Genomic DNA, 144,179 nt, shown 5'->3' on the forward strand with positions numbered 1-144,179 from the left:
ATGTACTCATTTGGGGCCAACAAGTAATCTGTCCCTCTGTTATTGCCTCTTACATTAGCTAACGGAGTGTCTGGATTTTTTTTTTTTCTTTGTATATTTTCCTTCTCACTTTACAGTATTAGTAGTAAACCAGAAAATTACAACTGAGAAAATGCAATTAAAGTGTTCATTAGGAGTGTTGCTGATCGTCATCACCTTTACTCTTAGCAGATTGTGCATGTGTGTGTGTGTCTGTCAAGCCATCTGCCACATTAAGGCATCACTAAAAAGAGCCAATCTTTTATTTAGATAAACAAAAGACAAAGTTTGATGGTTGTTTTGGACATATTTTTATTTATTTATTTTTTTGGGGGGGAATTTGGCTTGTGAAGATAAATTGGAATAAAAAATATGAAATTTAAGACACTATTACTGCTTTTTGTATAATGGTATACAGTGGAGAAGGTGTGTGAGATGACACACCTCAACAGTAAAGAAAGTATGAAGTATTTAAAAGTTCAGGACTCAATCTTGATTTGCTTCTTGACGCTCGTCTGTCAGAGGAACAGGAACGTCTCAAGTTTTATCCACATTTTGCAATGTTACAACCTGAACAACAATATACCCTCAGGGGGGTTTTATGAGACATTATAGACCTTAGATATTATTTTTGGTTGCACATTTGCAACGTGGAAGGAAAGTGATAAATGGTCATCGAGATTTTTCAAACATAAAAATCTGAAAAATGTGATGCGCACTTGTAGTCAGCTCCTTCGGTCTAATATTCCTGGAGAGAAAAAAACATCCAGCGTAATTACCTGCAGAAGTCACATAATTAGTAAATAGTGTCCTTACGGTTAGAGTTGTTCTGTGGAGGCCTTGGAGGTTTGTCGGAGAATATTTGTGAACAACTGGCATTATGAAGACGAAGAAACACAGCAGAAAAGTCAGGCTGAAGAATTACGAATACCTTTTCAAGGTGCGACCCCTTTAGACAGACCTATAATGTTAACTCTTCAGTGATTCATGCATGGGTCTGTCTCAAGGCCTCTTCCCAGTCAGAAATCTCCAAAAGACCTTCTGATAAGTCTTGGGAAGGCATCCTAAGCAGGTGCTTAAACCTCTTTGACTGTCTACTTCCACTGAGGAGGAAGAGCAACTGCTCTAAGTACCTCATGAATAGATTAGCTCCTTATGCTGAACCGAAGAATTAGCTCAGATTAACGGTCTGGGGTTGCAGAAAGGACTTAGTAACGTTTCTTGTTTCTATTGTGTGAGCTACAAAGTAACTTTTCTTTATTTAGAAACACCAGAATTGCTCTCATGTATTTATGAGGAAGTATTTTTTTTTCCTCCCAGACTTGAAGCTAAGTTTTTGACAAAGTGCCAGAGAATACAGTTTTGTCATTAAGAATTAGTGGTGAGGTGGGAAACATCAGCATTGGAACAATTTCTAATGCTTTTCCAAACTCTTCTGGCTGATTATGTTAAATATTAGCGTTGCATTTTTAACAAAAAAAAAAAATTAAAAAAATGAGTCGGCTCTTTGATTTGTCACTTTGTGTCTCAGCGCATCTGAAAAACTGGTAGTCGACTCTTGGTTAACACTTCCATTAGTTTTAATTCTGATTTGTGACCAGATAGTATAAAAACGTGATAAGTAGCTTTTTGAACTCATGCAATCTTGCAATATTTGACGTCTTTGTTTCTCCAACAGACTGTGCCTGTGTCTCTTGAAGTCAATTTGTTGCTATAATAGCTTCGGAAGAGTCCAACATTGACGCTGTATATTTAATACGGCAGAATTTATTGTCTAGCTTCGGCTGTTGGCAGATGGACTCACCTTAGGATACATTGGTTTACGGAGGAGTTCATGGTTGTAGCACTGAGCTATTGCCACATGTGACGTTCTTAGCATCTCTTTTTCTCCTCAGGTAAATCAGACTAATACATTTTAACTCGAGCTTGCAGAGAATGTTTTGTTATAGTGAGGCACACGGCCTTGAGGCCTTAGTTACAGCTGCAGGCTGGTAGAATTTCACTTTCATACAAACAGGGGCTGTGTACTTTTTTCTTTTTTGGAAAGCTAGGGTTTAAAATTATTTTCTCTCTGGATTTTTTTCCCCTGCTACTGATAATCGTGTCACACTTTCAAATAAATTCATCGCCCTTGAATTATTCTAAATTTTATCCTTAGATTTTATTACAAGGATAATTTTTTATGAGTAAAGTATTGAAATTTGGATTAGTTTAACAACCATGGAGGATTTTCCTGGAATGTTCTGTGGAAATATATTTGTTCTGGATAAGAATGAAGCTAAGGATTTGTCATGCCGGGGTTAGTCATCTATGCCAACTCACCATGCGGAACGTCTCCTGGTATACACATCATTTTACCGGCTTGCATCTCCTTCTTATTGAAGCAAAGAGCTGCGACATGGCAGGAAGACTTTCTGAAAGTCTTTGACAACTCAGCGACATGTCAGGAGGAGAATAAGAACCACAAGAAGAACCGAGAGACAAGAAAGAGAAAAGTTGCCCAGGTCGCCGGTCCCATCCGGCTCTAAATTGACTGCTGAAATGCTTATGTTTGCTGTTGTCATCACTGCCTGTTTGTCTTCCTGATGCATTCCTGAGACTTTTTCGCTCCGAGTCTTCCTGAAACGAACTTTGGCTTTCTCATCTATGGTGGAACATCCCTTGATTCGACGTGGAAATTAATCTTTACTGACTGGTTGTTTCATTTAGAATCGGTTTCCTCTTAGATTTGAAACACTCTTTCCTGTCCGCAAAACTAAGTCTGTCTTACAGAAGCCTAATGCCCTCTCTCATTCCTAATAGCAGCTGAAATCTGTTAGTGGTTATAAAGACTTTGACATGGAGAGAGAAAGCTAAAGAGATGGAGTCCTGTCCTTCCTGCTGGTGAAGAGTCTGAAATCCAGGAAGTAATAAATTACGTTCCACTGGCATGAGGTTTGGGAATTCTGTGTTAAATCCTTTCCTCTCCCTTTCCTATTATAAGTAGGTAGAAATAATAATAATAATAATAATAATAAACTAATTTTTGTTTTCATACAATATTTTACAAAAATCTGGTACATCTGGTATTTACACCATTTGTAAATAGTTTGACTGTCATTCATTAATAAGTAAGATTATTACAAACCTCTTCCTTTGTAGACTGCTTTCCGATATGTTTCATTTTACTTCAGTTTTCAAAACGATCTATGTTGGTTTGATTAAAAATACATTTGATTGTAATATTTGCTCACTGTAAGTTTTGTCAGTCTCCACTAGTTTCTTAGCTCTTGTTGAAAATAAAACATAGCAGTGATAAAAAAGATTAAATCGTGAACTTTCTGGATGTCTAAAAATGTATCGCTCAATTCAAAGGTCAAAGTTTCACGTTAGATAGCTAAAACATTTTTTTTGATTTATTTGTAAGCTAAATAGTCAACTCAGTGAGAGCAAGGTGTGCCGGTCCTGCGACTCCAGAGCAAATCCAAATCAGCGGTCATTGGTGCGTGGCATTTGGTTTTGGTGCCTGTGATGAAACGCTGTGTTTAGTTTTTGTCGTAACCTGGTGCTGTGAAAAATGGCCAAACATCTCTACTTTGGTCTCACCAGTCTAAGGATATGATGATGCATGAAGGTCACAGGAAGAAAATAAATAAATAAGCACAGAGTATTTATTAAAGTTGAAATGATGAGGAAAAAAAGATGAAGCAAAAGGAGAGGACAGATAAAATGCATATCGATAATTTAGTTGAAAGTCTGAGTAAAAAAAAAGTCTATATGAAAAGAAAACATGATGAGGCAAAAATACATCAAAAATAAGCTTGAAAAAGAGACTGGTACTAGGACCTGTGAGCATAATGCATGAAGTCAGATAGTACATTAGAATAATATTTAATAACAGCAAATCTTCCTGTTTCAGTGTGAAACATTGTTTGGATGAGCAGAGGCTGCAGGCCTTTACTTGGAACAACAAAACAGCTTCAGTGCTTCGCTTTATCTTAGACTTTATCCTCAACATTTTGACTTGGAAAATTAGCAAAGGTCTTAGAAACTTTCTACTTTTAAAAATACTGCATTCGTTACTACATAATGATTGACTTGTAGTTGTTTGAACATATCTATGCAACCCTTTTCAGATTGATGCTCTGCAGCAGTAACTTCTCTAAGGTCATTCCTGATGTCTTTCCTTCTTGTAATTACTCTAACTCACACCTGTAAGCGCCAGACCAGGGAACTGTTATATGATCTGCTTTTATAGAGGTGGTCACACTTGCTGATGACAGTAATTTAATTAGTGGCAGATGGCTGGCTAATGTGTTTTTTTGTTTTTTGTTTTTTTTTGCACACTAGAGGTGAAATTTAAATAATTTTAGACCCTGATGAGGACAAAAAACCTCTTCTATGTCCGAGGATCTACAAATACAATAAATGGAATTGTAATTGGTTAACTTTAGCATTGTGCTCATGGTGTTGATATTTCACTGAGTTTTTTTTTCACCGCAACATATGAGTCATCTAAAATTTCAGCCAACGTTTTAAGTAAACAATTTGCACACATTGACTATTTTTTTTTATGCTTTGAATTCTTTAAAACAGTCTTAATGTGAATCCTTTCCCAACGGATTTTCTTTCCTGCAGGGAGTCTAAAAGCAACCAAAAGTCTGGTGAGACTAGATATTTCACAAAGTTTTATCCTTAAGTTTCGAGCCGTCCACCCCCCCACTGTGCAAAATGAATTATCAATGCTACACTTTCAAAGTCTGCCAGTATTTTTGGGCCCCAGCATTGCAGGCTACGGTTGTTTGTGGATGCTGCATTACGGCAGACAGCTCAGCATTCACTAAATATTCATATGGTCCTACAGGTGGCAATCTAGGCAGAGAAATGTCTGTGACCACCGCATCTGTCAGTTCACTTTGCATTGCATCTGGCCTGCTGTACTAAAGCCAGATTCTGTCAATAAAGACAGACTTCGCATTTCCATCTCCCACCCCCTGTTCTACACACAACACTTCACCAGTGCCAAGCGGCCCAAATTAAATCAGGCTTAAACAAGATCCATCTCCATCTCTGTATGTAAGGATAGACTGATCCTCACCGCGGAGCTTTGACATTTCTTTCAGGCAACGGGATGCCTCTGAAGGATTACCTCTGTGGGAGTGGGCTGCATTAGCTAGCCAAGACGACGCACTCTATTGATACCCATGGCAGGTACATCTCAGCAAGGAGCCTCTGAGTGGCCTGGGGAGAGATGTGAAATGAGTATAAATTGTGGGTGTCAAATCTAAAGGGGAAAGCTGGTCATCTGTAAAAGGAAAGATATATGAGCACATAAGGATGGGTGATTCCACTCCTCTGCCAAGGGAGCACACAGAGAAGATGACATTCCCTCCCCCAAGCTTGTGACGGTGGCTTGAGTGTAGCTCTTGACTAGATATACCTGGTATGAAATACTTACAGCACGATTACCTATCCTACTATTTCACCTAGTAATGAACGGAAACAAAACATTTCAACTTATTCAACTGTTTTTCCACAGGTCCCATCAATGTTCCATCCATTCATCTATATCATGCACGCTTATCCCTAGTGGGAACGCCACCAGGGGAGCTGGTTCCTATCTCCAGGAATAGGATGCCAGTCCATCGCAGGTGGACAGGTTGCCAGTCCATCGCAGCATCAATATTCCCTTGGTGACATTTTTGCACTGTCTATCTATTCTTTGTGGTTTCAATAACCTAATAAGGGTAAGGAAAGCAATTTTTTTTTTCTTGACTGTATCATTCAATATATTCCAAGTTTGCCACTGATTAGCTGATCAGCCCATGGTGTCTCCTGTCCAGGAAGCAGGTGCTGAATTCAAACTGAAGCAGAAAAGGAAATCAGACCTGACTGATGAGTCATTTTGTGTAAGAGTTAAAGTTTTGTTCTTCCTCCAGGTCTTGGAAATGTGCTCCGAACCATTTACTAGGTTTCTTTTTGCCCGGTTCTACATCCAACGTGAGGAACTACCAAGACATCCACGAAGGCCTTAGCCAGAACCAAAAGTTGCCAAATGACCTCCAGTCAAACAAAACTGTTCTTGGAGCAGCAAAGGCAATAATCTCTTAGGCCAAGAGAGAGGAAAGGTTGGAACCGCATGAGGAGAAAGCCTAGTTGTCTGTGAGAATACATAACCCATCAATGAATCAAAGGGTTGTCAGGGCTTTAACTTCCTCTCTCCTTTTATTTCTCTTCCTTTTCATATTAATATTGTTATAATTAGAATGCACAATCAGGCCACAAAGCTCTAGCTAACCATTTGCCAAACCTGCTCATCCTTAGAGGGTTTCAGCAGGCCTGGTCTCCACCGCACTCTGAGTGAGTGGCAGCATACACCTTGGACAGGTTACCAGTCTATCACAAGGCAACACAGAGACTCGCAGGGCAAACAACCATGCACACACACACACACACACACACACACACACACACACACACACACACACACACACACACACACACGCACACACACACACACACACACACACACACACGCACACACGCACACGCACTCATACCTAAGGGGAATTTTAGAGAGACTAATTAACCAGTTTTTTTAATGGGTTGAGGCCAGAGTACTCAGAGGGAACTCATGCATGCCAGAACCTTCTTCCTGTAGGACAACATTGCCACCACGCAGCCCCAAGTCCCTTTTTTTTTTTTTTAAATCCTCAAAAGGCGACTAACTTCCAACAAATTTCTGATATTTAATTACTTCAGCTATCTATATTCTACACTTTTAAATCCCAAGTCATAAATGCTCCCTCTCCCTTTCTGTAGCTGCTGTAGCTTGTTGTAGAGCAGCAGCATTATCGTTAGCATCTTTGTTCATTAGATGTGTTTGTTTGTCTCCACTTTAATTAAATCATTAGTAAGGAGGTCTTAGTGAGACGAACAAAAATTAAAGTTAACTCTTAATGATGCTGATTACCAGTTCTGCTTTACTTTTCTCATAACCTGGTCCCTTTAATTAACACATAATTATTTTAGTACTAATTCAAAAATGTAATAGGGATCATTTAACGTGAAGGAATTTATCCCACAGAATGATTTCTGACAGGTTGTGAGACTGACCGAACCTTTACTGAACGTATCATTCTCGTGCTCCAGTGCAGACTGTTATAGTTGCAATGTTTTCATCTGAACAATTTATTTATTGTTATTCTCATGCACAGACACAGGCAAACACTTACAACTAACTTTAGAATGAATACACTCTTAGACCGCAAGGTATGAATAAATACCCCAAGGAAGAAGGAACTGAGTGGAAAAAGCAAAGCTACTGAAAAGCTGCGACATGCAGATAAAGGAGAAGAACGGAGAATTTGCAGAGGAGGTGAGGGAAGAAAGAGAGTTTTTAGTAACTACTGGGAGGGTTGATGAGTAGCATAAAAACTTACTGTGGCTATTTAGAAGACTACATGGTAACTGGAGAAGAACCTGAGCAGCAAAACTGAGGGGAGACGACTAATAAACACTGAATGAACTAAATGGGATGACAAAGAATCCTAAATCAAAAGATAAAGACTAACTTAGCTATCCCATCAAATACACAAATAGCAGAACGACAGAACAAAAAAACTCAGCACAAATGTGATAAACTATCTTTAGAACATCCTTGTGTCAAAAATAATCAAATTACAAAACCAAGTTAAAATCAAAAACATAAAAACCCACGAGAACATTGGACTGCGTAGTAGTAGCAAAATATCATATCTCTTGGGTATACTGCTATTTAGTAACACAAGTGTGTTAAGTACAACTGATGTTTTTTTCCTTTTCGAACCACTAAAATGGTAAAAAAAAAAAATGCAGCTTGCTGATCAGCAGTGTGCAGCAACAGGTGGGGTAAGAGTAGGCCCGTGGTACAGCTGGAGAAAACCCTCTGGCATGTTCTCTGGCCTCTCATTAAAACGACAGGAAACCACAGATAATTAATGATGGACATTTTTAGATGTTTTACACCAGAACTTTGTTGAACCCCGTCACACTCTGACACCTCTAATCGGCCCATGTCTGCTCCTGCTGTTTATTTTGCCTACAGCTTACTTTGTGATCTTTGCATTTCAGTCACAATTGCACATTTCTGATTCAAGCCGCTGACAACGGTGCACTCCCTCCCATTGATCGGCTTCTGATTTGTACGTCACAGGGCCGCAGTTTTCTCCACGTGAGAAACTGAAGGGAGCAATGACCCAGCCATCAGTCAAGAAAGAGAGCAAAACAACGCCTCCCTCGTCGTCAGTCGTGCACGCTATTTGTCAGGCAACACGTCGTGTTCCCAAGGTCGCCTCAAACTGACAGCTGTGCCAAAGCAAATGTTGAACACCTTCTGATGCAGCCTTTACAAATTAGTTTAATGAGAAATTGATTTTCACCCGAGTCTTTCTGTTTTTCTTCTTTTTCTTTTTTCTTTTTTTTTCCCCGCACATGAGACAGGCTGTCCCCCAGGCCTGGTAACAGCAGGCGGTTCGGCTCCACGGGAGCAACAATAAGATGGAGAAGGAGAGCTGCACACTGTGAGAGCAGCAGTGAGGAGAGGCTCTCTGGGCTGAATGATTCGGAGACGGGGCTGCACGGATGCTCACGGTGATGGCCTCAAACCCCCTCTTTTGCAACCACTCCAGGCCGCTGGGCCCGAACGAATAGACCCCTTTAATGCTAATGTGCGGTGGGCCAATGTTGTGGAAACAGATGGAGCTCAGTCATCAGGGCAAAATGAAACAGTAGACGGAGAGGTGGAAAACATGCTTCGGAGTGTGAGTGATCTCATCAAAACATCAGAGGGATCAAATACATCAGGTCGGCCGCTTTTAAGTTTGGCTCCCCGGACGGTGGAGTGATGAATAAAACATGGGGTCGAGGGTTGCAGTCTGAAGTAATATGTCCGCCAACCAAATGGTAGGTTTGTAATTTCTAAGTTAAACATTTATTCATGACCAGCAATGCACACACACACACACACACACACACACACACACACACACACACACACACACACACACACACACACACACACGCACACACACACACATATATATATATATAATGTGTAAGGGAAAGGAGTGGCTCAGACAGCAATCGTGAAATACAATTGATGGATCACAGCCATATTGATTGCTTAAACACAGGGATTTATCTGCCATCGATCGGGATGCATATAAATCTACGCCATCATTTCTATTCTGTAGGCTGAGAGAATAATAAGAAAAAATGCCAAACAGAGAGGACATCATCGCAGGCTAAAGAATGTGTTTGGCCTGCTTACCCTTTCATAATAACTCACAAAAGATGGCCGAGTCTTTCTAAATGGGTTAATGAAATCTTAGACTCCAGCAAGCTGAAGAAGAAGCTATTGATCCCGCTGTGGGGAGGAAATCCTATATCACCAAGCCAGTTCAGATTAATCATTGCACACTCTGTATGACATTACTTTGCAGTGATCACACCCTTTTCTTGGAGAAGTTTGGAATAACTATCAGTGAGTGATTACTCCATGTAAAAAAAAAAAAAAAGAACAAGAGCAACAAATATAAATCAAAAGAGAGAATAACTGGGCACAAAGAGAAATTTAATCAAAAGTTTCTTGCCTCTGTCTAATCGCACTACTTGTGCGGTGAATAATGGTGGCGGCAATAATGTGTCATATGTTCCATCAAATGGAGTGAAGGGCTTGATTATTTCCTTTCTCAGAAAATCACACTTTTCTCTCTCTGACAAACATCACTGATTGACCCGCCAGCTTTGGTGGTCATCTAGCAAATCAATAGCAACATTAACGCTGGAAAATCGGCAGGATGTTGCCTCCTCTTCCTCCGAAGGAGGGAAGGAAGGAGAAAATAAGGTTATTTTTGTCTCATAAAGACGCGTCCCCGAGCAGCTGTGACTGACACGTCCTCAGACATGAACAACTCGAGGTGCGGGTCTGTCAGCGGTGATCCGCGCTAAGCCCCGCAAGAATGAGGCAGGGACTGGAGCCGGTGGAAGTCCAGCTGAGGTGGATGCCTGTGACATTGTAGACTATGACAGGCTGCTGTTCTCACACAGACAGGGAGAATTTATGGAAATGGAAGCAGACTGTTAAGACGGATGGTGGCTGATCATTGTCTGTCCCATGCAGCAATCAGGTGAAACCCTGCAGGGGTGAATTTAAAGCAAATGTTCCCTATAAATCTCCAGGTTTCCCTGGGCCGCCTAATGAAAACTAATAGAAACACCGTGAAAGGAGCAATCCATTCTCCTAGTTTCCCTCCGCCCAGTAATGGGTTACTCTCCTGTTGGTGGCGAGCTATAAAGTGCTTACACACAGGCTTCTCCTGGGTGAAATCATGTTAAAAGTAAACAAGCTTGACCGACAAGACTTGTTTAACTATTAATGGTATCTTAGAGACGGTCCGTAGACACTTTTCAATACTGAATTGATTTCTTACTTCATCTAATCTATTGACACTCTTGCTTACTGTTAATCATAGATAAACATACAAGAGAATTCATAATTTATTGGGACTTCATCAAGACCAAAGACTGTGTTTCTGAGAAGAAGGAAAATTATCCTTGTCTATATATATACATATAAATAACATTCTTAAGGTAGTGGCATGCATTTTTATTCAGCTTTGCTGACTCAATATCTTGTTGGAAATTTTCTCATCTTATTTACTGAATTGCTCAAGCATGGTGCGATTAGGAAGTCTCACTGCTGATTGTTTGATGGATTTAGGCCTGCCATTCCAACACATTAATACAAATAAATCGAAGCTTTGTTCAGGCTAAATGTTTAGGGTCGTTGTTCTGCTGGAAGGTGAACCTACACCCCAGTTTCAAGTCTTGCTGCCTTGGAAGACATGTCTTCCAGATCCTGGTTGTCTTCCAGGGTCGGCCTGTATTAGCTAAATCCATCACCCTCCAACAGTGGTGACGGTGGTAGGAGTCCGTCTTGTAACCAGTGGGTTTCCGGTTCAAATCCTCAGTTGTTGTGTCCTTGGACAAGACACTTCACCTGGTTGTGGTCAGAGGGTCAGTGGTGCCAATGCATGGCAGCGTCGTTTCTGTCAGATCACTATGGCTACAATGTAGCTTAATACCATCAGTGCATGAATAGGGAACTGACTGAGTTCAATCCTAGGACCACTTCTTTTCAATATTTATATGCTCCCACTGGCTCAGGTTATAACAGGGAATAAGATTAGGTACCATAACTACGCGGATGATACACAGCTCTACATCATGATGTCACAAGGAGACTCTGAACCTATCCAATCACTGAATAGATGCTTAGAACAGATAAATGTGTGGATGTGCCAAAACTTTCTCCAGCTGAACAGAAACAAAACTGAAGTTATTATCTATGGACCAAAAGAGGGGCGAACTAGAACCATTGCACAGCTTCAGTTATTACAAGTAAAAACCAGCGATCAGGCCTGAAACCTGGGAGTAGTGATGGACTCTGACCTGAACCTTCAGAGCCACATTAAGACAGTCACAAAGTCGGCCTTCTATCACCTGAAGAACATCTCCAGGATTAGAGGACTAATGTCTCAGAAGGATCTAGAGAAACTCATCCATGCATTTATCTTTAGCCGCATTCATTACTGCAACAGCGTCTTCACAGGTCTGACTAACAAATCAATCAAACAGCTGCAGCTGATCCAGAATGCTGCTGCTCGTGTTCTCACTAAAACCAGGAAGATAGAGCACATAACACCAGTTTTAAAGTCCCTACACTGGCTCCCTGTAGCTCAAAGAATAGACTTTAAAATACGGTTGTTAGTTTATAAATCACTGAATGGTTTAGCACCACAATACATTAAAGATCTGTTATTGCTGTACCAACCGTCTAGACCCCTCAGATCTTCTGGTTCTGGTCTGCTCTGCATCCCCAGAACCAGAACCAAACGAGGAGAAGCAGCATTCAGTTTCTATGCACCACAAATTTGGAATAAACTTCCAGAAAACTGTAAAACAGCTGAAACACTGAGAGCCTTTAAATCTCAACTTAAAACCCACTTGTTTAGAGTTGCTTATGGCTAAATTAAGATTAGAGTGTGGGTTTTGATGTCTTTGATGTTTTTATTGTTTTTATCTTTACTTTTCATCTATTTATTAATGTCACATACTGTTTTTATTTTTTCTTTAATTATGTAAAGCACCTTGAAATGTCTTGCTGCTGAAATGTGCTATACAAATAAAATTTGATTGATTGATTGATTGATTGATTGATTGATTGATTGATTGATTGATTGATTGATTGACTGCTTGATTGATAAAGTGCTTTGGGGTCCCCTGGACTAAAAACATTATATAAGACCAGGCCGTATCAACTATGACCAGCTTCCATTTCCCTGCTGAAGAAAAGCTTTCCAAAATCACGACGGTGCTACTGCAATATTTTGTCAGGGAGATCTGCAATTAAAAGTTTATCCAAACAGAGAAATCTGTTCCACATTTTCTGCGCTCCTTAAACAATGGCTTTCATCTTGCCTTAATTGTTACTGTTTCAACAGATTCTCCCACCAGAGCTGTGGATCACTGCAGCTCCACCAAAGTCACCATGTGCCTCAGACTGCTTCTCTGATGAATACTTTCTTTTCTGGTTTGTCAATAGAGGCAGATGGTCATGATTCAGTAGGTTGTGATATAACCTCCTCATTGACATGAGGTGAGGTTCATAGCTGGTGAGGCACCGACTTAATTATAATCGGATTCACAAATCTAGACCCCCATGTTATTGTTTACATGCGTACAATGCTGGAGGGCAAAAAGACTATTCTTTAACATGTGATGCTTAGCCGCGCCACCGCCGCAGAATAATTCTGTTATCTCAATCAAACTTAGACATGTAGATATTATTAATTTCGTGCTGTGCTTAACAGCAAAGGGAGAAGCCGGTAAAGTACAACTCGAAATCACGTATTTCTCGCTCTCTGTATCAGCGCAGTTACTGTATGGCTAGCTCGCTGTTACTGTCTGCGGTTGTGGAGTCACAATATCTGGGTTCATGAGCGCCCCCAGCGATGAGGCACGAGAACTGCCTGCCTCACCTTGAATCTGTTCTCTGCCGTTTCTGATCGCTCCTCAGCACACGAAACACGTTACACACACAGTTAGTGACAATAAAAACACAGTACATTAAGTACTTAAGCTAAATTATGGAAAATCAGTTCATACATTAAATGTTTTTAACCATTTTATTGGCGACGTACAGGCAGGATGAACATGCTCTCATAGAATGGGCAACCGGTGCAGTTAGCGAGAGGTTGAGCAATCCCAGGTGAGGCTCAGCTCACTGCTGCCTCACCGGCTTCGCTTCCAAACATTTGAATGAGAAAATGCGAAAATTCAGCGATTTTGGAGAAAAAAAATCATCAGATTTGGTTAAATTAAATGAAAAATAGGTACTGTTAAGAAAATAAATTTGAAATAAGCTAGTTTTAAAACTTAACATGTCTTGATTCAAATGGCCTAATTATAGTTTTAAAATCAGTAACTTATTCTGGCCTATTGACCTTTATGTTACCTGTAGTTACAGCAGATGGTTTGCTAGGACCGTTTGAACTGCCTTTTGTCTGTGTGGGAAACAATACAGGAGAAGTTCTAGATTTTCACACTCATCTGTGAAAAGCCGTAAAACAGCAGGAGTTCCTGGCTTTAGAGAGAGGGTCAGAGACAGCTCCTGGTTGGATGAGCAAAGATACGCCTTATTTGAATAAATTAAAGATAAGAATACGCCTTAACTATAAAACTTTCTACACAGAAGTAACAAATTTGATTTGCTCTTGCAATTCTCCAAAGACGTCTTTGCTTTTCTTTCTTTCCTTCGTTTTTCCATGTCTGTCAGGTAAATGAATGTATGTCTCTGTTATTCTGCAGTTCTGTTGTAATTTTATGCATTGTCTTCTATTGGATTAAACTGCAATTCTGTGACGTCTGCACTCATTGTTGTTTTTCTCTGTGGCTACACCCGGCCCGCCGGGAGGACCCGGGATCATAAAGGAAGAGAGAGAGCCAAACTTTTTCCAAACTTAACTAATTCAGAGAAATCTTCTTTAACAGTACTTTATAGTACAAACCAGAGGGTGAAAATATCTTTATAAATGATTTTATTATTTATAATAAAATCATTTATAAAGATAGGGTTAGGGTAGGGTGCTGATATTATTTTGCCTCACCTGCTTCCCCTGACCGCATGTCACTGACCCTCCTAAACAGAAAAGATGTTTGGTGAAAACTATTAATCACTAAGTAGTTAATGTCAGAAGAAAATAACTATTTATTATACAATTAGAGCAAAACCAACCAACTAAGGGACGCACACAAACAAAGAAAACACCCAGGACGTTAAGCTTTAAACTTCAGAGTCTACAAGGTCAAAACAACAAACAAAATGCTCCCTTTCGAACTATGAAATAAATACAGCTCTGTGTGCAAGAAAGCAAAAAAGGGACAATGGTTGAGTTTTCTCTCTAACCTAAGAGCAGGATGAAAAGCCTGGAACAAAAACCGACTGAAAACCCTCACACCAGCTTCCACAATGAACAAATAGACACACTTACTCTAGCAGAAAACTTGCATCAAGCTCCACAAGTACGTAACTAGATCACTGCAGATCAGGGCCCAAGGAAACGGGGCCAACGAGCTGCAACACATCTCAGCAGTGGCAGAAGAGTAGACCTTAAAAAGAGAAAGAGCCCCTAGGGTTCAGTGACTGCATCAGGTTGTGCCATAGTTGTGCTATGATAGGACTGCCATAGCAATGCATAGGAGAGCATTCTACCGTCAATAGACTATCTCTTTATTTATTTTCCTTCCGTTACCATAACGAAGTGCCACGAAGTGAACATCTGATTTTTACTTTTGAAAATTTACATTTGCACTTTTCTGTCAAATTCACTAACTGCACTATTCTTGCTAAGTACTAAGTAGTATAAGATAAGCAGTAGTTCAGAAGAGCTGAAGACATCATGTTTTTTGAATAATATTTGTTGTTAATTTGTTGCCAAGAGATGAGTATGGGCGTTCACACTGCAGCCTGAACTGACCCAATTCCGATTTTTTTTTGACGTAATACGACCTGTATCCGATCTTTTCATGGCAGTGTGAACAGCACAGGTCAGATTCTTTTTCAAATGCGACCTAACGTCCAGGTCGCCTTCATCCGAACTGAACGTCACTGTCTCTCAACAAATCTCACTATTCTGCATCCTGATACGCGCAAGCGGGAAGAAAAACAACAACCATGACGGACTATATGAGGATTAAGTTGTGAATATGCTGCTCCAGCCGGACAACAACTTCAAATATGTAAGCTAAGCTCCACCATTAGCCTCCATGTTTACTTCCAAACACTGAGCACTTCTTCTTTTTATGGTGGTTGGCAGAACACTTAGAACACTGGCTATTGCGCCCTCTACTGCGCATGCGGGACACTTTCAGGTCGTTTGCCCATTCACACTGCAGAACGCATACAGGTCGCATTTACTGGCACTATGAACAGCCCCGGCAAAAAAATCGGAATTGCCAAAAAATCGGAATTGGGTCACTTCAGGCTGCAGTGTGAACTATGTTTTCTGGCAACAAAGTGCCACGAAGTGAACATCTGATTTTTACTTTTGTAAAATTCACCAACTGTAAATTTCTTGCGTACTAATAAGCAGACCAGCAGTATTTCAAGAGCTTATGATTTTTAAACGGTAATATTACTTTTTATTAATTTGGTGTTCTGAGATGAGCGTTTTTTTCTGGTAACGAACTGCCACGAAGTATAAATCAGATTTTTACTTTTGTGTTGAATGTCTGTTTTACAATATATTTACCACCAGTGGAAAAAAAACAAAAAAACATTTTCACTTTTCTACTAAATTCACTAACTACACAATTCTTATTTAGCAGAAGAGCAGAAGAAATCATGTTTTTGAACAATATCAATATTTGTTGTTAATCTGTTGCTAAGAGATGATCGTGTTTTCTGGTAACTATAGTTCCACGAAGTAAACATCTGATTTTTATTTTTGTAAAATTCACCAACTGTAAATTTCTTGTGCCTAAGAAGAAAAACAGTATTTCAAAAAAGCTTATGTTTTAAAAACAATAATTAATGTGGTGTTAAGAAATGAGCATTTTTTTTCTGGTAACAAACTGCCACAAAATATAAATCAGATTTTTACTTTTATGTTGAATGTCTGTTTCATAACATATTTATCATCAATGACCAAAAAAAACAAACAAAAAAACAAAAACATTTTCACTTTTCTGCAAAATTTGCCAGGACATCTTATGTTTTTTAAACAATAACAATATTTGTTGTTAATCTGTTGCTAGGAGATCTTCGTGTTTTCTGGTAACAAAGTGTTTTGAAGTAAACATCTGATGTTTACTTTTGCAAAAGTAAAATTCAGAAGGCAGTGCATTAACATTAGCACAAACATTAACAGTGCACTGCCAGCACTAATCCACTGCTTTGCATTAACATTAGGCTTTTCCTTAAAATAAGCTTTTTTGCTATTGTTGTAATTTATTAGCCATGTTTAGCACACTGAATGGAGGAAGTCAATGTAAGACATCCATCACGCTAGTGATACCTCACATGCCACTGGTAGCATTTAGGCTAACATTAGCATTTTGGCTCATTTTAGGTCATACACTAATTTTAACATACTGACGCCACATGCTATTGAGTACATTGTAGCTTACTTAGAACACTGGGTTGTATCCGACGGGCACACTTTGGCAGGCCCTATTTAAGTTTCTTCAGAAATTTTCTAGTTTAATGATGTAAGCCTGCTTGAAGTTTTTTCTACAGCTTTATCCCTAAAGGCTTCACAGAACAGTTTTATTTACTCTGAGATTAAACTACACACAGGTGGAGTTTACTCACTGATTAAATGACTTCTGAAGGGAACTGGTTGCCCTGGATATTAATTGAGGTGCCACAGCATTGGGGGGCTGAATACAAATACATGCTAGATTTTACGGATTGTAACCGATAAAAAAATAACCTTGTCACTCCCGAATTATGTGTTATGTTGTATTGGTCTATTATAGAAAAATCCAATAGAATAGAATGAGTTTTGTGCTTATTTAGTGACCAAGTGTGAAAAGGTTCAAGAGGTGCAAGACACTGTAAGAGCCAATTTTGCTTGTTTAGAATCCAGAAGATATGGTATTATCATGTAGACACCTACATAACTGTATATACTGAGTATTTATTGAGAAAAAAGTGTGCTTTATGGAGCGGAGAGTGATGTCCCTTCTGTCTGGAAGCTTTAGGCAAAGAGGTAGTGTGGGAGAAGAGTCATGAGGGTGGGGGGAGACAGAGTAGACCGCCGGTGATCTCAGCCTGCAGATAGGCACCAAGGAGATGCTCCCAAATAGAATGTGACTTTGATTTCTCACCTCATTTCACTCTCAGCTGTCAGACAGGTTTCTGCTCAGATGACATCTCCTTCACGACGACGTGCAAAAATGTGGAACGGCTCAGAAATGAGGCAGCTGCTGCCCTACATGCCAGGCGCTCTCGGTGACATCATCACCCCTGCCGCTCCCCTGTGGCTCAAAAAACAACAAAACAACAACAAAACTTAAGGCACAGCCATGCAAATGACTCCCTGCCCCTCCCTGATGCGATCCCTTCTGTTCCCCACCAACCCCCTACGCTTTTGTGTCTGCCTTTCCATCTCCCCGTGAGCAGCCGTGACCTATTTACCTGGAGTGTCTCGACATCGAGGTTTACCTGTGCAGACGGCAAGGCACAGCTGTCTGCACATCAGAGTTTAACATAAGTGCCCTATAAGCTCAGCTGTCTGTGACAAAAACAACAAAAATAAATATATAAGAACCTCCTGATATCATAGCAAAGTTAACTTTTTTGATGTTTTGTAAAATAGTAATTATCATGCTTTTTTTTTTTTGTCATTCTGCTTTGTTGTCTGAAATTGTATGTTGTCACTTGCGAGGCATGTTGAAAGCCATGTAAGTAACAGCTAAATTACATAGCCTATCAGTATTTTTTTTCTTTTGTCTTTTCAATCAAAAGTGCATCAATAACAAGTTAACTAAAACAACATTACTAGGGAAAACAATTTGCTAGTCGGAATTGTTTGAATTTTCATGCATAGGTTGTGAAAATGTGAGTTTATGTATCGGTAGATCTCCTGCTAAATAAATAAAAAAATGAAGAAACCGATTCGATTAGATGAAAAATGCAACACTCATGAAAAGTTAATGTGTTGGAGATGCATGGATTTTATGGTTCAGTGGCAACATTTTTTATTCTCTAAGAAATTATGTGGATTTTTCACTGTATAGTTCTGCAGAAGCTTGTAATAAATGGTTTAGCTTTAGGCTATTATGGTTACAGGATTTACTTTTTTGTGAAATACACCTGATTTAAGCACATTTTAAAGGATACGTGCTCATAAAAGTGACAATGACTTTTATATAATCACAAAATATACTAAAATGTAATTACTATTGTCTAGTAAACTATTTGAAACTATAAGGTCAAAATTTTAGATCAAAGGCGAGTTTTAGCAGAATTTGGTTGTAATTATTGTCCCGTCACCGCATCAAGCCCTTGCCTCTTGGGATTTTATGTGATGGAGCAACACAAAGTAATGTGCGAACGTGAGTCACTGTATAAAATACAAACGAATCTGAAATGTGTGTTGGACATTTTTTTTTTTCATCTTTTCTCCATTTTTTCTGGTACACCTAAAGAAAGATCAACTGTTTACCTTCACAAGTCACGCAATTAGCAAACCTTGATACACTTGTTCTGTGAAGGCCTCAGAGGTTTGCTAAAGAACAGTAGTGAACAAACAAGATCAGGGAACAAAGCAGGCAGTTCAGAGGTAAAGTTGTAGGACTTCTTTAGGTAGTGTTAGGTTATAAACACTAACATTGCATTGTTCACTCTAACATCCTGTGGTTTATCCCTATACCAGCAACACGGAGAACCAGAACTGAACTCTGCACACAATAAGACAAAGAACCGATAATAAAAAAACTCTGAATCCCAGAATGCACCACACCTGGGAAGGATAGTCTTCACACAGCTGGATAGACTGCTGATGTCAGAGAGGTATAAAAACAAAGAACAGGTATGACGTTCTTCCTCTTCCTTACATTAAAAAAAATACATTTTTATGTAAGAGAAAGACAACAACAATACATCCTACTTGCTTTTTGCCTTTAGACGTGTTAGAGACATGACAATTATGTAAAGGAATTGCAGGTTAAATGAGCTACCTACAGTAGGTGTCACTTCTCGGGATTTACTTAGAAAAAATCCACACAAAACTGTTGATCAACTTTAAAACGTGTAACATACATTGCGACTGGTGGCATGTGGAATGTGAAACTGCTCAAAATGTACAATATGGACAGCTTTGCAAAGCACTGCACCTCAATTTGCACTTCAAACTTCAACATTACAACAATGTTGTGTAATACGACATGTTGGATCAGCAGCTCTGGATGTTCAGACACCACCTCCCTTGTATTATGGCCCTGCCGTCCACTTCAAAATGTCCTGTCTCAGATGGTGTCAGCTGCATGCGCCCCTCTTGGAAAATGATGAAAAACAACAGTAACAAATGGCTATTTCCGGCTAAGCCCAAACCTCCAGAGCAGCCTGACCACATACAATAAATAAGATATGTGTCTCGTTCCGTAACTTCATCCTGTCTCTGCTCTTGATAGTGTTCTCATCTTGAATCCCACAGGGCCCTGGACGGGATTGGGGAGTATAACCCAAGACCCTGACAGGCTGCCTGGTGCAAAGGATAAACTAGCTCAAACTACAGTCACTGGGCATGGATTTTTTATTTTTTTTTAGCCATTAGGGACAGCTCTGCAACAGTATCTACTGAGACTGTCTAGTGAGAACATATCAGACTCATATCTGTGATGGGTCAACTCAGACCGTGTAAGAGACACCAGAAAAGTGCCACTGTCCTTGTAAGGTATCATATGCGGAATATCGATGCTGAAACAGTCCGCCTGTGGAGGGGGGGCGGGGGCTTGGGGTCATTTTCAAACCTGTTAACGGTCCCCTCTTTGGAGTCGCAAGACTTACTTACCACCTGCTTGGCTTGTTTTCTGACCAGATTTGGTCCATTTGTTGGGAAATACTATCTCAATGAGACAGCTGGGCACTGGTAACTACTCTCCAATGTTTCATCAACAGGGATTCATGTGTTATTTATTCGCCAGGGCTGCTGGCTGACGGCCATGTAATGACTGCTGATCGTTTCAGTTGTGTGCTGGATTGAGATTTTTTTGCCAGTTCCCCCTATTTTTTTTTTTTTTTTCCTCTCAGACATCCCTGAGCAAAGCACAAAGCAGAGGTTTAAACCATATGAATAACCTAATCAAGTCAACATCCTCAGGAACTATAGCTGGCTTATAATGAAATTATAATCACTCCCCAAATCCCATGAAGTTTGAAAAGCATAATAAAAGTCTGTTCAATTATTCACATAGCAAATATGATATTACAGATCTTGTTTATAAATTTGCGTGGCTGCCACCCATCAGTGCGCACTTTTTGCCCCAGAGCAGTTCTGCCTGCTCTTTTGGCAGCAGAAGTCAGAAAAGGGCTGGCAGCCGCAATATTAAAAAAGGGAAAAGTCACTTGCTGGTTCTGCAATATAAGTGTAAATATGGGCACCTTAGAACAGCTGGGTTATGAATAATGGAAGCAGACTGCCCTCGGGATTCGTAGGAGGGAAAATATTTCGACACTCAAAAAGCAGGGAGAAAGTTCACAATGTCATGCTCTTTCCATTTCCTAACTGGCCATTTGCACACGTGGCCTTCAGGCACGAAGGGAGGAAGCTTTGCTGCTAAAACCTTCAGGCCTTTTGGCTGACTTGGTTGTTTTATCTCCTTCTCCTTCAGAGTTGCATCTAAAATGCAGCTGGAGCAGAATCCGTTGTGACAATGGATAAATAGATGATGCACCAGCCTTGCTAGCTAATGCTGCGTAGAGAAAGCGAGGTCAGGGTGTGAGATAACGCAGCAGCGGAAGATGAAAATATTTTCTTTGTCTCACAGTCCAGTTTCTTTACATTTTCTGCATTGTCAGTATTGATTTATTCCCCTCGTCAACCAATTACTGTCTCACTCCTGAATTAAAGTCTGTTTGCTGATGAGTCAGATGCAGTCTGTCAGCAGGGTCAGCTGTCTCATTAGACCGCCGCTCGACCGGACTGAATCGTAAAGACAGGAGGAGTATAGATGACCTCTGATAAGTTGATTCAGACATGTGGTCAATCGGAGTTTCCGACGAGCCGTCAGACCGGTTTCCGGATCAGTAAAGCTTTATCTTTGCTTTCTAGTAGCTGCACGCTATTACTAAATAGATAAGCCATGTTAAAACTCAGCTTAAATACATCATAACTCCTGAGAGGAGATCGGTCTTCAGCTGAAAATTTGAAATCTGAGATACACACACCAAGTGTGGACTTAGATTTAACATTTGACATCCGTCATGGCGCAGTGGCAAAGGGTCAATATTTTGGGTCATGCAGAAGTGATCTGATCATTTCTATAGTGACGAGCAGAAGCAAGACATTGCCTCAGAACTACAGTGACCTTCCAAGCAACTCTTTGAACCTCAACACTGTATCCGGCAAGGATTTTTAATATGGAGGAGACATTAGTTACCATGTGTTTTTCCCCTCAGTTTTGGCCTTGGATATTTGGTTACCACAGGTATGAAGAAAGTTTGTGACAAAATATTTCCTGGTAGCAATTCAGATAGTAGTAGCTCTCAGGAAAAGAGCACTTCCTTTGAGTACGATCTTTTTGATTCTTTTCTTTTTGAACCTTCCCCGGCTGGGAAGCAAGTTTTGTCGACTGGATTCTTCGTGAGCCTTCCCCGGCTGGGGAGGCTTGCTTCTCTGAGTACGATCTTTTCGATGCTTTTCTCTTTGAACCGTCCCCGGCTGGGAAAGCATACTTCCCCAACAGTTGAGTCTGAAAGCTCAACTTTTGCTTTGAAGAAGACGGCATTAGAAAACAGTAGCCATGAAGAGAGCGCTGTCCAAGGGAACGATTTCGCCAATCTTCCAAAAGTCATAAACAAATCCCCTTTGTTTACGACAAAGTCGTAAAGAATGAAATCAGCAGAAATGAAGAAAGCAACGTTGACAGTTTTGTACATTTTCCAACTCATTCAAAAATAGTTGGATTAATGCCAGTATTCAAAGCACAGTGAACTTGAATTTTACTAGAAAGTGCCTGTCTCAGAATCACCAAAAGTTCTTCGAATCGTCATCAGCCACTCCGTTATGTCTGATCCATACAGCAGTTCACAATCCGGGGAAATATTTTTCCCCAGTGGAAATCTCAGTTCAGTTTAAATGGAACTGAGACAGAGTGAATAGTTGTCAGACATGGGGAACGACTATCAGATTTCATACTTACTGGAAGGTGTTTTACACTGGCTAAGTTCATTTGGTAAATACATGGACATGCTAATGAACAGTGAGAAAACTTGTAAAAAGTGTAAAGGAGATTTCATAGGCCTCTTGTAGAGCAGTCCCCTGGTTGTTCTGCCTGCAAGACCTCTCAACAGCATCGCTTCTTTGTTTAGGTGTTGGGTGGATGTGAGTAGGGAAACTCGCTGTTCAAGCTGCAAGTCAGTGTTTAAGAGAAAAAACTTCCTCAGTAATTCCTACCACGGTCGGCCAGGTCTTGGACTCCAACAGTGATTCAACGATGTAACGATTGACGTTCCTGGACAAAGTGGAAATCAGTCCTGGTATTTACCAGTTGTAGATAAATTTCCTGTTTCAGTTCAGTTTCAGAAATACTTTATTGATCCCAAAGAAAAATTAAATGTTGAAGCTCATCAAGATTATTCAAAGAACACACACGCACGCACACACACACGCACGCACGCACGCACGCACGCACGCACGCACGCACGCACACATATATAAGTATAAGTAATAGCGTATAAGTAATAGCATATAAGTAATAGCTCATTAGTGTAATAATTATCTTTATATTAATAATATTAACAACTACTATTATTATTTATAATTATTATAATTATTATAATTATTAGTAGTAGTAGTATAATAATATTAATTATTAATATTATTATGAAAAGCCTGAGGAAAATTCAGGCTTTTATTTTTGAAATTTTCAGAAAGCTTCATTTTAAATGGTCACATGAATCCCATGTGTAACAGTGGTTGGGTTAAACCAGTTATATAATGCTGAAATGCCAGCTCAGTCCTCCTCTGTAGTAACTGAGTGTTCTGCCATGTTTGTAGTTCTGACACTCTGCTCATTCCTCTGTTCCGCTATATTTGGAACTACAGAGATGGCGTCTTTGTAGTACAAAACCAGCAGCTCTGCCTTTATCTGTTTTTTGTTGCTATAGTTATTAATATTCTGCTAACTGTCATGTGTGTCTGTGAGACACTTAACTAAGGTGGAAAAAGAATTCTATCTTTGTGAGACACCCAGTCAGTTTTTCTGAAAAAAGCAGTCTGAACAACTCCTTCCCATTCAGGATCCGTAAGGCCGATCCAAAAACCATTTGAAGCGTATGAGAGGGACATTTCTTGTCTCCAATACTACTGCAATTCATATCTGTACTTCACTCAAAGCAATAGCAGCGATGAGAGAGAGACGGTGTGCACTGAGCTCTTAAACTTTTGAGAAAAGGATGAAAATTAATACCTGGGACCCTGTCACGCAATTTTGCTCTGAAGCACCTTCACAGAAAACTATCCTCCCTAGAGAAATTTCTAAAACATTTTATGGGAGCAGGCATTCAGTGCGATATGACCGACTTTCATACCAATAGCAATTTCAAAATTGTTTCTCACTCTAACGAAGCGGCAGTTGGTGCCAGTTACACTCTGTGTTTCGCCAGTTGGAAATTTCGCTCGTTTTTCGCTTTTTACGTCGGCGTTGTAATTCTGATCCCCAATAAAAATAATAGCACGAGCCGCACGGTTTGATACCATTTTTGTGTAACGGAAAAAATAAGCAATAATAAAGAGGCGTTCTATTGACAGAAAAACAATTTATCAGTCCTATGCATTGCTCAGGCAGGCCCCAAAAAAATCTTAATCTCTGTGTTCATAGATTAAAAGTCAGATGATCTTTGAAAACAAAATTAAACTTAGTTTTGTTTTGTTGCATTTCAGTAAACAAACTCAGGCACTATATTGGCTATTGTAGATTGTTGGTTTCTTTCACCATTTTCACACTAACACTGTTCAAAAAAGATCCATTTGTATGTAGCCGAGTAGAAAAGCATTGTTTCACAATGACCACCAGAGGGAGCTGTCTCTAACGAGCTTTGCCGGAATGGGATGATGAAAACCGTTAGGCTGGTAGAAGTAGCTTTGTCCTGCTCGCTACGGTGTGCTGTTGTGTTTGCTGAGGGCGTCGACCTGACGTCATTATTTTTGAAACTAAACAATGGTTTCGATGCAGCGGCCGAAGCCATTTTCTCAGAGATTTTCTCGTTGACCGATCTAGTTCGTTCTGTACTCGTTTATCAGGGAGTAAGCGGAGGAAAACAATTACCTCATCATGGGACCAGATAACAGCAGAATATTGGGAGGAATTCATTGCAAATTAAAAAAATAAATAAATAAAAATATTAAAAAGAGCACTCTTTACAAAATGCAGTAAGAACAGTTTAGTGAGAGCCAGCTAGAACCGATCAACGGTTGACTGCAAAACAACCAATGGCCGACTCTAAACCAATCAGCTGCTGAATTCAAAGCAGTCCCGCTTGGCCGGCCCGATTGGAACCACAGCTCTTGTGGTTCCAAGGAGCCCGGTGGAACTGGGTCGGAAGTTCTAACGCAAAAACGGTCGGGCCTACTTTGAACCCGTGCCGTGCTGTGCCGGATCCTGCAGTACGAAAAGGGCTTATGTTTATCCGACCCTACTATACAGTGCCAGCTATGGTGAATGGCCCGTTGCCAAATGCCAAGAGTTGTAAGCAGAGTTTACTATGCCAGTATTTTTTAGATGTCACAATAGAAGAAGTCTGTGTGATTTTATTTCTTTTTTTATAGAAGCGTGCCTGCTTCAGTTGTTTATGCACTCGGTTAAAAAAAGGGATTTGTTTGATTCTTGCTGTTCACCGTAAGATCGTTACCAAAAATGTACCATTCTGTATAACTCCAAATGAATTTAACAACACTCTTCTTCTATTAAGAGTGTTCGGGAAATAAAAAAAACCCATTTATAACTTTGTGTCTGGGTTCCTCATTTTACCAGGCCACATGCATTTTAATGCAAATATTTTTGCTGCCAGGATAATTTTCAGGAGGAAATGCCATGCAACATTCCAGCTGATGTATTTGAACCACAGAGTGAAGCAACTAAAAGAGAAATCATGCATGAGTGAGCTTATCAATCTGCCCTGTGCGTTTTCTAAAACATTCATATATTAAGGCTTGCTGAGCCTAATGAACATCCTGCTCTCATTGATGATCCCATTGTTGTGTAGAGGAATTTACATAATCGCTACTTTACGCAGATTAAATTTACCTTCATTAAAACATCCCTCTCTTCCACTTCACTTTAGCTGAGTTAGTCATATCGTCTCATATACATGTTTGTATGTTGAGAATCGTTTTTTTCTTTTAATCAGCCTTTTTAACCACACTATGCAGTCGACTACAAAGCTTGCTTTTTTCTTTTTTCTTTTTTTTCTTTTTGTTAACAACTTTCTACTCCCTGTGTACCAGCATCATTATTTCTTGCAATATTTTTTTGCTGAGGCAGGGACTTGCAGAGTGTTTTTTATGTTTGTGGGAGAGGAGGAGAAGGAGCGGAGGAAAGAGGGAGATAATAGTTTGAAGGCTGTGTTAGTGGTAGGCAGGCTTCACAAAACATCAGGGCAGCATTCTGAGATAAAAACAGGTATACCGTCGTATCATGTCCTCAGAGCAACGGAGCTTTGATATGTTCCAAAAAAACCCATTGAAGTCTCTGACAGCACCTTTCCCTTTTTTCTTTGCCCTGTAATGGCGGTGTGGCTCCGTGAATGCTAAAGCAGAACTGCTTTACTTCAGGATCTGAAATTCACCAAATTTGTTAAGTGAGGTAAATACCAAGCGTAAAAATAAGAAAGAAGGAAAACAAAACAACAACAAAACGTTTAGTTTCATTTACCAAAAACAGACACCGCATTGAACTTCAGCAGGGGTCAGTAATGAAAACCTCATTGTTTATGTTGATAGAATTAAGCTACAAATTCCTTTTTTTTTACTCCTCTGTTTTCAATGAAAACCATTGTATGCGAAGAGAGAGAGAGAGAGAGAATCACAGCTTTACAGACTGAATCTTAAGGTTTAAACCCAGCTTAATGTTTTCACCTTTGTCCAGAATAACACACTGACTCGAGCAGTTCACATTCACCTCAAATATCTTGTTTCATACTGTCATAGTAAAAATGAAGTCTGTCAATTTTATTGCTTTAAGCCTCCTTCACACTGGACCAAAACTGCATAATGGTCTTTTGTTGTCCTTGCAAGGTATTGGAGTGTGCTTCCCATCATACTTTGCTGACTCTTTTGAGGATACATGAAGCTTTCAGGACTGTAGCTGCTTTTGTTGCTTTCACATAATATGTGTCCCATTTGTCAAGAGAGGATTTTAAATAGGGTTGGCCACTGTGCTCTCATACCAACTCTACAAATGCATCACACCCACCAGGTTGACCACGGCCAAGTAAGTTACCGCAGTGCTTTATTTGTTGTGGCTGTTATGCAAATTGTCACAGAACGCTGTGCAGATGGTAACCAACAGGATCATCATCTTCAATGAGCGATCCACACCAGCATGAACACAAACCTAATTTGTTTCAAGTTAAAAATAAAGTTGAAAGAAAGGAGGAAAGCAAAGGAAGGACAGAAATTAAAACGATATAAAAAATTATGCTAAAGCCTACGCTAACTAGAATCAAACAATTATTTAAAAGTCAAAATATGTGTTTTAGGGTTAGGGTTAAGTTGCAGTAGAAAAGCAAAAATCATGTTTAGCAAATGCTAGATGTGCACAGTCATCAAGATTTCCTTCACACTGAATCAGATTTTTCCAATTTCCTGCAATCCGTTGGCATTCCAGCTGTGCTACGTCTTGGAAACCATCCGGTGGCCTAACGCACACGACAATGGTATAAATAAATTAGGAATCCATAGTTGAGAAAAATCAGTAACGATTGCACAACGTGGATTTACAAAAAGATGAAAAGAAAGCAAAAAATGTGTCGAACTAGTGCTTGCGGTAGCCGGTTATAAAACATGACAGTTCAGACAAAACTGTGTGCGAAACAAGCAGTGCGATTCCTCTTTCTCAACATTTTTCAGTGCTGCTCTCAGTTTATTTTGTTTCTGCAGGCTTTCAGTCATGAAGACGCTCATCACTTATAAAAACCACAGAAGACACAGTGGCCACCCAAAACACACAGACACAAACTCACAGGATGCATTATTTATTTTCACATGCACGCCATTTTCACATGGCTGAATACAGAGCCATTTTCCAATTCTTGATAAATTTGTTTGTCTGTTTACTAAAACACACACACACACAAAAATTCAATTAATTTCATAAAGTGGAACAATACTGGACCAAATCAGAATAAATGAATCCACAAAAGCATATCATTGCAGTTTATGACAAAAACTCATTTCTCCATTTGGCTCATGAAATGCAATATCCATGGTCTGACCCATTGTTTCCATACTAATTTACACTCAGCTTAGCCCTTTAACTCACATATTAGGATAAATTGAACAGGGACGAGTCCGAGTGCATCTGTGCCTTCCAGTCAGAGACGCATTTTGATGACAAGCTGGTGAGTTTTCCACCAGCCACCTTTTGCCTTTTCAATACCTGCTTATTCCTTACAGGTCACGTTGGGGCTCAGTCCACTGGTCAGGAGGGACGCTAGACCATGAACAGATCAAATTCTTTTATTTTTTCTTTCTTTTTGAGGAAAGTCTGAAACATTTCTCTTTTTTTCTGTCCAGGTTTGACTCATCAGTGTTTTGCAGTTTTCATGTTTCCCACCACAATGTAAGATTTTTGTGATGCCAGAAAAGCATTTATTTGTTTCTTCTTTTTTTTTTGTATCAGTGTCAAACTGTGTCTGAGAATTACTGCTCAGTGAAGATTAATGATCAATCTTAACCAGTCTAGGTATTTTAGCACCATAGTGCTTAAAAAAAATAGTGAAATAGCCTTTTGATTTAATGCTCAGTTGAAAAGAGTTACCAACTTTAGCATGATTTGTCAGAATTGGCTCCATTTTCACATATGAAAATGAAGGTGGGGCCAACCACCACTACACATTGACTGGACATGTAATCAAGCAGTGCAAAAAACACACGTGAAAGATGAATCTTTTTGCACTCATGCTCTTCTACGGTTTTGGACTGTGGCAGTATGTCAGAAAACCCAGAGAAAACCTTTGCATGCACAGTCGCATACACGCCAACTTAACATAGATAAACCCTAATTAGAATTCAAACCCAGAATCGTTCTGGTGCGAGGGAACCATGGCAACCGGCCGACCATGAAGCCCTGACCAAGTCATGTTAACGCTGATTTAACTTTTTGGCTTTTATCAGTTCAAAGACCCGGAAAGCAGTTAAAAGACACAAGAAAATATCAGAAGAAAAGAAGAAAAAAGACAGACCATTATCATTGTACTCATACTTTTTATTGACTTGGTGTTACTTTCTGTGCCTGTGTTTTATCTCATCACTTTACTTTCCTTGGCTTCCTCTTATTTCCATGCCTCTTAAGTTAAGCATGCACGGCATCGCTGCCACAGTTTTGAAATGTATGAAGTGTGCTCTAAAAAGCTAGTTTCAGCAGAGCTTTATGTGATGCCTGTACTGTCGAACCAAAGTCAGCGGAAATTACGCATACAGCTATTGTGAGGGTGATGTTTTGAAGGATTAACAAACATTTCAGTTGGTGACCAGGAAGAAGAAGTAAACAAAAACAGACAACATGTTGTTTGTGTGCAGCTTTTCATTTGGCTGTGAACAACACATGTTTGCTGCTGGGTTGGCAATTAGTTCACTAATGTGTCCAGATTCAGGTCCAACAGTCTGAAAACGCTAGAGTGCTGCACAAAAGTCCAGTTTCCAAATCCTGTCCTGATGCATGCAGTCTGCAAGTTCACACTTCACATCCAGCCGTCCTTTCTGAGGATTCCACCTTCCTCCCGAAGTCCAAAAATAATAGTTAGGCTAATTGGTCTCTAACTTGCCCTAAGTTATGAGTGTGTGTACACGGGTGTTAGACCTGCGTGTCTCTGTGATTGACCTGTCCACAGTGTACACCCCCTCTCACCTAATCATGACCCTGTAAGGACAAGCACGTATAGATAATGCAGGAATGCTTGACTGACCGCAACCGAGGTTATCTTCTGGCTTCTCTCACACTTGCAAATTTGTGTCTTGACTCCACACACAGAAAATAGTTTTGTGTCAATTAACCACACAGGCAGTCCTAATCCGGTACAGGCTGGTGAAGACTTTGCCCAACAAGAAATCGCAGGTAAAATCTGGACGTCTGTCTGCCCTCAGTTTTTCACACCTCGTCCTAGTTGTTGGTTTATTCTCTTCACAACTTTAGTAGATTGTTTTGTCTTTCTGTCCTGAGCTTTTCTTTGTTAGCATTTGGGTTAAGTTGTTACACTTCCATTGAGGTAAGCCTTCATTTTTGCTCTAATCCACAATCCCTCCAGACAACTTTAGCAAGTTAGAAAACTAAAAAGGATTTCACAGGAAAAAAAAAAAAACATCTCAATGTTCTTAAAACTAAACATGAATTTGAAGGCTTGGAATGAAAAAATATATATATTGAGGTGAATAGATTTAGATTTGAGCTTTCTCATGTTTAATTCGAAACGATAAAGCATGCCAGGGTTGTATATCTCATTACTGCATTGTGAGGTTTTTTTGTCACTCGGTTCTCGGTGTTTTATTGCAGTCAGCTGCAGCGCCAACAGCCCTGCTTCACACTTGCAAACCCAGATCGACTTGTTTTGCCTTTGCCTTTCCTGTTCTATAGACCCACAGAGACTTGTTGTTGCTGTGCCATCGGTAACCTATACAGCAGTGCATGTCATCTCACAAGTGACTGCCACAAATATCAGACAACCCGGACGAGACACTTTATCGTATTTCATTGCTTTTCAAACGTATTCCTAGACAAGGGCAATGGAATTTATTATTTATACTCCCAAAGCCACCCTATCCCTCTGTGCCAATGGGCAAACTAAAAATACACATTTCATTTAAGACTCGTGAGCACATGTAAAGATGCTTTGTTCGGTTCAGTTTGTCATCTTACATAATGTCCTTTCACCCGGAGTCATTATTTAATCATGAACCAGGTCAAAGCTTGTGTATTGACGCTGATTTAGAACAATTTCCTGCAAGAGGCATGTTGAACTTTAAAGCCGAAGTGAAAAGTTCAGAGGAGCCTGGTTGTGTCCTCCGTGGACCAGCAATAAAATCAGCTCTATTAAATTTTACCCCTGCGTGATTTTTGTTTTTTAACCTAATGCAACTACAAGTCCAAGAAGGCAACGGGAGTCTGGACAAGGTTACCTTGCCGCTGTGCTTATCATGGAGGAATTGGCGTGCTAGGACAAAGCAATTCAGGATTTTATTATCATTCAAATTAGAACATATAGAGGGGCTTCTATCCGATTGGCGAAATAATGGGAGTCATTTATCTAGGTCCCACCGACCTTTCATTTCCCATTCATGTCTTATTAGCGAAGCATACATCATCATCCTGCCATAATTAAAAAGCTAAAATCAAATTGATTGTGGGGAAAAAGCACATGCAGGTAGGGGCTGAATGGAGCTGTGTGCTCTTTGCTGCTTTTGTTTCTGTGGAGGGCTCTAGCCGGCCTGTTCGGTGTTGATTTTCTTTTGTTGTTTGGCTCCTTGGTCACCCTGCGGCCCAGGAGGGACACAAACAGCAGCTCATAGGCATTTATCAGCCCTGGGTGAACCCTTTCCACAATCAGAACAAAGGCATATCAGAGCTCCAGTGATTAATGCGCCATGACACTAAAAAAAAAAAAAAAAAAAAAAAAAAGGGTTCCCACAAATATTAGCCTTTATAATGAAAAGTGAAAGAAAAGAACTGGTCCCACAGCTGAGTTAAGACGGGATCTATTATGCTAAAGTTGGCATTTTTAGCTCTGTAAATGGGATGTTGAAATCCATCAGAAGAAGAAAACTGTGAAAAACTGAAAACTATTATAAGTGAAGTTATAAACTTTCAAGATGAGAAGCATAACTATCAGAATTTAACCCTTTCCTGCATGAATTATGATCCTTTGTGTCAGGATTTTTTTTCCAAATTGTTTTTGATTTTCTTAAGGCATGAAAAAAAGGTAGGAGAAAAAAATTGTAAAAGAAATTTTTTCTTTTTCAATTGTAATTTTCTCCAAATACAAAGTTGTTATTTGAAAAATACATCAATAGTATTGCTCTTTATGAGTTATCTGATGTCACTATATTTTTCTTTTACCTGCAAGAGTCGTCTACAGTAGAAGGAGGGACCGGGTCAGTCGGCATGCTTTTTTTGTCTGTCGGCCATTTTGGATTTAACAAAAATAATGTCTTGCATTTGCAGCTGATGGTCAGTAGTTGATGGTGTATTTTATGATGCATTAGTGTCCACTTCAGTGGTCTGTCTGCATTTATAACATAAAAATCCACAAGAAGCACAAGAAAATGGCTTTTAGATAGCGTCTGTGACCGCTATGCATGAAAGGGTTAATGTCAGATAAAACACTAATAGGTTCATATCAACTGTTTCTATCAAGCATATCAAAGATCTTGTGCTTGCAGAAAAACCTGTTGATCTGATATTAGTTTAGTGCTGCCAGTGTTGAGATTTTTAATAGATCAAATAATATTCCAATTCCTGGATTAATCTCAATAATGCTCCTTTAAACCTGTTCTGTTACACTTTCTAGTTAAAATAAAGTTTGTATTAGCTATGTGTGCAATCAAAGAGTTTGCCTGGTTTAAATCTGAATCATTATTAATAGAATGAAATAAAAAATCATTTGGGTTCCTGCACATTAATATACACATGTACAGAGATAATCAGTCAAATTTGAACCTAAACATCATACTACACAGGCAACTTGTGTAACCTCAGAGTGGATTCAGCAGCTTTGAAAAACCTTTTCTGGCTCATTATCAGCCCCCAGGTTTATCTCCTCAGGCGCTCATTCATGGCATCCAAGCTGCTTCAGTTCACAATAAAACTTACAGAGCTTACAAACAAACCTTGGGGTATTGTTGCCTAACTAGACACACTTCCAAATTTTAGACCACTTGAGACTTCAAAAATGTAAAAATCTGACAAAAAAAAAAAAAAAAAAAAATTGGAAGCAAGATAACTTGGCAGTAATCAGACACTTTTGTTCAACATCTTTGCTGTGAAATTGCAGCTCAGATGGAGCCAGCAAATGACTGGAGTTCAGCACTGCTGATGCGCTCATTGCTCACACCCGGAAAGCTGCAGACTGCTGCCAAATGGAGCCTCTCCTCACAAAGGAAAAGCATCTGCAACTTTTATTGAAATAGAATCGCTAATGTGTTGACATCATATTTTCATATTTCACAATTATCATAGCCAAGAATCTCAGTGATTCTCAGCAGCACTAATTTTGTTTGGTTTGTTTTCCACCCAGATACACGGAAACACCAGTTTCCTGAATTACTCTACCAACAGGGTGTGTCAGAGGTTTTGTTACAACATAAAATATTGTATTATTATAGTCAATATTGACCCCATGCAGCAGATATTTGTTAAAGTATCTAATGGAAACATGCAGTACCTCAAGGAAGACAAAACCAGTTACGTTTGCCAGTTTGATTCCAGTACTAAACATCTCAGACCAGTCAGACTTAAACAAGGCATGGAGCCTGTTTCTACTTGAGGCTGCCGTTTAATTACAAAAAGTGAAAGGGAAGTGAAGCTCGGAAGAAAAAAGAAATCTCTTGATTCATAAAAAATGCAGCAGACTTTTCAAAATAAACATAAAAATAAAGTCAGCATCACCATCATGTTGGTATAAACCCAAACTGTTTTCATTATCGGGAGATCCAGATGGGCCCTGAAAGGAAAAGAAAAAGTCAACAACTGATTGAATTGTAACGAGGGCCCAGATAGTGAAGTTTTACAGCATTTCTCTTGTTGTCTCACTCTTAAGCCAGCATTTCAGCAGGGGTCCGCAGTGGAGAAGATAAATGGTGTGAGCGTTAGCCTCAAAGTGACCCTGATGAGAAATCTGTGAACGGAGCCCATATTTTATCTAACAAAAAAAACAAAACAAAACAAAAACTCTCCACTCAGCACTCTTAAATGCTAATTGAATAGTGATGCAACGCCTCTGGCATCTTGTTGTCAGCTCATTTATGCAGCAATCCGTCTCAATCCTTCATATGATTCTCACTTTTGGCACACTCTCAATGAACTGCTCAATGTGGCATTGAAATTCAATTTCATAAATCCCTGTGCTCCGCCACAGTATCTTTGCCAGAACTGTTTTACACGTTCCCTCGTCACAATAGCATTTTTATTTTATTTTTTTTTGCCCAGAGATTTGTTCTTTAAAGACACTTTTTTTTTTTCTAATATTAAATCAGCATTATCTTTTGTATTTGATTTATGTGTCTGATTTAGAAACACCAAGCTGCATGGAGGCTCAGTAGCTCCACGATTCAAGCAACCTCACAGAGCCGAAACACGTTTAAGTGGCTTTCTTTGTCATGTTAAAATGGATTCTTTAAGAAACATAACAAAGTCTCTTCTCACTGCTGCACTAATAAAAATGATGGATAACATGGGGGTCTGAGATGATTGGAGACAATTGGGTTTCAGCCACATTATGTAATTCAAACGGTGCACGGAGACCAGGCGGGAGTGTCGGGCTCCTCCTGACTCCTCTCCAGCAAGCAGTGCCGCAAAAAGAGGCGAACAGCAGTCTGCTGCAGCGGAGAAACAGTCTGCTGCAGCTTCTTTAAAAAGACACGAGACAAATGAGCAAAAGTCATGGCAAAATTCAAGGAGTCATATATTATTTTAAATATCGAAAAAGCGCTTTCGATTTTTATGTCACTCTGAATCTATGGGTGGGTTTTGGAAAACAAAGCTTCTTTCAAACCCACTCACAATATTCCTGTGTGAAGGAGTATAGGTCTGACAGATTCCTTTACCTCAGATAAATTCTCATTTCACATGAATCTATGGGTGAGAAATGCTGAGATGACAGTAGCTCTGGTTTCCTGAATAGGTAAATGCCTTTTTCTGGCAGCTGGGCCGAAGACAAAGGTCAATACATCTGATTTCTGCAGAGGAACTCATCTAAAATGGCACAACAGTGTTTCTCTATCAAGCCAAGGGAGAAGTTGACGGTGTGTGATTATAAGTCTGCTCTGTTCTTTTGTCTTATATACATAGGAAGATTACACAAAAGCTGCGAAGCAGAAATTCACCAAACCCAAAGACGAGATAGGGCTAGAATAAAAGAAAAAAAATGTTAATTGTAGAGAAGATCTTCACTGCTTTGGAAAATGATGTACTTTTGTAATTATCCTGTGGTTCCCTTAAAAAAACAAAAAAATCTTTTGAAAGGTAATAACCTGCATGTGACTTTGGCTTGTGATGCAATTTGCATCTTTGCTTTTAGTTTTTTTTTTTTTTTGCATTTTAGTACTGAATTAGCTTCAGTACTAAAATTATATGGACAACACATGCCCATTCAAGGCACTTTACATAAAAGTTAATTCAGTTGAATAATGCATATGTTCCAGTTGTCAAACAACGCAGTGAAGATCGGTTTATAATGCTAATTTGTTAAAAAATGTTTCTATCTAATCTGATATAAAATGCTCTTTGAATAATTAACTGAACTTAACACACTGCTTGGTAACTACTTGGGATGCACACAAGATTCAATTGAAATGACAATTTTTTTCATGTTGAGATGACATTTGTTGGGAAATGGCACTGAATAAATAAAATGAATTGAATCAAATTATTTGTCACATTTTTTAATGTATGTGTGTAGTACAGTTTTCCTTTTGAATCACTATTAGGAACTACTTTGTATTGGTGTGACATACAATTTAAGAAAAGCAAAAAAAAAAATGCAGTTGTAATGTAATGAATTATGGCAAACTTTTTTTTTGCAAGATCCTATAAGTTGTAGCACAAATCAAATGGTGAAGTGAAGAAAAACAAGTTTGTTAGCAGATGATCCCTGACTTGTGCGTCTATGCTCTATAGCGTAAAACACGTCGACTTTCATTTTCAAGCTTACCGCCGCCCCATTGGCCCCTTTGAATTCATTTGCCACCCCTGAAGTTGAGCTCCAGTCCAGCAGTCCCTCTCAGCGTGAGGTGACAGAGTAGGTTAATTGCTGAGATTTGAATGTCGTGCAGTAACAGATGATAGTGGAGGAGAAAGTATGGCATTAACACATAGATAACAGATTGCTATCTCGCGCTCGCGGCAGCCTGGTGTGGCGTAATGGTGTCGGAGAGAAGAAATTTTAATCACATAGGTATGTAATGACATGAATCGACACACCACGGATGAGTGAAAATAATAGATGATTCTTCCAGCTGAACAAATGCCCTGTGTGAAACGTATATGTCAGTGAGCTGCGTCATTCTCATCTCGCGATCAAAATTAAACAAGCTGCCATATATATGTCTGAGCTACCACCCTAAATCTCAGTGGGACATTTAAATAACTCAGCCTGCGTGGTAATACAGCAAAAAATTACCTTTAGGACTTCTTGATACTTAAGACAAATTTAATGAATAAAGCAAAAGTTGAACAGCCATTTACAAAACACCAATTTGTATGCAGTTTATGATGTTTTTTGGCTTTCCTAATGAATACAGGCACCATACAAAGACAAAACTAATTAGATCACTTAGTGTAATAGAATTTGTTTCTTAAAACTGTCATATTAATCACTCTTGTATGATAGATCTTCACAGGGTGTCTGTCAGTCTTCACATGCAACTGTTATTTTCAATGTTTGGAAATGTCGCTGGGTGGCAAAACAAAAGAAAATTGACTGTTTCTTGCCAAATCATTTCAGGATAAGGCATTTCTGCTGTTCCTTCAGCTCTGTCTGAGCCGTGATTGGCCCCTTGATCATAGCTAATGCTTAATGTATCTGTCACAACTGGGTAAATAACTTCAAGTCACAATAGTATAGTCACTTGATCTCCAAATGGCACAGCAGGGTCAAACAAAAAAAAAATCTCACCTTAACATAAACTGTTTGTCTCCGTCTGGTGCATTTGTGGTAAAACAGGCTTGTTCTTTGATCAGCGAAGTCACTGAAGGTCGAGTGGTTAGAAATTTTAGTCTGGTAAGAAAGTAAAAGGGGCTACTCATAGAAGTAATTTTTCATAAAAAGTTTCTAAAGTATTAAACGAAAGTAAGTTGAATGTGGCTTGTTACGACCCTCCCCTGCGGGTTTCCCTCAGCATTTTAACTCTCAGGACGCAGAACATTGAACATTCATGGACCCGTCGCAGTGGGGCAGAGGCCTCCTCCAGTAAAGACCTCGGGATAAAAGTGTGGTGATGGTCTCCCCGTTTCGCTGCACTGTTGTGGAAGCTTTCGTTTAAAAACTCTCATCTCTGGAGGATATATTTAAATAATTAAAAGTTCTTCACCTTGCTGTTTTCACAAACAGCCTTAGTTTTTCATACGGACATTCAATCTTTCCTCAAGAAGCATCCACTAAAGTAAAGTGAGCGGGGTGGCATTAGGGGTCAACCCATTATCCCCACTAATGCGCTGTGAGATTGGTAGCTAATTGATATTGCATGCTAATTGATATTAGCGCCAGACTCGCCAGCAGCCTCCAACTATTGCCCACACAGATAAAATTAAGAGAAGCTGTGGAATAAAAACTCATTTGGTTTAATCTTCTCTCTTTTTTCACGGTTGTGTCTTGGTGATTTTCATTTGATATTCTGAAATTTCACCAGGAAACATTCGGCCACACATTATTTACTGCGGGAGGATTTTAAAGTGGTTCTATTTGTAAGACGCTACTAAGTAATACAGAGCAAGCAAGTTTCCACGATTTCCTTCATTAAAAAAAACATTTTTTTTCCTCTCTATTAAAATTCTCCCTTAATGAAAGAGTTAGGACCAGAACTGCTGTTTTTGTTATAATTGGATGTAGAAAACCTAACACTGTCCTGTAGTTAGGTTCTCGTTTTGGTTTTTGTCTGTTTTACACCGGGAAACTTCCTTCAGTGCAACAATAATAGTGAAACTATTATTTAATAAATAAAGACAGACAATAGTGAAATTAACAATTATTTTAATATTTTAAACTAATGTATAAATCAACAAATGTTGTTTAACACGGATTTAATTTAACTTCCCATTGGGATCAATAAGGTATTTTTATATGTACATGCAAATATAGTTGTGAGCCAATATTTTGTTTTGTTCTAGCCTTTGACCGCTGTCATAAAATGTTTTATACTCCAACCTCATCTCAGCTTAGTTTTGTAGCTATCTGGATTTACCTTGACCTCATTTTAATATTTAGTGAAACGAGAAATTTTGACAAAATTACAAGTCAAATGATTTAAAGGTTCCAGGTAAAAATTAGCTAAATTATCCCACTTGTAGCGTACGAACAATGTGATTTTAAATTAATCCAGAATGCAGCTCTTTTGTTAATTTACATATTGTAACTGTTTACCGTAGTTTAAGGAGTTCCCATGATCCTTTTCACCATCATTTCTTCCATGACAGGTTACGGTTTCCAAACCCTGGCGTTATGTGAGTATTTCATACAATATATTGTTCAACAGTAAAACTGTCTCCCCTGGTTGAAATGCATAAAATATTACATATTACCTCATTTTAATACATATTACTTTACACTGTGAACTTCAGGGAAAACATCAGATATATTTTACACCAGTTTTTATTTTTTATTTTTTTTAAACAGAGACTTAATGGTGTCTTTTTATTAAATTGGATCTTTGATGGACTCCAGTTCACCCAGGTGAGTTCACCTCTGCAACCCTGCACTTGTTATCTCCATGAGAAAATGGTACAGAACATACATTTAAAGACAAGTCCCTAATCTGAAGGAAATTGCTGCTGTTAAGACACTGTCCGTGCTTTACAAATCTGTTAATGTGCCCTGAACTATTTCTCAGGTCACAACAACATAGTTTTAGTGTATTTTATTGAGATTACAGCAATGCAATGGATAGTTCTTAACTCGATGGAAATTGATACTTGGTTCCCAATTTCCCATCAGCGTCTTTTTGCCGGGTTTGTGAGCACAAACAAGGAATTTGACTTTGGTTCCGCTTCGCTCTCAGTAAAGACATTTAAATACATATAATAAGGGAAATAAATAAAATACGTTTGTTTGTAAACATATATTTATGGAGTGTTTTCACCAAGGAGGTCTTAAAGGAAGAATCAGAACAAATGTGAATGTTATCGACATTGGCACTCTGGTTGATATTTGCTCATTTGAGACGGTCTGGGTGATGAAGCTTTCCTTGAGAAGAGCTCTGCAGATATTTCAGCTGCTCTTTTCCTTAAAATTCAAACCTGTGCAATTTTGTCAGGGACTTTGATTTTCTCCGTTTACTGCACTCTTGAAGGAAAATTAGATTCCAACATATGTTCAGCTTTACAGGAAAAATGGATGTTCGCACAAAGAAGCGATTAGTCTGGCATTCTGCAGTATTCGTTCTTAAAAAGCAGGAAAAAGTCTGAAAGTCACCAAGGGAAAGGAAGTAAAGCAATTACCAAAAGGAGAAATTCATTGTCTGCTGTAACTTGTTGCTGGCTCCTCGATTACCCATGTGTAACCCAGATGAATGTAAATAGGAGAAAACCTCAAACAAAACAATACGTACAGGCTCAAATTCGAGACATAACAGAAGATATCATATAAAGATCCTACCTTCTTCATGAAGGCTTTAACTTTAAACTATTTCTTTATATGATAACTTGTACTGACAGAGATTCATATAGTGGAGGCATTCAGCTCCAACCAGCAGTCACATACAGTAGATATTCTTACAATCCTCCTGTTTTGATCTCAAAAGTTACTGAGCAGGCCTGTTCTCACCTGTCTGTGTCTGGGCTGTCAATCTCCACTTTTTACAGTGCAGTGTCATCAGATGTGATTTTTTTTTTTTTTTTTTACAGTGTGAAAAAATGCATTTGTGATGTGAGAGAAATAAGAAATAAGACAACCCATGAGATGATGCAATACTGCTCAGACCCCCAGAGTGTTGCATCTGTCTAAAACGTGGTTTGCCAGTAGACTGAGTCCCTGAATCTTAATATAGGAAGAAAACTGTTTTGGGTTGTTTTATTTATTTTTTTTATTTTCCTCATATTTATTGTGTGAGTTGCAGACTGCAGCTATACTGGTGAATCATAGTGCCTACAGCTAAAGTGAGACAATATTTTGACAGGAAATTAGTTGTCAACTCCACAAATGTGGCCCTGATGAAAGTGTAGTGTTGTGAAAGCCATTGTTAGAAGAAAACCATAAGAGGCATTGTTTGCAGGCTGCAATAAGTTATATAAGGAACAGAACAAACATTTTGAAGAAGGTGCTCTGGTTGGATGAGACCCAAGTCTGAACTTTTAAAATGCAGGAAATTACGATTGAAACAGCATCAACAGCATCACCTTCCAGCTGCAATCTTAAACATAGAGAGGGATACAATGGAATGACGTAGATCACAGCATATGGATCAGTGGTGCATCCTGCATGTTTTAGTTCTCTCCCTGGTTTAACACACCTGGATCCAATGATGGCTCGTCAGAAAGCCTAAGAAAAACATTGACATGCTGAGAAGGTTGTTACTATGTGTTAGAAAACTAACTAACACATGCAGGATGCCGGCGCTCGAGGACCGACTCTGAGCACTGCTGACACAGATGAAAAAAAAAAAAAAAAAAAATTTAGACTGCATGAAAAGTGTTTCCAGGTATTTTTCACGCACTGATCTTGAGTTACTTTGCAAAAACTGAATCATCCAAAGCATCTCTAGATGTGCACAGAGCACAATGTTTCTAACTGGTGACTTGTCGATAAAGTAACGATAATACTGAAATATAATTGTTCCTCTTTTCTTTTGGCATGGCCTGTTAGGCTGTGTGGCACGCAGAATTGTTGTCAAGGTGCGGCTCAACAGATTTACCTTCACAAGCGGAGCTTTACGGCTTTCCCAGTGGCTGATACCTGACATATACAACGTGAACAGCAAGCGTTTGATCTTTCATAGATTTAGCATGTTCCATTAAAAATACAAGAACAATCTCTGAACATCAGGCCACAATTACATATTTAATGTGATGGTGTTATTTGTCATTGGTTTCATCTGTCTCATCAATAACAAGGTCCTTGCATATTTTTTGGGACCAATTCCTGACCTTTTCTCATCGTCATCCACTTAAGCTCCAAATTAAGGATAATTGTAGGTTATTTTATGTTTCCTCCATCTCTGAATTATTGTAGTAAGAGTTGTCAGCTTCTTCCCAACCTGTCCTGCAGTCACTATATTGCCCCTGACATCCTCTGAGTTTTTTGGTCTTAAAGGTGATTGGTTTAGAGACAGGAAAGGAGCAAAACGCTGAGGACTGGTGAGTTTTATACACATATTTATGTGTATAAATTGTTTCATATTTAAGAGGAAACATTGTGACTTGTTGTTGGAGGTCAAATACTCATTAAAATCTTTTTTCTTTTTTTATGAATGGTTGTTATTCTGTCTCTTTAAAACAAAGTAAAGCCATAAAAAATAAAACCATGAAAGAGAGTGTGCTAAGTAATGAAAAAGCTAAGTTCAATGAAAAATATACAAAAAAGTTAGTTGTTATATTTTTTACTGCATTCAATTTAGGCTTATACATATTATTTATTAAAAAAATATTTATAATATCTATAGATTTATAAATTAATTGGTCAGAGGACAGTGTTTGTCAAATTGTGTTACACCAGTTTGACAACTCGCATGTATTGAGCTGATGTATAATATGCCGTTAAATTGCTTTTACTCAAAGACGCCTCTCAGTGAAACAGATGATAATATTGTATTACCTGAAAAGCTGTCTGCTTTTGGTCCTATGAGTGTTACTGTGTTGTATTTTTTTTACTTGATTAATGTTGTCTTCCGGAGGAAATTGAATTCTAGTCAAATATAGTCGGATCCCAGCAGGCAGTAACCCCCAGGATTCTCATGAAATTATGTAAAGCCTCCAGGATGTAATGGGAATTTGGGTTTGGTGACATGTTTGCAGTGAGACATGCCGCTCTAAACCCCGCTAACAAGCTTTACGAGAGCCACGTGTCCCGCTGTCTCATTGTTTGCGGAGAGTGTAGCGAGAGACACGGCGCCTGTGCAAGGCGTTTTTCGCTTCTTCTGTTTCCATGGATACCAACACCTGATTGGACATGAAGTGATGCGTTCGCCATCTGGATTGTTCCTGCCAGACGAGCCAGATGACATCTCCTCCAGATCTGGTGCATCTCATAAAACATAAGAAAAAGAAACCCCCAGCAGAACGGACCAGCCTGTTAGTCAAACATGATGTCATCTTTTGTCTTGCATAATGAGATAAACATGTTAGCCTTTCTGTCTTTCTGATTCTTTTTTCATTCTGGTCGATTATCAGGTGTAACCATCTTTATCCTTAGCATCTATTTAAACCCTATTCTGAGTTTTCACACCCGTTGCCTCCATTTCCCATTCCCTCTGTTCAGCATGCATGAAGCGGACAACGCCATGAGCCCAGAGATCCATAATCCCCCCCCATCCCCCCTACAGGGAAGAGGTGGAGGGCTTTTAATGATTTAAATATTGTCAATGAGCACGGTCTGATTTGAAATGAGAATTTTTGAAGGTTTGCTGGAATCAACCCAAAACAAGGCCACATTCACCCGCATCAGCATTCCCTGAAGTCAATGCTCATTGACTGCTCCAAGTAGGTGCTTAATCATTTTTAATTAGGGATAATCAGACATCTTGTCCATTTTACTTTCAGGAGGGCGAAGCGAGGTCTGCTGTGTGTCCTCAGCTTGACACTGCGTCTTCAGCTCTTTTAAACAGGCTAACATTATCGGTTCCTTCTACACGACAGGTACATCACACACCTGACTTCTCCAGCAGCAGAGTTGTGTTGGGATCATAATTCAAAGAGTCTGACTGATAATTTGTTGTGTGACGACAGCAGAGAAAGCAATAAAGAAGAAACGGGCAAAACTAAATGGGAGTAAGTTTGAACTGAGCGTGGCAGGGCGGTCTTCCTCGCGCTAGTGTCTCTTAGTAATGAGGCGCCGTGAAGCCAAGGCTCTCGCCCCTTGCTGGGCCCTCATACATCATTAATGTTCCCACATCATAGTCCTGATAATTACCGGGGACGTGAATGTCACCTCAGTCGCACCTCCTCAACGGAGGATGACAGCAAAAGGTCTGCGGTCTGCCAGACGTGCCACGCGTTCTGGATCTCACGCGCAGAGTTTCCGACGCGCGCACACACACACACACACACGCACACACGCGCACACACACACACACACACACACGCACACACACTCGCAAACATAACAATTCCACCCCAAAGTGAACCATTTGTGTCCTCTTATCGTTATCAAAACTCACGGGACGCTCCACTCCTCTGGATTTGTTCCAGCTGGCTGCCTGACTCAAAAAGTCGTGTGTAAAAGTCAATTTGCAAAGTAACAGCAGTTTATGCAGTTCCTAAGTACGTATCCAGAGAATTTTGGTTTAACTTGCAGATGTACACGTTTGTCATACGAGATTGACTTCCACAAAAACCATCTACACGCAGGTGAACGCAAACCGCAGCAATTAGATTGTCAAAGTCGAATATATCCAACAAAGCTGAGCCTGAAGATGTTTGTCCTGATCAATCTACAAGGTAGATTTACTAGGACTATCTGATAAGTTATACTACATCAGCCCACCAATTTAAACTTTTATGTAAAAATGGGATCCAGAACTGAGCTGCATTCTTAACCAATCGTTGCCATGCCAATGAAGAGCAACATCTTTTCTTGTTTTCAGACTCTGCAATAGTCCAACGTGGCTTCCCTCATATCTCCATGTGACGTAGAAACACAGACTGCAACAGGAAATGATCAGAAGCCTCATTAGCAAAATCGATAACAGAAACACAAATAATTAAGGAAAATTATGGATTTTTTTTTATTTTAATAATTATTTTTAATGATGACATATTAACTTCAATAGATAACTTAAATGCATTTTGTTTATTTATGTAAACTTTCAAAACTGAATAGTTTAGAACCTTTGTGAACATAATGCTTACAAATGCATACACTGCAGCCATTTCATTTTTTAATTTCATCTTCTTCTCCACTCTTCATAGGATGCGGACACGTGTCGGTGCACATGGAGAACAACTTTGGGTTCTAAAGAGAAAAGAAAAGAAAAAATCCTCATTTGGCCAATTATGCTGACCTTCCTAATTGGAGTCCATACAAAAGCCTCTCACTGTGAATGTAATATCCCCTCCTTCCCTGCTCTCTGGAGAGATATTCAGCATGCTCCTCTAACCCCACTGATAGGACAGTTTAGCTTTAAATGAGCCTGTTTTGCCTCGACACATTTCTTTTCCGCACGTCTTCCAGGACTGCGGGTTTTATTGATCGCCGTCCTCCCAGGGGTGTAGGCGCCTGGACTGGGGCACTCAGCAGCAGCTGGTTGGGCTGCTGATGGTTGTTAGCCCCGCTGGCTGCACTGTTCTGGGCATTGTGTGGTGCCAGGCTCAGCAGTTATCCTGCTCCCCTGCAGCACCGTCTGAGGATGCTTGTTAGGAAGCTGCCGAAAATAGAGGAGAAATATCTCGTCTCCCCACACAAATTCCATCTCCAACATGCCTGGCTGATTTAGCCGGCTGACTCAGGCTTACCTGTAACCGAGAGAGCAGGGTTTACGTGTCTGTGTGGGTTTATGAGTTTGAAATTTGGCCTCATCCATGCTTTGTTTTAAAACGAGAGGAATTTACACATTTCCCTTTTGACAGCAAATTCAGAGTTTTGCCAGGAAGGGCAAATATGGAGTATGTGAAGAGGGAGTTCAGGAACGCAATTTGGCTCGTCATTCCCTTTTACCAACAGGTGGGAAGGTTTGTGTTCCTGCGTTTGGATTAATTGTACTATAACCAGGACAATTCATCAGCCAGTGCCTGCGTTTTTCTCTCTTTTGTTAAAATATGTCATTATTCTGGGGGGTGAGAAGAGGGATTTAATTTTGCATAGGAGTCAAGAAAGAGTTGTTTTCTTAATTTGTCCAAATCCGTTTCTGTTCTGCAGACATGTCTCTTTAAAGTCAAACACCCGAACGACACAGAAAAATAACAGTAATTCTGTCGATGCCTTTTTTTTTTTTTTTTTCAAATTTTGTTCTGGTGTTTCTATTTTTGTTTGAGGCTCAGACAAAAACAAGATGTTATTGTAAGGATACAAGACCAGTCAGTATAAATACATCCAAGTTCATCAATTCACAAATTGAATATGGGGAAGTGGTGAGTGGGTTTTTATCCCCTCATGTTTTTCTGTTTCCTTCTGTCAACATCTATAATTGTTCCCATGTACTTGACTTATAATTGTGACATAAAGGCAGATACAAAAATATTTTTAAACATCAAAAAAGACTGAATTATCAATTAAAGTTTAAACAACTACAGCCAGACTTGAAAGGAAATTATAAAGAAAAAAAGAAAAAAAAAATAATTTAACCTGGCAAGATTAATACGGACTGAAGGAAGTTATTTGCAGTACATTTGAGCTGGTAAGAAATTATTCTATTCTCCGACATATATTTGACAAAAGAGTAATTTTACATTCATTTTATTCCTTACATTAATTCTAAAAAGAATCTTAGCACAATTTTGTTGACGGGATCACCAGAAATGTACTTACAGCTCATTTTAAAGGATCCATATTTCAGCATGTTTATGGAACGTGGCATGTCCCCAAATCAATCCAGATCGTTAAAGCGGTTCAATGCAAAGTTCACAACTTGCAGACAGTTGAAACCAGCACATTTTATCACACTGGGCCATGCAACGCTTTCCTTAAATAGACTTTGACTTTTACAGCAGAGCTGTAGTCCTCCACAAACATCAGAAACCGGTGGGGTGAATAAAGCTCTTGGCAACTCTGAGGCCAGGTGCTGCACATCATTACACACAAACAGCCAGCTAATCAATGTTCATACAACAACACAGATACACACACTGACATCCCAGCTATCGGACAGAAGGCAGTCGATACACTTTTAAATTCAGATCACTCAGGAAAATGTTGGATATTTCATTGCTTCCTCTGCGCTTCATTCTAGTTTATGACACTCCGGGAGAGAAGAATTTCCCACAAAGCACAACTGATTCAAAAATTGGCACCCAGATAAAAGCAATTCGATGTGTTTTAAATTTATTTTACGTATTTTTTTTTTCCTTTCCACTGCCGAGGTACCTTGTCAAAGAACAGCTGCCACATTTTCTATTTCCTGCTCCGTGCAGACAACATGTTTGACAGGCTGTCATCATCTAAATAGCACATTTTGAGGCGTGAGTGTTGGAGGCTTATCCAAAACAAACAATTGGCATGAATAAAGATCCACCACAATATAATGACATTCTGTAAGATTTCGGATTAAGGTGTTTTAGCAATAAAATAAAGAAATCTCTGCTTTTTTTAAATCCTCAATTTGAAATTGATTTTTTATTTTATTTTAGCAATTAGAGGTTCAGATTCATTAGCATGTATTAAATGTATGATCTGATTTATTCACTGTCTGATATTTGGAGGAAGACGTAATGCCGGCGCATCCCTCTAATACATCTATTAAAGTGAATATATCCATGGTAACTGAGCCAAGTGATAAATCACAGAACATTATTAGTATTGCTATCAGGCTGTGGTACGCAGCAGATTTTATCATTTATGGTATAATTGATGATGCTCATATGTACTTTAATATTAATTTTGACCTCTGAATCCATTTATGTTGACTGTGTGTGAATGAATTATCTTGTTTTTCTCTTCTGCCTGTTACGGTATTTTTCTGAGCCACACCTGCTCATTTTACTGCTGCTGGGCCACATCCGGCCTTTTATTGGCCAGACTGGGGTTGTCAATAGGAAAAAAAAAAAAAAGCCATAAAAATGAAAAAAAGATAATCCAGTCATCAAACACACCTGTTAAAAAATGACAAAAATGTGTAGGCTGAAGCAGCACTTATTTTAGCAATTGTTTATTGATTATCATTTTATTGGTGTATAAAAAATCCAAAGTGCTTTTTCAGCTCGTTTTGCAAAGTCACCATCAGTGATTAGGATCAATCATCAATTTTGACTAAATGCCACTGTTGGAGGATCTTTTGTTATTTTTTTTTTTTAGTATAAAATGGATGTATTATGCAAAATCAACTTTATATATATATATATATATATATATATATATATATATATATATATATATATATATATATATATATATATATATACATATACATATACATATACATATATACATATATGGTTATAATGTAATTCCCTAAACAAGATGGAGAAACATAGGGGCCTGTCAGAAAGGGTAGAAGACTCTTAGCCCAAGGAAGCTCAAGGTGTCAGACTCTGATGTGAAGTCGAGTTTCCTTCTGGCACGAACCCGATGCTGCATAAACATGTGATTTCTCACTCAATTATTGATTAATAATGACCCTTCCTAAAACGTTATGTTAATAAACTGTTAAGATTTCTACATTTACTAAATTTTATTTGATGTGTGGTGAATGAAAGAGTCTCTAATATTGAGCTAAATGTTGCCTAAATTATAATGTATGTAAAACTATATTTTTAAGTGTTTAATTCAGTTTCTACAGTGTGCAAAACAGATTTGATCCTGATCAAACTTTTTTTTTTCTATGAGTTTCTGATTTCTTTCACACTGGACTCTTTTCATCAGGACGGTTTTTGATCCACCAAACTGCTATGCTTCCATAAGCTGCACCTTGGATTTTGTTACATAATTTCATCAACGCACAAAATGTCAGCTGGGGAGAAACTTCAAATGAGTAGAAGAAAACTGTTTTAGATACACAATCATGTTCGTGTTCGAAATGCTTGTTCATGCAGGAGTCCAACCAAGTATCTACACATTCCACTGTCTTGCAGCTTTGTTTAGTGAATTGTTTTTCCAGCATGCAAACAAGGCCTGAAAATACCAGGAGACACTGTTTCTGGTCAGATTTGAATGTCAGCAGTCTGAATATTTGCTGGCTGGTTGCGAGGTTCCTTATGCAGAGCATAAGTTTTAAATGCTGAGTGATGTTTGATGTTTTGCTTTTAATGTCACTATCCTTCAACTATCAGTCGAAGACATGTTTTATCCACTCAGGCTGTGTCTGATCAAAAATAAGACAAAATAAAACTGAGAAAAAGAGAGAAAAGGAGTCTGCATGACCTTTCTCTATAACGTAACAGTACTTTTGTTTTTTTAATGAGCATTGGCCATAAGGGATTAAATTCAACAGTTTTTTTTTCATAAATGGATAACGTGAAATAATACAGGATGTACTGTAAATCGGACATATCAAAGGCAGTGTGTTTTATACAAATAAACGCAAATCATTTAAAACTAAGATAACACGCTCTTTCAACTATGATATTTTTCAAAATTATATTGTGATATTATAAAATTATATCAAAACGGCTCTTGGAGGATGTGTGTAGCTCTCTACAATCAAATCGGAAGTGTTAAGTTGAAATCCAAAGTGGTAAATCTGTATTAATATTGTCAGTCTTGATAAACTCTGTCCAAAAAGCTTATTTTCAACCCAGCGTCTTTAAATAAGCTTGGACGTGGACCAGCGTTTCAGCGTTCGAGCTTTCATGACTCCATTATAATGATGGATTATTGGTTGCTATGACTACAGATTTAATTTGAAGGGGAGGTTTTCACACATAGTGTAATAAGGTAATTAAACACGGACTTGAGAAGTCATTATTGCCACTCTGCACAGAAGAAAATATGTGACAGGTTGGAAAAGTGCAGAATCCCCAGGCAGTTTTACCTTCGAAATTCACAGACTCAGTTCAGTTGAGTCCATCTGCTGCAGAATGTACGTGCAGCCTACACCTGTTGCGAAAAGGTCTACAAAACCACTGACCACCACAAGCCAAGTGCAACGATTCAAATAAGTTGTTTAGGGCGGGGTTGTAACAAATAGCAACATAGCGCCATCGCCAAGCTGCTGCAAAACGAGAAGACTAGCAAAAAACAACTGAGCAAATTGGCTTTTGAAAAAAACAGATGAAAGAAGAATTAAGGTAGAGTGACTTAAGGAATCAACAAAACTGGTTCTCAAGGTCACCAACACACCAATAGGTTGTCCTGGATCCGGTGTGGTGGTGGGTTAACGAGGCCCTCCAATTATTAATTCAGGGGCAAGAATATTTGTGTCAAAATAGGCCTGTTGATGAAGAAAATTATAAGCCAATGGTTTGGCCGCCAACACTATGTCAGACTTCACAAACTCAGCAGTTTCTACCTGAGGCACGTTGTGCTTCTTCACTAGGGGAAGTAATAACTAGAGCTGGTCCAATAGCAAATGTTTGGAGGCTGTTAAACATTATTGACTGCAGAGTTTCGTGACTTGCTCTTGACTGACGTTCCTACCAGACGTGCTCTTGCAGCTGCACCTGCGATCAGGGTCTGAGACTGGAGGTGAGCCGCCATAAATTAATTGCTGATACCGACGTGAAGCTCTTAAAGGAAGAATAACACAAAAATGGGTAAAATATTATAAGTTTCACAGCAATGACAGACAGACAGATCGATCGATAGATGAAAGCAGTTTTATTATCTTTATTGAACATCCTTTGTATTCATATCTCATAAGAACCCACTTGAAATTTAAGTTCTTCTTAAACTTTAGTGAAACAGCTTGGTAGGAGCAAACTAAAGCACATCTCCATCAGCACTAAACCTCTCTCTGAGAAGGAGTGAATTAAACTCTGGATGAGAAAAGAGCTCAGGAGATAAAGCACTGCTGTTAGCATTTTTCTAGGCCATTGGTTCCTTGTTACTACAGCACATTATGGCCCCTGAACCCTCATAAATCAATTCACACCCTATTGTCCTTTCAGAAGGAGCTTTTCACTTTTGGCTATAACATGGCAGAGGTGACAATAATCTATTGTTTCAGTTTAAAGCTCGGCGCTGCAGCCCGGACCCGCTGCCACAGAGGGCATGAGGATGTATGTGCTGCCTGCAGGAGGAAGGCGTAAAGGTGGAAGAGCGGGCTTCGTGAGTTGTGCTGACACACAAGGGTCAAAGTTTGCAACATGGGGAAATTCATCTTTGTGAAGGATATGCATACCGTACCAACTTTAAATACACAGACGAAATGCTTACTTCATCATGTGAAGGTTTTTCTTTGCTTTTTTGTTTTGTTTTGTTTACTTTTATACCGCAGACTGATTTTCCCCCCCCCCAAAATAACTCAATTGAAATAAACTGAGCCAGTAGATCCTCTAAGTGTCTCCAGATTTGAGATTAGTCATTTCTGAGAGCGATCGAGACGCAAAACTCTTCAACGTAACCATTTAGCTCAACACAGTCACGTCGTCTGCATTTATTCTGGTTCATGGAATGCAGCTTTAAATGTTCCCAGAGGTATGCTGTGTGTTAGGCTGAATTACGCCCTCTTTGATGTGAGTCTATCCACGTAATCAATTAAGTGTAAACACCTTTTGGGTGCAGGGTTGCTTTTATAGAAAGCTCTGTGGAGCTTAAGAAGAGGTTCTGTTACACCAAATCATATCTTGGGAGACGAAAAAGGAAGAAAACTAAGTAAATAAGTCTTTTTTTTTATTAAAAAAAAAGCATTGTTTACAGCTCAGACATGCTGATCGATTGCAACCGCTCCGTAGAGTGGCATTAAGGAGGTCAGTGATGCAGCTAGTTAGACACCACAGCTTAGCCAAAGATCATCATGCAACTTGACAGCTGCGTAGCGTGGTGGAGTGCAGTTGTTTGCTTTATGGGATAGAAATGTAACTTTTTGAATGACTCAGAATGGTTCACCTCCAACTGTGTTTGTTTACAAGATTGTATGTTTAGATCTAACTAAATTAGCTGTTGCTTGAATATAACATTATTATTATTGCCCTGTGACAGACTGGCGACCTGTCCAGGGTGACCCCGCCTCTCGCCCGGAACGTTAGCTGGAGATAAGCACCAGCAACCCTCCCGACCCCACTGAGGGACAAGGGTGTAAAGAAATGGATGGATGGATGGATTGATATTATTATTATTATTTTTTGGGCTGAGGGTGGTGGGGGTGGGACTGTCAGGGACAAAATAACACACAGAGAGCATCTGAGATGGTGAAAGTTCTTCCTGTGAAAAAGATAAATGCTTTTAGCAAATGCAATAACAGTTTTATCTAGTAGACCCTAATTATAGCCGGATGCATTTTTAGATTAGAATTAGAAGTAGTTTTTCTACGATTTGTTGAGAACTGACATATCGGTAAATTGAACGGAATTAAAAAGCATCCTGACAAGAATAACCACCAAACCCAACGTCTGTCTGTTGATCTTAACTTTTTGCTCATAATGAGGGAGAGTTGATCAAGACCATAAAAGGTACCATAGTGTTTTCTGGTATCGCTTGTTTAGATCATGAAGAACTGAAGCAATGTCCTCATTAGTGCAAAGGCCTGAATTGTCTCCCGTTCCATCTTTCTGTCACCCATAAACCAACTTCACATCACCCATAACCTAAAATCATGCGGTATATTTACATTTTTTTCCCTTTATGTTCTTCCAGTGTACACTTTTTTTTCCAAGTAAGCTCAGTACAACCTGACCGAGCTCTTGGTAGCTTATGGAGCAGATTTTCAGTCACATCTGCCATTCCTTTAATGCTACTTCTGAAGAAAAACCGTGAAAGTAAAACTCTTGTAATTATGTACTCGAGGCATTCTGTAAGTGCTCTCCATCAAATCATAAATAAAGTATGCCTAATATGAAGGTATATTTCAACCTATTCAAAAGTCATTAAGTAAAAATATTTCACTTTACACATCTTCCCATCTTTCATTAAAGTCGTTGATGGGATTGGACTGGAGAAGACACCAAATAGAAAAGTAGAGTCTGCACAATATATATGTATAAATATGCTGCAAAGGATGAAGCTTCAGCTGCTCTTTTAACACATTTGGAAGCATCTGGTTGCAGTTTTTTTTGTTGTTATTTTTCCAAGCACCTACTATGAGCCACTCTTTCTCTTCTATCTCTTATGTACCCTGATGCAACTATCATCTGAAACGCAGAAGGTTGCACAGAGTGAAGAGGAGTGCTAAAAGGTGCCCAAGACACACTGGACCAGAAGCGCTGTGGTCCACAAAAACCCGGCACGCCCTCTTCCCACTCCAGCTGGAGTTGTGGATTTTTACGAGGTTTCTTTCGATACATGTAACAAATACAACGAGGATCAACTTTCACATGTATTGATCTACATTTAATACTGCATTGAAGTGCTAATGAGTGTTTGTGTGTGTGTAGGCTCCTGGCTTTGCTTGTTTTATCAGCAAAATTGTGTAGAACTGAACACTTTCAGTCTTCTTAGGCACTGCAACTTTCGCCTTTTGTTGCCATCCATCAGTTTTTAAAGGCTTCCAGTAATTTCTATTTACAACAAACTCCTGTAAATGGCTAATGATGTTCGAGGCTCATATGAGATTTGTTTTCACATTCCCGACGTTATTGAAAATTCTTGCAAAGCACAGAGAAATGAGTCGGCCTTCTGTTTCTGCGAAGCGATAATAAAGATGAACAGCATATTTGTGATGGCTCCCACTACGTGTGGTAATATGTTGCACTTCATTTTGTGAGTTTCTTTAAATAGCAGTCTGTGATTCTCTAGTAAGACACAAAACCCGAATCCATATGTAAATAAAACTCACACACACACAATAAATCCCACACGATGATAAAAAAACAAGCTTTTTAATCCAGTAAAAGACATCATGTGTACCAAACATCTTGCTTTTCCAGTCAGGTAGGAGGAGTACGACAAATATCCTTCTACCAACTCAAAATAAATGCATTCTGGAGGCGGTGGGTAGCTTCTGTGGCCTGATTTGCATGCTGCTTTCTTCATCTGTTTTCCAGATTTGAACATAATAACAGTCATTAGCCAATCAATCAGTGCAGCTGTAATTTCCTTTCATATGTGTTATTTGTGCCTTTGCCACAGATTTTTTTTTTCTGTACTTATTCACATGAGAGATCTGCTTGTAACGGCAGTCCAACTTCACATCAGTTTTTTTTTTATTTGTTAGCAAAAAACATGGTGATGTTCAGCAACTTAAAAAAAAAAAAAAAAAAAACTTTTCATGTGAAACACTTTGAATGAGACTGTACAAACTGTGCAGCCGTAACAGTGGTTCACACAGCCCATGCATGCTGTGCAGTTCGATTTTCCGAGGACAGTCAAATCCAGCTGGATCTTTGACTTGCAAAGGTGTGATGGCTGGGAGAGATATTGATGTGGGAAGGTGCCGTCAAGCGCCGCAAGGTCAGCACAGGCCAACAGCAGCCGGACAACAGCCTGTGGCCACAGCTGTAGGCAATCTTTGAAAGGTCACTCTGGTCTGATGAGGCACCTCATCAAACTGCACCTCTGAATGCCAGATTCATAAACTGACATGAGGTGCTGTCCTGTTTTGCCTTAAAGCAATTTGTTTAGTTGTCATGGAAACATATTGCAGCTTCACAGTCAAATAAAAAAAAAAACTAAACAACACCCTAAAGGATGCACATTTTCTGATGCTTCCTTTGTTAAAATGTAAATACAAACATAATGGTATTCCTTCTACATTTGTGTCATAATCCTTGTGAGTTTGGGTTTTGTTTTTCATTTGTGTTCGTTTTGGGATCATTTATTTTTTTTATTTATATTAGAAAGATGCGATCAGGGTCTTGTCTTGAGTTCATTCCTTTTTGTTTCGCTTGAAAATCTCGATGGATCAGCCATTTTCCAGACATACCACCTAGTCCCACCCACCCGGCATCAAAAAGCCACGTCACGTTCAAAGTTACTTAAATAATTTTCCTAATCATATCCTGTCTGGAAGTGAGGCACTTAGTGTTGTTGTCTGAGTGTGAAAGTAAGGTCCACCAGATTTACTTTCACAACTCCACTTGATACATTCCTGAAGCTTTATTATTAATCATCTTTCCTTCTAAGTTTGATCCTGGACTTAATGCATTCATCTTCAGCTGAATGCATTAAGATGCTGCCAGGCAGTTGGCTCATTTGCTATTTGTCAAAATAGCAAAAAATGCACACGGCTTGTTTTATTAACTGCATTAAGAGGCTAAAGACAAATGTTTGCTACATTTTCATTTGTTGTTTTGTTTTTTCTTGGTTAAAAATTTCAAAACCATTTATTGTTTTTCTAGTTGGTCTTGTGCTGGACGAACAAAAATACATAAATGAAACCAAAGTTTGAGGCAACCCTTTTCCCCTTTCACAGTTTGATTACTGTTTTCTTCAGTGGTTTTTTTTTTCAAAGCCTTGCATCTAACTACAAGTGAAGTCAGTTTTCAAGATTGCAAACTTTGAGGTTTTCAGGATAATCTTTTCCTCAAAAGGCCTCTCTTTGCGTCGACTTCAGTCGAGCAGTTCAGCTGTGCTGGAGGGAGAAGTCCACATTAAAAGAACAGCAGATTCTTTTTTTTTCCCCACCCATCAGTACCCACACAGGTCACAAATCACTGCGGTTCTGCTTCCATTTTAATGTTTTCCAGCTATCTTGTTTTGTTTGTTGTGTGCGTACATGTGCTACTTACACAAAAGAGCAAAAACATTATTGCCTTACCCTCTCGTCACACTCTTGTCTTGAGTGGACAAATAACAGTTATATACAAAAGCTAAATTATACACTCAGCTGCACATACAGTGTGCAGCAATGACAATTTCTACCACTGAGAGATATCACAAAGCACTCTGAGAGCTAGCCTGAGCTAGATTTGTTGAATATATTGCTGATTCGAAAATGGCTCAAAAGAAAAATCACAAAGCCGGATGGCTACAATACCGGAGAGCAAAACGTTCTGTAGAGTAATGATGTTTGATGCTAAAAAGAAGCAGAGGGCTCTCTGTGAAGAAGCTTGACACTTAGAGCTCCTTACATGAGACGCGAGTAAGGTAAACCCCCTGAGGAAATGATGCTTCAGTCTATTGGTCTGTTGTTGAAGTGAGCAATATGTTAGCTAAACAACAAAACAGACTTAAATGATGTAATTCCATATGGGAAAACACAAGACTAAAAGATAAGCTTAACGGATTTTCAACCGTGTATCATTTTTCTTTTTCTGTCGCCTGATATCTATAAGAACAAAATACATTTAACAACCTCTGAAGACGGTTTCAACAAAGATATAATTATAAGCACAAGCTTTATAGATTTAAATCTCGACTTTTAGATGACTGCGAGTAAAGGCAGAATTACGCTTCAGTTAGCTCAGACATTTACTTGCCTCTGCCCACTAGCTTTCACCAGGACTCTCAGTGAAGGTCTGCATGCAGCCCAGATTTCGTCACCCCGTTGCCTGTGCTCACAAGCAGGGTCAATCAAATTCCTATTCAAAGTGCGGCGCTAAGCACAGAGCAGCTAAACAACTTCATGGGTCAGAGCAGAAAAATACAAGATTGACACAAAAACTGCATAGATAGTCTGGTTAGGATTCACTTCATTCTTGCTTCTCACTTTGTCTTTTTCTTCTCTGCTCGGTCAGAGCAATATCAATATTTATTACTGTGGGGCAGTAATAAAAAAAGCTATGACCTTTAGCGGAAAAGGTGCAGTTTCACTTAGCGTACCTGTGCAGTTTGGTAATTTCACACCCAACTTTTTTTTAAGATATGAAATTGAGCCTGACTGCATGACTGACAATTTCAGTAGAGGAGGCCATTTAAAAATTGTCTTGGTTTATTTTGAACTTATTATCTATCATATTTTGCAAATGTTGGATTGTCGAATTAGATCAGAACACACATTTTTTTCTCTGTCCTGTAATTTAGAAAAAATACTGGATAAATAAGACAGAATAAATGGATAAGCACACTGGTAGAGAATGGCATGTTTACAGACACAAATGATGAGTAGGTTGTGATGAAATGGCAACGCGTAGGCGCAAAATTGCATCATGAATTGTTGAAGGGAAAAACTGAACTGAAGCAGCATGGCCAAAATTCAGCTTGATGTGTTAGACCTCTTTTATGACATAAATAGAAGTTTACTAAACTACATTTTAAGAACATAAAGTGTTCTTTGTGTTTTTTGTTTTTTTTTAATCAAGCTGTCTCGATTTATTTGTAATTGATTTATTTTAGCTCTGTTTTGTATATGTACAGAGAATTTGATTTTTGTGAGCCCTGGTCTCTCCTCTTATTTTTGAAATGACTCTACTTCTTCTACTTTAGACAGTTTCCAAGCTATAAAAGCATCTCGAGGACATGATGGACCTCAGAATCAGAGTCTCAGCATTTACTGTGAATCGCCCAGGCTGCTCATGAAGGGGAACTAAAATGGGACAAGTATGATTTCTCCTGCTGTCTTCTGTCATAAACCTGATTGCAGTATTACGGATGACCTGGAGGCTTTTTGAGAGTTTTAAAAAAGAAAAAAAAAAAAACATTTTAGTAGCAAGGAATTACTACAGTCAAGCCCAGAAGCAACGTGTTACTTTTTAAAGATTACCTTGCAACAAGATGTTTTGGATTTTGAGGTGTCCCACCCTGGGTATTAAGGAATAACTGTAAAGTTTTATTTATTTATTTATTTTAACTGAGTCATACATGGGATCGCGCCTGCAAGCAAGTGTTAACTATAGCTGCATTGCCGTTTCCCCTCTTGATCTTCCCCTCACTCCACAGGACACACATCAGAAATACCCAGTCAATCTGGGTGATCTATTTAAGCAGCAAAGCGTCACTCTGCAAATCTGCTGCCCACTCTGTGCGCTGCCTGCCTCTCTTCAACCTCTTTCCACTTCCATAACACCCTGAAGGCTCCGGGCCGGAGATACTCTCCTCCCCTCATCACTTTTACGTGTTGAGAAACTTTTTTTTTTTTTTTTTTTATTGGAGTGATGGGATTCAAGCCCAGATGCTAAACTCCATTTACATTCAGAAACAAGTTTAGGAAGAGGTACTATACTCATGTGATAGAAAGTGTGTACATGATAGATTTATGTTTTCTTTCTTCTTTTTTTTAAACCTTGTGCTGTGCTTAAAATCAGTACTTCCTGAAGTTTGGGTGAGAAACAATCAGTAGGAAAGGATGTGTCAAATGTGGGTTTTAGGCAATGATGTCCATTATCCCAAAGAAAGTATAAACGCGTCGCTAAGAACAGATATTTGCCTGTTAATTTTTGAGTTATAAGAGAATTTTTTTCAAAAAAGCACAGCTTTGATTGAATGGTGGCATTAAAAATGTCATGTGGCAATCCCCCGCTGAACCACTTGTTCACGACGTTCACCACAATGGCAAAGTCATAAAATCTATATTTGTTGACACTGTATAGATGATTTTGGCATAGATAGGAATACCTCAGGGGGTTACTTGGATAGCGATATTCTGTCCATTGTTGTATAAACAGGTTGCATTATAGAACCGTTTATTGAATATTTTTGTCAAAACATTTGGTCCAACAGCAGTACTGGGTTCTCGCTGGTTGTGCTCGTCTCTGAGAGTTTATTATTTGTCATTATTGTGAGAGATGTCTAATGGAGAATTGTTATTACTCTCATTATACCTGCTTGAAATAAATTTTAATTTTAAAGGTCATAAAAATACATTCTAAACTATTTTTTTGTTATTATTATTGAAAGAAAACTTACACCCAGAAGATCTTTTTTCTTTACCTTTTGAATAAATATTTATATCTTTTTTATCATCATGAATTTAGACCATGTGATACATTTTGCTATACAATGAAAACTTTTAAATTAATGAAGTAAATAGATATTTTATAAGTATGGATAAAAAGTAGAAACTATGGATAAAAATGGCTGCTGTTTCAGCAGCATCCTTCTCCCATTTCTTTTGCATTGATTTCTCTGTGATTTTTACCATAGGAGTGATAATGTGTTTTGCCATTAACATTGTTTCATAAGAAAATCAATTTTCCTAAGCTACCGGTCCATCTGGATGCCTGTGCTTTCCGTTTTTGTCCCCCCCGCCCCGATGTTCCTTGTAAAAGCAATTTCTATTTCAGACATTCGCCGCATCAAGCTAATTTAACCAGCTGGAGAGAGAGAGAAAAAAACAAAAAACAACACGAGCAAAAGGACATGAGGTTAAGCAGATAATGTGCTTGCTATACAGAGCTGTCATCCCCCTTGTGTCTCCACTCTTGCTCTTTTGTTTGTTTGTTTGAAGGCTTCTAATGGTCCTTCCTATTCCCAGGCAATATCCGCGCTCAGGTGTGCTGTCGTCGCCGGTCGCCGTCGGGGTTACGGCTGAGATCGGTGTGGCCAAGGGCACGTCCGCTCGCCCATGACTTCACTGTCAGCACTAATGCGTTCAGGGCAAAGCTGGATGCTTTTTCAGGTGTGTCGCAGGCTGCGGCGTCAGCAAGATCGTAATCAAATCCAATCTGGTATTAAAAGACGATCTTGACACTTGACTCCATCAAAAGAAAACAAGGAAAGTAAGTCTGTATAATGTGACCCCAGGCAGGTGTTCGATGATCCGTCCGACACAATTCACCTCATTGAACTTGATATATATTACACTTTTAATTGAGCCGCTGTGAATGGGGTCAGTAAGGATTTGTTCAGCTGCGCATAATGAATGGGAAAAAATGAAAAAGGAAGATTTGTTTTTTTTTCCTAGAGAGGTGATGCTTGGAGAAAATTAGCTGCTCCAATGTGACGACGATCCCAAACACACATCAAAGCTGGTGAAGAGTAGTTACTGTGCCAGCAAATTAATCTACGTAAATTAACTCTAACATCCCTAATACAAGTTTTGGTCAAATATCCAGACAGAAGATTTTCCGAACCTTGTTGATGGATACATTACTTATGTCTTAGATTGCTAGAAACTTGGGTAACATGCTGATGACCGTATTGCTGGGTCACCCCGCCTTGGAAGAACCAGCTATTCTTAACCCAACACCTCTTCCAGCTTGATCATCTGCTGCAACACTCTCCTAAGTGTAAAACCTCTTATGAAGCCTGACTAAAAGTCTTCCTCTTGAGTAGCTCGTCGTTAGCACAGTAACTGCACTGCTATGTTCTCATTCGTATATAATTTCAAATGAAATCATCATCAAGTCCGTCAATTTAAATGCATGTTCCTTCTTTGCAGGATGCTCAGGGACTTTTTTTTTTTTCAATCTCATTGGAGGTTTATCTAAACCCATAAAATGTAAATCAAATAAAGAAATAATTAATAGACCCCAAAGAATAAAACATTCATATCAGTGACGACTTCCTTCAAACTGGCTGATGAGAACTGCATATCTCCAGAGAGGAAGGCTTCGGTCCCGATGCACCGATCCGTTTTCATTCGGGTTGCCAATACCGCATCGACTTCCCTCTTAAAACATTTTCAGATGGATTCAGCCGTGCAGGCGTGTGCGGAGCTGGCCTTAAATCCCAGTCAACGCTCAACAAGGAAACGGTGAGCATTCATCTACGCTCCTGCTCATGTATTCATTCATGCACAGTGTCACCTTAAAGGGAGAGGCTGGATTCAGAAGAAAATCAATATGATAAACTGCTACTTGTTTTGTCCGTAAATTGTTTCGGTTTGGAAATCGATACAGAGGCCAGAGCCATTCATCACCGTTCGAGAGAAGTGGGCGCCCTGCAGGAAAAATATTAGGGCCTCCGTGTGGAACAGACCAAAAAAGAAAAAAAAAAAAAAGAAATGTGTGGGTGAGAAGTGAGGTGAGTTAGGGGGAAGGAATAAGGAATAAAACCTAAAATTAAATACAGGACATCTGGATGGAGAAAGAGAGCAGAGAGTGAAAAGCTGAATTTTAAGACTCTTCGGTCTCTCCATCCGATCCGCTCCCTCTGCTTCGCGCAGAAGGATGGATGATGTGCAGGGGTTTATCAGACGCTGACAGACGCAATAAAAAATAACCCTCCCAGTGGGGTCCCCGCTCAGATTAATATAGTGCAGCAGGAGATGGCTGATCCGGGTCATTAGGGGCCACTGACAGTGTCATTAAGACAATGGGCAGATTAAAGCGGTTACACGTGACAAAGTGTTGATGTGGACTTTTCCATGTTCCTCCGTGAGCCTCGTCGCCGCTCCATAAATCAGGGCATAGCATGAAAGAAGAGGGACCACTGTAAGTAGTATTATGACTTTTGTATTTAGAGGATGGCTTTTTATGGCTTATTATCATTCTACAAATACGTGGGGGACATAAAGGAGCAGCGGAATCCTCTTAGGGTATTGTTTGCATGCTTTTGTTCAATAAATAACACTGTGCAACATGAATTCGAAGGGCATTTAAAACCTATAAAATTCTGATGTCCTCATTTAGAGCATTCAAATAGCACGTTATGTCTGGATTTATGGCGAGATGAGGATGCTATAAAAAGTGTACTTTACTGCCCTGCTGATCGTCTCCACGGCGAGAAAGTTGAGTCTCAAGTGGTTAAAGTGACGGAAGTTAATTTAGAAAAAAAAAAAAAATTGCTGTGCATTTAAATCAACTTAAGCAGAAAGGTGTAATTTTTGCTTTTGTGTTAATTAAAAGAACATTTGACAACTAATGCCGGATGGAATTGAACAGACTGCAAAAACACTCTGCGTGCTGCTGTGCATATCTAATTTAGTGGGATGTGATTATGCATTTGTTTTGCATACAAAAAGACCTTAAAGAAATAAACAATAAGCCTTTCAGATAACGCTTCTCTCCTTTAAAACTTTTAAAAAGTCAATTTATCTCCCTTGAAACGGATTGCCCAGTTCAGTCAAGAAGTAATTTAGATGAGAAATAAATCTTCCAGGTTATAATCTATCACTATATTTTGAATCCAAACTAAAGTAGCGAAAGCATTAAAATCTCACATTCCACTCTTAACTGGGTTAAAAAAATTAAAAAAATAAAAATATCAGAAGTCTCTGGTTGTGCTTTTTCAACCTGTCTTGGTCCAGAAAAAAATTTAGATGAAAATCTTTGTCATTCTGTAAAAAAAAATCCACCTCCTACATTATTACATTATTAAACTTTGCGTAGTTTTAGTTAATAAATGCAAAGCGTCTTACAGTGTGACAGGTGAAGTGAGGACAGAACTGGCATGCAATGTTATCTGTTCTTCCTCCATATTTGCAAGACAACCCGCCATGAAATTAGCTCTGCGGCCATGTGGACTCTGGATTTAATTCGGTCACTGCTGTGTCTTTGTCTCATTGTTCAGAAATCTACTTTAGATATCATACGCTGTCTTACTGCAGGAATATGGGCCTCTGCTTTCAAGGACTGGATAAAGAATCAGCTCAACTTTTTCATCAAAAACAATATTGCATGGCAGGATGTCTCAAAATATGCATGAAATACAGAAATCAGCTACATGTTTATCGCCAGTTTTATATTAAAGGGTATTATGTATTTTCCAGGCACACAGTGCCATTTGTAGCACAATCAAACAACTTACGTTGATATAAAAAAATGCTGCATGTATCAAAAGTAACTTAAAAAGAAATCGGATTTTGCAATTTGACGCCTCTGTTTCTTTAAAAAGTTGCTACTCTTTCCGACACTCCGCCTCCAGCGATACTCCTCAGTGATGCCGTTTACCACCGTTCCTAGAAGCGTTGGACTGAGAAGTAGTTAGTCTGATGAGCTCAGCAGATGTGCAGCTCTACCAGGTGTTTGCTAATTCCTGCTGTCTGGTGGAGCTGCGTGCAGGAGAGGCAGAAGCTGCCACAGGGGATTCAAGGATTTTTTTTTCAAATATGCATCAAAGAATCAGCGCAACACTCCAAGTATGCGCTGTATACACATTGTGACTTGATGTAAAGCTCAAAAAATAGATTACCCTTTAAATCAAACTAAACAATGACTGCTTTTGATCAGACAGGATTATGAAGACTATTAGTATGTGATGTATGACAGTATTTAATTAAAAGAACACTGAGCATCACCCAGTGCAGCTTCAGTGATTAAAATTATGCTCTATATTTGGATTAGCTTCTTAAATAACTAGTAGATCTCTAAACCAGCCAGTGGCGACAGGAATCCATGGTAACTGCGTTCGTATTGTTCAAAGTAAAATTCTCCACTTTGCAGAGAAATAATAAGACAATGTTCCAAATGAGCAGAGATTTGACCAAATTGTTTCTAAAAGCCACTATGGGGCCACCTTAGTTTAATTTTGTCAAGTAGATGAAACTCATTATAACATGATTGATTAAGTGTTAAACTATGTGAAGCAGAGTCGTGTCTTCTTATCTGCAGTGTGAAATGCTGAGCAAAAAAAAAAATCTTAAAAGAAAATCACTAAAATTCCAATTTATAGGTTTTTGCCACTATGTGATCAAATCTGAGTATAGATTTATATACAAACAAACAAAAAAGTCTAGAGAAAAGGCTGACAGTAAATCTGCATATGCTGAATTGTAGACACGTCTTCCTTTTTTCAGCCTCATCATGCGAGTTTCTGTCTTATTCAGATGTTCAGTGTTTTGTTGTTTTCGTTTTGTACGTCTGTCACTGCGTCTTTTGTCCAGGCAAGGTAAAAACAGAAGTAAGAGATAGAAACACTGTGTTCACCCTGCTGTAAAATACTGAACATGAAGTACTTTGAGAGCAAACAAGGTTTCTAATCTTTCACTCCTTAGGTTTTTCATGTGTGCTTGGGCGTGTGCGCGGGCACAAGCGCGCGTGTGCGTGTGTGTGTGTGTGTGTGTGTGCTATGAGTGATGTATTTTTTTTCCTTTTTTTTTTCGCAGATGTGCTTTGAAAGATTTAAAAAAAAAAAAAAATCACATGCCGGCGTTGAAGTCTGCTCAATAAATATCAATCAAAAAAAAAAAGTCAGATACTTTATGATGACATATTTTAGTAACCAGTGCTGCTCCATGAAATATTGAAAGTGCAGGTATGTTGGTGTTGACTTTGATCACCGCCGGCCTTGCCAGTCTTCTGTAGCTCACCTCCTCCGTCAAGCTGGATCAAAGCCTGCAACAACGTGTCTGAGCCCAGAGTTTTCTCCAGAACTCACATTTCGCCTCGTCTGCCTTCTTGTTAGACAATGATCACTTTTTCATAATTCACGGCGGCAGCGTCGGCCCCTTTCACTTAAACCGCCTCCTCACGCCGGGTGTCACTCTGCAAGAGAGAAACCGCCCTGGTACGGATGCTGGTTCTGAGACAGCAGTTCTGACTTGTGCCACCACTCGGCAGACCAGGAGAGACGAGGGATTCCACGCAGACAGATTAAGCCATGCATGGTGAGGCAAGCTGCTATCGCAGAGCTATTTTATAAGCAGGAGAGTCAGACGGGAGGATTTAAATGACACGAGGCGCCGCAAAACAACTCTTTGAGCATGAAATTGCACGCTGCTTTCATTTGTAAGAGAAAAAGACGATCAAAACAGGTTTAAGACACTTCTCTGTGTCTCTGACATGTAACTAAAAAGGCACGGCGCTCCAAAAAAAGGTGAGTCCCCAGCAACCAAAAAAAAAAACAGGATTAAAAATACCTCAGGCTGTGCGTATCTTGACAGCTGTTGCATGCGTGGCAGCGAAAAAGGGGATTTTACTAATTTCACTGATGAATTTCTCTCAAACAGCCATAAACACATAATTAATTCAGTTTGACCCGGAATAAACGCATCACACTGCGTTACGTGAATGTGTGGATTAAAGTTGCACGCGGCGCATTTGACCGTTTCTTCCGCTATAGTCATTAGTCTGGATTTGTTTACGATAATATTGTTCCTGCTGCTTCACCTAATTACAGTAATGAAAATATTTACTGTGATAAATGACATACTAATTGAAACAAATGTTTGAAATAATTTGTTTATTGACTGTGAGTTAATAGGACAAGGGAACATATCATTAACCTGAGGCCAGGCCTTTTGGAGCCAGGCTGTGATGCTCTGCAGAAAACAGGAAATAATATCAAATACCTAACCTGACTGGATCATTGAGTGTTCATCCACAATCTAATGTACTTCACAAGTTTATCCACAAAAATATGGATTAGCTGTCTAAATAAAATACGCCAGGTGTTTTAAGTGATTTGGTGATCTGCCAGACTTTTCGATTTAAATCCATAGATGCATTTTTATTTTTCCGTATTTGGTAGATTTCCTGTTTACTCTACATGACTTAGGTTAAATACTTTAGGTGTTTTTCCATAAGTTTCTCACAATAGTTTATGTCACGACCAAGTTTTGCCCATTCCTCCTGAAGTGGTGCAACTGGCTCAGATTATAATCCGGCTTGTTAACACACACCTTTTCAAATCTTGTGCATTTTCATTGGAACTGAGAAATCATATTTTGGTTGTATAATTAGAGTCATTGTACATTTGGAAGAATCAACTGTGTCCATGATATTTTTTAAGATTTTAACCAAATAAATCATAATTCTACCCCTCAGCCTTGCTTTACCAGAATTTGAAGAAAATCATCTCCAAAATTTTACTCTCAAACTTTATTCTGCATTTCGCAAATAGAAACCATTTCAGTAATCCAAACAGCAATACTGGCGAGGTTTAGTCTGATTTAACATTGAGCGGTGAAAATAACTTGTCTTTTTCTGTAGCATATGTAAAGTCTCTTGCTTCAACTGAATAATAAATGGCCTTCGTGTGAAAGAATTGCATGTATTATTTATCCTTGTTAAGTCATGAAACACTTTGGTTAAAGCAAACTTATTCTATGTTGTTTCATGCCCTTTGCAGTGGAAACAGTGAATCACAGTGAATCTCAGTTGAGAGGTAAATCAAGTTGGGTCGATTTGACATTTGCTGCTCCAGTGTCCCAAGTGCGTCGGGTCATCGGCGGCGTACAGAAATACAAATCGTGTAGCCCTGGCAGATTTAGAGTTCAAATTATTTTCATTCAACCAAAAAGTTTTGTTTCTGAAAGGAAATGGGACAGACATTTCTAAAAGACAATAAAGTAATGTTGGTATCCAGTTTGACAGGAAGTCAGCAATTTGCTTTAGGTATATTTGATTTCGAAAGAGGCCAGTATTTTAACAATATCCGTTGTGTTGAGCTCCTCGTCTCTGAGGTTAGCCTTAATCTTAGCTATCAGATGCAAGTCAGGACTCAAATCATTGGTTAATCTGCCAGCGGTATGAATAATTCTTGGCTCTCATGGCAGAAGAGTCATGTGCTCATCTTGTGTCGGTCTCTTTCATATCGAGTAGATTAAGATGTTACAGCATGAACTAAAGTCTTCTTGTTTTATTGATCGTAATCTCCCCTTTTAACTTTGCTAACAGGCAGACCTGCACGTGTTTTGAGAGCAACGAGAAGTCGAATTGTCTTGTTATCACTCCAACCAAACACTTGAGTCCTCTGAGTAAATATGGCTGTATGGGATCTTTGATTTTTGTTTCCCATTACATGACTGGTTTGGTAATATGGTTCCCTTATGGAACTTGGTTCACATGGTGGTTTCTCCACTCAGAAATATGGCCTATTTCCTGCTTCAAATGAGCCCCCTTGGGATTTATTTACTAAATTGCAAAGGACGAAAGGATAATTCATATCTCAGTAATTAGGCGTGCGAGAAATACATCACAGAACCCAATACGCCTAGTTAATAATAAAAAAGAAAAAGCTACAGTTTGATTTTATGTAGATTTAAAAGCCCTCCCGGAGGGTTTTTATTCATTAATTATTTCAGGGTTGTTGTTTTTTTTTCTTCTTCTTCTTCTTTATATCAGTCTGCGAATAGAACACCGATGTGAGCTGGTTTACTCCCACAATGCCGAGCAAATTAAGAACAAAGATGACAGAGGGAAGAGGTGAATCCATTGTTCTTTCCATCCACGGTTCTTTGAAGAAGCATAATGCTCAAGGACTCATTTGTGCAATATTAGCACACAACAAAGCAAGCCAGTTGTGCGCATGTGAACAGCCGCAGACGATGCTGTTTATCCTCCTAGGAGGCTCAGTCTCCCCAAGGTCTCCAGAAGCCATGGTAACCTGGATGCAGAATTTAACTCCAGCTCCGGCTGCCTACTTGAGAAAAATGAAAAAAAAATGAGTCACTCTCTAAGCCGAGTGTGCTGTTATGCTCGCGTGTGGCTGCTGTGGGTTTGTGATTGTTTTTGTTATTGTGTTTACCTTGATTCGCAGTCCTGCCTGCCTGCACATACACACACGCAAGTGCTTCTCTGATGTTTAGGTGATTTGCAGCTCCGGCGAGATGAATTCAGGAATGATGGAAAACATGCCTGCATTATTTTTATATAATTTTTTTTTTTTTTTCCTGCGTTAGCTTTCAGGGAATGGGGCTCACATTTTCTGCTTTTGAAAGTTGCAGAAATATCAATATGTATTGTGAAAACATCAGGTGCATGAGAACTCAAACCCCGGCCTTCGAACGGCGTTCGGTGGAGCTGCAGGCTGTGCGTTGCGTCAGTATTTCATCAGAAAATAGTGGCTTATTTGGTTCTGTAGATTCGTAGAACTATTTACAGGAACTCCTCTTTAAATTACCGACGCTTCTAGAGAATGTGGAACATTTATACTAACGTATTTCAAACTTTAAACTTAAATCTGTCAATTTGACACATTCCTCAGCCCTACTGACTGATGAGGTGATTTTTTTTTTTTTTGGAGGCAGTGGGCAGATAGAGTTGGGGACCAGATCACAAAGAGCTGCTCCCCTTCAGGCTTGGGAGCACAGTCACCTGTCCCACCCCCTCAGACCCAGCAAGAGAACCATCCATTTCAATTCTAATACTTCAGAAAGCCATGCAGACATTCAGCCACACTGTGAGCAAGAGAATCACTCTTACTTGAAGCTCTAAAATACAACCAGCCCTGAACTACTACGTGACCTTCACGACTGTAGACACACTAAGCTTTTTCTTTTTCCTCTTTCTTTAGAAATCTATGACTGAGAGATAAAATGCTTTCTTCTGTTGGATCACCTTTTAACAACCATAGAGAGATGTGCAGATCAATCACTGAAGATCTTGGAGAATCATACAACGTTTTCTCTTCTTGCTTCGCAGCAGGTGTCAAGTCAGATTTTGACATTGAAAGAGTGGTTGTTGTCTGATTGTGAGCAAAATCCAATTCAAGTACACAATTACTATGTGGTGAAATTCCTCACAGTTTGTCCCGTGAAACTCTATAGTCCATTTGAACACTTTGGATGTCGTTTTATCCCAGCAAATGCCAAAAAAATCAGTATTCTAATAAACAGCTGCTGTTTTAAACAACATCCGGTGTTTGAACAGTACACAATGCCAACCAGTATGCTCTCTATACGGGCGACCAGTTCATTGATTAATGGATCCCACAGGCCCACCTCGAACCCCCGAGTAAAGTGGTTTGTTCCTCTGACCCGGCAAAGAGTTAGGGCCAAGATAACACAAGTTTCTCTATGCTGGAGTCGGTGCTTCAGTGGTTGTGACAGAGCTTTAGCACTGGAGCCAGTTCTGTCATAAAAAAAAAAAAAAAAAAAAAAAGCACTAGGAAATTAAATTCACATAGCTTCGGTCCAGCAGAGGAAACAATTCAACCTCTTTGGGAGGGTGATGCTGCTAGCTTCAGGTGCACACAAGGATTTATAGGCCTCCTTTTGCTTTTTTTTTTTTTTTTTTACTTTTTCTGCTGTCCTCCTTGTAAGCGTGTGCCTCCCGTTTTCTTTTTCTTTATTATTATTTTTAATACAATCCAGTTAATTAAACCTCAGAAAGTTGTTTACTTGGCTCTTCAAGGTTATTAAAGTCTCTGTTGTTTAATTTGTGTACAGCCCTTCAACCATACACAAGTAAAAAAGAATCTTTGAAAGAAGAAAAAGAAAATATAAATTCAAATCTGTAGTGGTGTTTTATATTCGGTGTCCTTGTCCGTCATCAAAACGCACCGCTCGTTGGTTTTCAGCACGCACCTACGGACTGATTATTCTTTGTTTTTCAGAGTACACGACGGGCAGCCCTGCAGGTGCTGCTCTCCCTGAGCTAAGACCACTCCAGACAGACTGCAGTAATTTACATTGACAAAGCTGTCAGCTGGAGAGGTGGCCTCCTGCATGGTGATGGATGCCGAACTGGGAGGAAGACAAGAGAGAATGGACTGACGACCAAAGAAAAGGTTAGGAGGAGGGAGTAGAAAAGAAAAAATGAAACGACCAAGAATGAAAGGCATGTAGTTTTTGTTATGTTGGGTCTGAATAACACGACATGATATATATAACTAACATGAATACAGCCTGGGAATTGTCATCCCCGTTTGTCTCTGAATGCCATCAATGAGCGGTAGCTGACTCACCTTAGCAGCAGAATGCAATATAAGACACCTCTGGTTGTATCAATATTTTATGCCTCTGTCACATGAGGGTTTAAGGGAGTAACAAAATAATGTATCAGTAAAGAGGAAATAGGAAGCGAGGAGATGACTTCTTAGCCTCCCTGCTCTTTTTTTTTTTTCTATTTCAACTTCCTGTGGAGAAATGTGCTGATGCAGCATCTCCTGGGGCATGTGCTGCTTGGTGTCAAGAGCCCCCCGGTGAGCAGCTTCTCGCTCCTGTCACCTCTACTACCACCAGCGCTCGTCAGCAGGGGCCGCGCGCCAGCACTTCAGCCTGCTGTCACCTGTCCTCATGCAGGCCAAGGTGACTTTTGTTCTCTCCTGATGGAAAAATGACAGCTACTGTGGCTGCAGCATCCGGAGAATCAGGGAGGGCCGAGTTGGCCTCGCTGTCCTTTTCTCTCATTATACGCCTCTCCTTTGCCCTCCATCCTTACGTGCCTGTTTCTAAGGTCCCATCCCTTCTTTCCAGCTCCAATTAGCGTCCTTCATCGTGCTCTTTCTTTTAATAAAGTCCAGTACAAACAATGTTCATTTGAAAGAGGAACATTAACCAAGATACCAAGAAGGATAAAGTCAAATATATTGATTCCATCCAGTGATTCAGTCATGGAGACATGATTTCCGCAACTGATTCAGAGGACCTTGATTTCGAAAAAAATTTAAAATCTGTCTTTGAAGATTCTGGTTGGACCTGAATACCTCACCAGGTAGGAGTCCAGGAGGCGTCCTAACCAAAGACAAACAATGTTTCACTTTATGTCTCATAGTTCCTGTCTTACTCTGCCTGATTTGGACCGATTGGATTGAGCCAGGCTTGCATCGTCCAGACAGCGAGAGCTGGTAGCAACCCCAAACAGGCCTCCAAAGGAAGATTCGTCATTGTGAAACTGTTTTTGAATTAAATAATCTTCAAGTGGGAAAGGACTCACCCAAACAAATAACTAGAGCAAAATAATCTAGAGAAGGAGACCTCATGTTTCGGGTAGTTTTCCCCAACATCTCTCCAAAGCTGCTACATCAAATCCTAGCTCTTCATTTCAATGAGGCGTTTCACTCTACTTAACTAACTGAAGTGCTTTGGTTAAAGAAAATAGTTATTACCGTTTGTTAAAAATTCAGTCGCCCCAACAAAGGCCTGTTTTCTCCTTTCTCCGTTTTGGATTTCCTTTCCAATTCAGATTTTGGAGTGAGTTTTTATGAACAGTTCAAAAGACCATCTCAGTATCTTCCTTCTTGGGATAACAATATTAAATTGACCTTCGAGAGAAGCTCCCATTGAAAATGACTTGTTGGAATAAAAGTCCCCCACCCATTCCACTTACTGACATTTGGGTACCTCTGCACTAGATTACACAGTCCTGGATCCTGTGATGTAGCATCATGAGGTGATAGAAACTTTTCGATGCTGAGGTCACTCTCTCTGAGTTTTGGAGATTGTTGTGTGTTTGGTCCTCATCCGCTCGTTTGGCACGGTTGTAAACGTTATTAAATTATTGTTCGGATTGGGCACGTCAACAATTTTAGAGGAGCATGTCATGTTTAAAACCAGACTCCGATGAATGCAGTAGTTACGGACGCAGCTGCTAAAGATGCTGGAGACCGGACAGGAAGCATACAATAGAGATGTGGAAGCATTTTCAGAACAAGGTCCCAGAGGAGGACATCAGGGGAATAGGCAGAGGTTAGAAGCCGAAGTCTGAAACGTGTCCGTCTTTCCCGCTTTCTTTTACTTGTGCCTTTATTTCTCCTTGCTCTGTGAAAGTCTCTCTGGATAAGGTCCGGTATTTGTGGGTTGAGGTCTGACGCTTGAGTTAAAGTGACAATGTTTATTTGTAGAAATGAGCCTCTTGAGTACCGAATCCTGACCTTACCAGCAATACCTGCAAGTCTGCAGCACACATGTGATTCTCCTGATTCACTACAATCACACTCTTTGGCAAAAAAAAAAGATTAATAACCAGCTACTGTTTTTAAAGTAAATATTAATACATCACAATATTATTTAAAAGCTAATTTTTTACAATAACTCAGTTCACTAAATGAAATATATTTCATAAGATTAATTACAAACAAATGTTTTCAAATCTTTATTTCTGTTCATTTTGGGAAAAAAAGACTTTTCAGATAAAATATTACATCAGACCAATAAAAAATATATTTTTAATAAAAGATATGAGCTGAATAGAAAGTTATGTTTAATGCCTACTTACAGGTTTTATTTTCAAGATGTGCTTTTAATCTGACAAAGAAGCCTCATCAAAATGCATAATCTTATTTACTGAACTACAGTAAATACAATAACAAATGCAGGGATTTTTTTCATATAATGAAAAAAATGGCACTAAAGGTGCCACTAATATTTTGTAGATCTGCTGTTTCTTGTCCTTGGGTTGCAAATTATGTGCTTTTAGAAATAAAACAGTGGTTCCTTACACATGACAACAGATTCCTTACAGGACTATATTTAAAAACAACTTAAAATGGTATTTTTCAAAAGGTTTTGCAACATTTGTAGGTCCAAACGAGCTTTTATTTAGCTCGACTTAGGGCAAAAATGGCTGTTTGGACTGTAAACGTTGCATATTCCTAGACACGCTGAGGTATCCGTTTAGAAAAACTTTAATTACACTTGTTTCATGGGTCCCGCTGAGGTGTCAATAACTGGACAGTGTTTGTATGAAGAAGCACACAATGAGAAACACACACTGCTTGGGGGGGCTGGGGGTTAGGTTAAGGTTAATATAAAACTATGTAAAGGTAGATTTAGAGCATAGTTAAATTAGACTATGTTAATTACTGGACAACAAGGATTTTTTAAAATATAACCTTTATGGTTTAAATGAAACAGCCAACTAAAAATATATCTAACCAGGGAGAGGTCCGTCCGTTCGTCCATCCATCCATCCATTGTCCACATCTGTTTATCCATTGAAGATCAAAGGGAACTGGCCCTAATCCAAAATCTTTTTGCAAGAGATGAACATGATGAACAAGAAACCAGTTAATCACAGGACAACCCAAAGACAAACAAGATGAACACACACACACTCACTCCTAAAGGGAACTTACACCAATAAACCTAAGATTTTTACAGATAGAGAGAGAAAGCTGAAGTACCCAGAGGGCGCCCACGCAAACACGCAAAGAGCCTGCAAATTCAAAGTATAAACATCCCAATCCAGGATTCAAACCCAGTGTCTTTTTGATGCAAGACAGCAGTGCTAACAATTAATACATTCACTTTAGGTTTAACTAGAAAACTGTTGCATTTGTTGATCTCATATTCCAAGCAAATGTTTTCTTTAATAGTCATTTGCAGGGGCTGCACAGTCAACAAGTCAATAAAATGTTCATACTCTGAAAAGCCCAGACTTAAGCCTGAAGTTACTTCACCAAGCTGCTGCTCTTACATCATCCTCCACTCCCCTGTGCTGCATCTATAACCACTGTTATTGACTTCCCACACAGTGGATGATATCTAGCTTAAATCTTCAGTGTTAAATATTAAATGAAATGCTTACCTCTGCACACAGCATTTCTTTTGATTTCGTCTTCTTTTTGCCATATGATTGAATCTATTATATAAACGGTACCAAGACAATGCCCATTTACGGTTTTGAAGAATCTCTGTTTAGTGTTAAATATTCTCATTAAAAAAAAAAAGTAATGTGGGTTTAGAGCTGATCAAAAGCACTTTCAAATTCTTTGAACAAAAGAAGCTCCAAATCAGATAGAAATGTAGCCAGCTGCAGCGAACCTCCATGTGATTTCTGTCACTGCTTACACTGTCCATTACACTCCAAATTAAATGTACTTGCAAATGAGCAATAGACAGCTCACTGTGGGTGCAAATAGCATTTTTTTTTCTTCTTCTCCATCGTTTTTGTTGTCCCCCATCTGGAAGCCCCTCTGAGAGCCATGTCACTTATATTAGGAAATGACTGGCAAGCTGATTTCCTAATGATGCAACCGCACCAACCGTTTCTGGTGTGTTGGAATAAGGAAACTCTAGGAAAACAGCTCAGTGAAGACTAAAAGGATTTATAGGCTGCACAAGTGCATGAAAGAATCAAAGCAACGCCCCAGGTGTGTTTCTGATGAGGGAATAGCTATAACATGATATAAAGCTCATTAAATATGTCCGTGCCAGCCCCCAACTCGAAAGCAGAAACGTCTTAACAAATTAAAAACAATTTAAAAGCCGGAGTGGCTTCCGACAACACTGGAACCTCTAAGATGGACCGCAAATATCCAAGTGGGAGAACGAGTGAAGCTTGTTCCTGCTCTATTCTCCTTCACCCCAAATCAAATTTAAATCAGTTTCACTCCCCCTCCCCCGGTAGATGTGGCTGCACCACTTCGCTGTCACTGTTTGTTGGGTTGATGCGGACCACTGTGGCTACTATTCAACAGCTCTCAGCTCAGAGACTCTGGGATTTACTCCAGCATAATATGCATCCCTCGGTTATTCTCACGCAATAAATGGCAATTACAGATCATTAGATCCTTTACTCCCCGCCTCCCGACAATGTACAATAAGAGTCCTTCGTCATATTTCCATTATGTCGCTTCCTAAAAGTTTCAGGACCGTGTCAGGGGGGATTTCCCCGAGCACAGCTTTCTGAATCATCTCTCCTGACATGTTCGTCCTGAATTAGAGATGATATACTGACTCGGGAATGCATGGAGTAAATAGCGAGATCTTCGTGTGGTAGAGCTGAAAATGTTTCATTTGAATTACAGATGGCTTTTGGATCATTGTGACTGAAGTGAGAGTAATTGGCTGAATGCAGATGACAGGCGAAGCTTCAAGCGTTATTGCCGCAAAGCATCTGGAAACTGAAGCCGCTGCCTTCGTTCTGAATGCCTCTGCAACTGTTGTTTTCACATAGCAGAATGATCTGTTGCACAGCAGATTGAGTCAGGGAAAAAAAAAAGAAGAAGAAGAAGAAAGTTCCCGGTCGAGACAATGCGTCTCCTCCTGCACGCTGTTAGCCCCAGTCCTGTTTAGAGACGGTTTTCAATTAGGTGGCAAAGACTAGAAACTTGATTAAATGGAACAGTTGTGTTGAGGATACCAAACAAGCGAAAAGGGAGGACAGAGGGAGAGACACCGTGGTGATGGGCAAAAAAGATTTCTGTGTTCCTCGTTCCCTTGAGCTTTGCGAGGATGTTGCGAGTCGAACCCATGCTGCGATAAAAGTGGGGGAGAGGAAACATCACACTCCCCTCTGTCCACCTGCCGTCTTCTCTCACATTCATCATTAGATGAACTTGTCACACAGGCCTTGCTTTGGTCAATTATCACCACATCCCATTTCTCACATGAGACAATGAGGTTTGTTGTAAGGAGACAGTAGCTGTGACGCCGCTAGAATTTAGACAATTGGACGCTTACGCTGAGTCGTACAGCAGGGAAAACTTCTTCAAAGTCTGACTTTGTCACAAAGTGAGAAAAGCTTTTGAAGTTCTCATTTTATGGAATAATGAAAAATAAAAAATAAAAACTTCTATGGGTTTCTTTGAGAATCTTATATCACAGGCTGTATATGTGAGCTGAGACTCGTATACAGAGGTGAAGCAGAGCGACTGAGCTGCCAAGTGACAGATAACTCTAACGCAATCTCCTTGACTCATTTGCCTTCTGGCACTGCTTGTAGCCAGACTGCATGGATGTCCACACACACCACAGGCTTTTACTGCAAGCCGTCCATATCTCCACCTCATTTTCGAGATCTTTCACACCAGGGCTGGAGACGGTGTGTGAGTACATCATCAATCGGGCCTGCGAAGGAAGGTAAACATCTGGCGAACATGCTGCCCTATCAGGGAAAAGGCTGCAGACATTTGGGGACAGCATTTCTGATGTTATTTGGCAGATATGATTCGCTCAGTTTCTAGCCTCTTGGCCCGGTCAGACTCAGACCCATGTTATTATTTTTCCTCCTGGTGTGTTAACCTAACATATCTAGAAGTAAACGTTGCCCTCAGTTGTATAACTGAATGGGTGTAAAGCCGATTCAGTATCAGCTGTTAGACAGACCTTACCCCTGATTTTAAGAAGAGAATACAATATAACAGAATAAAAACATTTTATTGTCAAAATCCATATGATGGAATTACAAATATTTCTCATAAACTGCAGAGCCATAGAAAAATAAATCATCTAAATACACTGAATAAAATGGAACGAAATCTGTTTCGGGTCACTAAGCAAAATAATGAGTTATTTTATTACTTTCAAAGAGGTCAGAAATTTACATTCAGGTCAATCCGAAATTATTCATACCCATCACAACTTTAAGATTACAGTAGTAAAATCTGACGACAGGAACAATTTGTATTTGACAGAGAATCTGAGCTGGGAGCTATTGATTAGGGTGATGACACAGAGGCAGTGCAAGAGGCAGCAAATATAGGAAAGGAGGGATAGCAGTAAAGACAACATAGATTTTCCTGCTGACTACTGGGAGAGGTATAAATACTTTTTAGACATTTTATTTTGAATAAAATGTAAATAAAAACAGATTTTGTTTTCAAATCTCTTTTACATCGTTTCACCATTTCTTTGAATTTTTTATTTATTTTACTTTTGGGATGAATAAAAATTGTTTGGATGTAAATATGCCAGGGGTATAGATCATTTCTACTTAATTGTACGCAACTCTTTCTACGTCTTTACACAATTTGGCAATGAACACAAGACATTGCATGATGTCGGATAAAGCAGATAATAGTCATTATACAATATGAAATAAAGACATGGACTGAAATGTCTCTCAGAGAGGAAGAATTACTCCAAAAGCAACTTAAAGAAAACATTGAAAGTCTCGCAGGGATAAAGACTTTAAGTAGTGACTGGAAATCAACATGTTTTCACAAAGTAATATTTGTGTGTTTCTGCAATTATGACCGTAGGAGTGGGTAAAGGCTATCCCCCAGGTTTTTTTTTTTTTATTTTTATTTTTTGACTCATGGAAATTAGCAACTAACTTGATATTGGCAATATGACTCACCGCCCAGGGCAGCATTGCCTTGGAGGGACTAGGAATGCTAAAAAAATAAATAAATAAATAATATATTTTTTTAAATATGTAGTCTGTCACGAGTTGGATGCACCCAAATTTTCTATTCCTTTTTCTCCATGCCAGCTCCGAATGGAATACAGTATGAATGCAAAGCAAAAGCACTGTAGAAAATTATTGCTGGACACTGTGGCAGGCTGGAAATGTTTATTGCATCATTAGAGTTAGCTTGTATTAAAAAGCTGTTTCTCTGTTTGTGTGGGACTTTGGATTTCCTTACACTTTAAAGTCTGAAAATGGATTATATTTCAACAATGAAAGAAAGTCAAAAAAAAAAAACACACACAGTCAGTGCAATTAATCTAATAAGGACAGCTACATTCTTGTAAAAAAAAAAAAAAAAAAAAAAAAAAAAGATCTCTTAGTTTCTGACTGAAGTTTTGATTTTTCCAAAATTTTCAATATGAGATCTTGCTACATGCTAAAAGCTAAAAAAGAAAATAAAAAATTGTAATACTTCTTTCATCTGCTTTGCCAGGGAAGCCGAGACTTGAGGAGGGCTCCGATAAATAATTTCTTTTCTTTTGTGAGATGACTGAGTTTAAGCTGTTTAGTTACCAAATCCAAGATTTTTGCCACTGTAAATTAGAGCTAAGCAGACAGACTTTGAAGATTAAACGTCGACTTATCTGCTTTATTGCTTGTTTCCATTAGGCCTCTTCATAGCCGTTAAGTGTTTGTAATCTTCATTATTTCTGAGCACTGATAAGTGCATTTCCTCTGTTTCCTCCCGTGTCTGTCTCATTTGTAGACTTCAATCCCGGAACTGGGAGCCAAACATTCCTTTGTTTGTGTTTCATTTGGAAGACGCCGCTCACCGACTTGTCCCCGGAAGCGGCGATAATGTGGAGGCAGCTCGTGGCAGGCGAGATATTCTGCTCCGCTTAGCAGGTTCATGAATACTGAGCAGCATTGTAAAGATCAAACAGAACGAACATGGTGTTCCAGCACGTGTGTGGTGGAGAGAAGAAGAGCCGCTGACACTTTGACACCTGTGACTGTGTCATTACTACCACGCAGTGAAGGCTGGGGCAGATGTTTATTGAAATGAAACTTTTTTTTTTTCTTCTTTCCATGAGCTATTTTGGCATTTTTGTCATACCTATGTTCACATTTACAATTTGATGTGAGAGAGCGCGCTTCTGTTTAAACTGTCATCACTTATAATGCGCTACTATATAAAGAGTCATGCCAACTATGGCTGCTTGTGTTTTGGCAGGATTTTAAATAATTCTTGAGTCCCTGTCCTCAGCGTCTCCAAAATGCTAAATAACTTTAGAGAGAAAACTTCTTTTTTTTTTTTCTGTCAGTGGACTGGATAAAGTAGTGAAATAACTTTATGATTCCACAAAGAAGGAATATTGTGGAATATTTATGATTCCACAAAGAAGTGATTTGTAGATGTATTCAATTTACAGTCCATTCGGAAAGTATTCACAGCGCTTCGCTTTGTCCACATTTTATTGTTACGACCTTACTCCAAATTACATGAATTTATTTTTCTTTTTTTCCTGAATTATGTTAAAATAAAGGATTATTATTAAAGGAAAGGATTATGTAAGAAATCTTACCCCGTTATGACAATGTGGGAAAAAAAGTTTGAGATTTTTGCAAGCTTATCAAACGCAGAAAAATAAATTACATTTACATAAGCATACACAGCATAAGCCGTTTCCACTGATCTTCCTTTTTGTGTTTCTGCAGCCTAAATGGATTCCACATGTCGTAAATTCAATTGATTGAACTTAATGTGGAAGGACACATGTCTCTGGTGAGATATGAAAACGGCTGTGCAGACGTCTTCGCTGAAGAAGAGTGATGAAGAATGGACAGAACTACCTACAGACACTATAAGTAAGTAAGAAAGACTTGAGGCTGTTAATGGTGCCAAAAGAGGATCAATAAAGTAGTAAATTAATTAAATGTGATTTGTTTTGTTTTCTTTTTTTTTTGAAATCTCAAACACTCTTTTTCCACATTTTCACAATGTGTAGAAATGTAAGGGAAATAAATGTATGTAATAGTATTTGCAATAAGACAGACATTTAAAATTGTGTAAAAAGTTAAACACTCTGAATACTTTCTGGATAAACTTTATTCTACTGCAAGTTTTTGTGGTAGAGCAGGACAATATTTGTTATTTATTTTTATTTTTTTTACAAATGAAAACTTGCGCCATTTGTTGGGAACACATTTTCTTGCGACTGATTCCAGATTGTGTGAGGTCTAAATCTGACTGCGCCCCGTTCATCTTCACATCAACCTGCCACTGGGGAAAAGAAAAGCCTCCCCACAGCATCATTCTGTCACCACTGTGCTTCACCAAAATGATGGTGCAATCAGGATTATGTCCAGTGTTAGCTTTCTACAAGTGTTTTGCACGGCCATAAAGTTTTGGTTCCATCTGAAAAGAGTCTCCTAGAGGATTTGCAGATAAGCTGTAAAGCAGAACTCTGTTTCTTTCGACGTTGACTTTCTTCAGGTCACTCATACCCAGGAGCCAGATTGGGAAAATGACCTGCCACAGTTACCCTGGCGGAGTTGCCATGGGTCTCTTTGTCTGCTCTTCTGATTCGACGTCTCTGCGAGATGCTGAAAGCTTTGTATGTTATCTTATGTTTTATCTGCGCTACAAATTTGTCCCTGCTGCATTTCTTGTTATTTATGATTCAGTTTGTTTGCTAATGCTCCCTAACAAACCGGTATAAATACAGCTGTCACCACACACACAGCTTTATTTATGCTGGAAATAAATTACACACTGGTGGACTTTATTTTCAAATTAGGTGACCTCTCAAGTCAATTGGTTTTATTGGATTTTCAGGCTATCAGATTAAAGATAGATCGATAGAATGGCACACTAAGCCCTTTTTTTTTCTGTCCATTACAGAATTATACTCTTTGTGCTCTCCTTGTCCACCGCCTAAAACCTAAACAAAATACTTCATGGTTTGTTGTTGTTGCGTGACACGACATGAAAAGCTCAGCAGCACCTTCAACGGGGATGAATACTTTTGCGAGGAACCGAATGAGCATGCAGGGACTTGTGTGGGGGTTCCCCCCACGTCGTCCTTCATCTTTGTTTAGAAACCTTGGCTCTTATGTGAGTAAATGAGGTTCATAACCCCGGCTTTCTGCATCACCAAGCTGCAGCGCGGCTTCCTCATGGTTGAGGAGAAAAAGCTGGCGCTCGCATTGAAAGCACTCTCAGCAGACGGTTTAGTAATTACACACTGGAAAGCAATCAGCCAGAACACTGCTTCTTAATTAGCAGAACAAAACAACTGTGCATGGATTGGAGGACCCTGGAGGTCATGCGCTACCCTCAGGTGTCCCACCAAGGTGCACTTTAAAAGAGCTTTGATCCTTTCTGGCCACCGCTCGGCTCCCTGATCAGACGGACAGACTCCCAGTGATCACGGACGCATCTCAGCAGGTAAAAAGAATCGCCGTGTGTTCCAGGATTAAGGAGCGAAAAACCCACAGGGTGGGAAATAAGACGCCCTTTGAAGGTGTGTCTGGCTGATAGCTTGAAGGGATGAGCATTTGGGCCTGTTGCCGTGCATGCCAGTAGAAGAAAAGAGAGGTCACCTAATCCGCTTCGATAAAGGCTCCGGCAGCAACACGCATGCTATTCATTAGTAAACAAGAGAAGGAGGTGAACCACGACAAACAGGCTGGCCGTAATTAGCATGTAGAGGATCCTGCAGGAGAGGAAGCCTCTGACAGGGGTCGGGCAAGCAACCCGCCACCTCAACGTGCGCTTAAAGCAGCGTGTTTATTTTTATTTTTTTATATCCAGAACGGCTCTCATCAGATTCAATGTTTAGCTTAAAGGTATTACATCTTTCGGTGTTGTACGTTTTATATTCCTAGCATATTACGATGGGATCACAATGTGTTTTTTTAAAATGCAAAGCAGCTTATTTAAGAAACACACCGTTTCTTTTTTTTTTCTTTTTTTTTTTCTAAGTGAATAAAAAAAAAACTCACATGTCGACTATTTACTCAACAAAGTGACAGCAGGGGCATCCTGGATAAAGGTGATCTGGAATGTGTGGCGGGTTGGTGAAAAGACGAGGTGAAGATGCCGCAGTCTGACATGCAGTCAGAGATTTTCATTTGCCTTCTATCGACACCTCTGCAGAGCTGGCTGGTAATAGTTTTTCTTCTTCCTGTCTATTAATGTCTGGCTCCTGAGCCAGCAGTTACATGCTGTGTCATTAAAGGTCAGAACAAATTGGATCCTCAAATGGAGACAGGGTGGAAAAAAAAAAATCAGGGCTGCTTAATAGGTGGCATAAGGACTCTAATATATGCTCTGATTATTCTTAACAATTTTGTTTTCTCTGTATTGATTTGGACCTGTCTTGTTGTCAGGCAATTTGTTGATTTTTTTTTTTTTTTTTCACTTAAAGTACACCGTCACGACAGAAATATAAGGCAAGCAATGTTTTACTGAACTGGGGCGGCATTACCTGGGATGAGCTGTTGCACCAGTAGCCTTGCTGTATCTTTATTTGTAAAGAAAAGCAATTATTATCTTTCTGACACGATAAGTGTAAACAAAGGATATTATCTCAGCCACATTTAGAGAAGCATAAATGTCATGCAATGCAAACGAGGCTCCATCGTTGCCATTTTTATTTTCAAATTATTGGCCGAAACATAAACAAAGGCTTAAATAGGAGTTGCTCATTAATATTGATTATAGGCAGATTATAGGCTTATTCTTTTCACGAAATGAAAGAAATATCTATTCTTGACCCTAGCCAACATTGATTGAATTAACACACTGAAAGCATAAAAAAACACACATTATTGCCTCACTTCACTCCACCATAAGCCCCAATTTTTCCTCTAAGATTCCTGCATATTAACAAGAACATAAAGAAAAAGACCATTTCTGCCGCATGAAAGTTTTATGCAATGAAAAGTGTCTTTTAGTTATTGCGACAGATTTAGGACCGACATTAGGTGCTGACAAAAGACGGCCAATCACAGTCCAAGTGTCAAAATTACAAGAGTTTAAAAAACTTAAATTATCTTTGAACACATGGTAAAATCTCTATATTTCTTATCCTAAAGACGCTGTCGTCACATAGCAGTGCTGCTCTTTAACAAGGCCTGGCTTTTCCAGACAGAAGTGGGTCCAGCTAACGTGTCATTATGCACAGCAGACAGGAAGGGAAAATATGTCCCCAAAGTCCAGATTCATCCCTTTATTTCCATTTGGCATGTGATGTACTTCGACTAAAACTAAACATTTGTCATGGCCTCTATGTCTGCTTTCATTTTGTTTAGCAAATAGAAATTATTTTTGGTAAATGTGACAAAGCAAGCAAAGTTTTATTTGATTTAACTTCAGACAGTGAGAATAAAATTGTGTCTTTTCATTCAGTGAATGTAAACTTTTGGTCTCAACTGTACATTTACTGATGTTGAGTGTGTCATCGACATAAAGTTTGAGATTTTAGTCATTTTTAGATTCCACATTCGAAAAAAAAAGAAAATAATAATCCAAACTTTTTACTGCTTAAGTTGTCAAAACCAAGTAGGCAGAATATATTTAAAATAACCCCTTTTTGCTCTCTTCCAACACCGGATTCCTGGCTTCAATAAGCCACGTTTCAGATAGTCCACTGCACCTTTGGATGGACAAGACAAAAACCACTTCCTCCCCCCGCCCCCCACTCCCAATCATTTCTTTCCTATATCGACTGCCCAGTTGGTATTTCAGGATCTGTTCTGTGACATTTGGCTAACTGCACAGAGGTGTCAGGAAGAGCCATCACAGGCAGAAGAGAGCGTGGGCGAAGGGAGGAAAGAGAAGATATCGGGATCAACAAACTGAGGGAGGAGCATGTTAAAAGAGACAGAGATAGAATTAGAGAGCCTGACCGAGCTGCAGGGACTGAGGCAAAGGAAGGCGGGAGAGAATGAACTGTCATATTCACCGCTATCAAAGCGGTCTGTGGCTTTCCAGATGTCTTCTTTTTTAACAGGCAGCAGTGGCAGGTGCATGTTAGCCGTAATGGCGTGTCTGTGTCCGGGTCTCTGTGCTCGGTCACTCACATCTGATCTACTCCAACATCCTGCTTAACCTAGATTTGGATGCTGTAGATCTAAAGTATTTTACTCACAAGGTTTAAATAAAGTTAGAATATATGAGTCAATTACAGGAGCACAAATAAGGAGATAGATTTTATTTTTTTTCCTAATATCCAAGAGGAAAGTTGTGTCTCCCCAGTGAACAACATTGAAAATAGCATCCCCGGCCCACATCAAATTGCCAATCTGAGAGTTGTTACTCTATAGGCAATGATAACATTAATTTCAGCTCGCCAAGAGCTCGACCGGCTGATGCTGCAGCGTAAAATAAATGCAAGGTGCATAAAACCACACATCAGATAAATGAAAAGAGCAACACCTCGGTGAAATATAATGAAATTTCTCCATAAGATATCTATGAAAATCTGTGGAGGCTACAGCAGACAACCCGGCTCATCAAGTGTTTGTGTGACGTGCAATTTATGTGCAAGTACGCTTAATGCGTAGATGTGATATTTATAGGGAATGAGAGAGGATGATTGTTCAGTCGTATAAGCATGACAAACAAATCAAACAAAATTGCAGTGCATTTCTTTACTAGGAACGCAATTAAAGTTACCTTGATGGAAAGACCTGAACCCAACCAGTGAAAACAACATCTGATCACGTTAAACAAACTGGGCTTTCAAAGTTTTTATCAATGTGTACTAAAGGAGGACATTATGTAAAATTCACTTTTCTGAGCATTATGTCAGGCTGTAATGTTTTTCCCCTCATCAAAAACATAGTTGGAGTGTTACTTTGATCCTTTCATGCATTTTTGAGAAATCCTTGAATCATCCGTTCAAGACCAGCTAAAGAGTTGCTCATGCGAAGCACCGCCTCTTTACCCAAAGCTCCGCCTTAGAGGTGCAGCATCCAGATGAGTTTCCGCCTCACACAGCCCCTCTACCCCTCCCGCTTTCCCCACTCAGCTCCACCAAACTAGCGGCAGCCGCAGTTAGCAAAAACATGGTGGAACTGCGACTCTCCTGAGCTCATCATAGGAACTACTTCTCAGTCCAAAGACCCTAAAAGCTGTTGTAAATGGCACAGAGGAAAAGCCTTGCTGTGATGAAGGCAGAGTGTCAGGAAGTGTTCTTAAAGAGACAGAGGCCAATTTCAAGGCGTCAAATTGAAAAGTCAAATTTCTTTTAAGTCATATTTGACATGTAGAGCATTTTTATAACTGAAGGTAACATCGTTACTTGATTGTGCTATATTCCAGGAAAGCACTTAAAGCTCTTTAAAGCATTAACTGATCCAATGTAGAACCTGAATTGTTAAACTTCATTATTAACATCAAGATTACTGATGTTAATCAAGTTTCTTTGCATTTTATCCTCACTTTGGCACCTCTTACGTAAAACCTCCTCATGTCGTAGTTTATTATGCGATATGTAGTCTGTGACCTTTAGTGACATATTAGAGTCTGTGTGCAAGAAGTTCAGCACTATGTGGCCGCCCGTTTCAACTAATCAGGAGACAGACTCCCAAAGCTCACTGCAAAGATATCTAACATAAGCTGAATTGAAAAAATGATTACGATTCAACGTGATTTTGTTTTTGGGGTTTTTTTATTGCGACGTGCGTGGCGTAACGTCGACAGTCACACCTGCTGAGCATTTTATTAGATACGCCTTGCTGGCAACAATAGAAACGACAAACCGAGGGAAAACGATAAACACTGAACTATGAGAAATAAATCTGCATCCACGAAGAACACGACACAAACATAAACTAAGAAACTGAATGAGCTAATGAGGCAACAGCTTTCTAACAATACTGACCACATAGAAATTAACAGAACGAAACGTCAAGGGGAAAAAAAATCACGATGGTGGATTTGGCTTTTGAATTTTGTGTGAGTTCAACTTCCTCTTTGAACCATGTGAACCGAAGGTGAACTAAAGGACTAATGACAAACCGCTTCTCTAACTCGCTAAGACAGGAAGTTACTTTTCTGATACAATCTTCAAAAAAGAAATCAAGGCCAAGGGATACGAAGAGACTCTCTTGAGGCGTGTTTGTGTTTGTGGATCGACAGGTGTCTCGTTGAATCACACATTCACTTGTCACTCTTATTGATTTTGGCCACCTGACACTTGTTCTCCCCGAGCTGCAGTTTTGCTATTTTCCAAGTGTTTGACTGGAAGCTGAGGCAGCCGAAGTAAATAGACCAAAAACCCAAATCGATAAATAAAAAGTTAAATGCAGGTATGTGATAGCATTGCCCTTCAGAACTAGATGCATTTATTATACGTACGCAAAAAAATAAAAGTGTAAAGTTAAAATGTTTGATTTTAATACACAAAAATTGCAGGGCTTTCCTTATATGAAAGCCCTAATCATCAAATTACTCTCTTTGTGTGATGATTCTATATAATACATGTACATTTATTTAAAAAAAAAATGTTTTGGAGCTGTTTTAAAATGCTTCATACTGTAGATGTGTTGTCTTCAAAGAAATTTCTTTATTTATAGCTGGAATGGTCAAGAAGCTCACTAAGCAGAGGATCTATTCTGCTATGACACTCTCCGTGAAGGCAGAGCTCTAAGAAAAATCTCATCACTTACTTTAACTCGCAGCATGAACTCTGCCTGTGTGCAGCCCTGTTTGTTATCCAACGATGATGTTAAGCTGCCACTTAAAGTCGCCATGGCACAAAAAAGCAATTCCACTGCACTCAACCACATATTTCTGCCGGTTTCAGCAGAGGAAAGACATATTGTATTTGTTAATTTCATGGCAGATCTGCTGTGACATTTACTTGTCTTACAGTAATAGCAGAATATGATATATTCCTCACTTTGTTTGCAGGTGTGGTATAAAAATGTTTTCGATTACGTTCAGGCACACGTTCTGAATATGTATTTAGTCCAGATAGAGAATGACGCTAAAGAAATGTACAAATAAATTAAATTTGTTCTTGGAACATTAACGCAGGGGCACAGCGAATACCTAAATCTCCAAGATGAAATGTATGTCAGGCCTTCTCAGAATGTACCTCTTTCCCGTATTCTTGCTACTCAGGGAAACAATTGAATCACAATCCCTAAATGTTCTCTTTGTCATAAGAAGCAAAAAGTGACTCAGATGCGTGACAGATTTAAGAATCCAAAAACAGAAGCATAGATCCAAACATAGATCCGCGGAGCTGCAGGAACACAAGAGGGGGTGTGTGAGGCTGGATGAGCAGCATCGCTAACAGATGGACTGAGGAAGGGAGAAGTAAAAGCAGACTGACAAAACGTCTAGAAGCAACGGAGACACACACCGAGATGACGTGACTAAGACTCTCATGAAATTAGCCAGCTCAAAATGTTTTTCTACCCGTCACCTCAAATGCTTAGATATTAAATATAAAATTCATGTTGGGATTTTTGTTTCGCTGTTTATGGTTTTGTGGCAAAGAAATTACTGTTTTGAACTTTCATGTAGATGTAAATAAATAGAGGCAAAGGGATCATTTTTAGCTCCAGCTTTTTTAACAGGTAGCACAAGAAGTGAAATGTATTTGCTTTAATTAAATATTGCCAATTTATTCTGCATTGTCACTGAGTCCAGCTAAAGAAGCTAATGTATTAATTTTATCATCATTAAATCTAACTGAGCTGTTCACATCACACAACCAGGTCCTGTTTTGCTAAATGGCTTTTAAAGTTATGGCTTTTATTCTCTCAGGGGGAAAAAATGGCATAAGAACATGTTACCTATTTCAGTAAGGTTTCATTAACTCAATCTACTTACATATTTATTCACCTAAAAAGTAAACATGTTCCGAGTGAGGTCTAAAACATGCACATTCAGTTCTACTTAATTCAGCACATTTGAAAGTTCCTGCATGTCCACCATCATTTTCAGCATCGCTACACAACAGGAGCAGCACAACCAGCAGCAGAAACTTTCTGCATGCACTAAACAGTCAGTGCTCTCACGCTTATAACACTGCGTCCTTCTGATAAACCACACAAAATCTGTCCTGGACGCCTGCAAAGACCATCCAGAATCTGGCTGATTTGCGAAACACTGCTTTGCAAGATTCTTTGATAGGATTTGAATTCACTCCTTTGTTTTGTTCACACCGAAGAGAAGATTTGACCAGCAGGTCGCCAGGCCCAGCTAAAGGGGAAAAAAAACATCAAAAAGTGAACCAAATTTGAGGAAATAGGACACGAGGTAGTGATATTGGTTGCTGTTATTAGACTGCAGGGGTTTGTGTGGCTGCTGGTTTTGTTCATTTAACAAGGATGGTGGCAGCTTAGGTAAGATTTCTGTTTTGAGTTTAGCCATTGTTGAAATAAGCTTAGTGTCTTGCACAATGCGAAGAGTTGTCAAGTTTAAATAAAGTCAAAACAGCCTTTAATTTTGATATTAGTTTTCCCATACAACCCTTCAGCTAAACACTTTTTCCTCCATTAAGAGAGAAACCCCTCCCTCTCCGCTCATCATCACTGCTAGACGACTCTTAAACAGGCTCAACGGAGAGGAATAAATCACACGACTGTTTCGTGACATGAGCAAAAGTGAGCAATAAAATGATAAAGCACCGTTTGTGAAAACATCTTTCAGCTCAAGTAAACCCAGTCCTCTGCAATGCACCGACTCCTCAATGTTTCCGCTCGCTCCACGCCTGCGTGTCGGTCCAAAAGGTGCAGGAGCGACAGATTAGCACGGTCAAGGTCAGCGTGAATGTGTTGATCCGAGTGAGTTACAGCAAAGGTGAGCGGATTCACCTGCTGGCCCCGGCAGATTGATTTAATTAAGAATATGGCTGCACGTTTGTTCCGATGAAACCATAAAAGGCCAGAGAGAGACCACCAGAGGGAGAAGAGGCGAGAAAGGAAGAGAAGAGGAGCCACATGTAATCAAAATGAGAGCGAGGTTAAATTGATGGATGAGCTTTTAATCTGCATAGAAATAGCGGGGATACAAATTGAGCTGCGGTCGTCATGGCCCGGCCTGATCTATGAGAGAGCAGAGTGGGAACCTCGCGCAACCAACTTCCACACTTTATTAGAATATGTTTGTCCTTCCAACACTGACCTTATTCCCGGCCTTAATTAAACGCTCCCTTAATGACCTCCCTGTTGAAGCAGAGCTTTGCAGACTTGTTGGTGCAGAGGTACACAAGCGTTCCCGCCACTGCCTGCAGTGTTACGTATGCAAACTCTACACACTGCAATGCAAAAAAAAAAAGTTTTATTTCAAAGGCGATGTGCGATAACCAATTTTTCTGGACGATAAATTGTTCCAGAATTGATTGCGATAAACGACAATATTGTTTTGAGACCATTTTTAAGCAATATGGTGCAAAGGCAAGATAATAATGGAGGAGCACATTCTAAGAGAATTTAAAGTAATTTAAAGTAAACTTTAAATTCTTAATGAATATTTAACTCTGGAGCTGCAAGACATCTTAAATATGCAAAATAAATAAACAAAACAACAAATAAAAAGAATTTTTAAGTCTTTGTAAACTAAATTGTCCTTCAAAAAAGGTTTAGTTGAGACCAAAGCACCAAACTGAAGACTTTTGTCATCCAGGTTTTGCTGGAAAGAGAGAAAAAAAGAGATAAACGATAAATTATGCCAACGGAAATGATTGAGTTTGTTTTAATGTATCATGCGATTAATTGATTTATTGATTATTATGACAGGCCTACGCATATTAAAAAGAACACAATGCATTGCAAATGTTGGTGGTAATAATAATATTGCACATTACAAGAGTAAATGTCAATGAGTGTTCTTTTGGGCGAGAGTGCGGTGAGGGAGGAACCAACAAAATGTGGTGCATAATTGAGAAATGAGGGGAAATTGATAATTAATCAAAATATTATAGCACAACATGTTACAGGTTCACGACTTTTGGGAAATGTCAATGCCAGCTTTACATATCCTGAGATTGTAATTTGTATGCCCAATTTTTATTGCGTAACAGCTGACTTTAGAATATTTTGCCTTCATTTAATTAAATATCGTGATTTTGAATGGGACATTTGAATGGGCAGATGTATACGCTTTGGCATAAACAAAGCACGCTGACATGCTTGCAGAGTATTTAAGCTCTGGATGTGTGTTTAGTGTTGCTGTCCTGATGGAAGAAGAATCTCCAAACCACAACCCACAATCGTCCAGGGCTGGCCTGCAGCAAACTCCTTTCATCTCCCTATTATTTCTGACTGGTTTCCCTGTTAATGTTTAAAATAAGTTGTGTTTGGTCTAAATCTTCCAACTAGCTCTGACTGTATGTTTGGTGATGTTGCTCTGGTGTAGAGCAGTCAAACTTTGGCAGATGAACTCCATTCTTCTTTGCATCAACTTTGACCATCTTACCTCTAACTGTTGAAAGTAGGCATTCCCACAGCATAATCGTCCCACTACCATGCTTTAACGTTGAAATTAAATGGCACACAGTTGGTTGCTTAAGGCAATTTGCTGCACTGGATTTTATTTGGGACATAAGGCACCATAGGAAAAGTCTGAATTTACAAGAATTCACACAGGAAGTTGCCTAAAAACATACTAATCACATGTGAGATGGCACCGTCGCTGCAGCGAAAGTGTTTGAATAAAAGCCACACACTTGTTCTAAACTGCTTGTGTATAATTGCATTGCAAATGAGTTAGGACTGCCAGAGTCACCGTGGAGACTTTTTATATCAACCACAAAATCCATCTGATTAAAAGAAGTTGTGCAAATGTGCAAATCTGCAAGTGCAGGAAATTGGGGGTGGAGGGAGAAGTATGGGACTCCATGAGATTTTTAACCTGCTAATTCAATAGTCAGAAATTAAGATTTAGGAGCTGCAGAGAAGTAAGAACATTGGGGGCGTCGCCAACCAGGACGGGAACATTTAGACAACCGCTCTTACATTAAGTCCTGTTATTCTGCACCGCCAAACCAACCGGGGATTAGCGAGCAAATGTTCTCCTCTTTCTTCTCTCCTCTCCTTCTCACCTTGCTTTAATCCATCCACCCTAAGACTAATCCTTTGGAACATTCGGCAAAGAGCGAGGACAGCGGCAACATGATCAATTACTCACTTTCATCTCCCGTCTCAGTCTGCGACATCATGCAAACATCGGTACAAGCACACGTTCTTTCAGTTTATACTGCGCTTCCTGCTTTCCCTGCTGTTCCTTTTCAAATTGTGCCAACATTTTTTTTGTTGTTTTTTTTGTCATCAATAGCACTTTACAATTCTGCAGCTCCCCTAAAAAAAAAAAAAAAATCACCTGCCTGTGTATGCTGACTATAAAGGAGCTTCTGTTTTCTCTCAAAGAAAAAGAGAAAAATCCATTCAAAGTTTGTGTTATCTAACTAGTGGAAAGGCTGCATACCTCCAACCTGTTTGTCATGTTTATGTTGAATAAAAAGCACACACACACGCACCGATTTGTCACTTCAGATTCTCTTCAGCAACAAGCTCTCCCGAACTCTTTGCACATTCGCTCATTATCCCATCTACTCAAGGTTGGGCTTCATGGAAGGATGGCGAGGATTCAGCGCTCCTTAGTTAATTCCTCTGCTGTGTCGCCACAGCCAGACCCTTTTCTTGCATTGTTTCTCTGTGGCCCACATAATGGCCAGTGTTCTGTTGAAAAGGATCCTGTGGGGGGACTCTAATAACCCAGATAGATAGTGCTGTTACATTTGTTTCACAAAGTACTCTGTCTTTGCCTGCCAGCGCCCAGGTGCCCAACTCATAGCATTCACAACACTTCCTCTGCCATGTAAATTTAATCTATCACCCGGAGTGGAGGTTGAAACACAGGAGGAACGGCTGAAAAGGCAGATAGGCTTTTGTCAGAATCCCCTAAAGAGTGCAGCTACATGCCTTGTCATTTCTACGCCGCCGTGATTATTCATGTTTCGAGGCGCGGCTCTCAAAGATCAGGTACGTAAATGTTTTTGTGTGCTCTTGGATCATCTGTCTCGGATCAAACGTCACTCGGGCGAAATATCATATTGATAATAAATGGCTTCCTGTTGTCTGTGGACGCATTCTGTGTAGCGGACTATGAAATGCATTATGCTTATGTCACACACCAACTCTTCAGGCTTTTACCTCCTTTGCAATTTTTTATTTTTTTTTTCAGCTTGAAGAAGAAAAAACAGCGACAAGAGACATCCGATATCTTCAACCACAGGCCTGCCCAGTCATATTGTCAAAGCACAACGGAAAACAAGACACAGATAATAAAAGGTTAAAACTGGTGTTTAAGGCTATCCTGTCATTTGAAGATAACTTTTTATTGGAATATGTCGCTGGCTTCTGAGCAGCTGTGGGATTTTATTGCCCTGGAGCTTTGAAGCCGAAAAGTGCACACGTTTTTATCTCCAGCTGACATTTTTGTGCCGTCAATACTCTTTCAGATTTGGTAGATTGGAAATTTATTAGAACGTCTGACTTTAGGTGACATGAACCGAAGCAGATGAGAACCGTCCATTGATCGCAGAGCAGCCTGTAGTATTTTTAATGTGAAAAACTGAGCGCCTTATTGAATGTTGGGTAAAATCAGCGTCGTCTTGTTGCACTGGAGGATGACGTCGCTGTTTGTGTGTGTGATGTTGCTTGCAGAGCACTAGAAGCCATTTTTGTTGTCATTTTTCTCCTACTTCTTAAGTTTTAATAACGCATCAGGTTAGCAAACGTAACATTATTGGTCATCTAGAAAGTAAACAAAAATTTCCCCTTGTTCAAATATATAGCAGTGAAATACTTTAAATGAGCCTTTTTTAGAGTTTTAAATTGTAAATGATTGTTTTAATTTTCATTTTAGTAGGTAAACGTCTTTGTACCATGTGCTTTACAAGTGTATTATTTTTGACATTTGGCCTTTTTTTTATTAATTATGATAATAATAATTGTGAAATGTCATAAAGAATTAGATTGTAATTATTAAATTATTTTTATTTCATTGTACATAAGATTATTTTTTGTGTTTGAACTTTTACACCTGGTTATGATGTTACACCTGAATTTCCCCCATTGCGGGACAATAAAGGTTGTTTCTGTTGTATCATTTTCAAAATATTTTAAACTTAATATTATGAAAAGTGACAGATATGACCCCTAAAAAAATTCCTTCTGATAAATATCACTAATTGGAGTAAAAAATAAATAAATAAATTACTGAAACAAAGTTTCACGGAAAAAAGTTATAAATTATTCGATTTTTGAGTGAGTCAAAGAAAATGTGTCCATCATTAATGAAGGAAAACTTCTAGAGTACGAAATAGTGAAGGAGAAAAAACATTGACTGGACACTCTGGTCAAAAACTACCCCATCATCTAACTTGTGAGTTCTTTTTGATTTATCATTAAAAACAAAAACAAAAAGACATTTAAATTTATGTTCATGCTTGAGCTCTTCTTCAAAAAGGTTGCTGAGGTTTTTGTCTCTTTTTACAGAGCATCTTTTTACATCAACCTTCACAACGGTGATATGTTATTCCTCTGCAGAAGTTTATTTACGGGCTTTGAAATCTAAAACTAGTTCACGGACACATCCTGTTGTTGATTTTGGATGCCTATGAAAAAGAAGCCGTGTCCACCGCTATAACAGTATGGCCAGAGATGAGAGAGCGCACGTCAAGGTTGTCTCTAGTGTACAATTACAAGACCACAGGGCCTCTTCTGCTGTGGCAGATCAGAGGAGGTGACCCGATAGACCCGCAAATTGACACTAAGCATCGAACGTCTCCCAAAAATATTTAAATGAGGGTTTAATTAACAGACTAATGCATGAAACTGAATGTAACAGCCATGAAATAAGATGTCGACCAGGAAAAGGAGCAGATTTACTCGTAAATAAGAAAAACTAAGATATGGACAGTTGCATCAGACGAAAGATTGAACACCAAAGCAGATCACATAAATCCATGTAGAGCCCTTGAGATAAAATGTGTCTGATTTAGTAAACACACCGAGTATGTTTTCAAGGCATCCCACAGCCATTACTGAACAGATGAAGCTGGATTTTTCTCTCTTTTTTTTTTCCCCTCTCTCTTTTCTTTTTTGTTACTTCACTGCAAGCAGTGTGTGAAAATGATGAAACTCTGGGGGCTTTGTCTGGGCTGGCATGACAGATGACTCTGTCGTGAAAATAGGGCATTGTCCCGCGCTATCATTTATTATGAGTGCTGGCCAGGTTTGATGGAGGGAGTCAGGCAGGCGGTAGCACAGATCATTCATCCGGAATGAGGAGGTGTTTGTCGGTGGAGGTCTGCGCCTTCGCCGGTGGACGAGGTCTTCCAGTCATCTGAAGATGGCCCGTTTTCAAAAGACTGCGGCTTACCCAGGTCGACGGTGAGGAGAACACCAACCAAGGACTCACCATGGAAAACCTTGTTGAATACAGCCTCTAGCGTAAAGAAAGGCTCAGCGTTTCAATATGAATACATGTGTAATAATGGAATGTCTCAACTTGTCGTTGCAGACAAAAACGGTTCCCAAACTTAACTTTTCTTCTTCATCTTTTTCTCTCTTTGCTATTTGGACCAGCATGTGGAAATCGGTGAGGTGGGGCTCAGATTTATAGTTGGTTGAACTGATCTGCCTCGGGGAAATGTTAGCTAACCGAATGAGTGAAACAGGGTAAAGGACTCTATCTTGGTGTCACCTGGAGCTTCGCTTTGCTAATAAATCCAGCTATCTTTTAACATACCTCAGAGGAAGAATGTGTTTGGGAGTTTGCTCTGCTTATCATCAGTCAGATTTTCCACTGACGGTACGGGCTGAGTATTTGCAAATTTTAGCAAGTAATCTTCCTGAGCTCACCGTAATGTTTCTGCACAAAAAGGGAAAAGAAAAAAAAAAAAAAAGCGGGAACATTTTTATTTTTTTAGCCAATTCATTACTTTATAATGCCACATGTGGCAAGGTGGAAATTTCTCGTTCAATAATCCAGTAATTCTTATACGCAGTGTTTTGTTAAATTATTTATACTCCTTGAACATTTTTTTTTGTTTTGGATTTTTATCAAATTATAACTGCAAGCAGCAATGCCTTTAGGCGATTTAATGTTATAAACCAACACAAAGTAGTGGGTTACTGTGAAATGGAAGGACAATACAATCTTTTAATTTTTTTATAACTCAAATGTACGTCCATCCTTTGCTGATTTGTCCTTTTACTGCTGCTACTGGCGCAGGTCTCTACAGATTTTGCATATTAAGTGTCTGATTTCTTTGCCCCTTGTCCAAAATAGGTTCAAATGGTCAGGGTGGGGACCATTTGGGGAGGAATTTTCAAGTCTTGTCACAGATTATTAGATTTGAGTATATTCAAACGTATGCTCAAACGTAAATATTTTCATCTGAACCAGGCAACAGAAGCTCAGGCTGGATCGTTGTCCTGCTGGAAGGTGAACCTCCAGGCCCAATCTCAAGACTTTTGCAGCCTCTCACAAAATTTTCTATCAATTAGCTCACTCTAACCATCTTTTTCCTCTTCTTCACAGCATGATGCTGCCACCATCCTGTTTTACAGTGGAGATGTTGTGCAGTGTTAGTTTTCTGCCATGTATAATGTTCTGCATGTAGGCCCAAAAGTTCATTTTAAGTCATATCTGACCAGAGCACCTCTATCCAAAACTTCACTGTGCTCTGTTTGTGCTGGGCTGTTACAAAAAAAATCCCTAATAAATACACTGAAGCTGTAAAGTAATGAATTGCAAAAAAAAAAAAAAAAAATTAAACTTCAATAGATATTTATACTTTTGCAAATTGGGGTTTAGATTCATTGCTGCCGGATCAATGTGGAAACTTTCTGCCGTTTTATTTTTTATTTTTTTTCTTATTCGACAACCTCGGTGCGGCATGGTAACTCCAGAAAGAACTTTGAATACAGTTACAAACAAATAACCAGTAATGATGGCTCAACTGAACGAGGCAGCCAATTAACTGTAATTAACGCAATCAAAGTGCTCACAGAAAATAACGGTAATGATGTGGGAGTTGAGCAGTTCTACGTCAAAGTCTCTGATTGTGCACATGAGATCACGCACGGCCATTTATTTCTGTGCCTGTGGAAGTGTGTATCTGGAGAGGGAAAGCACTTTTCGGGGGGTTCTCCGACAACTTTTTTAATAAATGCCTTTTGGAGAACAGATTAGCAAGTGTGTTTTTACCTCATTCACCTGCATCCCTCTGCCAGGGTGGCTTGTTTACTTAAATTCAAACAATGGTGCAGTGAGCTTCTTTGTAACCGACTGGAGGTAATGGATAGTCGGAGTGATGGACTCTTATTAGCACGGCTTTTAAATAAACCTGTGAGTGCTGCACTCGACAAAAAGGATCCTTGTCAACAGAAAAAGCCGCCATTTAGCCAATTCGGCTTTATCACCTGCCATTTATGGAGAAACTCTGTGCGTAGTTCTTCATAGGAACTCCCTGATGAGAGTGGCCAATTTCTGGAGAATATTGTTTCCTGCCAAACGTGAAAAAAAAAAAAAGTTTTCAGAAACACAATAAAGTAGTGTTCTGTTCCTTAAACCTTTGTTTTTCTTTTAATATGCGGACTATTGAAGGAGTTTAAATGTTTAAAAGCTGGGTCTATCACACAAACCCAATATATTTAAATAACAGCAAGAGGACCAAATCAGCCAGCATTACAACTAATCCTTTATTATAGTTACAATTTTGATAGTTTTGACTTATGAATTTGAGTGCAGTTTAAAATTTTGACCATTTGTAAATGAGAGAAAATCCGCAAAATCTTAAATTTGTTTACCTGGATTTTGTGTTTTGTAATATTTCTTCCGACAGCACAATACCTTTATTTATTCTTCCAACGACGTACCAAAACGCTCAATTTAAAGTCATCGCATGCTCCGTATATTTACATGGCTACTTGTAATGGGTTGTTTTCTATCACCACAAAAAAGATCAGCATCACAGATATTCAGTTTTAGCTTAAGGTTTTTCCGCATCCATACATTTTAAAAGTAGATGAAGTTTTGCCAGAAATTAAAACCTTTACAGAGAGCTGTCTAACGCAGTCCAGGCCCGCCGTAGTTGAAACAGCGTCTCGTTCTCTCTGCAAAATAATTTTTCCTCATTTTTTTAGCTGCAGAATGCTTTCATCTGCCGAGCCCTACAGAACTTTGCTGATAACCCCATGCACGACTCATTAAGATTTCCTGAGAATAACAAACGCAGATAAGGCCATTTTCATTGGCGGATTATCTCAACGGTTTGTTCTCATGTGAAAGACGGCTCCAGTTGATTTCCTTTTTAAAAATCAAGAGGGTGAACAAGATAGCGGAAAGTGTCTGTCAGAAGAGAAAAAATAAAAAAAAGCTTTCATTCACCAGATGATTCAGTTCTACTCGTGTCCTTGAATAAAAGTAAAAAATCATCTGGTTCTAAATATCTTCTTTAAAGTTCCTGAGTTTCAAAGGGACATTGTCACTTTGGTGTCAAATAACTAGAGATAATGTGTCAAGCAAGGCCTGAAAGGGCTTTGGGTTTAAATGGTTACAAAATATGCATTTCATAGCTGTAGACCGTCATTGGTGAATAAATGACATGATGATGTTTAAAAAAAAAAACATTTCTATATTTACCTTTATCCATTTTTTTTTTTTTGTTTTAATGTTGAAGGTTTTGTGTGGCTTTACACTTCAACTATTTTTCTGAAATCATCTGATGAGCCCATCTAGTAAATATCTTTTTTTTCCGTTTATGTGAGTTTAATTGAGTTGTTTTCCTGTTCATGACATTATTAATGTTTTTATGGATGATAGTTCCACCAGAAAATGATAATCAACAATCAAACAATCATGTACTTTTTTCCCCCAAAAAAGTCAGACTGGTTTTGAGTAAAGTTGTAACATTCAAGTGCAAAGTGCTTTTCGCCTCTTAAGAAGCCTGCTTTTATTCAAATTTGAATAATAATAATAAAAGCAAAAGAAATGGCATTTCAATTACATTTTGACATTAGAATCAGTTTTATACCTTTAGTTTTTAAGATCTAAAATTTTCTATTTGCAGTTTTACTCATTTTCTTTCGCGTCATAACAACACGAAATCAGGGAACTTGGGTATAGACAAATATTAAATATATTAAACATGTTTCTGTAAAAATGTGCACTGCAGTATTTGATTATATTTTTAATAATCAGGAAATAAATCCAGCAACAACCTGACACAGCGCTTAAAAAACACTTGATCCTTTTCATCTACATATGGTACATTTGATCATTTGAAAATCTTCTTTAAAACACTATTTACTGTAGCTGAATTTTTACATGTGGGAGTTTTCATTGACTGACTTAAAATCTTGGGAAATTTGTGTTTTGGTGACTGGCTTTGTGTAATAAAGTGCCTGCAGATGCTTTTTACAAGCCAACAGACCATTGACAATGTTCTTATGCCAGATTAATTCATACATCAGTCATAAGAGACATAAACAAACAAAAAGATTCATCTTAAATTGACTTAAAAAGAGGCAAAAAAAAGAAAAGAAAAACATTGAAGCATTTTAAGAAATCCATCATATTTATCAAAGACACTTAAATGATAATTTTAGATCCTGATAAAGATAAGATAACATAAAATGTATTCACAATAAAACAAAATAATCTAAAAAAAATCACTCTACTTGACTGACTAGAAGAATAGACAAGAATATTAAAGCAGCATCACCTAGGGGCCTCTGCCCCAGCACTTCCTGTTTAAACAGATGTATGACATCACTGATTACATCACTGGGTCCTACCAAATGGATGGGGGTGTTTTCGTATTGCATTGCTTGTCTTCTTTAACGTAACCTTTTGAGTTGCCCTGCATGAAATATTTTAACTATGTAAGATAGGTTTGTAAATTAGATTAATGATATTATTCCTACTTCTTTCTTCAGACTTTGTCGTTTGGTTTGACTTGTTCTCTCATGGTTGAAGTGCAGGCGCATTGCCAGTTTTGCATAAAATCAGTAAGATTTTGTCTACTCGAGATGGACGTCAGAAAAAAAAAAAAAAAAAAAAAACGATGTTAAACAATAAAATCCACCAGAAGAAATTGGAACCGGCTGCTGACGCTGCTTTCTTTACCCTCTGACGACACAAAATCTCAATTTTACAAGCAAACTCCATGTTTGCTTGTAAAATTACTTTATTTTTAAAGATTTTAATAGAAACTTCTGATGTGCCACCTTTCAGCTTTAGCGCAGAGAAACGCTTTCTCTAGGTTTGCCAAACATAAATCGGAGCGTTTCTGTAAATCGACTGAAAGTTAAAAAAATATTAGCGCTAATATTTCACCTGCTCATTTTTCCCACTCTTGCAGGGAACAGACCACTCAAGATAAACAATTTTTATTGATCACAACACCTCAGCATTCGGTAAAGTTCCAAAGGTGGGTGCATTTATTAAAAAAAAAAAAAAAAAAAAATCAGTCAGGCTGGAGCATTTATTCACAAAGATGCCAATGACTGAAGACTTTTGCACAGCGCTGAGGTTGTTGACGTTTAAAGGACAAATTGTCTAAAGCCGAGAAGCACTTTCTCAAAGGCAGCAAACTCTTCCTGAACTAATTATCCTTCCTCTCCAGACCATGTCCTGGAACAAGAGCGAGCAAAGGAGAAGCGCCCAGGGACAGAGAGTCACCGCTGAGCAGGTGGGGAGCTGCACATGTACAGAGAGCGCTTTGTCAAAAACTAATTATCTCCTCAAATTAACTCAAAACTTTGAGGAGATCCTAAACTGAACATTTTAATATGGGGAACCCAAGATAGATATCAGGCTTTTATCTGTTATGAAAATCAGCCTAATAACACCGTCAGTTTGCACTACGCCGACATGTCGCACTTAGGTCATGTGAAGCAATAAGAACTCGGACATAAAAGAATTGCACAGAAGGTCAAAGTGCAATTAAAATCAATTTACCTTGACAGGAAGCAATTTAGACATGCGGGTTGATAAATGAGTGCTGACTGATTAGGGTAATTAACTCAATATGTTAATTTCCAGTTATCTTTCGGTAGGTTTAAGGAATCAGTGGCTCCCCTGAGCGCCGCTGTGGGCACCGGCTGCTCACCTCAGTGTCCAGAGACAGTTTATAAACCACAGAGGTGTGCGCGCATTTCGCTAAAAATATACTCATTTAAATGACACATTCTTCAGCCCTCAGCAGCCTTTAGGAGTGACAGAGAGTTTCAACAAACTTAACAATCCTGCAGAGGAGGAAGGGTTATTCTCAGGTCCTCATGAAGCAGATTGTTAAGGTGCATTGGAAAGTGCCATACCTATATTTCTATCTTGCACAAAACATTTTAAAGTGCCAATCAAACACTGCTGGATAATGATCATCCCAGGCTGTCAGGGAATCACTTATTACTCTGTCTGTTCTGTCTGAGACCCTTTTTTTTTTTTTTTTTCTAATATGGTGCTTCAAGATGCCACCGTGAACAGCCATCACCACACATTAGCAAACCGAATTGTTCTTGTTCTTCATTGCAGATGAGTTTAAAAGCCACACGCTGTATGGCGTTGATATTTCACTCGAGAGTGTCTACTTTTTGCAAAGGTTTAACAAGCTAAAACAAGCTGGGAGAAGGACTAAAAAAAGCAAGACGACAGCCTGCAGGGCAGCTTCAGGAGCGATGGGAGTCCATTACAGCGTCTCCAACTCTCTAACAGGTAACACTGCCAGCCATATGTCAGGTGCTGGTGAATCCACATTTTTTGTCTGGATACCCTAATTATAAAATCTCTTCTGGCATGAGGGCCACATGCTATTGGCCATGTGTTGCTGGAGCTGCACGGATATAGAGATGCACCATGACAAAGGAATGCTTAGCTGCCACAGAGGCTTGAAAAGCACAAGTCCTGGAGCTACAGCGGCTAGCTGACATTTCAGCATGATACACTTTGGCATATAGCAAACCTTCAGTGGTCAGTGGCCCAATAATGATACATACCTGCACACATAGCTGCTGGAAATCCTAAGCCTCAATTTATTGGATTTTTTTTTATCTGCTCTGGATCAGGCTCAAACCCTTCATTTTGAAAGTCTATCCTTCCTGCCTGCTCCGAATGTGTGAGGGTTGTGATTGATCGATTTTGAAGGTGTGTGTGTGTGTGTGTGTGTGTGTGTGTGTGTGTGTGTGTGTGTGTGTGTGTGTGTGTGTGTGCGTGTGTGTGTGCTAAAAGCAGCCCTGTGTGAGCATAAACACTTCTAAGAGCAAATGGATACCAAGAAAATGTCACAATCCAAAAATAAAGAAACAGTGCTGTTTTTTTTTTTATACCGCCATAGGTTTTGGTTGCTTAGATGCAATTGTATCTGCGTTTATGTTTTATACATTACTTTTATTTTGTTTTGCTTCACTATGATGAATTGTCATTAAATTTGTATAAGTCTCTGTGGAGAAGATGCCAGTGATGCTACTAACCCCAGAACGCTTCACCTTCTGTCACCATCTGGCCCTAATAAATTACTTCTGTAAAACAAATAAATAAAAAATGTTTTTGTCGTTTAACATTGTGAAATTAACTCATTTGTTATAAATCACTGTGTTACTCTGAGGAACAATCTGTCATCAACGTGAAATTTGCTTTTACTGTGAAATACCTCCAGTAATAAAGACATCTTGATTTGCACTTGGTCTTGGTGCTGTTTAGAGGATACCTGTCAGTTTAGGCTAGCTAGCTTAAGCTAACCTGAATATTTACAACCCTCCTGTTGATACACTAACATTACTTACCTACTGTCTTTCCACCACTTTGAAAAGCTTTTCTTCATCCCTCCAACATCTTTATCCCTCCCCCCTCTTCCTTATTCTGTTTTGCGCCCCGGAGTTTTTTTTTTTTCTGCCTGCCCTGATGTCGAGTGCACTACCATTCAAATTTAAAAGAAAAGAAAAAGGGCGCGGGCCCAAGCTACCTGTGTATGTATGTGTGGGGAGGTGCAGCACACAAGAGGGGTGGTGAAGGAGCAGGGGAGGGGGGGAGAAGTAGGGGGCGTCTAATCAGTGCCGTTCCTCTATTTACTGATCATTTCATGCTCAAACAGCTGTTAAATGCAGAAAATGACGACTAGAATAAAATTTCCCCACGTCGTTTTGGCGCCCCCTCTAGCGCAGCGCCCCTACGCGTCGCATACAGTGCATACCCACTTTTTTTTGCGCCACTGCTAACACACACAATTGTGCTTCATTTGTCTCTCTGTTTATTTATTTATTTTGTTTTGCTGGTGAAAGTTGAGCGTATGCAGGCGAGGAAAAGTGAGGGACTTTATTCAAACGAGGCAATCAAGCAGAATTTCTGTCGGATCCTGATTTCGGTCGGAGTTGAACGGAGACGCACGAACACTTGCACAATGTGCTCAGGGCTAATAAACACGGCCTGCACAAACGTTCCAGCGGTCAGACTGGTGTGAATGACGTGTCTGAACACTCTGTCAGCCCGATTTAACAAATATTATTCCGGTAAAACCTTTTAGATTTATATGTTTATAACCGCTCTAACCAGCCCTTCGAGCACCGTCTGCGTTAAACAAACCCACAAGTAGCGAGGGCTTTACAAATCCCATGACAACTTGATACTTTCCTCAGCATAAATGCAATTAACCTTAGGCAGTGTTGAAGAAGTACTATGTGTGGAAAAAGACAGAGGATGAAAAACATTTAAACAATAACATAGTTCTAAAAATCCTTTATATTTTTTGTGTATCGACGTTGAAATTGTTATTCACAGATGTGAAAAATGTAATTCATGCAAAGATCAAGTATGTCTTCCATATGCTGCACAGTGAGCCAGTAAGACAAAATTTCTGCATAAAAAAAATGTCTTGCTTTTTATTGGTCCTATTAGGCTTTTCAAATAATCTCTGAGAAATTTAAACTAGATTTTTTTCTTAGCAGTAAGCCATAATCATGAAACCTAAAACAATCCCCTGAAAAAAAAAAAGTCCCACTTTTTGTTTTATAAATCTACATGACTTTCACTCTTTGAATTTAATCAAATAAATTTACATTTTGCTGACAGTCTAATTCATTTAGACGCGCCTGCGACGTTTTGAGGCGGCGTTCGATTATTATTCACATCCAGTATTTTGAAATGAGCGGATCGATGCCGAGGCCTTCAACGGGGGCCGGCGTATCTCGGCTTATTCGAGAGCGTCCTTATCTCGCTCTGTCCCTCAGGCCTCAAAGCCCTCGGTTACAATCCGGGTTCAAATGTTAACATGTACGCCTACACGGGACTAAAACTTGTGCCTGCAAATCCTGAAAGGGGAGTGAAATTATCTCCTTGCCCAGGGTGCACAGACACCAGGCGCAGGGGCACAAATGCACCGTTTGCAGATAACGGAGGAGGCTAAAGGTATCTGCAGCACGCAGCGCTCCGATAAGATTTCACTGTGATTACGCCCTATCGGTCTCTGATGATCAGCTGTTTGGGTGTCCGAGAGTCAAATCACATTCAACATTTTCTGAAACTCGCTGTCTCCTCATGGCCATCTTAGACGTTAGGCAGAACAAGGTGCTTCTTTATGGGCAATGAAATTACTGCTGTTGCATTAACTATGTTGACTCGCATGGCTAGCAAAGACACATTCAGGTTCCTAATACAGCACTTACTTAGCTGAGTAGATTAATTTACACATGGATTCCTGTGAAGAAATGCTGAATGGTGCTAAGTAAAGGGTTTCATTCACCACGCGTGGTTTCCTTGCAGAGGTGCAGCTGGAGCTTTGTTTCAATCAATAGTGATATAACGGGGCTTTAAAACGGAGAGATGTAAATGAACACATGCAAGTGCACCCACACACACAGACGCATGCACCGCATTTCTGAGAGGAAACTTCTCCAAAAGCATATTATCATTTGACCCAATTGGAGTGTTTTTTTGACCTACTTATTGGGTTGATCCTCCAGGGTTCACCCTTTTTGCACTTGTTAAGCGTGTACAGTGGCATGCCTCTTTGATGTGCAAGTATCGATTGTAAAGATACAAGGTTCTCGACTGACCTATAGCATATTGATTCGAGAGAGCTCCCTGCTTTCTAGCCTCATCTCCGACTTGATAAAACTGATTTTGAAATGACCTAGAAAAATAAGTTTCGAGATGAAAATAATTTGCGCGAATGCATGCTTCGACTCCTAATAGTTTCGTCTATAACGGCATTACCTCTGCTGACCTGCTTCCCCCCCACACACACACTCACATGTCTAAAGGCAACCTTTGCCATTCTTTAGAGGGTTTGTGGTGAAATGATGCATTTGGCCTTTTTTTTTTTCCCTGCACATTCAAAGGTCATTAGGTCATTTCAAATCTGCAGGTAATGGAGCTGACAGGGTTCATCTGAGCTTAGTTCTAGCTGCCTAAGGGGCCCCGAGTGAGTTCACGTTATCTACAACCAGCACTCAGATACAACCGCACAGCTCAGTGGTTCAGTGATAAGTAGGAGGACGGCTTGGCGAGTTCAATTGTTTATGCAAATGAGGACGTGAATGTATTCTGGCGTAACGTTTAAAGCTCGAGAAGAATGAGTGTGATTAAAAATCTAATTTAAGAAAAAAAAAAAAAGAAAATCTGATATGTCTAAGTAAACGGGATTTCAAATGAGAAGTTATTTTCTCATGTCCAGATATTTCATTTCAAGTCCAAGTCAGATCTCAAATCTGATGAAGTAAGAAATTCATGAAATCAAAATTCACACCGTGTGTCCAATGGTGACACACGGCAGTACGTCAGCAATTCAGTTTTGCGTTGCGTGTTGTTAGGCCTGTCCAATAAACATTTATCATCCAAAAGCAAAAATACCACCCACTTTATATCAAAAGCTGAAAAAAATGGAACCTTTTCTCTATTGATAATAAAAATGTGGATTATGTCAAATTTCAGAATAAATCAAACAAGTCACTATTAATCTGAGTAATTGCCTCGCTTAAGCCTGCCAGTCGCACCAAAGTATCGAATCACCTGATCATGAGCCGCGCTCGCGACGCCATATCTGACGCTGCTGCACAGCTGATAGTCTGATACAACATAGAAAAGTTTATTTTCTTCTTGACAGAGCTGCAGCAGACTGACGAGTCCCAGTGGATCTGGTGGATGGATGCAGTTCACAGCCTCGGCCAAGGTAACTACACATAAACACGGCAGTTCTCCGGCTGAAAAAACAGCAGCAAACATAACTCTGTTTTGAAAAAGTAGGCTGTTAATATTTGTATGTGTTGCTCTAAGCCAGGGGACTCCAACCCCAGTTCTCAATATCTACTGTCCTTCAGATTTCAGATGCATCCCTGCTCCAACAAGGTTGAATCAATAATCAATAATTACCTCTTCAACATGCCAGCAACTTAGGCAAAAGCCTGGTAAAGAACGATCAGCTGTTTTGCGTCAAGGTTGCATCTGCAATCTGCAGGAAGCAGATCTTGATGACTAGATCTGCTGTCTTGCTCTGCATGACTTACAAAACTTTCAAAAATAAAAAAATAAAAAAGTTAATTCGATTACAATTAATTATCTTACTTATTGTTAAGGGCATTTCACACATTTTTTGTAGCTTTTGGCACATTTGGCTTCCTGACTCATCAAGAGAAACCGTTGGTTATAATATCTGTGCATGAGTGGGTGAAAGATGACTACAAAGGCCGGCGGTGGGAAAGCAGCAAATCAGAGAAATAAATCTGTATTTACTGATTGTTTTTACACCGGTTACATCCTAAGCACAAATAAATAAATGTGTCCAGACCTGCACACGACCTCGCGGGAAGGTTCTGCATCACTGGGTTTAATGCGAAAGTCCACATTGTGTTATGAAAGTCTGCATGCGCGTGCAGCTCGGGCTGTGCCAGACAGAGAGCAAAAAGCTGGGGGAGGAGGCGGAGATAAAAACCTATTGCTCTCGTTTTATAGTTGCTGCGTCCGCATGCAGTCACTGTCTGGTGGCTGCACACCCAGAGGATGCATCCCAAAAGTGTTTTAAAATAAATATCACTCCGACACAGACTTCCTGTGAGTTAAACCGAGTTATTATTTCACTATGATATATACAGCCAATCACAAGATTTATTATCTAAGCAGAACATTGCTAATTTAGCTAACTTTTTTTTTCTTTTTTTTTTTTTTCTCCAGTATATGTTTTTAAACCCACGTTCTTAAACTGTACAGATTCAATTGAAGCTTGTGATCAAACTGTTTAGAGTAACTCGCATGGAAACATCGAGCAACACATTTAACTGATTTTATTCACATTTTATGAATGCCTTCTTGTCGCCTTGACAACCACTGAGAGCGCTGTGCAGTAAAATATATATGCAATATATGAATATAAACCTCCTTCTGGAAGATGAGCATAACTGTATCATATGTTCAGCTGGGCACAAAATGAATTGTTGGGTTGGGTTAGGTTGTTCCAAAATCTCTTCAATATGTGGTTCAGTTTCTATGACTGGAGTGTTTATAGGAATTGTGACCGTTCTCTTCAAGCCATATATGTGAGGTCAGACACTGGTGTTGGACAAGGTAGGACTGAAAGAGTCTCGTTCTCTCAGAATAAGGTCGACACTCTGTGCAGACCATTCAAGTTCTTTCATGCCAAACTTACTAATCCACGACCTTATGGACCTTATGTTGTACTCCGATGCTCAGGCATTTTTCTGGAATCAAAGGGCCGAGCCCAGCTACTGAAAAACAGCCCTGGACCATAATCTGCTTTTTACTCAAATTTACATGTGACAAAATGCAGTTAGGCATCTGCCAAACCCAGACTGGTTTGACTGATCATCAGGAGGTGCAGAAACAAGTTTCTTGACTTTCCAAAAGAAACCAAGACTGTTATGATTTGTGTGTGTGGTTGTGTGTGCGTGTGGGAGTTCTCCCCTCAACAGATGATCTCTGCTGGGGGGCGTGTCCAGGTGTTGCAGTCTCGACACCTGACTGAAACTTTTCCATTGTCTGCGGCGGCTCTTCAGATGCCCAATGAACCACCGTTCCTGCTAAAATCAAGTGAAACTGGACCACTTGACTTTTTTTTTTTTCCTATTTATGCTTCCTTGACCAATCTGCTTTTGAGCTGTTGTCATGTTTTTTTTAAATAGTTTTTAATGTATTTGTATCTACGTATTCTGTGTGTGCTTTACTATCAGTGTACTATCATACTGCTGAAATAAAATAGCACGTTTTAAGGTTTTTTGAACATTTTTACCCAAGGTGCTAATACATGTGGAAGGTTCCTGTCTGTTTTGCTGGCATGGTTCACTTACAGGCATTTTTGGTTATATGCATTCTCCGTATGTGGATAGATATACTTCTTTTTTGATCAGGGAAGTTTTAACCTGAAAAATGCTTGATAAATTTAAAGAAAAAACGTGCTCAACGCCCTGTAGAACAAATAAGAAGACCTTTATTTAAATATGACCTTGCTCATATATCGGTTTTATTTTTTTATCTACGACTGTAATAATCATAAAGATTTTAGCCGACTTCCAACACTTTCAAGTCTGTGGTGCGCAGTAGGGAGTGGGCATTCAAATTAGAACCTGATGAGAGAGTATAATGATGCTGCTCCATGGTTCAGCCTACATCCAGAGGGGCCAAATATCCAATTAGAGCAATCTCTGTCTCGCTCTCTCCCGATCAGTGAGGTAATTACTGGAAACCCTGCATGTAAATTCAATTCAAGGAAATACCTCTGGAGAGACGACTCAAAACAACACGCCAAAATGTCACTGCTGCCCCACTCCTTTTTTTTATATGCATTGGATTTAATCCATCATTTTGGCATTTGATGAAAAAAAAAAAATCAGATTTTTATTTCCTTCGCTCAAAGCATTGCCAGTTTTAGCTAATTGCTGCATATTCGCGTGTGCATCCGCTCAGCTTTGAACAGTGGCTGTGACATGATGCTAATTCCTCCTTTTTGCGCCCTTTTTATGCAGTTCGGAACATGAAAGGTTGTTGCCTCCAAACAGGGCTGGATCTACGGCTGACAGGTGGGAAAGGGCAGCTGTGCACAGCTGATTGGTGCTGCGATAAGAGTGAGAGCTCGACTTTATTTCCTGACCTTTTGCGCCTTGCCTTCGCGGCCTTGCTCTTCAGTCAGTATCGCTGATCGGCCTCACAGCTGCGCACAGGCCCGAACTTGCAGCCGGTCCAAATGGTCTCGGTTCGCAGTTTGTCTCCGTAATACGCCCAACCCCTCCCCCCCCCCCATGACCTGCCTTTTCATCGTCACACTAAGATAACGCATCGGATGCGGCGGAGCAGCCTAGCATCGGGGACTTCCTCGTGAATACAGTAGATTGGGCTGTATGTGCTGCTGCAGCAGAACAGACAAAGACACCCCCTGCTTCTCCCCCCCCCCCGTGTTATGATTACAGACAGGTGTGTCACAGTGCAAGGAACCCGTGGTGCCGGATCCTTTTGAAAGCTCCCGTATTATTTGTCTCAATCTCAGTGTCAGCTATTTCTTATGAGGCGCAGTCACACGTCATTTGCCCTCACACTAATCATTCCTCTCCTCCGGCTCAGTCTCTCCAAACACAGCCTCTAATTGCTTGACCTGAAATAACCACACTCATTGGCTGGGTTAAGATCAGGTTAACCTGTGTTTTACATGCCATAATTATCCTTGACACGGTTGTGTTTGATGATTTGAATCCGGTGCCGCAGCAAAAAGAATTTTTTAAATTAAATTGCAAAGCCCTTCCACTTTAATGACGTATGGCGCCTTCGAGTTGGATGAAACTATCTCCAAGCAGATTTACTTCTGACACGCGAGAAGAACCTGGGAAACGTGAAATGAAAAGAAGCAGCCAAACATAAAGCTGAAAGTGCATACCCAAGCCCTCCCCACCACCCTCCACCAGCTGAAAACGGCACAAAACCACCTGCTGAAAGTCAATTAACATAACCCTGACATAGAGCAACACTACAGAGAGATACAAACATCAAATTTAAATTCGGGGAACCTGCAGGCATTCAGATAAAGCTGGCGCCAGAAACGGCACAATTTACCAGCAAATAGAGAAAATATGGATAAAAAACATCCATGTAAGGCTTTCATATATTTCTTTTTTTACCCAGGCTAAGGAAAAACAGATTGTTATTGAAAAAATATTTGAAATCTAACTTAGGGAGAAACTCCTTAAATACTTTCGTCCAAAACTTTCCTGACGCAGTCCCTTCAAGGTAAGAATTTCAGATATTTCCCCAATTAGCACTCTATATCAACATCTTAATCACGTTTGCTTCGGTTTCTGCCTCCCCTATTCTCTCTGCTGCAGAACATTTGGCTTGTGCGGTAAAAGATAAAAGGCTTTTTGACCACATCACACTTAAATGGCCACCTGGACAGCAGAATAGACTACCTTTCAAGTCCTGATTGCAGCCACACAGGCTCTCACTGTGTTTCCATTGTTTCCAGAACATCACAGTGCTAGTAATAGGGAGCCATTGTGTGCTCTGGAGGCCCCTTTTCAACGCCAATGGAAATGGATTGCTGCAACTCTGCATTGGATTGTGGGTGCCAAAGCGGCGCGTATTGGGTCCCAGAATTAACCGCTGCTTTCTAAATACAATCTGCATTAATTAGCAGATTGTTGGTTTCACAGCTCTCTCTGCTGACTGGGAAATTAACCTGTTTTCTGTGGGTAAATTACAGGTCAGCTAGGATTTACAGTATTTGACTAGTTTTTTCCAGCCTTTCTCATCCTCCGAGATGTGTGGACGGTTCAGAAACTCCCAGATCTAACCACCCTATGCTCATTCTACGTGGGAGGAGAGGCACACAAACAACATTAACCTTTGCGATAGCTTTTGAGATGCATACATAAAGCCTTGCACAAGTGTTCGTGGCTCGTTTTTTTATTCTCTCGTTACAACCACAAATTTCAATATCAAGCACGGCTCTGCAACGCTTAAGCGTACGGAAATGGTTTTTCAAAACACATCTCAAAAGTGAGACATTCATATGTATTCACACGTGCCGCCGCCGAGATCCTTTTTTTTTTTTTTTTTCAGCACGACGTTGGTCAGAAATGGCGAGAAGATGAATGGAGATAAATACAGGGCAACGTCCAAGCTGCTAGACAGGTGTATTTATAGCCAAAATAGCTTTTTTTCTGCTTAAAAAAAAAACAAAAAAAAAAAAGCTAAGAGGTCCCTCTGAACACATGGCTGAGGCTCAGTGGCAAAGGTTATTTGTTCGGCTACAGCTTTCTTCAACATCAACATCTGCCCTTGGGCAAGGCTTTGAGCTGCATGTTGCCTATCTACAGTACCTGCAGATCAATCGGTCAATGTGTGGGTGTTATGGATGCGGCTATGTGAATCAGAATCTAGAGTAAAGGCGCTGTGAGTGATCAGTGTGACCACAGGAGCCCGATGTGATCACAGTGTAAAGAGGTGAGGACTCTCTTTAAGAAGAGTTTTTTTTTCTTTTTTTTTATCTCAACGGGATTTTGCACTTGTTAAAATGAAAAAGAAGAAAGACAAGTGTGGCAGCATCATGCTGCGGGGATCATTCAGCGGGTAATGGGGAGCTGGCCAGAGGGTATCGAAATACAAAGCCATCCGGGACTGATCGAGGTTCCATCTCCTGCAATGGCAACAGTAGGCAAGTACTGAAAGCTTTCATTTCAAATTGGGATTAACAGGATACACATGAACTGAATGAAATTTAACTGAACATGAAAGATGTTCAAATTAGGTTAGAATGTCCTAGTCAAAATTCTGATTTAAATTCAAATGGGAATCCACTAGAGTACTTAAAAACTGCTGTTCACAAGCAATCTCCATGCAATATGATGGAGCTTGAGCTGTTTTGCAAAGAATCTCAGTCTGAAGATGTCCAAAGCTGGTAGAGGCAAATCTCAAAAGGCAGCTCTAACTTCAATATTTCAATCCCAGGTGATTTTTCTTTCTCTTTACAATTATTTGCAGCTGTAGTTGTTTTGATGCATTAAAAAGCCAATAGAAAACAAGATTTGTGGTTGTGACCAAGTGGAATTTAATCTGCTCCTGCTTCTTTAAATGTGGAAATAATAGAATGGATTAAAAAAAAAAACCTTTTCAAGATCCGCTGTCACATGAGTAAGAAACATGAATCTAGGCAAAATAAGACATTCACCTATTCAATCGCCCCTTACAAGGAGAAGACTACAAAACAAAGTGATGGTAATATTATCCTCCGGCCAATTTTCCACAGCTTTGCGGTCACTTTAAAAACACCCATCACTTAAATGGGGCACATTCTCGAAAGGTCACTAAATCATAGGAGCATGGCCTTGCGGGACTAGGATTTCTTGCAATATTCACTTTGACAAGTGTTGTTGTCCCATGAGTAACACTTCATGATAAAGTAACTAAGCAGATCTGCTGTGTGCCTGACTCTCCTGTCCAGCAGGCTGTGTGAAGAGCCTGCATGTGGCATGTGCTCCCTGATGGCTGAGAGGAGAGGCTCTGGATTCACTATAGATTTATGTTCACACACATGATCAGCGTCAGGAACCTATAGCTGCAGATGCTGCATGCTTTCCTCCACCGTCTCAAAACTGTTTATTGTTCATTCTTATTTCCGATGCATTTCCTTTGATGCTGTTAATGTAAAAGGCATATTGGGTCGGATCATTAAAATACATGTGCTCACTCTCACACAGATAAAAAAAAAAAAAAAAAAAAAATCACACTTGGCCCAGAACCTGCAGAGACACTGAACCTGTGAAAACTGCAATGCTACTGGAGTGTGAAGCTTAGGATCTTTTTCTATATCACCAGCTGCAGTGACTGTGAGAGTTTCATCATATCATAATTTTCAAACAAAACAAAAAAAAGTTAATTTTCACTACTTCAACTTGTCCGGAGTTTGCTTTTTAGGAACGGTTCTGGTGCAAATCTACAGTAAGCTTCCCATGTCTGTTCTCATGAATGAGTTGGTAGATAATGAAATGGCCTCTTTTTTTTTTTAAAGAGTTATCTTCTTCCTACAGTGCTGTCAAGACATTTCAGCGAACCATGAAAGAAATTCTGAAATCACCCATCACTGCTGAATGTCAACATTTAGACCTTCACTTGGATACTGCAATTATTCATTCATATTCTCTCACGTTGTTATGGCTAATATACAAACTCTTTCAGCTAGAAATGAATTTATAATCCTTTACCTGCTAAGCTGATGACGAAATAGCAGAGACACAGACCACATGTGTCTGTGCTTTAGCTTCGGTGTTGGGAAAATAAATGTATGCCCTTATATGCTGCTATTTATAAAACTATTATGACCTGTGACAAAACCCACCAGACTGCATGCAGAAATTCGAACTGTCCACCACTTTTCCATCAGTGTCTCTTTAGCTTTATATTTGTGATGTTTCATATACATACCATATATATGTAATATGTATATAATCTATACTGTCCCTTGGTAAATATCGTCAGGAAACTACCATAGCTCAGTTCATTATTATAATGAAGGCAAAGAAAAAAAAGAAGCTGTAAAGCATAACGTTCTGTTTGACCTTTTGATGATATTTAATAATTTGGTTTCTTTTAATTAAATGCACAGTTTGCAAAAATGTACTTACGGATCAGACAGATATCATTAAAAATCTCTAACCGTTTTGACTCTCATTGGGTTATTACCCATCTATCGCAGTGACTGACTTAATGGATTACCCAGTTGGTGGTTTTGAAATGTTTGTGGACTCACAAGATGGCGAAGGAATGGCAACAGGAAACTAGCGGCTGCAGTGTTTTTTGGCAACCATCTTTTAGCCTGACATACTTTTAAGCACCCTGAACACCACTGTCAACGTGTTTCAGTCTAGAGCTGATCACGACATGGACAGAACGAGCTACGTTTCTAAACATAGCAGCATTAATAACGTCTTAGCGTTAGCAGAGCTTTTAGCAGGAGCAGCTGAGATAATAAGAGACACAATTTAGCACATTTAGCAGGACTTCACAGGCATAGCTTGTGAAGGTTAGTGAGAGAGGATGAAGGAAAAACACAGTTACAGTGGAATAAACTCCTGTTGTAGGAGTAAAGTGACTCCTGTTTACCAGTCACCACCTCTGTAATGAAAGTATACGTACATCATGCTGATCGGCCTGTTCGCACTCAGGCAAACACAGAGAAATAACGTAAGTGGTCTTATCGTAAAACAACTTTCTCTGCCCGGACACGACCTCTCACTTGAACCATTCTGGTGAACAGGAAGATGTCCTACGGGGCTAGTGAGATGCAGTGAGGTGGCCGCTCTCGGTCTAGCAGCTAGGGGCAACTGGTTCAGATAGGCATGCGGGACCATGCAGTTCCTATGCCATCTTCTCTCAGAGCAGAGGAGAGGAAACCACTTTGTCTGCATGGTTACAGTCTCTTCTTAGGAGTGTGTAATTCTTCCAGTTGCTTTTCTGCAGGATCTCAGACAAGTCAGGTTCCAGCTGATTAGCCAGGATAGAGTCACCGGATACACAAACGGTAAACTCAAACGCTGGATCTGAGGTTTCTTTGAAGATACAGTCTTTTTCTCGGCCAGCGAGAAAAATAATGTGATGGATGAGTCCCCCAGAGCAGAATGTAGGTTTCAGGGGGAAAAGAGAGTGAATGCTGCTGCACGCCAGGGTTATGTCGTCACGGGGATTCCCGCTGTGACTCCTCCTTCCTGGGAGCTGTGCATGAAAATGGGGTTAATACTGTGGATTTTGGGATTCCTTTTTACCAGTCTCTTTTAATATGCATGTAGTTCGGTCCTTCTTTGTTCCTCCCACGCCTGGGCCTAACAAAATAAGACCGTAATATATTATTAGCTAATTATTTCGCCTATTTAGATCCTAACAGTTTAATGACATAAGAGCTAAATGTGGGTCCGGGTGGAAATTAAAACCAGCTTTCCTCTCATTGTCGTCCTTGTCATTTCCCTTCTCTAAATATTTTTCTTTTAAAGTCATTCTGCACTTACAGGACAAAATATTCACGCGGAATCTCCCCACAATATTAAACGCCACAACATTAAACAGACTTAGGTTCAAAGGAAGCTGCATCACAACCCTGATTATTGCTGATTTTATCCACCGTTTGGCTGCACTGCGTGGAAAAAAGGAGGTTGACTAAAGTGGTGGAAAATCAGCGGCAGCAGAAAGTAAGCAGGGGGAGCAGGTGACCTGAACTTCAACAGGATGGAGCCAATTCCCCCTGAGGAGTAAACATTCAGTAAAAGCCAAGCAACTCCTATCTGTGGAGTAAATGGGCAGCAGAGTGGAGAATGCCCCCCCCACAACCCCCTCAACATGGGCAAGGTAGACCGTCAGAATATCTGAGGCTGTAATTTCCGTTGACTGCTGCTGCACTCATCATGAAGCAACTCTGAGCAAAGAGATGAAACCTCCCCGGTAAGGTTATTCATCAATAACCTAGAACATTTTATTTTATCAAGACATTGACAAAAAAATAAATAAAAATAATACGCAGTGATCAGGAATGGCATCATACTTTCATTCAAATGTTAATATCAGAAAAAGACAATTGGAGTCAATACAAACACCAGGATTTAAATCAGGATGTTCTGTATTAAAGGAAATCACTATATCTAAATTAGTTTGGCTCTATGCAAAAAAGTAATCACCTCCACCTTTTAGTAGGTAATGATAGGAAATTAAGAATTTACTTAAATAGAACCTGTCTGACATCATAAAGTAGACTAAAGGATATCAAAACGCAATTTATCACACCTTGATCTAAGGAAAAGGAGTTAAGAAAACATATCCATTAACGTATCTGTCTGGAAAGGATTTGGGATTCCAGTAAAACACACCGAGAGCCGGTTTTCACAAATGGAGAAAACGTACAACAGTGACATACTTTCCTACGAGGGGTTGGCTTGACAAAATTACTCCAAGAGCTCATCCCAAGAAGATTTAAAAAAAAAAAAAAAAAGAAACCAAAGCATATCTCAATCACGGCATGCTTTAGTTGCCTCACTGAAAGTCAGTGTTCACGATTCAACAAAACGCAACTGGGCAAAAAAAAAAAAAACCCATCCATGTGTGAATCTCCTACAGCAAAACTGAACACTGACCAAAAAGAGGTTGCCTCACATTTGCCAGGAAACATTTGGTGGATCTCCAAGATATTTAAAACTCCTGCACAAGGCAAAATTACAACCTGCCAATTGTTGCTACCAAAGGTGGCACAATGGATTGTAAAGTTTGAGCTCATAGCTCTTCTATCATAAGGACAGTTTAACTTGGATTGCTTTTCCCCTTAATAAATAAAGACACTTGAAAACTGCTTTTTTATTTACTTAGTTTATCCTTGTTTGATTTGTGTATGGTCTGAAGCATTTGAGGCAATTAAGTGTGAGAAAAAGACAGGCAGTTTTACTTCTTGCACCACCAGGCAAAGGCCTCCATGTCAGCTCTACCTTAAATAAAATACTTATCCAAATAAAAATGGCACACAGTGGCAGCTAAAATTTGCTAAAGTTTTTTTTTTTTCTTTTATAAAATGCAATCTAATTTTAAACCCTCTTCTTTAGTTGTTATGGAACAGCCACGTTTTAAGGCTGTTGTTCTCCGACTCTTCAGACCATTGCCTTGTGCTAACTCATCTAAAGCGTGTGAAAATAAAGCTAGACACCTCTTGATAATTGCAATTCTCTCTGGGAAGAGGAGGGCAGCCATCTGTGAATGGCTGAAGAAATAATAGCATGCTTAAGAGCTGCTTGAGGGTACCAAACACATTTATTTGTGTGAAGTGGCAGGTTTCAAAAGTCACAAACGAACCAATGACTTTATGCATTTCGGCTGAACGAGCCGGGTTTGACGCTTCGCGTGTGCAATAACAAAATTGTGCACAGTCTCAGGGTCCAGGGAGGGGGGTTGTATTTTTTTTCCAGGAGGATGAGGACTTCCTCTCGCCTCCAACATGACACTCCAACAGCGCCAATCCCTCTTTCCATTTGCCTCCTCCTGCCCCACTCTTTCCTACACACCTTCCTGTCTCGTTTTAAAACCCTGCTGGGATAAGCATGCTGAATTAGAAAGATTTCTTTTTTTAATTACTTTTCATATTAAGTGCAATCCAAAGTGCATGCATTATATATGTACGTTTCACTCCACATACGGATTAAAATGTTGCACGGGAACCTTGCCTGAGGAAATACCCAAATGCAATTAATTTGATTTTACAAAGGGGGGAAAAAATTCACTGCTTCGGAGAATAAAGAAGAAGGGGAAGGTATTTTTGCAATAAAGGTGGATGTAGGGTTTATTACTTAAATGTTGAGTAAAAAAAAAAAAAAAAAATACATAAATTTTGCCTCAATTATCTTTGCATTTACTGCAAAGAAGCATTGGTTCATCTGGGTTCATGTTTTATCTCATTGCTTTGGTTCCAGAATAGATACTAGAATACTAATTCGTGTTAGTAATAAACGGGGTACCAGGCTGTGTTTTTATTCCTTGAGCGCTCCTTTACCCACTACATTTATGTAGAGGGTTACCGGGTAATTGTTGCATAACCTAGTAACAAGAGCATTTATTTAGCTATTTTTGGCTGAATTGCAAATTGCATTGTCAGTCCTGATAACTCATCTATGTTGTTGCGGCAGAAGCACTTTTTCCTTGTACTGTCTCCACCCAGCACTGACTTACTACAGATTCCAACCACATGGAGACTTTCAGGATTTTAAAAAATATATATTTGACATTTAATATTTCATTCCAACAACAGCTTCTAGTGTTATTTGCATGTGTGCAAATAATTTGGAAGTGAGCGCTCGGTGTTGCGGTGCGATTTAAAACATTTCTTGGACGTGTTACTTTTTTGAATCGACAGAAAAGGTTTTACATGCAAGTCCAGCACATAAGAGAGGAGTTACGTGTGATCACTTTGCTCAGGCATTTTAAAACAAGGTTGCTGCTAGTGAAAACTGACGGTAGCATGTTATTTAAATTCAATACTATTCACTTTAATTACACAGCAGCAATTGACAAAAAAGGTCCTCTCAAAAAAAATAATTTCAGTTCAGTCACATATATATTGATCCTAGCTATCAAACAGTGCTTCAAGTTTACTTCACTATTTCACTTTAAAAAGTTTTCTGTAAACTAACCTGGCAGATTGCATCAAGTGTTGGAGAGAAAAGAGGGGAAAGACATGCAGCAAAGGCCCCCAGGGTCAGGAATCAAATCCTGGATAGCTGCATCGAGGACCAGGGTCTGTACTTTGAGAGTCATTTCTGATTCAAATCTAACTTTTTATTCTAACATCAAATGTGACTCCTGGTCTTGCTACTTCCCATTATGCAAGCATTATAAAACTCCAATTTGTTGTACGGGTGGCTGAACTACAGAAAGCTTTACTGAATCTTGCGCGGTGAGGTTACTAACATGTTCCAGCAAGAGAGCCCTTTTAATCTCCGTCCTCTGTGTGTTTCAATGGCTGTAAGACCATCTTAAAAGTAGTGATCACATACAAACCATTCAGTGTCCAGGGACCAAGGGTAATCCTTGTAGCAAACATTCTTGCTCTCTATGTTTTGAAGAATCAAAACGTGTTGGTTTATCCCAGCACCAGGTCAATAACTAAAGCAGATCAAAGCTTTCAGTGTGGAAAACCCTGCCTCCACAGTCATGTTTGGTTAAATCCACCAGATTCTTTTCATAAACAGTTATAGATCCGAACGGTTAGTCAGCCATTTGCCAAGGGTTTATACTGCCTTCAATGTGATAACGTCGTACGCTTACTTGGTGTTTACATCTTTCCTTTTACAGTTTTAGCATTGTTTTTGATTACTATATTATGTTATATAGGGATTTTGTGTCCATATCTAGTTCATTCATTCAGACTCTAAGACATTGTGGCAAGAAGGTCTTTTTTTTTTTTTTTGCCTGCGTTTTTCCTCCGTTTATATTGAGCAACGTAATGTCATGTCAAACCGCTACCATTATCTTACATGTTCTTTATATCTTTAAAAGCGCCGATCAATAACACATCTTTTCCTGTCAAGAGGCTGGCCAACAAATTGAGAAGAAAATACACGGAACAGAGACCAATTACAACCAGCAGATATCGTGTCTGTCGAGAGGTCAGTAAGCTCAACAACACACACCTGTCACTCCAGACTCAACGCCGCCTCGCCAGAGCTGGAGCTGCACATCAAAAGGTTCTCCACTTGAACTCGAAGACACGAACTGCCCATCCTCAACCCGAGAGACATTTGTGCCTTTTTTCAGAAGCAAAAAAATAAAAAATAAAAAAAATAGGAAGAGAGTCAATCCACACATGAAATCCTTGATGACCCGCAAGGCGTAGCATGAATTTACCCGCGCCCCTCCATCATACTCTGTTAAGGGTGCGGGGGACACAAAGACAACCTGATGTGTATGGATTTTCTTTTAACGATAATAAGGCTGTCAGGGGGAGCCGCGCAAGCTGTGAGAGGATCTGGAGCCACAGACGGCAGTAATTGAAACTGACAACGGGTTGAGCACAATGACTCTGTGGATAACAACAGTCATAACCACCATGCTAATCACGGCAGCGCCGCGTGTCGCAAAGTTTTAGGTAAACAAAATTACCCTCACCACAGTCCCCGCCCTCGTTAATTGTCTGTGCACTCCTAGCTCTGGACCACTGAGCCCCCTCTCCCACCCTCCTGCTAAACATACCCATAGTCCTTTGCCAAAGAAAAAAAAAAAAAAAAAAAGAAAAAGATGCTGCATCACGTGTTTCTGGGGCTTTTTTAACTATCTGCACCTTTTAGGCATCATTCTGGCATCCAGTTTGTTTAAAGACAAAAGTTGCAACAGCAATTTTAGTAAACATCAAGACAATTTACTTTTAACTGAAAGAGGCTTTTCTTCGAGTGAAGAAGTGATTGAAGGTAATCACAGCATCCGTCTGAAGGCTGTATTAGATGTCAAGATGAACGACGCAAATTGCCTTTTATTACAGGCATTTGGAGAAGAGGGAACTAATTATAATATCTGTTTTTTATGTTTGTTTTTTTTAGATGTAAGGAGCACACCTATAAAAGGATTCTTGGTACGATGTGATGTGAATTCTTTTAAAGGAGCATTACGTGTTTTCCAGGCACATACTGCCTTTTTAAACCAGTCAAGTAACTGCGAACTTCAGTTGTTATAAAAATGCTATATACATCATATATGATTGACTTTAAAGAAATTTAAAGATACAAAACGATATTTGCACTGAGAAGTCGGTCATATGACAAGCTCAGCAGATGTGTATTTCTACTAGGTGTTTGCTAATTGTTTCTGGCTAGTCTGAAGGAGTTCAGTTGGGGAATCGCGGGTCAGGGCTGATCTGTGAGGCAAAAGCTTAGAAACTTGGAAACTGCAGCTCTGAGGAAGAGTTGCACCTTGGCCCACCCAGGTGTATGGCAAACCTGGATGGTTGCTATGGAGATTAAAGAATTTCTCAAACATACATGGAAGAATCAAAGTATCACTCCAGGTCTGTTTTTGATGAGGGAATAACATTATTACATGATGTAAAGCCCCAGGCTTTCATTGCAATGGTAGACAAAGACGGTGACAGATTTAATAAATTATTTATCAGTGTCACATGTGATATGACTGAAAAAAATAACTGTGTCCATTAGTGGAAACAGCAGCAGTAGAAAGTATTTCTTTCAACAATATAAAAAATAAGTACTAAGAACTTTTGAAAAACATTTTTGCGAACTTAAGAAATACAGTTTCTGTTTATTGAAAGGACACCAATAAGACATACTTCAAAGAATTTGTGATGCTGGTTTAAATTTTAGATATCATTCATTTGATGACAATAATTTTAAAAAAAAGTCAAAGCTGCGTGACTGCTTACGAGCAAAATCATACAAGAAATATGAAACTACAGCACTGCATTGCTGCTTGCACATTTCTCTAAAATAATGGAAAGGTTTTTCCTTCCATGGCAAATCCTTCAAATGTGTTTCCTTTATCGTCTTCTGAATGCTATATTATATTTGGGTTAAACAACTCAGTTACATACAACAACATCTTAGTAGAAAACTTGCAAAGTATAGATTAAAAAAAAGTGTAAATATTTTTTGTGGGATTCCCCAAGAGATTATCACTAAGTACCTAAGTGTCCTTTCAAGTGTCACAAATTAATGAGCATTTCTGGACTTTTGGAGGGAACTGGAGTACCCACAAAAAGTTGGATATGAGCCCAGATTTAACACAGAGATCTTTAGGGAACCAAACCTTCACAGTGAATTTAAACAACAGTGTAAAATAGTAAATGTACTATCAGCAGATAATATCTGTGCTTCTTCCACTCTTGCTCTGTAAGCAGGTATAAACAATGGATGGATAGCATTTCGGTTCAGGCTGGATTTGTTGTAGCTTTTAAAAAGAAAAGAAAAATTAAATTAATAAATGGGCAATCTAATTTAACGGAAATGATCTCAAGATATTGACCCTTTGCAACTACGTCACTTAATCATTGGAGGCGCCATGATGGAGGTCGGAAGTGAGGATCAGGAGGAGTATTGAACAGAGCGACTGAAATTGTTTTCCACAGTTCTATAAAGTAGCTGCAAGCCAATCAGACTCAGCTGGACACAAACATTAGGATCCCATCACTAAAGAGCTAGTCCAACTGAGACATCTTGATTTATTAATGCAAAAAAAAATCATCATATGAGGAGACTTTTTACACAAAAATAATTAATGGGAAAGATGTACTGTGTTAATAAATCAGTCATGCATGCCAGCAAACAACAAACACACAGACGCTTCTTATAAGAAAAGGAAAATTATACTTTATACTTTTTTTTCTGTATTTCACTTTCAATTAATTTGTAGTTTTGATGAAGTCAAAACCTAATTGCATGTGGATCTGAGCAAACATCTGTCATCATCATTTTCAATAAGTGCAAGCTGTCAGGCGTGTAATCAGAAAATCCCGTGCTGTCAGTCATATTCCACTACAGTCAGCTCAATTTTGTCAAGATGTGGGTTTTGAATGTTTGATGCCCATTTACTTGTGTGAACAGATGAAAAAAAGAAAGAGGAAAAACTTCCTGGCCGTTATGACTCCTATCAACAGCTGGTAATGTCCTTGTTGTGAATAAAAAAACATCCAAATGTTCTTTCACTCGATCACATTGTAAGTGAAGGACCTTGTTTGGGCCTTCTTTTTCATCAGTGCAATGAATGTAATCATTTTCAGCTGGGAATTTATCTGTTTTCATTACCGCGATTGCACATAGGGTTCTGCAAAGGAAAAAGTTAGCAGCCACAGAGCTTGGCGCTGATAGATGAAAGAGGTGGTGAAGTGTTATTATGGTTGGAGTGTACTCAAAGGAATGCAATGGATGGCCACTCAATCGGGTCAACTCTGCTCACTCTGCCTTGGGGGAGAAATCTCCAGCTGAAGTATCACCTGCTTTGATATTGGGATGGCTGTCAAGCCTCTGGCCTTCACTTCACACACACACACACACACGCACACACACGCACACACACACACACACACACACACAAATATGCACAAACCAAATATATGAACAGCTGTGTGGCACGACAGTAAAAAAAAAAAAAAAAAAAAACTGTGCAGTGCATCAGCAGCCATAAAATGATTATACACGTCAGCTTTTAAAATCCTTTGAGATAATAACGTTTTATAATGAATACATGCAGAAGACTGTTTAACAAGCATTAATATTCAACGAGTCTTCAGGTCATGGATTTTATCTAAAAGATTAAAGTAGAGCAGCATAAATATACGAACTATTATTCTGTAGCGTGGCGACAGGTTTTAGCTTCGTGGAGTTAGCGGGTTTGACAACAAAGTTAAAATAAAGCTAGTTATGAGCTGAACTATACCTCACTGCTTGGTGATGCTCTTCCAGCACCCAAACACGACTCCTTGAGTGCTTCCAGGCTCTTATTAGGCAGATCAGTGGTATAGAAAAAAAAATAGTGAGAAATGAAATAGATATGCTTTAAAGTCTTAGTAATGGGTTTATGCAATGCCATGAACACGGCTAATTAGGGTCAGGGGAGCTCTCATCTCTGACAGTCCTATGGTTGTGTGTGTTTTTATTGAGGAGAGGGGGCTTTTCACTTCTGACAAGGACTTGGCTGCGTTCACTTCAAGAGAGTGAGAAAAACTTAGGACTTACTCTTAACTCAGAGCAATTATCATCCATGTATAGAATTGCTAAACACAATTCTATACATGGATAGAATTGTGTTTAACAATTCTATCCATGCTGACATATCGGCATATTTATATATCCATGCCGACATATCCATGTCGGCATGGATATATAAAATCCATGCCAACATTTCTCTTAAAGTAAGAGTGCATCTATTCATTAGATCCATTATCTGGATGGACTAAACCTGCGCCAAAATACAAAACATATTTCCTCATGTCATTATTTATCTAGAGAAGTTTAACCAAAATGAAACATCTGTCTGAAGTAATCAGTAATATTTTTGTTGGATATAGAATTGGTTTTAGCAAATATAACTTAAAGCGGCTGTTTTCTGTATGACCTTGTCAATCTCTCACTCCGTTGTGGAGCGATTCTGACAACAGAGCTTTAGTTCATAAAGGTTAGCAGACATTCAAATCTGCACACCTGTTGCACAGTTTCAGTCAGGGTAAGGCCTGGACTTTGACTGAGCCATTGCAACAGCTTAGTTTTGCAAAGAAAATTGTTCCAGAAGTCTTAAAGCATAATGAGATGCAGGCTGGTAGACCATCTGTGCTGTTCTTTTTCAAAGAGAAGAGAGGTTTGCTGCTGGCAATTCTTCAGAACAAGCCAGCTCTACTTTTAATAATTCCAATATTTAACATGCTGAGTAAAGCTGTGGATTTTCTCTGAACATTGCCTGGTGGTGGTTTTTGTAATTAACTTGCTACGAGGTCCAACTCCTGGAAAGATGCTGAGATCTCTTAAATGTTTATCAAGTGTAAAATTATCTTCAGATTTAGTAGTTTGCAAATTGCCTTTTTACCCTTTTCAGATCGGAAGACAGTTGCAGAGGCGTATCTTTTTCTGCCTTGGCATTGTGCTGCGCACCTTAGTGCTCCATAAAACAGCAAAATGTCTGGATTATAGATGATGTGCTGCAAAAGGCATGCTGATGATCAGTTAAGCAAGTTCTTTACTTAACAGCACCTGCCTGCTGCTTCGTCTCTTAGATTCAGTGGAAGCAGCAATTCTATTTTTCTGAACACAGCCTTTCGGTGTTGGCTTTGCTTTTGCTTAATGTGCAATAATAATCCCTAAAGTGTTTCTAATACTGAGCCTGAAAAAAAAAACAGAACATTTTTAGTATTGCCTGACAAATAAAGCAGGTACTTCCCTTCCTAGCCTCTACAAATCTAATAAAGACTAGCAGATATTCACAAATAACCCTTTGAACTCATGTCTAAGATGTGTTGCACAAGATGGAGACTTAATTAATTTGGCAAATGGCACATTGGTAATTTAGAGAAAGGGGGGGGGGGAAAGCTCTCTAAAAAGGCCTCTTAATTCAGGTAGTGACACACACCACCAAGCCACAAGGTCGCTAATTCATCATCTTTGCTCGCCTTAATTTCAGACAGATGTAACTATACAAGCGATGAGGTTACAGTGGAGGCATTTAAAAATTTGGACTCATTTCAGTCTCGGCTTCGTACGATAAAAACAAGAAACAAATTGGGAGCTAAAAACAGCAAAGGTTAATGTCACGACTGTGGATGGTGTCGTTATTTACTTTAACTACTGGGAAGTATTTGAAAAAAAAGAACAAAAGAAAGATAGAAATAAGCATCTGACAGACAGCACAAGCATCACAATAAAAACATAAACAGCAGCTCTAAAAAGTTGCAGCTAATGGTTGTGGTGTCTTCATAAAAAATGCAGTGAGTAAATCACAGCGTGATGTTTCTTTATTAGTTTTTCAGCATAACAGCGCTGGAGCTGAATAATGCAGCAAAGTACAAAATAAAACTATCCAGCACTTACCAGTCCAGCTCACCTAGGCCCCCCTGCAGCTCTCCTCCCCCCCACCCCCCACACACCACCACACAGCCCACATTCAGGTCTGATTACCTGCGATCCATTTCAACCGCCCCGCCCCTTCAGCGCTGACCAGTTATTTCTACAGCATTTGTATCCATTCAAAGGGAAATGAATAATTTAAACCTCACAGGGAGAAAACATAAAATGAGATAGCTGTAGAGAGGGACTAAATAGCAGTCCTCATGTATCCATTGATATGATAGGAAGGGATTTCCTATCAAAAAAAAAAAAAAAAGAATATCTGCAACAACTGGATAACAAATGTTTGACTCATACAGAACAGCTGGACTCCACACTTATTTAAAAATAACAAAAGGACACCATGCTGCATCGTCACTGTCACCAGAAACATGGAAAAATTCAATCTTTTTAAAGTCCCCAGGGTTTCCCTTCAGGCTGCACATTTCATATTTATTTGGTTCATTTTTTTCCCCCTCTATGCTCGCTTGTCACTGGATTTCACATGTGGAACTTTTGATTTGGGATATATATATATATATTTTAGTATCTCAGCATTCATTAAACAGACTGAGCCCTCAGAGATCTTTGGGATTTAAACCGACCCACAGAGTCCACTCCCAACAAAAGCAATGCAGAAACAAACGTGACGAAAATTATTTGTTTTATTTAAAAGACGCAGGTGGGAGTTCAACATTTCCGCCCAGTGTTCATTAGTGGGTGGGGTTCTAATTCATTTGGAGTTATTTTTTCTTCATTTAGTCCATTATGTGTCGCTCAGGAGGGTAACAACTGATTCTCTGGATAGTCCAGCCATGCACTAAGTTTAAAAATCAGCTTTTTGAAGAGGGATAACGAAATAAAACCCCAAACTTTCCTTGATATAATATGGAAATCACTTAATGGTTTACAATGATGTATTTTAATAAAACCTTAAGAAGAAGCCTGATTTTTGTTGAAAAGCAAATGTAAGATAGTTTAGATCTGAAAGTGGTCTTTGCTTTTCTAAATGAAATTTACACCAGTTCCTTTTTTTTGTGTGGAAATATTTTTCAGCATATTATTGGCAACAAGAATGGTTGCAGCTAAACTTCAAATTTAGCCAAGGTTAATAAGTCACTGCACCAAGTTGTGTTGTACCTAACATTTTTATTTTATTTTATTTTTTTTTGCACTAAACACTTTAAATAAATCTCAATCTGCATCACCTGTCTGTGCTCGCAGGCCAGATTTTTGGGATTGTTGAACTGCAGTAGGGGGCCACACAAATTAATTTCAAAGTCCACAGAATATAGTGCAGTTCTACTTATATGGGGGAAATGTAAACAACTGTAATATCCATATATACATCTAATAATGATTTTCTTCCTGCTTGTTAGTGACGGTGTCAGCACAGTTACTCCCAATCCAATGCTCTGCAGGTGACAGCTGCTTTGGTCATCAAACATATTTAACATTGCAAAATATGCAGTTTTACTGACAACTAATAGCATCCATTCACCTACCTATTTTCTCACTTGTTTAAAACAAGGTCAGAAGTCAACTTTTGTTAGACTGAGAGACAAAGATCAAACACTTTCCTGCTCCTCATGGAGATCCCAATAAGTTCTTAGACCAGGGGTGGGCGACTCCAGGCCTCGAGGGCCGGTCTCCTGCAACTTTTAGATAGATGTGTCTCTACTTCAACACACCTGAGTCAAATAATGAGGTCGTTAGCCGGACTCTGGAGAACCTGATTGCACTTAGGAGGTGACTCAGTTGTTAGATTCAAGGGTGTTGGACCAGGGAGACATCTAAGAGTTGCAGGACACCGGCCCTTGAGGACCAGGATTGCCCACCCCTGTCTTAGACCCTCTTGTGATTTCCATGTCTGACCACAGGTTGTCTTTACAGATGGACATGGAAATATTTAAATGGCAGCATCCTCGATTCATCCGACCTGAGGGGAAGAAGCTGCAAGTTCCTTCCTGACCAATGAACTCCTCACACCATCTCTGAGGATGAGTCAGACACAAGAGACTTAAATCTGACACATTTATCCTGTTTTTTTCTGTCTTCATAATTCCTTTCATGTCCCACACCACCCATCCATCCATCCATCCATCCATGACAAGCAGGAACTTTTCTGTTATTTCTTTCCATATGTGTTTCTATGGAGATGAGATTGACTCCTTGGTTGAAGTAAAGTGATTTCTAATAGATGGCATGTTGTGAAAGTGCTGTTACTTCAGATCCTTTGTATTAATTTCAAAAGAGAAAGTGAAGCAGATTTATTTCACTCCCTCCCTCTCTCTCTAGTCTTGTCTCCTTTATTCTTGTAGCTTTTCTTCTTTCAGGTAAAGTGTATGTACATCAGTGTGATGAGGCAATGACTTGGGAGCACATTGTGAATGAGCCCATCAATTTTATATGCTGCAGTTTTCTCTTTAAACTCCTCCTGTCAGACTCCCTGTTGACAAGCTGATGGATGATTGTACCACAGTGGACTGCAGCTCCTGTGAGTCCCAGGAGCCATCAAATGATTCTTGCTGGTTATTCTTCTAACAAGCGTTTTTAGTCCTGATGTCGGCGTAGTCTGAATATGATCAACCGCCTCCGAAAAACAGTCTTCAGTCAACTGGGGGTGTTGTGGAAAACGAAGAATAAAATTACAACTTGGGTTCACGGTAAATGTAAAAAAAATTTACATAGTTGTTTTCCCTCATACAAGCAAGTAAAAAAAAAATATTATATGGGGTTTAAACTTGTATAACAGCAGTTCTTTACACAACATGTCAATTATGATTAAGTGCAGAGAACTACCTTCAACATGTTACCAGAGGATCATGAATTAAATAAGAAATAAAGTAAAAAAATAAAAATAAAAAACTGTGAGGCAAATGAAAAATAAGAAATATAAAGGTAAGGATAAGCGATTATTTATACTTCAGGTTTTCTCATCCAATTATAGTTCATTGTTTTAATTTTGGAACGAGGTATAAAAAAAAAATTCCTGAAATATTAATGCTCAACCTGAATATCTTGTTGGCTGATCATTGTTTGTATTCCGGTTGGAAAATGAATACATCCATCAAACGCTTTGGAGTTAGATTCAATTTTCCCATTAAAAGACAACGTCCTGTCATTTTTTTAATCGCTACAATTTAATCTTGTGATTTTTCCCTTTTTATTGATGGTCATTAGATCAGAGATCTTATTTGGCATTTTGAGGTCATTTCAAAATTTAAACTGATTTAAACTCCTGGGTCATGGCGGTTTCTGCTGAATGTCATGACACAAATGAAAACACACACACTGCTGCATGCCTCCCTTGCAGTGTAATGACATAAACACAGTAAACAGGCAGCTTTAGGCAAATAACACTCTAGCATATGTATAATACAGTATAATAATTTGTGAGCCACTTCACTATGATGAATGTAAACCTTCATGAGTAAAACACTGATTGTGTAGTAAAAAGAGAGAGCCCAATAATATGAACACTGGAGTTGTGAAACGTGGGAGCGCTGAAATGCATCACATTAACAATGCTGGTCAGAACTGGAGCAGAAATTACAACATAGATCTGAATACTGCCAAAATCTAAGAGGTTTGATTTACTATTTTCTGACGCAGGTGGTCACTATCACTTTGGAGAATTGCAGGCAATCTGGGCTTACAGCAGAGTGCTTTTAAATCCCACTAAAGTGAGTTTGGTGGGTCTCCAAGCCACTTCTTGACAGCAACATTTCTCCTGACTTCCTGCTGGATCAGGTGAGCTGAAAATAGCACGTCTGCTTGTCTGTGAGGTAAAAGTGACTGGAAAACGCAAAGAGGTACGGCAAGCATTTTACACCTTACATTTCACTGTAATTGTTTCGGATTCATTCCAGTGTGGTCATTATTTTTTCCAAACGAAGACATGGACTGACGCAAGAATCTGGTGTTTGAAGCCTAGCAAAACAACTCTACCACAACTCTCAACTGCGCTCTCTGCGACCTGAAAGCTAGGGAAGGAAAATGTTGTAAAAAGCAATAAATATGCCCTTCAGTATCTCAAAAACAAAATGTAGCTCAGTGTTCCCTTCCACAGCGGTACGCTTTGTATTTCACATCGTTTATCCATAAACACACATCATATAAAGCAAAGCTTGCGGTGATGTGCCCTTGCTTAGAAACATATGAAAGAACTTCCCAGAAACACAGTTTAGTTTTTCATTTCTTCATGATAAAAACTTACAAATAGAAAACATAAAATGTATTTTTATGAAAGCCAGCACCTGAAACAACAACTGGAGACATCATTAGCATCAAACATTGCCCATCACTATCACGCTAATCTAGTGGATTAGATTATTGCAGCTGGTTCTGCTCAACATGAGGCCTTTATTTTCTTCTATCAAACTAATATCCTTTTATGTGAAGACAACAAACCTATAAAAGATTGATCAAACCACACTCAGATTTGATCTCATATTTCATTTCTGTTATCATGCAGATTATCAAAAACACTTATTTCCACAGGTATTCATTTGTTTTCTGTTTGTGTGAGATTCTCTGACTTTCGGTGATAAGCCTCATAAGGACTAATTTTCATGTTCACAATCAAGAATGGCATTACTGTCTAATCTCAAGCTCTAAGAAGCAAAGCTAGATGTAAATCAGGCAGATTTGCACTTCAAATCAACCATAAAGATCTTTGTCTCTCGTAATCCTTTGAATGTCATTCACTTCTGATTTTTAACTCTAGTCTGTGCACAGCAGTGGTAGCTGGGATTTGTGCAGCGCCTAGAGGAGTTATAGGAGAGGAAATGCTTTATACGCCCATATATCAGGAGGGTTGGTAGACGCTCTGCGGAGGATTTAAGTTGCAGGGGGAAAAAAAACAGGCTTTTTTAATTATGCTGAGTCAATGTTGCATTACAGGTCCAAAAAGTACATATTCCATTATCTTGTTTTTCTACAAAGCAAAACATCTATTTAAGCTTCTTAAATAATAAACATGACAATGTTTGACCCGAATTAACCTTATGACCAATGTATTGTAATGTTCTATGGCATTGTTAAAAAGTCGGTTTTGCATGTTGTCACAAAATACATATTTCTTTTGACTTACTGAGTCGTTTCCTTAGAGGAACAATCATGCTTTAAATCTCACTAGTATGGTAACCAGTTTGTTATTTTTAAAAGTGAAGAAGTTCGGTTTTTTTTAGGTTTTTTTTTTAGTCGTGGTATCACTTAAAAGTTGCAGCATGCTGAGACTGAAACCTCTGGTTTTCTACTGAATGTGGTGCTTGCATGTTTTCTCCTCTCTTTGTAGCTCCTTCAGTGCCCTGCTGTCCTAACCCGTGTACGCTGGTTTAATTGGTGATTCTAAATTTGTCTTGAGGAAGAAAATAAATGGCTGTCTCTTTCTGTCTGTTGGTCCAGTTAAACTCCAGCAGCGGGTCTAGATTGTGTAATCTTTTTCATCTGTACCCAGAGGAAATGAACGGCAGCTCACTGAAACTCTTAAAACAGAGATGGATGGATTTTGCACTGTTCATGCTTCATCCATCTGTTATCTTTACATGCATATTAGTGCGGGGATGGGGGCGGGGGGGCTGAGAGACGAACAGGTTACACCCTGGACAGGTTGCATGTCCTGTGACAGACTGGTTTCCTGACCCTGGGCAGGTCACTGGCATATCGAAGGGCAACACTGACACATACATGACAAACAATGATGCATGCAAACTTTGCACCTGCAGGCGATGTAGGCAGACCACCTGATGTTTTGTCTGTCTCATACTGTTCTCTGTAAAGCTGAGGGAAGGTTGTGCTTGGATCCCAGTAGATCAGCAGCTTCTGAAATGCTCAGATCAGAGCGTTTGGCACCGGCAGCCATGTCGCTTAGAAAGTCTCTTAAATCCCTTTTCTTTCCCATTCTGATGCTGAATTTTAACTTCAGAAAGTTTCTTTCACCTCGTCCAGATGCCTAGATGTTTTGATTCACTATTTTTTCTAACAAGTAATTGAACCTAATAAAGGGGCTGGTGAGTAAATATAAAATTTTCTCAATTGTTTATGTTCGACAGAGCAGAAAGACGGTTATTTGGGCTCTACCATCACTGAGAGTTATAATCAGCCATTACTATTGCTATAATGAATGAGTTCCAACATAAATATTTAACATGCAATTGTGTAATTGTGCAATTTGTGTGCATTTTAGTAATTCTACTAATACAACTACTAATGTATAATTTTGCAGCTGTCATCGATTTAATGTGCATGTTTTCTTAAATATTTGTGTTCTCAATTATGGGTTAGTTGTGTGTTCACAAAGCGTATTGAGGTTTCTGTTCTCATAGTAGTTTACAGACTTTCCTTTTCCAGTAGTTATTTTTTTTAAATGTGTAATTTTCTCTTTTTAGATGTTCACAATGAATTCAGTGAAAGCTTCATCACTAAAGTACAATGACAAACTCCTGTCCTACAGTTGACAGAGATGTTATTTGAACATGTTTAAAAGTCAAACTCAAGCAAATACTGTAGGAGTACAGGCAAACATAATTATGTCTCCTCTTAAATCCAGAACAAATAAAGTAACACATGGTTTGGCCTCTTCTCCTAAAATCATTTTGTGGAGTAAAATCCAAACTTGTAAAAAGAAAGCAGGAAGGGTCAGCAGAGGTAAAGTGCTGGTGGGCAAACAGTTTTCTCAGACGTAGATGAATGTGTGCACAGAGATAAAAGATCATTACAGCCCAGCTCTCAGTTCTCCACATCTTTTAAACAGTGGTTGGTAGCTAATCAAAACAGTAATCATACTTTGGATTTCTAACTATGTTGGTTTTAGGTTTTATCATGATTTGTTTTTTCTGTGCTTCATAATTTAAAAGAAAATTATGTATGTCGGTGTTCTAATTTAGTTTCACATGGATATTAGCCTCTGTGACTAAATGCGGCACATTTACATGATGAAATGCTCATGCTAATTAAGATGCAGTGTTAAAAACAAAACAAGCAAAGTAAAGTGTTCCAGCTTCATATTTCAAAAATGTTCACATATTTATGGTTTTATCTCACAAAACCGAAGACAATTTAAAAGTGCACAGAGTAATTAATACATTTTTTTGTCATCCAGATTAGTCTTGTCAATCAATCAATCAATCAAATTTTATTTGCATAGCACATTTCAGCAGCAAGGCATTTCAAAGTGCTTTACATAATTAAAATAAAAACAGCATGTAGTAAACAGTGAGAAAGAGAAATAAAAGCTGTAGAACTTTAGTTGAGACGCCGTCAACTGGGACTCCAACCCTTTGGACTTTAGTCAAAACGCCGTTTGACAAGGACTCTTAGAAAATAAATGCTTTCCTTTGAATACCATTGTGCCATCCATTTTCTCACACTTATCTAAAACACAGTCAGAAGTCAGCTGGTCTTAGTCTGAAAGACAAAACACCAGTAAACCCAGTGCCACTTTCCTGCTCCTCGTGAAGGTCCCAATAATTTGTCAGACCCTCTTGCGAATCACAGGTCTGACCGAAGGTTATCTTTACAGACGGACACGTCAGAAACATTTAAATGGAGGCATCCTTGACACAGCTAAACCACCTCAACTGAGGGGAAGCAGCTGCAAGTTCCTTCCTGACCAATGAACTCCTCACACCATCTCTAATGATGAGTCAGACACAAGAGGCTTAAGTCTGGCACATTAAAAGTGTTGTTCACTTCACTTCATCCTCTATACTGAATCAAATAAATTGGATCTTTCTGCAAATAAAGTGGTGTTTTTTTTTTTTTGTTTGTTTGTTGTTGGGTTTTTTACATAAAGCATGGAAGAAAATAATAAAAAAATGCAACTGTGGTAAAAGTTGTGGATACAAATGCAGATTAGAATGAAAACTTGCATCATCCGTTTTCAGTGAGTTATCTAACCCGAAGGTGCTAGATTTGTTTTCCCCTAATTAATTTCTTTTTTTTCTATTATTGTTTCTTCTTTTTACTTCCTGAATTCCTTAACAGATAACATATTCTTTAACATAGGTTTACTACAACAAGACCTTAGTTAGCATCCACCTCTGCTAAATCAATCAATACCAGAAGCCAGACAAAAGCTTTGCACTTAATAATACACATAACTGATTTGCCATTTATTTTTATGTGTATTAAATCTTCACCCCTCTGAGGGTGTACTTACTTTTAACACTAAACGTAGGTTCTGGTCCTTCTCCATTCAACAGAAGCTCCCTTTTCTGCATCAACCTGCTTCTAATCTGCTGATATAGCATGACAACAGAACATGAAATGTCCTTGGCTGACCTGGTTATAAATTCTAAATATCATTAATTCATGGAGGTGGTTCATTTTTTTCCCCTTTTCATCACAACCTTTTATCAAAATACTGAGCAGCTTCTCACTTTAAAAAGACTGCTTTGGCAACTGTTTTTGTCATTTCCCTGAACTCATCGTGTCCACAAAGCATTAAAAAACAAAATACAATTATCACCACGGTGTTGTACTGTGTGACAGATTATATTTTTTACTTTAAATCAGTCTGACAAGAATGCTCCTGCTGATTTAAATCAAAAGAGCACAGACTGGGTTTTGCCTCCCCAGTGGGATGCATTCCCCAAACAAATGCACTGTTTGCTCCAGTTTGGGTTAAAAACACATTATGTGACCTTTTATAGAACATTACAGAAAAAAAAATAATAAAAATATCACCTTAGCAGTTTTGGTCTTTTTTGGAGCATTTCTTCGCAATAAGATGGAAAAAAAAAAAAGAAAAACAGAAAGACACTTGGCTGATATCAGAAGAAAATTGATTCAGGGACTTCTGCTGCTTTGTGTTTGTGAGCTGCCACGAGACTATTCTCCCTTCACCTTGGCTTTTTATGCGCACATTTCAGGCTGTTGTGTTGCTGTCAGCTTCTTTTGAATAATCTGATGTGACAATAGAAGGTGGAAGGAGTTTTAGAAGAAATTAGTTGCTGGAATTAGAAAATCTTAGATCTCGGGGCCCCTATAGTGTTAGCTCGTGTTGACAGACAGGCTATTTTTTTTTTTTTTTTACAGTCTCGTGGAGAGAGACCCACACTTTTCCTTCAGGCAACAAAGGTTTGATGTGTTCCTGAGTGTCACTAACATGTCATAATACTCCCACATTCCTCTTTCTACCTTTAAAAACAGAGAGACTCCAAGCTTGAGCATCTTCAGCTGTCTGTCTTGATCATGGGGGAATGTTTTCGGGTTTGCATGAGCGCTTTTTAAACTGTGCTGTAGGTGTGCAGGTGGGACTTCTTTCTCGGGTGTTTGCAACAAGTCGAGAATGTGAGCCTGGAAAAAAAAAAAAACAGTATAAAAAAAGAAAAACAGCTTTAACAAAAGCTGTGCTGACTTGCTATTGCCAGAAAAATGCTCAGCGAGGATGAAAGCATTTGCATGGAATCAGTGCAGGGAAGTTGGAACGATACTATTTCGGAGAGCCTAAGGAAAAAATGTTCCATACATCCTTGACTTATATTTGGACCCAGGCAATCAATAGGAACAGAATTATGAGGCAGTGAAGCGAGTGATTTTAATCTGGGACTAAATATCCAGTAGTGGATTAGTTTCAGACAATTTCATACCTCCAGAGCTCTTCATGAAATATGGATAAGGCAAAAGAGAGATGGGTGGGGTGGCAGTGAGGGAGATTAGGGAAAATAGAGGCATTTTCCTAAACCTCCTCTTTCGATGGAAGCCAGATGAGAAGTTTTGCAGATGGGCAGCTGGAGGATTTCAAGCCACTGCACACAGCAGATGCCCCATCACCCACAGCCTTGGACTGGGCACCAGTTTAATTAGAAAGACCCCCTGGTAGGCTACTTTTCGACACTGACAGCAGAGTGCCTTAGCATGCCCAGATTTTCCCTCGCTGTGGGACGCCTCGTGGTCATTGGTAGTGATGAGCGGGGGCTGTGCAGGAAAAACAAAGTCAAGCGAAGATGTAAAACAGGTCATTTACATAAAGGGATCATTAAAACAAATCCATCCTGTGGTGTAGTCGTTTACTTTGAAGTTTTATTAGCATTGTGATCTGGGGCAGAAGGCACCAATTCCAGTCCACACTTACATGTCTAATTGCCACGCTGGTCCACAAATTGGTTTTACAAGGAAGAAGACTGTACTGCTGCAAGAGACCAGCATTTCCTGTGCATGTTTATGCGGGAGCAACCTAGAAAAATGTGTGAAGGAGGCTCCGTTTTGCTGCAGAACACGAAGAAAGAAAAACAAAAATGTCTGTCCTCGTCTCCAAAGCGTCGCGATTCCTGTTAGGAAATCCTGGTTTCATATGACTGCTCTGTTCTGACAGTTTTTATTTGTTTACGCAAATAAATGTGAACATAGTCAATCATGGAGAAAAAAAAAAAGCTGACTTGAAAATACAAATAGAGGGTGAGTCATGCTTATTATTGTAAGATTGAGTGGAAGGAAAAAGTGTGGTAGATTGTAAAGTAAGTCACATTTAAGAGGGAGAATCACGTGGTATGGACTAGTCAGTGGTGGAGGAGGCATCACACACACATGTATTTAGGACATGCTCTACAGCTAGCTAGCTAGCTTAGCATTCTTGTGCTAAGCTACTCTAGAACCACAGGTAATTTCAGAAGCATTTTACCTGGCCTGTTGGGCTTAAAGACTGGATTTTCTCGGGCTTCATGGTCCTCAAGTCTGTTGGTAAAGTTGAGCGTTAAAGAATCTAAGCTAACTGAAGTCCACTCTGAAGTTTCCACATTCAGTGATGAGTTAAGGAGTTATGTCATCTGCTGCTGGTCGTCAATTGTGTTTTATCAAGACCTGAGTCAGGAAATGGTGGCTGCTCATTTCATTCTCCAGCAAGACTAAAACTGCCAAAATTATCTATGCTGGGGAATAATGAAAACAGACACGGACACGACGTTACTCCTTTCGCTTCCAGTGTTGTAATCATATTTCAAGAACAGTTTAAAACATTACCTTGTCTCATACTGAGTGCTAAACACTGCACACAAACATTGTGGTTATATATCCACACACTCAGTGGCGCAACTACACATTATTCAGGTGGATGCGAAAACATAAATCGGCACCGGCCCCCCATCTTCCTCTCCCCAGAAGGAAGCTTGAAGGAGCGTGGAAAACATACGCTCGCTCTACCCCCCATCATCCGATAATAATATCATCCGATATTATTTGTCGCTCTAAAGTTCTCAGTTAGGCATCTTGGTAATCATTGACCTTGTAAAGTGGACTAACAAACCTGTCAGACATTTTTAACTCAAATGATTCCACTTGTTGAGTCCTGTTTTTTTTTTGTTTTTTTCTTTTTTTTTTTTTACAACCACTGATACAGTGTAGCTCAAACTCCAAGGACAGTTTTTTGTTAAAACAAGCAAAACAAGGTAGCTGCTTGTTTCAAATCAGGTTCAGGTTCAGGTCCCTAGTTTAATTTGCCCATTTGCCCCCATGCACGCTCCAGGTGCTTTGCTGCCCTCCCACAGCCAAAAAAAAGTCGGTGAATCATAGCCAATTATAATAGTGGGTGTGAGTGTGAGCATAAAAGGATACATTTCTGAGTTTCACAGATGAAATGTTCAGATCTCTACTAAAAACCTGTTTTTAGTCTGTTTGTCACCACAGAGATTTTTTTTTAAATAATCATTATGAACAAATCATAAAAGAGGTGAGTATTGTGAGTCTAACACTGTGTTAGTAAACAACTTGGATTATCAAAGATAAGTTAATTATGAAGTGGCACAGTAATAAGATAACCTTCAAACGATTTATACATTTTTAAAGGTATAGTGTAAAGTCCGTTTGCCTGTCAACATATGTAGGATTTTAAGACAATAAAGATTGTTTCTTCACCAGGTTCTACAACAAAACCACAGAAAGGTCCCAAAAATCCTGTATACGTACAAAATATCAAATCCAAAAGAGGTCTACTGTAATAAGAAACTTAAATCTGAACAAGTCATATGTTTCTAGAAACTGGTCCTTTTCGCAGGCAACCAATAGATATACTTGTTTACCAAGTGAACACTACAAGTTGTATTTTTTTTCTTTTTGAGAATAAAAATTGCATAAAATTACATGTGATTATTAAAAGTTAGATCCCTATGTCCTGACACGCAAATTCTTAGAATTAGAAAGGGTGGATGAACAGTTCAGCAAGATTATTCTTGAAAGAAATACTGAAACTGTTCCTCAGCTCAGCAGGCACAGGGCACCAGTGATGCTTAATAATTCCTCTAGCTATAACCTGAAGGTGACAGAGTATAGAGGTGTGAATAATATGATAATTTGAGGTTTTATTTTGCCCGTCAGAACTGTTCAGGCATCCTATCCTGTAAGGATGCCGTTCTTATTGACATGTCACAGAGAAGTGCATGCATCTCTCCTGTAAAACTGGAAGAATTCACAATGTTTGAGATTAACTGCAGAAGGGAGGAGGAGAGTCTTTTTTTTTTTTTTTTTTTTTCAAGGAGAGCTGCAGGGTTGGGGTCTCCTCAGATTTGTGCTGGTGCTGTTTTCCCACAGGGTGCTCTGCAACACACCGTTCCTGACATTCAGCTGTCAGAAAACTAAAGATGGAGATGTGTTGATGCTTGCCTGCCAGAAAATCACAGCCCAACTGTTCGGTGCCAAAAGCCACACAAGCGTGGCAGGTGAGACACTGGATTACACTCATTCTGCAGGAGAAAGAGAAGGGCGAAGGCATCATAAGCGCTGGTGAAGATGAAGCCTGAATTCAGAGCAAGTTCTGAAAAAAAAAGCAGGATTTATTTCTTTAAAAAAAGAAGGAAAAAAACAGGGTCAGTAGGATTTCTTAAAATAATACACGAAGCAAGAGCTGACTACAGTACTCAGTAATATATAAGTCAACAACGAGCTTATCTGCATCCACATGGAATAGCAAAGCACTTCTGGTGCACTTCATTAATTATGTAAATAAGTATTTGTTTTGTTTTATTTGTTTTTATTGTCTCTTTGGTGCAATAATCTGATTTTCAGCAGGTGCTAGCCAGAGAATCATGCCTGGTGTTGAACAAGCATTACTGTCTCTTAAGGTTTTTGTTTGTTTTTTTGTTTTTTTTAGTCTGTGAGGCGTCTGGCATGTAAACAAAAGAACAGGTGGTTGGCTGCAGAGAGGAAAAGGAATAATACCATATCTACAGTACGCGGAGGCCTGTATGTTTACTGCTCTGAGCTCCTCTGAGTCTACGCACGGGCGTGACAGTAGTTCTTAGGCAACTCCACAATGACAAACACAGACGACAGTTTGGTTGATACTGTGCTTATGAAAAGTGAGTGATAGCTAACCCTCCCAATAAAGTATAAAACAGACATAAATTTGCAGCCTTGCTGTCTTTATAGGGTTTATAGTATAGAAATTGACTGTGTGCCCTAAATAGAGAACATAAAAGTTGCTTAATACATTTAAAAGTTGCACACTATCTAGTGAACTCCTTTGTAATAACATTACTTTTAAAAGCTTTAGCCAGGCCAAGGGATTTTGAGGAGTATTAATTTGTAATGGTGTGGAAACAAAACACGTTCTTGAATAACTCGGTGCATTTATTTAACGTAGCACATCAAGCACAGCTAACCGAACGAGCGCAATGCCGTTACTCTCTTGCGTCATCTCTCTTACTCTTCCTACCGTTTCTCATACATTCTTGCCAGCGGCTCCACCAAGTGGCGTGGCGTAGTATTACACAACACAACATAATTGAGCTTCAACAACGTAATCGCTTCAAGTAAAGACTAATTCTGAATTTTCTAACCAGATTATGTAGCGCACAGAAAAACATATCCAAGTATAAATGTTTCTTTTATTATCAGTGAGGTCAAGGGCAGGTAGCTTGTGCATAAAGTCAGACTCAAAACATGAAGAAATGCATTTTCATTCGTAGTAATATGGCGAAGTCATAATTGCTAATTAACAAAACAGGCATGTATTAAAACTCTACAGAAAAACACACACAGATTCAAGTACATCCAGCTGATCCACAGAGCAAATAGTAGCACCCACTTGATTTATGATAATGCACAGTAAATATAAATCATCGCAGATCTAATAAGCACAGAATGCGTTTTTGACGGTGCACATGAAGTCATGTTTTTTAGGAGCTTGACCTTTTTTAGGAGTCAACAAAACCTGGCTGCTGATGCGCAAATATTCCAGAAACTCAGAGCCGCCACAGTACACAACAACAAAGCAAACAACAAAGTCCTATTGGTGAAGAAATCCCAGTAGTTTGCATCCAATAATATAATATAATATAATATAACTCTATATAGAATTAAAATGGCTGTGCCATTTTGCAGCCAGGATGCTGTTCTCCTGTTGATTCCCAGAAGAAGAATATTTTTAATGAACCCCCCGGTGATGACTTCCAGGTTCTCTCCGCCTTTTTTTTTTCTTTCCTGTGTGAAGACCAATCATTTTACCTCGATGCCAGCAACTCCCCAGATGATCACAACCCTACCTGAACCCATACATGGCTGAAAACATTGCACTCTCCATCCTAGCTCAGTTCACTGGGGAAAACTCATCTGAATTTGAAAAACTGTGCCTTGTGCAAAAAAGAATTCCCAGGCGTGACAAACGTGTCCTGGAATTCAGATTTATCGAGCCGTATTTCGCTCAAACGGAGCGTAGATCAAGCTGGAAGAAGCAGGGATCGTTTGGCAAACCGTGAGCAGAAAACAGCGAGGCTAAAATATTTTTTTGCTCAATGGATTGAGTAAAAGACAGAAAATCGATAAAAATAAAACATTTCAGAAGGAGTTCTGGCAGCCACACTAACTATCACTGTAAGTAAATTTTAGCTCCAGTTTTTGTTTTCTCTTGTTTTGTTTTGTTTTTTGAGAAACATCACTTTGATTCGCCCCCCCCCCCCAATTTCCCTTTTTGTTTTGCTTAAGCATTTCCAAACAGCTGATTGTGCTGAGATTATGTTAGTTTTGTGATTGTAGCTGGCAGAAGTATGAGGAGTCGGGCCAAGCTAAAGAAAGCCTGCATGTTACACTGCAACCGTGCAAAGAGTGACTGACTGACAGAAGAGGAGAGAGGACTTTCTGAAATGTTGCTGTGAGCCTCAACGCTTAGCTCGATGCCTACAAACGCCAGCTGCAGGGTTATGTTTTGTATGTCTGAGGGTTATGAAAATCTTTTTTGGCTCATTCATGTCCTGTCAGAGTCCTGCGATCTTTGACTCACTCCAAAAGTTTTAATCCTCGCGTAAACTCTGGGCCAAACGCTGACATCAGTCCATTGTTTGGAAATGCAGCAGCCGAGTGTCCGTTCCAGATATCAGTGTTAGAAACTTTTAAGTCTTTTCCAAGACTTTATTGGCTGCTACTTATCATTACAGGAGGTGACAGAGATTTGGAGTCTGCACAAAAAGCTGATTCTCTGCAAGCTGATCGCACACATGAAATGGTTCAGACTTTGAGACTTTGAATTCACCTTAAATAGATTCTAATTAATCACATTGTACGGAGGGGGTGTAATCAATACATCATTTCCACAGGAGACATTTTAACGTATCGCATTTTGGGACGCACAGGTAAAATTAATGAAGCTGTGATTCCAGTAAGTGCCCAAATATGACACTGACACTTCTCTAAATGAAATGCAACCATTATTAATCCACCTCTGCTTCCCCCTCCGGTGGGAATTCAGAACGTCTGCGGTGAAAAACGGTCTAATCCCTCATTCTTCCAAACTGCCGTGGCAGCGTTTCTCATCAGGGTTTTTTGACAGATTCAGTTCAGGTTTCTGCAGCGGCAAACCTGGAGCACCAATAAGGCGGATGGGTACGAAGATCCACTCGCAGGCACACCCTTTTCCATCAGCGGCACATCAGCTCTGAGTGATGGCTCTGTGCAGGTCCAGTGCTGAGTGGTTGAAAGGTTATAATAAACTCAGAGTGGAACAAACACACCTTAACAACAATGAATTTTGTATGTGTGTGTGTGTGTGTGTGTGTAGGGTTCTGTTAAAAGCAGAAAAGAGCCCTGTTTGCAAAACACAAAATCTGATTTGGCCCCGTTGTGCATATTTTCTCACAGCTATTTATCTTTATATTAGCTTTAATAAGCCATAAAAGGTCTTAATCATACTAAAAATCACATAAAAATTAATGTAGCTTCAACTTAATTAGAACAAAATGCTTTTAAAACTAAAAACAAAAATGTCCTACTGTCCTTTCAGCATCACTGAATTTCTGAATTTGACTTTTTGTAAAAAAAAAAAAAAAAGAAAGAAAGAAAATGGTGGGTTTGTTTGGAATATAACAATGCAATTAGAGTGTCCTTGAGCAGGAACGGCTCCCTTTTTATTTATGTAATTACCTGAAATATTTCAAACTGTCAGTGGTTTTACTGAATTCGTGTTATATTTTTAATGACATTTTCGGATTTGTTGGCACAGATGTTGAAACACTCCATGAGAGCATTTGAATAGCAAAGAAACACCTCGGATTGTCCTTCATGTCAGGGTTTGTGTTCTTGGTTTGGTTGCCGCTACAGGCCCGCCCTACGGTTCTCATTTGAGCTGACACTGTTTCGCCGTCAGTCGAGTTTATTAACGTGGCGTTTCCATGTTCTTCCTGAATATTCCCCCTGTTTCACCGCAGCTTCTTCTCGCAGTCTAAAACATGTGTTACGTTTGACGTTAGTATGTGTGTGCGTAGTTCTGTGACTGTGACGGTTCTGTGACGGACAGGTGACCTTTTCGAGGTAGACCCCACCTCTCACCGGTTGACTGCTGGGATGCACGCCGCTTCCTTCACTGCCGGATTCACTCCTCGTTCCAGGATTAAGCAAGCAAGCACGGAAAACAGCTGAATATGTTTGGCTGCAATTAAAGACACGGCTTTCTGATGAAATTTTGCGAATAAGCTAACTCATGCAGGAGGAATACTTGCAATTCCCACGTGTCTCGAAACAGACGCGTCTCCTGGATTTCAAGGATGTGACGGATGTACAAAACACATGGAAACCGTGCAGTGCAACTCCATTTCTGGCTGTGTTTTCTTCTCTCAGGGAATATTCTTATGTAAACTAGCCATAGATCTGTATTCTACATTCCCCACAGTAAAAATCAGCTCCTGAATGCAAACCGAGATGTTACATATAGTGTCTTGCAAAGCATCCGTACCCTTAAGTCTTTCATCGTGTTACAGGCACACATCTCAGAGGACTTTATCTGATATTCCAACATAAAGCGTTGCAAAATTGCAGAAAAGGAAGAAAAATATGTACATATTTTTCTTTTCTTTTTCAAAGAAACAACGTGAATAGCTTGGCATACATTACGACCCCTAAATAAAACACAAATGTCTTCAGAAACCATCTAATTAGTGGTTTGGGTCTGCTTGTGTTACATTTTAGACAGATAATATTGGTGATCAAACAATCACTGTCGGTTGAGACCAAAATTTCTGGCCCACATGGAAAATATACTGTCTGAGAAGGAAACGCTACTATTGCACATCAGCCTGGTAAAACTATTCATATGATAAAATATGGAAAAAGGGTGCGTCATGCTGTGGGACTGGGTTTTATTAGCTGCTCCGAGTCTGTGGTGAGATGGATGGAGCGAAAACACCAGCATTTCTCACAGGAACTCTTTTAAAGAATCCAAACAATTTGGGACTGGTGTGGAGATTTACCATAAAGTAGAACAGTGACTGAACAGGAAGGCTGAAATGGTTTAATAAATAATGTGTCCAAACTGAACACACAGATCCAACTGTGAGTCAAAGACATGACCTGAAAAGTTATGTTTACAGACACAATCCATCTGACTGAACTCTTTTGCTAAAAAAAACAAAACAAAAGGGAAGTCAGTCTCTGGATCGTGCATGTCTGTAAAATTTTTGCAGCAGTGAATGCAAAAGATTTTTCTCCGCAGTACTGATTAAGTACTAAACACAAATCTTTTTTTTAAATTTTTGGTATGTAGAAATATCCTTTCACTTCCCAAGTATGCACAACTTTGGTCCATCAGATCAAATCCTAAAATATCACATTGCTAAGAGGATACAAAAACACTTTTGGGAGGCAAAAGTGTTTGTATGCACTTTTGCCTTAATGTGTATTAAGGAGGTCAAAAAACAGGAGGCAGTATTTATTTATCTTTTTAACTCGGATAAGATGAGCTCCAGTATTTTAAGGAGCCTGAAACTTATTTTCCTACAAGTGACTGCAGTTGTTCTTGACCTCTGGGCCTCCATCTTGAAGCTCATCTTTGCAGCCTAATGTAGTCAGCAATAAAAAAAATAAATAAAAAAGAAAGTGGTCCACAGTTTTTCCCCAAACAAATTATTCAAGGTTTGTGGCAACAAGCGCCTAACAGCCTGAGGGCAGGTTTCACAAATTGACTCGCAGTCACATGCAGATCACAGCATCCCATGTCATAAATAGTTGTCACAATTTGCTTGTTGTTCAGCCATTTCCTGCGCCTCTGCATGAGTCACCACTATGATACTGCTTTTGATAACATAAAAGCGCCATAACAAAATCAGAGAGGATGATGTCATATTGAAAATCACAGCTTGCGTGTTGCAAATTTCATGAAAATGTTCTGTCTCTGGGCTCCGACTCGCAGGTGTCACAACATTTGCGATTTACACAACAATATAGCTGACATGTTGTGTCGTTTAGTGGCTTTCCAAAGCAGAAAATGTTGTGACACTTGGTCTAAATCTCACTCATGCTCTGTCTCTCAGTCCATATTTATCACTGAGAAAGAGGAGGGGGGGGGTGGGGGGGAGAGAAAAAAACAGCACACTATGCACAGTGTACGGCACTTCTGTGTTTTGTTACTTCGGGAAGAACACAGGATGTGGCGGCTCATGTACCAAGAGTGGAAGTTTGTTTTCCTCGCGAAATGTCGCAGGGAAAACAAATCCAATTGTCAAGTATACAATTATCTGCAAAAGACCAACTATTTTACCATCTTTGTCACCGAGTAAAGCAGCAGGATACGTGAGAACTCAAAAGAACAGAAAAATAAAAATGGCTGCCTCTGGGAGCCTTTAGGGCGGCGAGCATAACAACCAGCTGAACGGAGGCCTGCCTTTCCAGATGGCGTGAGAAAGCCAACCTGGGTTTGTCCTAATGGCACCACGGTCTGATGAGTACACATCCAGTAATAGAATGTGTGTATGTGGGCTTGTGAGCTCACAGGGCTCACATAAAAACCCTCCACGGGGATGGGTTCCAGCAGATTGGGCTGCCGTCAGGGAGAGCAGCACCACCACATCCTACGATTTAGCACTGAGCCTCCATTTCCTCTCGGGGTTTGCAGCGATGTTTGTTTTACTAAATATTGTTTACTTTTGTGGGTTTGTGCGTAGCAGCAGATGTGTATTTACTCGTTTTTGTTGTTTTTTTTCATAGATCTTGGAGAAAACGCTGGATGCCCAGCAGTTATATGAATTAAATCCCTGTTGACTTCCCAGCCATTAAAAATTGATTATCCACACAGTGGCTAAGTGACAAAGTTTGTATCAGGACTTTTTTTTATTATTATTATTATTATTTCAAGCGATGTTTGCAGTGACGCCTCTCAATGTCTCTGCTATAAATAGTATGAACGTCAAGGCCAAAACTCCTACATAATTTACTACTTACAGTGCTGTAAATATAATTTCTCTCAGCAACTTTAGCACAGCCCTCTAACAAGAATTGATGAGAAAGCTAAACTACACATTTGGCTTTATCATTTATTCACTAAAACACATCTATAAAAAAAAAAGGTCATCATTTTAAATAATCTATGACACTCGGATGCGAATGAACTTTTTGTAACATTTTTAATAATTAATGAAATATCCCAAAAAGGACACTTCAGAATGTTTAAAGTGAGGTTTGGTTAAAAGGCTATAAGCAGTCAATATCTTACCACCTCAAGATAAATCTCTCTTCATTCGGTTTACTCTGTTATACTCACTCAAACCAGAGTAAACTGAAGGGACGGGGGGGAAAAATGTATTTTAAAAATAAAATCACACATACATGTCATTTATTTAGGTCAAAACTCCATACAACGAGACAGCACCGCTTCTTTTTTAGTTTTTGTGGACATGTGCCATGTTGTCTTTAATCTAAGGAGCCCAGATGGTGTCTCAGAGTCCTGTAGCCAAATTAAAACAATTTTAACTAAATTACAAAACACAGGGTGACATGCTCGGTGGAGCGCTGTATTATGCATGTCGCTCAGCTCCGCCAAACATACACGAGAATCAGTTTCGAAGCGGTGAGCAGTGTGCAGTCCTTCCTATGTAAAAGCAGCTTTTGCCTAAATTCACATAACTTGGATTTGGAGGTTTGAGCAAACGGCTAGACTGACAGGGGCCAAAACTGAGCCGACGTCCGCCATCTTAATTCAGGTCCAATCTCAAAAATGTCATAGAAGTTAATATGTAAGCAGTTTTGTGGACTTTAAAACCTTTGTTTTGGTATAGGACAAGACACCGTGGAGGCAGTGCACCACAGATTTTTGTCATGTGTGAAACACAGACTGGGACTATTAAATATAAAGCATTCCTAGACAGACTAACTAGTATAAAAGTGAGCAGTATAAAAAGCAAAGTGAATTTTCACCCCGTCATGTTTCCAATTGGGTTATTCTGACAAAAAAACATGTTCAATTGATAATACTTCATCCTCGCAGGAACTCCACCTTCCACCTCCATATTTAGCATATGGAAACTCTCAGACTGCCTGATAGTTTCCACCCTCAAAACCAATTTATTTGAATTTATACATTTTTTTAAAAAATGGCAGGAATGTTATCTATTAGAATTTAACAAATCTGACTTTGAGAAGTTTTGACTTTTCTTTTAAACCTGCAAAATAACATACAGAGCTTCTTGTGTGAGCCATGGCACAGAGAAAGACAAAACCATCTTATTCCTCATACATTTTTTAAGATGTGTCCTGTGATTGTGTCCTGAAATAACTCTCATTGTGGTTTTTTCAAATAAAGAAACCACGATGGGAAACTGATGTTTCCCACCACTGCAATGGGGGGGAAAAAAAGTTAAGAAATGCAACAATGGTGATGTAAACACAGAAACACCCACAGGCAGAACTGTACTCTGCTCTGTTTGGTAAGTTACATTATCCTCTCCATCCACCTCCTGATGTTTCTGTTTATTGGTCTGCAGCCTCTCATCCACCATGGAAACCTTCTTTTGCAAATGCAGCAACAGAAAGAATCTTTTAAAAAGGTCTTATCGAGCCACAGCAGACCTTTACTGCGATGTCTGTTTTCTCTTTCATGCGCTGCAATGCTCCATAAAGGCTATTTTATTTTCCCGTATCACAAACGCATCTGCCATTAACAAATAGCCAGAGCACACAGAGAAGAATGTGAATCTAATCTCGTGCAATCGGTCTTCCACAAATGCAAGTTTGCAAAGTTGAAGCGCTGTTATGATAAATGTCACGCAAAGTGCAGCTCTGTGCATTTTCAGTGTCATCAAAACCAAAACCTAACACTCATGAGAGAATGCAGAGTGCTCTGTTATGTTGACGAGATGTCTGAGCATTTTGGCCTTCTCGTTAAATACTGGAAAGTGACACCAGTGGCTGACTGAGGTTTGATGACAGAGGTAAGCCAAAGTTTTCTGTGTCGCCTGGCTCTTTTATTTTGCTCATTCATGAAAAAAACCAAAAACTTCTCCGGATGGGGTTTTCATTCACATTTTGTGAGGGAATATAACAAATATAGGAAGCTGTGGAACTGTTTCAATGCCTGATTGAAAGCGAAGTGCACAGGCCCTGGTCCCACATGGAAACGATGGGCCGTATACGCGGATTCAACTGAACTCGAATAGCAAGTGCTGATGTTTCCCATCACATCAGCGATAAAAGGAAAACATAAATATCTGATCAAGCTCGGCCTTGATCAGCCGCCAACTCCTCTTTGCACTGCTTGCGCCTCGGCTAATTAACACAAATTAAAAACTGCAGCTTTTATCATAGAGCAAAACTGTTTTCAAATGTTTTTGACTTAAATCTAAACAACTTCAGCACAAAAGTATTCATACACTTTCAGAGACGGTGGCAGTGTCATGATTGTGGTGTTGCTTTTCTTCAGCACAGAAAGGAAGCTGTTTGGAGTAAATGGGAGGTTAAATAAAGGGCCAATCCTGGGGATAAACACCTGCAAAAAAGCTGAGATTGTTTAGGAAATGTATCTTTTAACAGGACGAGAACCCTAAGCATTCCTAAACATTCAGCTGTAGCTACGACTGAATGGCTTATATCAAAGTATAGTCATGTCGGAAATTATTTGAGAATCATAAGCTACATTTAATAAAAAATGATCACAGACATTCTTGATGGAATCTGACCAAAATAGAGCTGTAGTCAGGGAATGGTCAAATATTATTCACCATATTTGTCATATTTACGATGTCCGAAGGTGTCGCATTTGAAGTCTAGGGGTTTTCATGTTAGACATAAACATCGTAGAGCTGAGGGTGCACTGAGTTGGAAAATAATTGCATTTCAGTATTTCTCCACTGGTTTGGCTCATTTACTGCTTCACTCATCACAAGTGCATTGAATGTCTTCAAATAGTGACTCTGTATAGTAACTAAATAAAACATTTCATTCTTGCTTCACAACCCTGACGTTTATGTCTGTAAACTGGACACTGACAGCAGAAAAGAAAAAAATAAAGCTGTTTTGTCTGTGTCCAGAATCTAAACAGTCTGAGGCATCAGTGGCATTAAAAGGTTGAATAGGCTTCAAATAAATAAATCTGTTTCGGAGGCCTTTCGTTAATAGTGGTTGATTACTCGAAGAAAAGGTCTCTAAATGTTTGAATTAAGGCTAAATCATTAAGTGTTAGTTTGGAGAAATGCTGGTGCTCCACATAAAAAAAATGATTTCAGACTCAAATTCAATGAATTGATTGATACGTAAATAAAACTATTCTGTTTTTAACAGTTAAATTACGCATTTCTATCAGAATGTGTTTTAGCTTTTTTTCTTTTTTTTTTTGCTAACATGCACATTTTCTTTCAAGAACCTGAGTTAAGTTAAAATAAAATTGTTTTAAATCTGTTGAGTAGAAAACTGTAGTCCATTTTCTTTGGAAGAATAAATGTTGCCCCAGTGTCTCCAAAAAGGAAAGTCTAAAAACATTAAAAACAACTATTCATTTTTAAATTACAAGTAAATATTAAGCCATCAAAAAATGTATCATCTAATGCTATCGGATCCCTCTCCTTTGGTTTGGGTTTCAACTTTTGTTGAGTGAGACAAATCAAAGA

Source organism: Poecilia mexicana, unplaced genomic scaffold (assembly GCF_051168715.1).
Source record: "Poecilia mexicana isolate PSO_F unplaced genomic scaffold, ASM5116871v1 scaffold_10, whole genome shotgun sequence".
Lineage (NCBI taxonomy): Eukaryota > Metazoa > Chordata > Actinopteri > Cyprinodontiformes > Poeciliidae > Poecilia > Poecilia mexicana.